The sequence below is a fragment of the Phyllobates terribilis genome, unplaced genomic scaffold, assembly GCF_046119375.1.
Source record: "Phyllobates terribilis strain yellow unplaced genomic scaffold, ASM4611937v1 Scaffold_1__5_contigs__length_1240528914, whole genome shotgun sequence".
NCBI classification, from domain to species: domain Eukaryota; kingdom Metazoa; phylum Chordata; class Amphibia; order Anura; family Dendrobatidae; genus Phyllobates; species Phyllobates terribilis.
This window is the reverse complement of record NW_027362761.1, coordinates 757,557,342-757,701,520: the sequence shown is the minus strand read 5'-3', so window position 1 is coordinate 757,701,520 and position 144,179 is coordinate 757,557,342. Positions and strand designations below refer to the sequence as shown.

General features: G+C 43.3%; 2 protein-coding genes across 5 annotated transcripts; one reads left to right on the top strand and one right to left on the bottom strand.

The window, feature by feature from the left end:
* Window positions 1-54,420: 54,420 nt before the first annotated feature.
* On the bottom strand, window positions 54,421-98,327 carry APTX (aprataxin). 3 transcript variants are annotated; one of them, XM_073636915.1, is made up of 8 exons: window positions 98,174-98,327; window positions 92,490-92,660; window positions 90,700-90,746; window positions 82,668-83,012; window positions 70,878-70,940; window positions 64,701-64,927; window positions 63,705-63,808; window positions 54,421-57,226 (listed from the first exon to the last, which is right to left on the bottom strand). In XM_073636915.1, the coding sequence occupies exons 2-8, from the start codon at window positions 92,617-92,619 to the stop codon at window positions 57,060-57,062; spliced, it is 1,083 nt and encodes a 360-aa protein (XP_073493016.1). In that variant the 5' UTR covers window positions 92,620-92,660; window positions 98,174-98,327; the 3' UTR covers window positions 54,421-57,059. The 3 variants fall into 3 exon arrangements, with proteins under 3 accessions (XP_073493016.1, XP_073493017.1, XP_073493018.1); XM_073636916.1 differs by having other exon boundaries at window positions 98,060-98,189; XM_073636917.1 differs by lacking the exons at window positions 92,490-92,660; window positions 98,174-98,327 and adding an exon at window positions 92,213-92,284.
* Window positions 98,281-115,071, top strand: DNAJA1 (DnaJ heat shock protein family (Hsp40) member A1). 2 transcript variants are annotated; one of them, XM_073636913.1, is made up of 9 exons: window positions 98,281-98,437; window positions 106,702-106,859; window positions 110,345-110,525; window positions 110,609-110,713; window positions 111,367-111,594; window positions 112,494-112,608; window positions 112,693-112,808; window positions 112,895-112,995; window positions 113,589-115,071. In XM_073636913.1, the coding sequence occupies exons 2-9, from the start codon at window positions 106,728-106,730 to the stop codon at window positions 113,808-113,810; spliced, it is 1,200 nt and encodes a 399-aa protein (XP_073493014.1). In that variant the 5' UTR covers window positions 98,281-98,437; window positions 106,702-106,727; the 3' UTR covers window positions 113,811-115,071. The 2 variants fall into 2 exon arrangements, with proteins under 2 accessions (XP_073493014.1, XP_073493015.1); XM_073636914.1 differs by having other exon boundaries at window positions 98,291-98,437; window positions 106,707-106,859.
* The last annotated feature ends 29,108 nt before the right edge of the window (window positions 115,072-144,179 follow it).

Here is a 144,179-nt window from a genome sequence, read left to right as displayed (position 1 = left end):
CAGAGGGGTGAGAGATGCACATGGGGGGATGAGAGATGCACATGGGGGGGATGAGAGATGCACATGGGGGGGATGAGAGATGCACATGGGGGGATGAGAGATGCACATGGGGGGGATGAGAGATGCACATGGGGGGATGAGAGATGCACATGGGGGAATGAGAGATGCACATGGGGGGAATGAGAGCTGCACATGGGGGGGTGAGAGATGCACATGGGGGGGTTATGTTTACATAACTTTGTTGCCCTATGAAGGGCAGGGGGGGGCCCAAAATATTTCTTGCACAGGGGCCCACTACAGTCTGTGTCCGCCCCTGAATTGTGGCTACCATATTGTGTGGGGGACTGTGGTGACCATCATACTGCATTTAGATTGTGGAGACCATCATACTGTGTGTGGGGATGTGGTCACAATTATACTGTTTGGTGAGGTCGGGCATCATAATTTGTGTTGGCTTTGTGGGGCAATCACACTGTGTAAGTGTAGAAATTTGGGGACTTCATTCTGTGTGGGGGCATCATACTGTATGGGGTCATCCAAGGGGTATCATAAAGTGTGAGAGCACTAAGGGGCCTCATTAGGGGCAAATAACTGTAAGTGCCACAATACATATTTTTCTCTGTGTCTTTAAAAGTTGGGAGGTATAACCTTCTGAGACTGCACCTATGTGCTTTGATAGGAGTTGTGCTTTGGGGACCTGTGACTTCTATGTCAACCCTTTTATTATAGTGGAAGCACGGGGGAGGGGTTCTTTTTATAAGGCGGTGCGGGGTCTTTATTATTATAATGGCTCAAAGTGGATTATTATTAAAGGAGGCTTAAGGAAATCATTACGAGGAGGTCCAGGGAGATATAATTTCTATAGGGTGCACTGCTAACTAAAAGGAGGCACAGGGAAGCATTATTACTATGCAGGAGTGCAGAGGGAACATTATTACTGTGTAGGGGCACAGAGGGGGCACTGTTCTACAAGGCATAGAAGGCACATTATTTCTAGAGCTTTGGTTATAGCACTATATAATGTAGAGGTGGAGGAATATGAGGAGGTGCAGGAAAAGCAGTAAGCCAAAGATGCCTCTGTGATACATTTTGCAGGGACGTGTTAGGCTATGTGCCCACGATGCAGAAATGCTCAGGATTTTTCCTGAGCGTTTCTGCATCTCCCTGGTAGAAAAAACGCATGCGGATTGTACATGTGGATTGTACATGCGTTTTCCTGCCAGGGACATGCGGATGTGAAGCGTTCTTCACTTGCATTTCCGCATTTTAGCATCACTTGGAAAGTGCTTGACAACTTGGTCACACTATATAAATCCATGCAACCGGCATGGATTGATATAGTGTGACCCAAGAGCATGTCAAAAAATAAATCTATACTTACCTTCCGATGGCCCCCGGTGTCTTGTTTCCCTCTGTCTCGGCTGCCGGCAGCGGTACACTGAAGGACCTGCCGACGTCAGTGTCGCGTGACCAGTCACATGACTATGACGTCAGCGCAGGTCCTTCAGTACATCGCGAACTGTCGGCATGGGAGGAGGAGCGCACCGCGGGCCGCCAGAAGGTAAGTATATATTTATTTTTTATTTTATTCTTTTTTTTACAGTTTTCTATGTTACCCGGGTCCGGAGGGGAGTATCCTCTCCTCTAGACCTGGGTACCATCCGCACATTAGAACGCATGGAATGCGCATCTACATATACAGTGATGCGTAATCCAATGCAAGTCAATGGCGGCGAAAACGCAGCACTTCCGCAAAATAATTGGTAGTGCTGCGTTTTTTTCCGCAATGATAATCCGCAGCGGAAATCTCCGCAGCATGTGCACAGTGTGGCGCCCCTGAGGGTTCGACCGCCACAGGAATGCTGCACTTCTTTAATGGAGTGTGGTGTTCCTCCTCTGAGGTAAGGCCGGTGTGATGGTAGCGATCTAGCCTTTAGCATCCAACACCACATTTCCACCAGAGGGAGCTAGTATGCACTAGGTGCTGCTCCCCTGGTTACAGGGAGACTGGGGAACACAAAGTGGTAGGAACCAGTTAGTGGGTGTGGGTGGAGGAACAGTTAGTTAGTGACACTTCTAATTTCATATATAATAGAATGCCATCTTTGATCTTGGTCCTTCGGTCCTTCAGTCCTTTGTTGGTCTCTTGCTGGTCCTTTTGGTTCTGTGTGGACCTGTCCTTCTAAGTGGTCGTACTGTGCTGTCAAAATACTGTGTGTAAAGTGACTTCCCTCCGGGAGCGCAGATCCTGTGTGGGCCTGCACCGGTATGGGACACAGCCCTCGTACCCTGATCTATGGGACGAGAGGAAGGTTGCAGACAAGGAATGTCTCAACCTGGCCAAGGACCAGGATCAAGAAGGACCGGGAGCTTAAGAGTGGCTCCCTAGCAAATGGTTCCCGGGGAGGATGCAGACTTAGCGGAGCACGCCACCTGTCCTCGCCTACCTGATCTATTCAGAGGGATTCCGGCTGCAAGATGGGTACCGGCCCCCGATACCCGACCTCGTACTCTATGTCCAGGACGGGAAAGCCCGGTTAGGCCCTGAGGATCCCGCCGGGCTTCGGTTGGAGAGGAATTGCCACCCGAGCCCTACACCTGAGAGGAGCTCAGAGGGAGACCCGGTCTATTCACACACGCACAGACGGGAAAGGGTCAAGTCTGTAGTGCAGGAACACTCTGGTGTAGGGTCGCTACCGAACACTGTACTTCCTCGGAGGTAATCGGACCCCCGTCCCTGGTGGCGGCAGGACTCCGCGAGGAGCAGGGAGTCGCCTTCCCGCTAATACATCTGAGTGAGTAAAGCCTTGGAAGTTCACCCCTATGGCCTCCGGACTGTTCATTACGCGCCATACCATGCGACGCAGTGCCCGTACTTCCCGCACTACTACCCCCCCTCTAACCTGTCCTGCCTGCCCTGAGGCCCTGCTCCGCCTGTGGGGAGCAGCGAGAACTTTAGCCGCCATGACACCGGGCCTCAGCGGACTGCTAGCAGCACTGGTGGCCCTTCACCAGACACCACAGGTGGCGTAGTCGACAGATACCACTCAACCCTGAAAGCCCTAACATCCTTTTTAGTGTGACGGCCCTGGGCACGGAACGGGTCAAGGCCACGGCTGAATTCCCCCCTTCAAACATCTGACCCGGCTCCGAGTACCCCATCTTCCCAGGGCAGGGCTGTGAGCGTCACACACAGCACATGCGGATTATCATTGGGGAACATGGCAGGCCTTCTACCATGTGTTTTTTAAGCGTTTCTCCAGCGTTTTTGCCGCTGTGGAAACGCTTAAAAAATGCATCATGAGCACACAGCCTTAGGGTATGTGCACACGGATTCACTGCAATCAATACATTTTATTGATCAGTTTCTCCCCCTTCCTCTAACCATGTGGTGGTTACCTGCTCCTTCCGCACCTCTTTTCTCTGGACGTGGGTACCCTCGTGGTATGACCCATGTCATTGGATATATGATTATTTATAGGACTTTCCTATCAGGTTAAGTGTAGTTGTTTGACTTCTCTTTGTGATTGCCCATTGCATGACCTCTATAAATGCCCCTACCTGGATGTTTATGACCTCCCCGTGACCCCTCCCGTACATACTGTTCTAAGTATGATTAATCAAAATTTGATCGATTTATCTCTGTGTTTCTGCCCCATATCTCTCCTTTCAGTTTGTCTTTTATTAAGTGTGTGTTTGTTATTTTTCATCCCTGTTTTAGCTCACTTTTTTTCCCCCGGCCTCTCTCTATATTTGGAGCTCTATTAATAGTTGGAGGAGAACCTGACTGCTTTTTGGTTGACAACCTAGTTGGATTCTCTTTTAACACCTTACTGGCCCAGGGCGTATTAGTACGCCCCAGGCTACCACCCCCAGTTCAGTGAGGGCTCCGGCGCTGAGCCCGCACTGAACCGGGCACATGTCAGCTGATTATTACAGCTGACATGTGCCCACAACAGCCGCTGGTGGAATCGCGATCCACCCGCGGCTGTTGACATGTTAAATGCCGCTGTCAATCTGTGACAGCGGCATTTAACATCGCCGCGCCGGAAGCGCGGCATTATCCCCGCCCATCGGTGACCCTGTCATGTGATCGCGGGTCACCAATGGGTGGTCATGACAACCCTGGGTCTGCAGCAGGCACCAGTGGTTGTCATGTAAAAATTACTATGAAAGCCACCTAGTGGTCGGCGCTCATAGTACAGGAGCATTTCTGCTACATACAGGTGATCCGTTGATCACCTATATGTAGCAGAGGCGATCGGACAATTGCTGCTTCTAGTCTCCTATGGAGACTATAGAAGCAAGCAAAAAGTTTAAAAAAATGTTTTTAAAAATATAAAAAAAATAAAAAAAATATAAAAGTTTAAATCACCCCCCTTTTGCCCCATTCAAAATAAAATAATAAAAAATAAACCCCACATACACATATTTGGTATCGCCACGTTCAGAATCGCCCGATCTATCAATATAAAAAAATAATTAATCTGATCAGTAAACGGCGCAATGAGAAAAAAATTCTAAACGCCAGAATTACGTTTTTTGGTCACTGCAACATTGCAATAAAATGCAATAATGGGCGATTAAAACATCGGATCTAAAAAACAGTCATAAATTCACTGTCTAATCCAATTGGAGTAAATAATTATTAAAAAATAATAATAATTATTGAGGACCTGTTGGTGGTCAGTTGTTCTAATAAATTGTCCAATTTACACCACCCTTCAGACCTATCATTTCAGGATCATTGATGAAGCACTTTAGTGGTTGGTTAGACAATTTATTTCAATCTTTAGTGACACCAAGGAACTACTTAACCCCTTAACGACTGCCGATACATATTAAAACGGCGGTTGCTAAGGGGCCTTATTCCCTCACCGCCGTTTTAAAACGGCAATTGGGAATAAATAATTTGCTCCGTCCAGCAGACAAAATTCCCGTGGGTGACAGCTGTACATAACAGCTGACACTATGCGGTATAAGACCCAGTCGGTTTTGGAACCAATCGGGGCCAATTAACCCCTTAAATGTCAATCACAACAGCAGTATCAACAAGGTTAAAAAGGGGTTAAAAGACCCCCTTTGACAGACCGACCACCTGCGATCGTAATTGCAGGTGCCAATCGTTGCAATGATACACTGATGTCATCTGATGACCCCAGGGTACAGTGGCCTGTAAGATCCTGCTATAAGCAGGGTCTCACAGGCTCTTTCAGTGAGTCACTGACAGGTCTGAGGTACTGCAATGCGTGAGACCAGCGATCAAAGTAAAAAATATGCACGTCCCACAGTGGGACTAAGTGTAAAAGTGAAAACAAGTTAAATAAAATATGTAAAAAACATCCCACAAAAAAAGCACACACAAATCACGTAAAGCTGATTCCCCACTAAAAAGCCTTTGTGATAAATAAAAAAAAAATACACATTATTGGTATTGCCGCGTCCAGAATGACCCAATCTATAAAACTGTCACGTTGTTTAGTCCATACGGGGAACACTGTAAAAATAATAAAAACCATGCCAAAAATGTCGCTTTCTCATCATACTAACACACAAAAAATTGAATAAAAAGCTATCAAAAAGTCATATGTAAAAAAAAGATTATATAAATTAAAACAGCAAAATACTAGCTCTAATATGGCTCATTCAGTAAAAAAAAAAAAGTTACACCTCTCAAAAAATTGCAATGCAAAAACAAATTATTTTTTGCAAAATATTGTTTTTAGTCTGTAAAAGTATCAAAGGATAAAAAATATATAAATCGGTCTTACCATTTTTACCGCACTGTGAACCGTGCCAAAAAAATATAAAAACAATAACTGAATTGCTGTTTTTTGTTCATTCTGTGTCTGAGAAATCTGAATAAAAAATGATCAAAAAATGTTATGTGTCCTAAAATGGTACCAAAAAAATCTGCAACTTGTCGCGCAAATAATAAGCTCTCATACAGCTTTGTTCACCAAAAAATAAAAAAGTTACAGCTCTCAAAAAATGGTCACAAAAAAACTTTTATTTTTAATAAAAAAAGCATTTTTACTGTGTGATAGTAGCACAACATAAAAAACCCGTTATAAATCTGGTATCGCTGTAATTGCACTGACCCGAAGAATAAAGCAGTCTTATCACTGATACCGAACGGTGAACCGTGCAAAAATAAAAATAAGAACTAATCTTGTACTGTTGTCTATTTGTTCATTCTGCCTCCCAAAAATCGGAATAAGGCTCGGCTCACATTTATCCTGCACTCTCCACTGAGCGCTTACGTCGGGGTTTCCGTGTAAATTCCCCAAAACTGCAATTCAGACAAAACCCCCTGACAGAACCACTCACTTATGAGGCAGATGGAGTCACTTTGGACTGCTCTCTGTTCAGGCGGTGTGCCATCATTGTAGGCGTCTTTTTAGCGCACAAGTTTGGGCAACCACAGATCTGTGCACGCCTAAAAAGATGGACACGACCGAAACTGATGCCAAATGGAGTCCAGTGTGTCTCCATCTGCCTCATTATAGTGAGTGGCTCCATTGAGAGTTTTGTCTGAATTGCATTTTTGGGGGATTTACACGGAAACCCAGAGGTTAAGTGCTCAGCGTAAAACACAAAAATGTGATCCCAGCTTTATACTGAAAGCAATCAAAAAATATAATGTAACCAAAAATGTTACTAACAAAACCCCTAATTTATCCAGCACAAAACCAGCCCCCACTCAGGTCCATCATCTGGCACTGGAAATATAGGGGTTCCCACGTTACTGATAGAACAAAGACACTGAAAAAGTGACGGCTGTAGTGGGGAGAGCCCAATTAACAGTTTACGGTGTGTGTGTCTCCAGAAGCACAAATTGGGCACAATGTATGGGGGCGCTACAGATATGGAGCCACTACACTGTATGGGGGCACAATATATGGGTACTAAACTGGCTTGCAATTCAGCAGAATAAAGCATGGCGTGGATGTTACAAAATAGTCACATAGTTGAATTCATCGAGAGGTGCAATTTCTACAATGGGGTCACTTTTGAGTGTATGTACTGTATGTATGTATGTATGTATGTAAAGCGCCGCGGAATATGTTGGCACTATATAAAAATAAAGATTACTATTATTATTTTGGGGCTTTTCTGCTGTTCTGGCATCTTCGAGGCTCCGCAAATGTCGCCCGCAAACTATTCTAGGGCTCCAAAAGCCAAATAGCGCTCCTTCCTTCTTAGCACTGGTGTGTGGCCAAACAGTAGTTTCCAATGGCATATGGGGCATAACCACGTGCAGTGGGGTCCAGTTTCACCTATTAACTTTTGTGCAACTGACAAATTTGCAGCAAATAAAAAAAAATTAATTTTTACCACTAAATTGTTTTATTTCCACGTTCCAGTGTTATAAAATTCTGTGAGGCACCTATGGGATCAAAATACTCACTACACTCCTATATGAATTTCTTAAGCAGTGAAGTTTCTAATATGTGGTCACTTGTGGGGGGTTTCAGGGGCCAAGCTAATGGCATCCACAATCTATTTAAACGTAATCTGCATTCTAATAGCCAAGTAGCGCTCCTTCCCATCCGATAGTTGCCACGTGCTGCTCAAACACTAGTGTATAACCACATATGGGGTACTGCCTCATTCAGTAAAAATTTCATAACAAATCATGCAGCCCATTTTCTTCTATTTCCCCTCGTGGAAATTATAAATTTGTCCTAAAATAGTATCTTTGTGGAAAAAATTACATTTTTTGTTTTCACATCTAAATGTTATAAAGTTTTGTGAATCACCTTTAGGTTAAAAATGTTCAGTACACCACTAGATGAATTCCTTGAGGGGTCCAGTTTCCAAAATGGGGTCACTTTTGGGGGGTTACTGCTCTTTTGGCATGTCAGGGGGTCAGCAAATGCAACATGGCATTCACAATCTATTCCAGACAAATTTATGCTCCAAAAATCAAATAGCGCTCTTTCCTTTCCAAGCCCTACCATGTGCCCAAACAGCAGTTTTTCATAATATATGGGGTAGTATCAAGTTCGGGAGAAATTGCCTAACAAATTAGGAGTCTGTTGTCTCCTATTATACTTTGTGAAAATTACAAATTTGGGGCTAAAACAACATTTTAGTGGAAAAAAAATTCTTCCCTTCCGAGCCTGGCCGTGTGTCCAAATAGTACTTTTGACTACATTTAGGCATTGTCGCGCTCAGAAGAAAGTGGGTAACAAACTGTGGGGTCCACTTTTTCATGTTTCCTCTTATAAAAGTGAAAAATTTGGGGATGAAGCAAGATTTTTGTGAAAAAAATTCCAATTTTCAATATGACGACCCAATGTTATCAAATTCTGTGTAGTTCCTGAGAGTTCAAAATGCTCGCTATATTCCTGGATAAAATCCTTGAGGAATGTAGTTTCCAAAATGGGGTCACTTATTGGGGGTTTCTGCTATTTAGGCATCTTAGGGGCCCTGCAAATGCGATATGGCGCCCCAAGCTGTTTCAGACAAATTTGTGTTCCAAAACACAAACGGTGCTCCTTCTCCTCCAAACCCTGGCGTTTGTCCAAATAGAGGTTTCTGAGCACATGTGGGGTATCAGAGCGCTCAGAAGAAACTGGTTAACATTTTTAGGGTCTATTTTCTTGTGCCTTTCCTTGTAAAAGTAAAAAATTTGGGCTAAATCAACATTTTAGAGGTAAAATTAAATAATTTTTATTAATTCCATTTTACATTAATTCCTGTATAGCACCTGGAGGGTTAAAGCATTTCCTGACAACAATTTTGAAGTATTGAAGGTGTGCGGTTTTTAGGATGGTATCACTTTTGAGGAGTTTCCAATATATAGGTCTAGGTCTAGAGGCGTTTCTAGGGGGGCAAGCGGGGCATCTGCCCCAGGTGCAGCAGGCAGGGGGGCACAGTCGGGCTGCCTAATGCAGTGGTCTGAGGTGTCTCCCTTGCTAGCTGCATTCTTCCGTCCCCCGTACTGGGAGTGACCGTTCTCTGAGCCGGCTGTCAAGCTGAAAGCCGGCTCAAAGAAGGCGCAGCGCACTAGCTCCCAGAGTCCAGTGATCAATAGTACAATTGAAGCTCTGTCCACTGGGTTAGAGCGATGTCAGCAGCGTAATTAGGTCATGTGATCACGCTGCTGATGTCACTCGCCGGTGCACAGAGGCACGAAGAGCATCGTTGGCAAGTGCTCCACACTAGTGGAGCTGGAGACACCAAAGATTAAATGTAACGGGGGGAGATTTAGGGTGGGGAAAATTTACTGTGTGTGGTGGGGGAGATTTACTGTGTGTGGCGGGGGTGATTTACTGTGTGTGGTGGGGGAGATTTACTGTGTGTGGTGGGGGAGATTTACTGTGGTGGGGGAGAGGGATATTTAGTGTGGTGGAGATTTAGTGTAACGTGGGAAGATTTGAGACAAGTTTGGGGAGCAAAGAAGGAACAGGTGCAGACACAATATGGGGAGCAGGGGAAATTTAAAGACAGTATGAGGAGCAAAGGGAGAGATGGGGGCATGTATGAGGAAATGGTATGGGGGGATGTAAGCAGGCACAGTATGGTTAGTGGGGGGATGGGTGCGAACACAGTATGTGTAGCGAGGGGAAAAATGTATGCGGACTCAGCATGAGGAGCTAGGGTGATGGGATGTGTGCAGACACTGTAAGGGGAGTCGGTGGGATGTGTGAGGAGCTAGTATGGAGAGTGAGAGGGTAAATGTATGAGGAGGGAAGGGAAACGTGTGAGGAGACAGTATAGGGGGAGAAAAGTGTGAATGTGCACATAATAAAGACTGAGTAGTGTGGGGGGTAGCATGAGCATGGGGGAGCAGTGTAAGGGCACAGACAGGAGAGGACAGTATACCAATGAGGGTGAGTGTGATGAGGGGGCCCTATATGGGGGACACAGTGTGAAAGGATAATGTGAACAGGGGGCCCAGTATGGAAAAGAGAGGGCAGTGTGGAGCGCATGTACCATAAAAGGGACAGTGTGGCGGTCATATTTTGTGCAGGGAATATAGTGAGGGGCAATTATTTATTCAGGGGCTCAGCGTAGGGCAGATATTTTTATTCAGGCATTATAATGACTCTGCTATCTTTAAGGGCATTGTGTGGGGATGTGCTGCAGAAGACCAGAGAATATGGAAGTCTGTAGATGAGGTGTGGATGAGAAAAGTCATCATGAAGACTGGACAAGATGAAAAAAAGAAAGAGAACGACTCCAATCAGAGACAGCGTCATCTATCAGGTACCTGGATGTACTTTTTTTTGTTATACTGACTAATTCTCATATTTTTATTTATGTTAGGAGTATTAAAGGGTTTGTCCAAGTTTGTGATGCGTCTGCAGTCATTCTATGTGCCTGCAGACTTCTGAATTCTGACAGTGCGCACTTCACGCAGTCCGGAGTATCATGTTTCGGTGATTTGCATACATGCGGTCAAGTGCCGACTTGATAGACATGCATGGCCTCACTCAATCAAAATGAATTGAGCGAGGACGGACACGTTTAGTCGGAATGTGGCCAGAAGTGTACAAATCGCATACTTGTTCAAGGGAGAATCCTAAAAGTGTGCAATGCATGTGCTGTGAGAATTCAGAAGCCTGCAGTCACCTGAATGACTGCAGACTTTAATCTCAAACCTGGACAAGTCTTTTAATTATAAATTGAAGTATTGTAGCCAATCCTAACCATGTGTAGTATACTCGCTGTCAGGATTCAGCTCTGCTTGCAGGTTTCAGCAGTTATCACATGGATACCTCACTCATATGCGATTTTCATACTTACAGTCACCTGACAACGAGCTTCTCTTCCTGCTTCTCTCAGTTTTTCACTGAACATTGAGAGAATTAGGCAGAGCAGCTCGTTGACATGTGACTAAGTGTACAAATCGCATATGTGTTTGGGGAGGGGGTGCTCAAACTGAATTCTTGCCCCGGGTGCCAGGAAACCTAGATACACTTCTGTATAGGCCCCTCAAAGTCCATTTAAATCTGAATAGGTCCATAAAGAAACAGGTTTTGTAAATTTCTTGAAAAGCTGAAAAATTGCAGCTCAATTTTTAACCCTTCTAACATCCTGACAAAATAAAATGACGTTTATAAAATTATGCAGATGTAAAGTAGACATATGGGAAATATTATTTATTAATTATTTTGTAAAGTAAGACTAACTGGTTTAAGGATATCAAAATTGAAAGTTTGAAAATTGCGATTTTTTTTTACATTTTAGCCAAAATTATGATATTTCACAAATAAACACAAAACATATCAACCTAAATTTAGCAACATAAAGTACATTGTGTCACAAATAAACAGTCTCAAAATCACTGGGCTACATTGAAGTGCTCCAGAGTTATTACCACATGATGTAACACTTGTCAGATTTCTAAAATTTGGCCTGGTGATTAAAGGGGTTTTCCCACGAACAAAAGTTCATTTTAATAATTGGCTGTGCCTGACCGTGCAGGAACATACCACATCTCCTGGGCAGGGGTGGAAGCAAAAGACTATACAGACATTTCAGCAGGGGATCATACCACATACCACATCCTCCCCTGCCCAGGAGCTGTGGTATGATCCGTACATGGTCAGATACAGCCATAGATTAAAATAAACTTTTGTTTGTGGGAAAACCCCTTTAAGGTCAAAATTGTCTCGGTCACTAAGGGTTAAAACTATGAAACAATTATAATGCAACAAACATTTTTGTTGGATAGTCTGCCATGTCCTTCTACGCTTCCATATCTCATGGATGAGCATATGTGCCTTATCTTTCTATTTATCAAGATACAGCAACTATTCCAACAAAATAATACAGCAGCGCACTGTAAACGCTAAGATGTATGCAAACATTGAATACATGACATTTGAACTGCATTACTGCTTTATGGAATATACTTATAAAAATGAAGTTTCTTAGTGCATAAATTGGCAGGCACAAAGGTATGGTCAGGAAAGTGCCATTATTACTAAAAGACTTCATAACAGAAGTTATCCTACTCATATCCTTCACCAGGCCAAAATGATTACTGAATGAATACCTTGCAATTCTATATGAAAATGAACAATTGGCCCATATATTGGACAAGGGGGTTATTTTTGTGGCACGTAGATCTTGTACAATAGGTAATATCATTCTGATACTTGTGAGGACAGAAGCCAGAACTGAGTACATACGGTTGTCTTCTTTTTTTTTTTTTTTTAATTGAAAATTTGAAATAGAACAAACAGAAGAAATGCAGGTATATGACATTATGTTTTATATCATTATCCATAAACATTCAACAACAAAAAAAAAGCTTTTGATTTTAAATAAATTGGATGATGTCAGCCATATCTATTAGTTAAGTTAAACACGGACTATTGCTTAGTCACAACCTGACGGGTGGAAAAACAGGATTAAACTAAGGTAGTTTTAAACACTATCATCATAAAAATCTAATAATTGAAGCTATCATATTGTATCAGGGGGGTATAGGAAAAAGGGGAAGGCAAGCAAAGTAGGGAGGCAGGGGGAGGGGGGTGGGTTAATTCTTCTGTTTTAATTATTTAGCAATTGAAGGTCAAAAATGTGCCTTGCGCCATGGAGACCAGATTTCTGTAAAAAGCTTATGTTTCTTCAGGTCCCAGTTAAAGAGTTCTTCTAGCCTATAGACCTGTTCCACTTCCAGTTTCCATAAATGTATCGTAGGTGACATTTCTCATTTCCGCATGGTGGGTATCAGAACTATAGCTGAAGCTAGAAGTTGCCTAATGAGAAGTTTATTCTTTGGTAAATGGTCTGGAAATAATTATAATAGACAGGTTTATGGGAATATCGCTAGTTGTACTTTAAGCGTTTAGCTTATAATCCGGATTATCTCTAACCAGTAAGGTTTAATTTTTGGGCAGGTCCACCACATGTGAAGGAAGGTACCCACATCTGAAGAGCATCTCCAACAATCAGGGCTTCTGCTTTTCATCACCTGTCTCATCTATTGAATTATTTATGTGCCCTATCGTGTATAAATATGTGACTGTTTAGATTTTGGGTTATACAAGCCTGATGAAGAGGCCTGAGTAGTCTCAAAAGCTTGCAACCTGTTAGCATCTTTTCAGTTAGCCATTAAAAGGTATCAACCACTGAGGACTCTCAAATCTAAATATTTTTCCAACAATCATGGCTAAATTCTTTATTAAATCCATGTAATCTAGCAGGGGTTATGTGCCATCTTGATAGCACTTTATATCCATTTTCCTGTATTCGTATACATTTTGAGGATAATTTAGGCGCGAGGAGTATTTTGTCTATCTCTGATGATGAGAAGGATCTATTCAGACCTGTTTCCCACTTGGTGAGAAAAGGAAGTTTCTCTGGGACACGTAGAGAAATTATTTGTTTGTATAATATTGACACAATTTTCTTTTTCGGTTTTGTCAGTGAAAGTAGGGTTTCAAAATTTGTTAAATGTCTCTTGGATTCTGGATTTTTAGCGATAGAGTTGAAAAAATGAATAAACCTATGAATGAAGTGGATTTTTTAAAGTAGTATCTATTTGTATTTCCAACTGTTCCTTAGAGGAAATAAATCCTTTATCTAGCATGTCATCTAACAATAATGTTGAATTGCTTAGTGCCCTTTTGAAGGGTAGAATTTTGCGTATGTGAGGAGGAAAGAAATAAATCCCTCACTTGTAAAAGAGGAGAAGGAAAAGGAGAGCAGCACTTCCTGATATGAGACAGGAATCATATTTTGTAGGTCTTAGCTGTAATACGTATCTGTGCCCTGGGCCTTATGGACCAGATATGTATTAGTACGCTTCGGCAATTCTGCCCGCACACAGGCTGTGCGGGCAGAATCGCCACCAGGTGTCAGCTGATTGTCACAGCTGACACCCGATGCTATGTGCTGGGAGCGATCCCGCACCGCTCCCAGCACATTAACCCCCGAAATGCGATCGAAATTGATCGCGGCATTCTGGTGGCATGAGGAGGTAAGTGCTGGTACTCACCTCCTCTGTGGCATCCCGCTTTGTCTGTGGCCGGGTCCCGTGGTTGTCATGTGACCCGGATGACGTCGGGTCACCTGACACCAGGAAGATACTTTGATCATGCACAGTGCACGATCACAGCATCTTCTCCCTCTGCAGCTGTGAAAGCCTGCATAGCACAGGGATGGTGCTGCATTCCTGTGCTATAGAGGAATGTGCAAAAGTTAAATAAGAATCAGAAAGTGAAAAAAAAAAGAAAAAAATTGTGAAAATATTTTAAAAAAATGAAAAAAATAATCCCCAAAAAATAAAAATGTATTGTACCCATCAATAAATAGTATTATGAAAAAACAAACAAACAATAAAGTACACATATTTGGTATCACCATGTCCGGAACGAAATGACAGATAAAACTGTCCCGCTAGTTAACCCCTTTAGTGAACACGGTAAAAAAAATAAATATAAAATGAGGCAAAAAAGTAGGCATTACACTGTGTGCAGAATTATTAGGCAAATGAGTATTTTGATCACATGATACTTTTTATACATGTTGTCCTACTCCAAGCTGCATAGGCTTGAGAGCCAACTACCAATTAAGTAAATCTGGTGATGTGCATCTCTGGAATGAGGAGGGGTGTTGACTAATGACATCAACACCCTATATAAGGTGTGCTTAATTATTAGGCTACTTCCTTTCCTTTGGCAAAATGGGTCAGAAGAGAGATTTGACAGGCTCTGAAAAGTCCAAAATTGCAGATGGATGCAGCAGTCTTGAAATTTCCAAACTTTTGAAGTGTGATCACCGAACAGTCAAGCGTTTCATGGCAAATAGCCAACAGAGTCGCAAGAAGCGTGTTGGCCAAAAAAGGCACAAAATAACTGCCCATGAATTGAGGAAAATCAAGCGTGAAGATGCCAAGATGCCATTCGCCACCAGTTTTGCCATATTTCAGAGCTGCAACGTTACTGGAGTATCAAAAAGCACAAGGTGTGTGATACTCAGGGACATGGCCAAGGTAAGGAAGGCTAAAAAACGACCACCTTTGAACAAGAAACATAAGATAAAACGTCAAGAATGGGCCAGGAAATATCTTAAGACTGATTTTTCAAAGGTTTTATGGACTGATAAAATGAGAGTGACTGTTGGATGGGCCAGATGGATGGGCCAGAGGCTGGATCAGTAAAGGGCAGAGAGCTCCACTCCGACTCAGACGCCAGCAAGGTGGAGGTGGGGTACTGGTATGGGATGGCATCATCAAAGATGAACTTGTGGGACCTTTTCAGGTTGAGGATGGAGTGAAGCTCAACTCCCAGACGTACAGTGGTACTGGAAGAAGTCGGTATCGTTCAAGAAAAACATGATTTTCATGCAGGACAATGCTCCATCACATGCATCCAACTACTCCACAGCGTGGCTGGCCAGTAAAGGTCTAAAAGAAGAAAAAATAATGACTTGGCCCCCTTGTTCACCTGATCTGAACCCCATAGAGAACCTGTGGTCCATCATAAAATGTGACATCTATAGGGAGGGAAAACAGTACACCTCTCGGAACAGTGTCTGGGAGGCTGTGGTGGCTGCTCCACGCAATGTTGATCGAAAACAGATCAAGAAACTGACAGAATCTATGGATGGAAGGCTGTTGAGTGTCATCATAAAGAAAGGTGGCTATATTGATCACTAATTTTTTTGGTTTTTGATTTTGCATGTCAGAAATGTTTATTTCTAAATTTTGTGCACTGATATTGGTTTACCTGGAGAAAATAAACAAGTGAGATGGGATTATATTTGGTTTTTATTAAGTTGCCTAATAATTCGGCACAGTAATAGTTAACTGCACAAATAGATATCCTCCTAAGATAGCCAAATCTTAAAAAATCCCACTCCAACTTCCAAAAATATTAAGGTTGGATATTTATGAGTCTTTTGGGTTGATTGAGAACATAGTTGTTGATCAATAATAAAAAATAATCCTCTAAAATACAACTTGCCTAATAATTCTGAACACAGTGTAGACCTACCGGTAATAGGGTTTCCAGGAGTCCCTCATGACAGCACCATCAGGAGGTCATCCTTCATATCCTTGATAGGGACAGGAAACACACAAGAGGTTAAAAGGTCCCTCCCTCCACCAGCAATCCAATGATTTTTCAAGTACCACACCAGGATGGATGCAACTCTATTTTATTTGCCTTTCAACAATCTATGTTAATTTCACATAGCCGTTTAGGAATATTTAGGGAGGGAATATAATGGGTGCTGTCATGAAGGACTCCAGGAAACCCTATTAGCGGTAGGTCTAATGCCTACTTTCCAGGACGTCCCTCCTGACAGCACCATCAGGAGAATACCAGAGTATACATTTTAGGGGGGGACCACTGCCTGGAGGATCTTCCTTCCAAAGGCCATCTTTTGGCCTGATAGAATGTCCAATTTATAATGTTTACAGAAGGTGTTCAGATTTGTCCAAGTTGCCGCTCTGCAGATTTGGTCCACTGATGCCCCTGCTCTTTCTGCATATGATGCGGACATAGCCCTGGTAGAATGGGCTCTAATATTTTCTGGAGGGGACTTCCCCTCAGCTAAATAGGCTAGACTAATTACTGATCTGACCCATCTTGCTAATGTAGATTTTGTTGCCTTTTTCCCCCTATTTTTTCCCTCAAACTGTATGAACAGGTTGGAATCTATGCGCCAGTCCTTCGTGACCTCTAGGTATTGTAGAACTACTCTCCTGACATCAAGTGAGTGGAAGGTTAGTTCCTGATCATTCTTATAGTCCTGACAAAAAGAGGGTAGAACTACCTCCTGATTCATATGGAAAGGGGTAACTACTTTTGGCAAAAAAGCTGGGTCTAACCTGAGGATAATACAATTGTCTAGGCATTTCAAGTATGGGTCTCTGATTGAGAATGCTTGAATTTCCCCTATCCTTCTCGCTGTGGTTATTGCGACTAGGAACACTGTCTTAAGTGAGAGGAATTTTATGTTTGATTCTATGAGAGGCTAGAAGGGCTTGTTGCATAGGCTCTTTAGGAACATATTCAAGTCCCATGGTGGGATGTGGGTTTTAATTGTTGGTCTTAACCTTGTTGTAGCCTTAACAAATCTTTCTACCCATGGATGGTGAGCTAGTGAAAGCATGAAAGCACTCAATGCAGCAATTTGTACTTTTAATGTGCTGGGCCTTAGACCTTTTTCAAACCCTGTCTGCAAGAATTCTAATATTTTAGAGAAGTCTGGAACGGAACTCTCAGATGCTGGTTGATACTGCGAACAGGATCTCTTCCAGATTTTTGTATAGATGGCCGATGTTACAGGTTTCCTACTATTTTGCATGGTAGAGATTAATGCGTCTGATAGGCCCCTAGATCTCAGGATCTGCCTTTCAGTGTCCATGCCGAAAGCTGGAGAAACTTCACATCGAGATGGAATATCGGGCCCTGAAACAGCAAGTCCTGCCTCTCCAGAAGGATTATTGGATCCTCCAGGGACATTTTCTTTAGTAAGGGGAACCAACTTCTCTTGGGCCAGAAAGGTAGGATTATTATCACCCTGGCTCGGTCTTTCTGAATCTTCTTTAGCATCCACGGTATCAAGGGTATAGGAGGGAATGCATATGCTAGATTCATGTTCCATCTATCCCTTCTGGTCTGTCTTCTGGATTGAGGGAGAAGAATTTTTCCGAATTTTTTGTGTTTTTCCGAGTGGCGAAAAGAGCCCATTGGGGAATGCCCCATCGATGTGTTACCTGACGAAACACCTCCCAGTTCAACTCCCATTCCGACTGTAGAACAGTTTCTCGACTGAGGAAGTCTGCTACTGTATTCTGAGAACCTTTTAGATGTACTGCAGATATTGAAAGGACCGATCTTTCTGCCCACTGGAAGATTTTGCCCGTCAAGGATTGTAGAAGGTGGTGACGAGGACCTCCCTGATGTTTGAGGAAAGCCACTGATGTCATGTTGTTAATACTCTGACATGTTGACCTTTTAGATGTTTTTGACACCATTTCAACGCCTCCCAGACGGCCTGAAGCTCTCTTAGATTTGATTATCTGGGAGGATCCTGCGTCCGCCAGGTACCTTGTAGGCATTGACCGTTTACATGAGCCCCCCAGCCTCTGCTGCTCGCATCAGTAGTGAGAGTCACGAATGGGGTTAATTTCCACATGACTCCTTCCTGTAGGTTGGCCTTGGAGGTCCACCAAGTTAATGACCTTTTGGTTACCTTCGATAAGGAAACCCTTTTGTCCAGATCGACCATTTTCCGATTGCAGGTTGATAGAATTTGTTGCTGCAATTGTCTCGAATGGAATTGGCTCCACCTGACTCCCTGTATGGAAGCTGTCATGAGACCCAGGATTTTCATACATTCCCGAATGGTAACTTTCGTGTTCCTCATGAATTTCTTGATCTTGACCCTGAGCTCTGTCTGTTTCTTTTCTGGCAGAAAAGACATTTGTTGTTTCGAGTCTAGAAGGATTCCCAAAAAAATCTTTCTTCTTTCTGGTACAAGATGTGATTTTTCCCAGTTTATAATCCATCCTAATTTTTTTAGGGTCAGTATGGTTGATGTTAGGCTGGTTTTTAGCTGCTGTGGAGAGTCTGCCAATACCAGGAAGTAGTCTAGATACTGAAAAATTAATATTCCTTGTTCCCTGAGGAACGCCATAACTTCGTCCATCAGTTTGGTAAAGATACGTGGAGATGAAGATAGGCCAAACGAAAGACAAGTAAACTGGTAATGTAGAATGGTGTCTCCTTCTTTTAGTGCAAACCGTAGAAATTTTTGACTGTGAATTAGGACATGATAATAGGCCTCTTTGAGATCTATTGTACACATCACCATGTTGTGTCCGATTAAGGGAATTGTCTACCTGATTGATTCCATTTTGAACTTTTTGTAAATGACTGATTTGTTTAGAGACTTCAGATTTATTATGGTGCGATAATCGCCCCCGGGTTTCTTTATTGAAAAAAGACCCGAGTAAAAGCCCAGGAACTGTTCCGCTTCTGGTACTGGTATTACTGCTCCCAATTTTATCAGTTTTCTCACGTCTGTTAGCAGCCTTTTGGAGACCTGGGCGGAATGGGTTGTTGTCAAGTGAAACCTTCCCTGCGGAATCTGTCCGAATTCTATCTTGTAGCCCTGTGCGATAGACTGGAGAATCTATGGGCTGTTGGTAATCTTCATCCAAGCTCCGTAGAAAAGTTGGAGTCTTCCTCCTACTTTCCTGGCGTCATCTTCTACGTGTGTTAGCACTTGTAGTGGGAAGGGGATTCCTTGAGATACCTCCCTTCTGGTAGCTCCATCTACCTGTCTTCCCTTTACCGGAATATTCTGGCTTTTGCTGGTAACGAGGTTTCCGAAAGGAGGACACCTTCTTCGGTTTCTCCTCCGGAAATCCCTTTTTTTCATCTGAGACCTTCTCCAGTATTTCATCCAATACTGGACCAAACACCCGGAGGCCTGAAAAGGTAATGGCACACAATTTACTTTTAGAGTGCCTTTCTCCTGACATATTGCTCTTCTGGATGCAGTAGAAAGGGCCCCATTCCGAGCAGCAAATCTTATTGATTCTGCCGAGGCATCGGCGACGAAACCTGCTGCCATCTTAAGTAGCGGAATAGAGTCCAGGATCTCCTCTCTGGATGTCTTCCTCCTCAAGTGGTCTTCCAGTTGTTAAAGCCATATACTCATGGATCTTGCTACTGAGGTGGATGCGATATTGGCTTTTATTATTGCTGCAGATGTTTCCCAGGTCTTTTTAAGGCGACTGTCTGCCTTCCTATCCATTGCATCCTTTAGAGATGATGAATCCTCAAACGGGATAGATGTTTTTTTTGCTACCCTGGCAATCGGGATATCAATTTTTGGGGTTTCATCCTATAATTTTATATCTTCTGGTTCGAATGGTAGACGAGTTCTGAAGCTTCTGGGAATTACTACCTTCTTCTCTGCGTCCTCCCACTCTTCCAGGTTCATTGCCTTAATGTGATTATTCACGGGAAAAACCTTATTCCTGCGGGTTCTCAACCCCCCAAACATCTCATCCTGCACTGATGATGGTTGGTAAGTGTCTTCTATCTGCATAGTGTCTCTTACTGCAGTTAACAGTGTATCAGTATCTTCCCAGGAGAAAAGATATTTTTTCTTCTCTTCTGGAGGGTTAATGATAGAGTCTTCCCTGTTCTGATCGGGGGCAGAAAAATCCGACAACTGTTCTTCCCCAGAACTGGACTCCAGCTCCTGACGTGGCCTCTTGAGACGGGGCGCACCCTGAGGAGCTTGTGGAGCGACTAAATCTGTGACAGTACTCTGTATTTCCTCTCTTACTATGGCTCTTAAGTCTGACATGAAGGAGTAATGTTCTTCTCTGACACTTTTTGCAATACAGGTAGAGCATAACTGTTTCCCGTATGTATCCGGTAGTTTCTTGTTACAGATGGCGTATCTCCTTTTCTTAGGAGCTGATGTCATCGAGTCTTTTTTAGGTGTCTTCTTGTCATAAAATGACAAGGAGCACAAGACTTTTACTACCGTATATCAATGGGAATGAGGTGAGAAGAGGGGAAGTACCCAGTAAACTTACTTGGACTGGAGGTTCAATCGGAGTGTCAGAACTACAAGTGGTTTGATCTGCCATTACTGGTTTGCTGGTTGACTGATAACCTTAGTCCCATCCCCCCTTAAATAGACCTTTCTCACCTGTCTTCCATCTGAATCGTCAGGAAAAAAAGGTGTTTCTCCTTTAATTTTTAGTTTGGCGCCATTTTTTTCAAATTTTCCGGAAGTGCATTCCACTGTGGAACGCACGCCGGTTACTAGAGGTTCGCGTATCGCTCCCTCTGTAACCGGAAGTGCTGTCTCCGCCATCTTGCGCACGCTGGAGTATGCAGGGCTGCAGCTGCCGGAACCAAGAGCCCCCTTTGCGGGGGAGACGGTTCCACTCCCACCGGAAAAAAGGCTGAGGGACCCCTGGTTTCAGCGGGGTGTCGGCCTCCGGACCCTGGCAGGAGGGAGGGGAGGAGTGCGAGGACCCCGGCCCGATCCTCCTGCGCCCAGCTTCAGGAACTCCTGCTCCCGGTACGTAATCCTCTTCTGTGTCCGTCCCTGATAGGGACAGGAAAAACACTGGAGTGGGGGTGGAGGGAGGGGCCTTTTAACCTCTTGTGCGTTTCCTGTCCCTATCAAGGATATGAAGGACGTCCTCCTGATGGTGCTGTCAGGAGGGACGTCCTGGAAACGATGCTTTCTCATCTTACCGCCAAACAAAAAATGGAATAAAACGATATCAAAAAGACGAATGTAAATAAAAATGGTACCGCTGAAAACATGATCTTGTCCCACAAAAAAACAAGTTGCCATACAGCTCGATTAGCCGAAAAATAAAAAAGTTATAGCTCTCAGAATAAAGCAATGCAAAAAATATTTTTTTCTATAAAATAGTTTTTATTGTGTAAAAGCGCCAAAACATAAAAAAAGATATAAATGTGGTACCGTTGTAAACGTACTGACCCGAAGAATAAAGCTGCCTTATCACTTTTACCACACGCAGAACGGCATAAAAAAAAACAAAAAAACTATTCCTGAATTGTTTGTTTTTGTTTATTCTGCCTCCCAAAAATTGGAATAGAAAGCGATCAAAAAATGTCACGTGCCTGAAAATGGTACCATTAAAAACGCCAACTCGTCCCACAAAAAACAATCCGTCACATGACTCTCAAAATATGGCGATGCAAAAACTAGTCTTTGCAAAAATAAGCATCTTTTAGTGTGTGACAGCTGTCAATAATAAAAAAACGCTATAAATCTGGTATCGCTGAAATCACACCAACCCGAAGAATAAAGTCGTCTAATCACTTATACGGCATGAGGAAAGGTGTAACAAATAAACTCTAGGGTTAGGGTTGTGCTAGGGTTGTGCTAGGGTTGGGTTAGGGTTAGAGTTGTGTTGTGGTTGGAATTTTTTCAAAAGTAAAGAAAAAAAAGTGAAAATATGGCGACTAGTGTTGAACGCAAGTACTCGCTACTTGAGTTAGCATTGGGTGCTTGGGTATGCACAGAGTATCGTGGGTGCTCGAGTGACATGCTCGAGTCTCCGCCCCATATGCTTCGCGGCCAAAAAAAACTGGCGGGGATAGCTTGCCATGCACGAGCGATCCCCACATTTATTTTTGGGTGTCTAACAACCGTGAAACATGCGGGACAAGGACTCGAGCACGTCACTCGAGCATCCGCGATACATGGTGCATACCTGAGTACCCGATGCAAACTCAAGTAGCGAGCACTTGCGCTCAAGACAAATGACGACTAATTTAATATGATGACCTAATGTTATCAATTTCTGTGTCGTACCTCTGGGTTCAAAATGTTCACTATACCCCTTCATAAAATCCTTGAGGGGTCTAGTTTCCAAAATGGGGGCACCTGTGGAGGGTTTCCACTGTTTAGGCACATCAGGGGCTCTCCAAACGCAACATGGCATCCGCTCTCAATTCCAGCCAATTTTGCGTTCAAAAAGTCACACAGTGCTCCTTCCCTTCTGAACTCTGCAGTGCTCCCAAACAGTGTATTTTCCCCACATATGGGGTATCGGCGTACTCAGGAGAAATTGTACAAAAGTTTTTGGGGTCCATTTTCTTCTCTTACCCTTGTGAAAATAAAAAAATGTGGGTTAAAACATTTTTGTGGAAAAAGTTCGATTTTTTTATTTTCACGGCTCCATGTTCTAAACTTTTGTGAAGCACCTGGGGGTTCAGGGTGCTCACCACACATCTAGATAAGTTCCCTGAGGGGTCTAGTTTCCAAAATGGTGTCACTTGTGAGGGGTTTCCACTGTTTAGGCACACCACAGGCTCTCCAAAGGCAACATGGTATCCGCTAATAATTCAATCAAATTTTACATTCAAAAAGTCAAATGGCGCTCCTTTCCTTCCGAACCCTGCCATGTGCCCAAACAGTGGTTTTCCCCCACATATGGGGTATTGGCATACTCAGGAGAAATTGCACAACAAATGGTATGGCGCAATTTCTCCTCTCCCGTTACCCTTATGAAAATGTAAAATTGGGGGCTGAAAACATTTTTGTGGGAAAAATGTGAAAATTTTATTTTTACGGCTCAATGTTATAAACTTCTGTGAAGCACCTGGGGGTTCAAGGTGCTCACCACACACCTAGATAAGTTCCCTGAGGAGTCTAGTTTCCAAAATGGGGTCACTTGTGAGGGGGTTTCCACTGTTTAGGCACATCAGGGGCTCACCAAAGGCAACATGGAATCCGCTAATTCAAGCAAATTTTGCTTTCAAAAAGTCAAATGTCGCTTCTTCCCTTCCGAACCCTGCCGTGTGCACAAACAGTGGGCACATATGGGGTATTGGCAAGCTCAGGAGAAATTGCACAACAAATTTTGGGGTCCATTTTTTCCTGTTACCCTTGCAAAAATAAAAAAATTGGGGTGTAAAGTAACATTTTTGTGAAAAAAGTTAATTGTTCATTTTTTTCTTCACTTTCCAAAAATTCCTGTGAAGCACGTGAAGGGTTAATAAACTTCTTGAATGTGGTTTTGAGCACCTTGAGGGGTGCAGTTTTTAGGATGCTGTCACTTTGGGGTATTTTCTGTCAAAAAGGCCCCTCAAAGTCACTTCAAATAAGATGTGGTCCCTAAAAAAATGGTTTTGTAAATTTTGTTGTAAAAATGAGAATTTGATGGTCAACTTTTAACCGTTATAGCTCCCTAATAAAAAAAAAATTTGGTTCCAAAGTTCTGCTGATGTAAAGTACACATGTAGGAAATGTTATTTATTAACTATTTTGTGTAACATATCTCTCTGATTTAAGGGCATAACAATTCAAATTTGAAAATTGCAAAAGTTTCAAAATTTTCGCCAAATTTCTGATTTTTTCACAAATAAACGTAAGTGATATCGAATAAATTTTACCACTATCATGAAGTACAATATGTCACGAAAAAACGTACTCAGAATCAGCGGGATCCGTTGAAGCATTCCAGAGGTATTACCTCATAAAGTGACAGTGACCAGAATTGTAAAAATTGGCCTGGTCATTAACGTGCAAAATACCCTCGGGGGTAAAAGAGTTAATATGGGTCAGAAGTGTTCCATCGGGAGATGGGAAAATAAGCTGAGAGGGAATTTAAGGTTCTCTTCTCCAATTTGAATCCAAGATTTATGTGGGGGGCGCCTTATCCATTCTAGAATTCTCTGTAGATTCTGTAGGCTTGTAGGAATATTCACGGATCTGGCAAATCGATGCCACCATTACTGTAAGGAAGAGTAAGTATATGTTTTGAAAGTTTGGGTTTCTTTTTATTCCAAAGAAATTGTGTGAACAGTCTCTGAATGTCTCTGAACAGAGAACTTGGGAAGTGGATAGGTAATGCTTGGTAAGTTATTTTGTGCCATATACTTTTGAGTAAGTTTTTTTCTACCAAGCCATGATATGTATGGAATATTCCAAGTAAGTATTAGCTTGGCAATGTTCAAAAGTAGAGGAGGAAAGTTGAGTTTGAATAGACCTTTTAACTTAGGGGAGATATTGATCCCAAGGAACCGGATGGAAGGTGGTGACCAGTCAAAAGGGGAATTGGCTGCCATCTGTTTTTTTCAATTATTTGAGATTGATACTCAAAGCTTGTGACTTATTTTTATTTACTTTAAAATTGGATAATGCTCCAAATTCCTCCAGTATCGCTGGGAAAGCAGGAAAAGGGTTAGTTATCATTATTATCAGATCATCAGCATATGCTGCTACTTTGTGTTCTCTCCCTCCTCATTTGATACCCTTTATCCTCCTGTCCAGTCTGAGCTTCTGTAAAAAGTATTCAAGAGTAATGACAAAGAGGAGAGGAGAGAGGGGGCATCCCTGCTTAGTTCCATTAGAAATACTAAAGGTGGGAGATAAATAGTCATTCACTAAAACACTTGCCGTGGGACCACTGTACATAGAAAAGATTGCCGAAATAATCTCTATGGTATGTTAACCGGTCCCTGACCGCCCACTGTACATAAACGTCGGTGCTGCCTGGGCTCTGTGCAGCGCCGACGTTTAAAAACGGTGGGTGGTCCCGCAGCGCTCAGGACCCCCAGGGTCCTGCTAGCTCTGCGGTACCGGTTCAGAGCGATAGCTCTGACATGTGGCATCATGGGGACCTGATTGGATCAGGTCCCCATGATGTTAACCTGTTCCTATCTTCTAGATGCCGCGATCCATAGCGATCGCGGCATTTAAAAGATAGTGACAGCCGGTGGTCGGCGATCGGGACCCCCCACATACCTGCCAACGGCGGGGATCCCGGTGCTGTGACCTCTGACATCATCGAGACCTGATTGGCTCAGGTCTCGATGATGTCAGCGGCACACCAGCCAATCAGAGAGATCACCAGGGAAGTTTGTTTTAGCAACAAACTTTCCCGGGCGATCTGCCTGATAAATACATTGTTTCTCCTCCGATCTCAGTGAGAGAGCAGAGGAGAAACATTGTGACAAGAGCTGTCAGCCTTGCCACAGTAAAAGTGAAAAAAATAAAATAAAAAAGAAAGTAAGAGTTAGGGTTAGACAGTCCTGTCAGATCAGTCAGTCAGTCCTGTCAGATCAGTCAGTCAGTCCTGTCAGATCAGTCAGTCAGTCTTGTCAGATCTGTCAGTCAGTCCTGTCAGGTCTGTCAGTCAGTCCTGTCAGATCTGTCAGTCAGTCAGTCCTGTCAGATCTGTCAGTCAGTCAGTCCAGTCAGTCAGTCCTGTCAGATCTGTCAGTCAGTCAGTCCTGTCAGATCTGTCAGTCAGTCAGTCAGTCCTGTCAGATCTGTCAGTCAGTCAGTCAGTCCTGTCAGATCAGTCCAGTCAGTCAGTCCTGTCAGATCAGTCCAGTCAGTCAGTCCTGTCAGATCTGTCAGTCAGTCAGTCCTGTCAGTTCTGTCAGATCAGTCAGTCCTGTCAGGTCAGTCAGTCCTGTCAGAACAGTCCGGTCAGTCCGGTCAGTCCAGTCCGGTCCCATCCTTTCAGTCCGGTCCGTTCAGTCCGGTCCGTTCAGTCCGGTCCGTTCAGTCCAGTCAAAAAATATAAAAATAAAATGGCCCGTCAGACTTATACCGCAGAGGAGGCTTATGCCCTGCTATGTTCTGACACTGATGACAGTGCAATCTCAGATGGAGATATGGATTTTGAGGGCTTTAGTAGCGGCGACACTGAGAGCTCAGAAATGAGCAGTGATTCTGTTCCATCCTCAAGCCCAAGGACCAGTACAGCAATAGGGGCAAATAGCGCTACTGGAGAAACATCTCCAAATCAGGGAACACTGCCCAGTACAAGCGCTGTCCCTGCTACTAGTGAATTGGCACACGCCAGTGTACATGGGGCTTTGCCACATGATCTAGCATTTCCCAGATGGGAGGCTTCGGATTCGGCTGCTCCATTCAGCCCTGATTTCAACGCCATTCCTGGTATAAATGTGGAGGTGGAAGATTTTGGACCAATTCATTTTTTTAATTTGTTTTTTACAGACAGCTTGCTAGAGCATATTGTCGTGCAAACAAATTTATATGCATCCCAATTCATAAGCCAGAATCCCCGATGTTACTATGCTAGGGCAAATTTATGGACACCAACTAATGTCCCGGAAATAAAAAAATTTTTAGGACTTACATTTGCCATGGGGCTTGTTAAAAAACCGAGCATTCGATCCTACTGGTCCAACCACCCTGTTCAAGCCACCCCTATGTTTTCAGTCGTTCCGCCTAGGACCCGTTATGAAATGCTCATGCGGTTTTGGCATTTTAACGACAATAGTCAATGCCTGCCCAGAAATGCCCCAGAACATGACAGGTTATATAAAATTAGACCCATCACTGAAAATTTGTCAGAAAAACTCTTAAGCCTCTACACCCCAACACAAAATATTTCTATAGATGAGTCCCTTGTAAAATTCAAAGGAAGACTGCACCTCAAGCAATTTATCCCATCTAAAAGGGCAAGGTTTGGAATAAAGCTCTATAAAATACACATCCGCTTTTCGCATATATGAGGGGAAAGATAGCCAACTAAACCCACCAGGAATGCCCTACTTATCTGGGGACATCTGGAAAAATTGTTTGGGAGCTGATAAGTCAATTTTTTCAAAAAGGCTACAATCTATATGTGGACAATTATTACACCAGCATACCCCTATTTAAAAGTCTGGTTGAACACAACATCGGGGCTTGTGGGACCATCCGTAAAAACCGTCAGGGGTTTCCACAACCATTGGTCAACCAAAAGTTTCAAAAGGGGCAGTCAGGGGCTGTACGCAACGGAGAGCTGCTTGTCCTGAAATATAGGGATAAGAGGGATATTTTTGTCCTCAGCTCGATCCACACAGATGCCACAAGGGCCACTGTAGAACTAGGATCCACCACTCCGAAGCAAAAACCTGTGTCAGTCATTGACTACAACAAACACATGGGGGGTGTGGACCTTGCAGACCAGGTTCTACAGCCATACCAGGTATCAAGAAAGTCCTATACCTGGTATAAAAAGTTGGTTATTTATTTGTTTCAGGTGGCCACATACAATTCTTTTGTGTTGTACAAAAAAGCAGGAAATTCAGATCCTTTTCTTGATTATCAAGAAAAGGTAATTGAAAATCTTGTCTTTCAAAGTGTTAGCCCCGCTCATCCATTAGAATCTGAGGATGTGAAAAGACTCACTGAGCGACATTTTATTGCACTTATTCCAGCAACGGAAACAAGAAGGAACCCCCAGAAAAGATGTCGTGTATGTACTAAGAGAGGAATGAGGCGTGATACCCGCTACTATTGCCCACAATGCCCATCATTGCCAGCCTTATGCGTCACTGACTGCTTTAAAATCGTCCACACAGAACCACGTTTTTAAACTGTAAAAATGTATCCCAATTTGTCATTCAAACATTTGGTTCATTTAGTGAATGACACATTCGAGTAGAGCTCACTTAATTTCCAGGGGGGGTTCTCCAGAATCTAAACCTTCCATTGCGTGCTTGTTTCTGGAAATCATCCATTGAGTTAAAATGGTCACTAAACCCATAGATGAATTCCCAGAGGGGTGTCATTTCCAAAATGGGGTCACTTCAGGGGGGGATTCTTTAGCTCTGGTACTCTGAAAAGTGCCAGAACAGCATAATCCCCCCTGAAGTGACCCCATTATGGAAATGACACCCCTCTGGGAATTCATCTATGGGTTTAGTGACCATTTACCTATCTACTTATTTTCCCACCACTAGATTAATTTATACAGAGGAGTAGATTGTAAAATTCGGTCACTTGTTGTGGGTTTCCTCTGTTTAGGCACCTCAGGGGCTCTCCAAATGCAACATGGCGTCCGCTATCCATTCCAGTCAAATTTCCATTCCAAAAGTCAAATGGCGCTCCTTACCTTCCGAGCCATGCCGTGCGCCCAAACAGTGGCTTTGCACCACATATGGGGTATCAGCGTGCTCAGGAGAAATTGCACAACACATTTTGGGGTCCATTTTTTCTGGCTGCCCTTGTGAAAATTAAAAATTTGAGGCTAAAGTAGCAGTTTTGTGTTAAAAATGTGTTTTTTTATTTTCACACTTCAACATTATGAAATTCTGTGAAGCCCCTGGGGGTTCAAGGTACTCACCACACATCTAAATAAGTTCCTTGAGGGGTCTAGTTTCCAAAATGGGGTGACTTGTTGGGGGTTTCCTCTGTTTAGGCACCTCAGGGGCTCTCCAAATGCAACATGGCGTCCGCCATCGATTCCAGTCAAATTTCCATTCCAAAAGTCAAATGGCGTTCCTTACCTTCCGAGCCATGCCGTGCGCCCAAACAGTGGTTTTGCACCACATATGGGGTATCAGCGTGCTCAGGAGAAATTGCTCAACACATTTTCGGGTCCATTTTTTCTGGCTGCCCTTGTCAAAATTAAAAATTTGTGGCTAAAGTAGCAGTTTTGTGTTAAAAATGTGCTTTTTTTATTTTCACACTTCAACATTATAAAATTCTGTGAAGCCCCTGGGGGTACAAGGTGCTCACCACACATCTAGATAAGTTCCTTGAGGGGTCTAGTTTCCAAAATGGGGTCACTTGTTGGGGGTTTCCTCTGTTTAGGCACCTCAGGGGCTCTCCAAATGCAACATGGCGTCCGCTATCGATTCCAGTCAAATTTCCATTTCAAAAGTCAAATGGCGCTCCTTACCTTCCGAGCCATGCCGTGCGCCCAAACAGTGGTTTTGCACCACATATGGGGTATCAGCGTGCTCAGGAGAAATTGCACAACACATTTTGGGGTCCATTTTTTTCTGGCTGCCCTTGTGAAAATTAAAAATTTGAGGCTAAAGTAGCAGTTTTGTGTTAAAAATTAGTTTTTTTATTTTCACACTTCAACATTATAAAATTCTGTGAAGCCCCTGGGGGTTCAAGGTGCTCACCACACATCTAGATAAGTTCCTTAAGGGGTCTAGTTTCCAAAATGGGGTCACTTGTTGGGGGTTTCCTCTGTTTAGGCACCTCAGGGGCTCTCCAAATGCAACATGGCATCCGCTATCGATTCCAGTCAAATTTTCATTCCAAAAGTCAAATGGCGCTCCTAACCTTCCAAGCCATGCCGTGCGCCCAAACAGTGGCTTTGCACCACATATGGGGTATCAGCGTGCTCAGGAGAAATTGCACAACACATTTTGGGGTCCATTTTTTCTGGCTGCCCTTGTGAAAATTAAAAATTTGAGGTTAAAGTAGCAGTTTTGTGTTAAAAATTTGTTTTTTTATTTTCACACTTCAACATTATAAAATTCTGTGAAGCCCCTGGGGGTTCAAGGTGCTCACCACACATCTAGATAAGTTCCTTAAGGGGTCTAGTTTCCAAAATGGGGTCACTTGTTGGGGGTTTCCTCTGTTTAGGCACCTCAGGGGCTCTCCAAATGCAACATGGCGTCCGCTATCGATTCCAGTCAAATTTTCATTCCAAAAGTCAAATGGCGCTCCTAACCTTCCAAGCCATGCCGTGCGCCCAAACAGTGGCTTTGCACCACATATGGGGTATCAGCGTGCTCATGAGAAATTGCACAACACATTTTGGGGTCCATTTTTTCTGGCTGCCCTTGTGAAAATTAAAAATTTGAGGTTAAAGTAGCAGTTTTATGTTAAAAATTTGTTTTTTTATTTTCACACTTCAACATTATAAAATTCTGTGAAGCCCCTGGGGGTTCAAGGTGCTCACCACACATCTAGATAAGTTCCTTAAGGGGTCTAGTTTCCAAAATGGGGTCACTTGTTGGGGGTTTCCTCTGTTTAGGCACCTCAGGGGCTCTCCAAATGCAACATGGCATCCGCTATCGATTCCAGTCAAATTTCCATTCCAAAAGTCAAATGGCGCTCCTAACCTTCCAAGCCATGCCGTGCGCCCAAACAGTGGCTTTGCGCCACATATGGGGTATCAGCGTGCTCAGGAGAAATTGCACAACACATTTTGGGGTCCATTTTTTCTGGCTGCCCTTGTGAAAATTAAAAATTTGAGGTTAAAGTAGCAGTTTTGTGAAAAAAAGTTAAATGTTCATTGTTTTCTTCCACATTCCAAAAATTCCTGTGAAGCACCTGAAGGGTTAATAAACTTCTTGAATGTGGTTTTGAGCACCTTGAGGGTGCAGTTTTTAGAATGGTATCACTTTTGGGTATTTTCTGTCATAAAGGCTCCTCAAAGTCACTTCAAATAAGATGTGGTCCCTAAAAAAATGTTTTTGTAAATTTTGTTGTAAAAATGAGAAATCGCTGGTCAACTTTTAACCCTTATAGCTTCCTAACAAAAAAAAATTTTGGTTCCAAAATTGTGCTGATGTGAAGTAGACATGTGGGAAATGTTATTTATTAACTATTTTGTGTGACATATCTCTCTGATTAAAGGGCATGAAAATTCAAAGTTTGAAAATTGCAAAATTTTCAAAATTTTCACCAAATTTCCGATTTTTTCACAAATAAACGCAAGTGATATCGAAGAAATTTTACCACTATCATGAAGTACAATATGTCACAAAAAAAACAATCTTAGAATCAGGGGGATCCGTTGAAGTGTTCCAGAGTAATTACCTCATAAAGTGACAGTGGTCAGAATTGAAAAAATTGGCCCGGTCACGAAGGCAAAAACAGGCTCTGGCGCGAAGTGGTTAAATGCCTCTAGGGCTTCTCTCATGTACAGCCAGTACACGGGATTAAATGCCTTCACTACATCAGTACCCAGCAACACCAGGGGTGTAGAAGAAGCCTGAGCATAAGAAATAAGTTGTATGACTGTGTATATTGTCCTTTCCTTCTCCTTTCCAACTTGATCACTATCTAGGATATCTGGCAGGATCTTCCTTAGTCTTTTAGCAAGTTTTAAGTCCATATTCAGTAGTGAAATTGGCTTATAATTACTACACAAGGTGTGATCTTTACCTTCTTTAGGTTTTATCATAATTCTAGCTGAAAGTGTTTGGGTGTGTAGGGGCATTCCATTTAAGGCGTTGTTGAAGAGTTTGGCTAAGTAGGACAGAAGAACAGTACTGCATGTTTCATAATAATAGGTGGAAAACCCATCTGGGCCAAGTGCTTTATTTTTTTGGGCAGAAAAAATCGTCTCATGTATTTTTTTCTCTGAGATAGGAGAACACAAGGCCGTTATTTGTGCTCCAAAATTTTTTCGTAGAGGGATATCTTTTAAACAGGCTTTTATTTTATCTCTTTTGTCTTCAACAGGTTCTAAGAGATGTGCATCTAAATGATAAAGTTTCCCGTATAATTTTTTGAACTCTAAGACGATTTCTTCTGTTTTAAAGATTATGGTATCATTATCGTCTTTCAATTTAGAAATAAAAGACTTCACTTTCCTTTGTTTTACTTGCACCATCACGAACTTTGTTGGTCTCTCTCGGTGTGCGTAATATTTAGATTTGGAAAAGAGATAGCTTTTTGCTGACTGCAGGTTTAACAGGTTACATAACTTTGTTCTTAGTTCACTTAAAAGGGAATAGTGAGAGAGCAGAAGAGTTTTTTACGCACCTTTTCAATATTTTGAATTTTGTTTAGCAAGTCCTCCCGTTCCTTCTCCCTTCCACTCCTAATATGAGCAGCTAGAGCAATAAATTCTCCTCGTATGCATGACTTATGTGCTTCCCATAAAGTTTAGAGGGAGACCTCACCGTTGTCATGGTTTTCAAAAAAATTCAGTCAGTTTTTAAGGTATCTCTTTGCAATTATCTGGGGATTTAAGTAGTATATCGCTGAGTCTCCATCTGTATTTCTTTTTTGGAATAGCAAGGATCAAGAACTGCACTTCAATCGGGGAGTGGTCAGGGAAGACATGCAAATTAATTTTTGGGTTTAAGTAATGATTAGAGTGTTGGGTTTGTACAAAAATATAGTCAATTCTTTGGTACGAGTTACAAGGAGTGGAATAATGTGTGAAGTCTTTAGTAGTAGGATTTGCAAGTCTCCAAATGTCTGTTAGATATATGTTATGAAGTTTGGTTCTGATTTTAGCTAGGACTCTTTGTGAAAATATCGATTTTTTTTTAAGAGTATCTAAAGTAGGGTCTAATGTCACATTAAAATCTCCTCCTAGAATCAAAATGTCCTCCGGAAAATCCTGTAATGTGTCCAATGTTACAATTTTTCAATCTATTTGGTTATTGTTTGGTGCATATACACTGCTCAAAAAATAAAGGGAACACTCAAATAACACATCCTGGATCTGAATGAATGAAATATTCTCATTGAATACTTTGTTCTGTACAAAGTTAAATGTGCGGACAACAAAATCACACAAAAATCATCAATGGAAATCAAATTTATTAACCACTGGAGGCCTGGATTTGGAGTCACCCCCAAAATTAAAGTGGAAAAACACACTACAGGCTGATCCAACTTTGATGTAATGTCCTTAAAACAAGCCAAAATGAGGCTCAGTATTGTGTGTGGCCTCCACGTGCCTATAGAATCATAGAATCATAGAATCATAGAATGGTAGAGTTGGAAGGGACCTCCTGGGTCATCTGGTCCAACCCCCTGCTCAAAGCAGGATTCACTAGATCATCTCAGACAGATGTCTGTCCAGCCTCTGTTTGAAGACGTCCATTGAAGGGGAACTCACCACCTCTCGTGGCAGCCTGTTCCACTCATTAATCACCCTAACTGTCAAAAAGTTTTTTCTAATATCTAATCTGTGTCTCCTCCCATTTAGTTTCATCCCATTGCTTCTAGTCTTTCCTTGTGCAAATGAGAATAAAGATGATCCTTCTACAATGTGACAGCCCTTGACATATTTGTAGACAGCTATTAAGTCTCCTCTCAGTCTTCTTTTTTGCAAGCTAAACATTCCCAAATCCTGCAACCGTTCCTCATAGGACATGGTTTGCAGACCAGTCACCATTCTGGTTGCTCTTCTCTGAACTTGCTCCAGTTTGTCTATGTCTTTTTTAAAATGTGGTGCCCAAAACTGTACACAGTATTCCAGATGAGGTCTGACCAAAGAGGAGTAAAGACCGATAATGACTTCACGTGATCTAGACTGTATGCTTCTGTTAATACATCCCAGAATTGTATTTGCCTTTTTTGCTGCTGCATCACACTGTTGACTGATGTTCAGTCTATGATCTATTAGTATACCTAAGTCTTTTTCACATGTACTGTTGCTTAGCTCTATTCCTCCCATTCTGTATATGCTTTTTTCATTTTTATTGCCCAGATGTAGTACTTTGCATTTTTCCCTGTTAAAAACCATTCTGTTGGTTGCTGCCCACTGCTCCAGTTTATTTAGGTCTTTTTAAATCCTCTCTCTCTCTTCTCTAGTATTAGCTATCCCTCCTAGCTTTGTGTCATCAGCAAATTTAATCAGTTTACCCTCAATTCCTTCATCTAAATCATTGATAAAGATGTTGAACAATACAGGTCCCAGGACGGAGCCCTGTGGTACCCCACTTGAGACATTCATCCAGCTGGATGTGAAGCCATTTACAACCACCCTTTGAGTCCGATCACTAAGCCAGTTATGAATCCACCTAACAGTTGCCTGGTCCATTGCATACTTGGTCATTTTTTCAATAAGGATGATGTGAGATACTTTGTCAAATGCTTTGCTGAAGTCAAGATATACTATATCTACAGCATTTCCCTGATCCACTCAGTCAGTGATTCTGTCATAGAAGGAAATTAAGTTAGTCTGACATGACTTGTTAGTTACAAACCCATGCTGACTCTGGTTAATCACTTCATTCTTATCCATGTACTTACATACATGTTGTTTAATAATTTGTTCAAAGATCTTTCCTGGTATAGAAGTCAGACTCACCGGCCTATAGTTCCCTGGGTCCACCTTCTTTCCCTTTTTGAAGAACCTCCCTACAATGCCTGGGCATGCTCCTGATGAGGTTGCGGATGGTCTCCTGTGGGATCTCCTCCCAGACCTGGACTAAAGCATACGCCAACTCCTGCACAGTCTGTGGTGCAACGTGACGTTGGTGGATGGAGCGAGACATGATGTCCCAGATGCGCTCAATCGGATTCAGGTCTGGGGAGCGGGCGGGCCAGTCCGTAGCTTCAATGCCTTCATCTTGCAGGAACTGCTGACACACTCCAGCCACTTGAGGTCTGGCATTGTCCTGCATTAGGAGGAACCCAGGGCCAACCGCACCAGCATATGGTCTCACAAGGGGTTTGAGGATCTCATCTCGGTACCTAATGGCAGTCAGGCTACCTCTGGCATGCCCTTGGAGGCTGTGTGACCCTCCAAAGAAATGCCACCCCACACCATTACTGACCCACTGCCAAACCGTTCATGCTGAAGGATGTTGCAGGCAGCAGATCGCTCTCCACGGCGTCTCCAGGCTCTGTCACGTTTGTCACATGTGCTCAGTGTGAACCTGCTTTCATCTGTGAAGAACACAGGGCGCCAGTGGCGACTTTGTCAATCCTGGTGTTCTGTGGCAAATGCAAAGCGTCCTGCATGGTGTTGGGCTGTGAGCACAACCCCCATCTGTGGACGTCAGGCCCTCATACCACCCTCATGGAGTCGGTTTCTAACCATTTGTGCAGACACATGCACATTTGTGGCCTCCTGGAGGTCATTTTGCAGGGCTCTGGCAGTGCTCCTCCTGTTCCCCCTTGCACAAAGGCGGAGGGAGCGGTCCTGCTGCTGGGTTGTTGCCCTCCTATGGCCCCCTCCACGTCTCCTGGTGTACTGGCCTGTCTCCTGGTAGCGCCTCCAGCCCCTGGACACTATGCTGACAGACACAGCAAACCTTCTTGCCACAGCTCGCATTGATGTGCCATCCTGGCTGAGCTGCACTACCTGAGCAACTTCTGTGGGTTGTAGAGTCCGTCTCAGGCTACCACGAGTGTGAAAGCACAACCAACATTCAAAAGTGACCAAAACATCAGCCAGAAAGCATTGGTACTGAGATGTGGTCTGTGGTCCCCACCTGCAGAACCACTCCTTTATTGAGGGTGTCTTGATAATTGCCAATAATTTCCATCTATTGTCTATTCCATTTGCACAACAGCATGTGAAATTGATTGTCAATCAGTGTTGCTTCCTAAGTGGTCAGTTTGATTTCACAGAAGTTTGATGTACTTGGAGTTATATTCTGTTGTTTAAGTGTTCCCTTTATTTTTTTGAGCAGTGTATATTGCCTATTGTTATAAGAGTGGGGCCTAATAACCCTTTTATAAAAATGTATCTTCCATTGTCATCTTTCAATTGATCTAATAAGGTAAATGGGACTTGTTTATATATGCCTATATTGACCCCCCTAGAGTTGCCTGACTGGGAGGGACTGTGGAGCCAAGTAGAAAACTGTGATTTAGTAAATGAAGGAACGTGGCTCTGTCTAAAATGTTTCTCTTGTAGTAAACAGAAATCAACTTTCTCTTTTTTGAAGTATTTGATGATCTGTCCTCTTTTTGAAGGGGAATTAATACGCCTCACATTATAGGATGGAATCTTAAACCTGGCCATACTCGCTACTGTGTGGCAAGAAGCTAACTTGAACTCTCACTTTGCTTCTATTTTGTTGTGGTAATGGTGCTTGGATTCCTGGTGTAGAAAAAAGTGTCTCGAACATTACCTGGTACCCGTTTACCCGGTGAGGAAAACTGGAGGCACGGATCTGTGGCGATTGAGCAGACGATTGGGAGAGGAATAGACAACAGAAGAACAGAACAAGGGTTAATTCAATAGATACACAACACATCATTAAGAACTATAGCTATATGGTTCAACGGAGGAACCATATTTCTGTACAAGGTATAAACCATTAGAATATGATAACAGTACCATTAATATTGGAACTCTATAAAGTGTCGTTAGGTTGCTAGATAATAACAACAACGAATGGATAAGCTCAGACTGAAAATATGGACTACATAGTTGTATACATTGGAACCTATGTGTAGATTTTGAACAAAATTCTTCCCCATTTAACTTATGAAGAGAATTAATCAGAGAATAGCAAATGTAAAACCTATTCAAGCAAACGAGAGTCAGTCAGGTATCAGACGTTTGGGTGTGAGTCTTCCCATCTTTTTCCTCTGCTTGTCTGAACGGCCGGTTGTGGCAGTTTCCCATACCAAAGGCAGAGGAACTGGGAGAAGAGTAGAAAGGTGCACTTGCACTATGCTCCAGTCGTCGATATGAAGGTCTGAAAGGTCCAAAAGTACAAGTGCTTCTTTAAGGTCTTCTTTAGAACGGATGACCAGACTCTTCCCACCAAAGAGAAGGAGATGCCGAAGGGGAACATCAATGAGTACAGGATCTTTTTCTTTCGTAGGGCATCTGTTAAAGGCTTTAAGATTCTCCTTTTTTGAAGAGTTTGAGGAGAGATGTCCTGATATATGGAGAGTTGGGCACCTTCAAAGATTATGTGTTCCAATCCTCTTGATCTTTTAAGAATGTCTTCCTTGACTTTATAGTTAAGAAGGCGGCAGATTAATTTGGGGGTTCAGATGATTTGGGCTTCTTCCTCAATGCTCTGTGGGCTCTTTCTATTATATATAATTTCTTTCTGATACCTTTCGCCTAATATCAAAATGAAGAGATTTTTGATTGTCGAGGGAATGGATTCTGGTAGGACAGATTTAGGAAGGCCCTGATACAAAGATTATTTTGTCGTCCTCTGTTTTCTTGATCTTCTAGAGCTTCAAAAGAAGAGTTCAAATATTGGTGACATTTTTGGAGCCTTTTTGAGGCCGCCACGAGAAACTAGATGGTTGGTTAATATTTTGTCTAACATCCCTGATTTCTTTCATAAGTGGATCTAATGCATTAGAAAGAGCTTCTTGAATGAAAGAGCTTGAGACTGGTAATGAATCAAGTGTAGATTCATCGTTATCACTGTCTTGTTCATTTTTGGAGAGCGATGCATTTTTATTAGAAATTGCAGAGTGTGAGACATTTGTTTTTTTTGACTAATTTTTCCATCTCTTCTTTCATGTTTTTTAAGTTTGCATTTGTTTCTCTGGTGGGGCCACCCCCTATGTTAACCATTCTGAAGGGATTTCTGTTCGTTGGGGTATCACATTAAATAGGGTTCTGTATTGTTGTAAAAAAAAAAGCTCACATAACGGAAAAAGTGTAGTTGAGAACGTACGTGGAAAAGAGAGGCAATATGAAACTTGACAAAATTATGGCCTGTTTACGGCATGTTTTCTCACACTTGGCCACAAGATGCCGCCAGCATACCAGATTTTATATGGTGTATAGTTCTTTTGTAAAAAGAAAATAGGATGAGAAGGTCCTTTAAGTACTTTCTTATAATTAGGCTGCGTGCCGACTATGCGTTTTTTTTTAAACATTTCTGCAGCGGCAATTCCGTCGCTGAAACGCTTAAAAATCGCTTGGTAGAAGGTCTCCCATGGTCCCAATGATAATCCGCATGTGCTGTGGACATGCTGCGGAAATTTCCGCTGCAGATTGTCATTGCGGAAAAATCCGCATCATGTCCATTAATTTTGCGGAAACGCAGCGTAAATGCCACCATTGACTTGCATTGAATCCCATAATATCCGCATGAGTACATGTACACATGCGGATATTAAGCGATTCAATGTGCGGATGGTACCCGGGTCTGGAGAAGAGGAGACTCTCCTCCAGACCCGGGTACCATAGTATGTGTAGTTAAAAAGAATTAAACTTAAAAAAAACCATTATACTCACCTTCTGATGGCCCCCGGTCTCCTGTACGGTACGGCCGGCGACCACTGACGTCGATGGTCGAGTGACCTGTCGCATGACTAAATGACGTCATGGAAGGTCCTTTTACACCACCGCGAGCTGCCCAAGACACCGGATGCACCGGAGAAGGCGGCCATTGGAGGGTGAGTATAATGTTTTTTTTTTATTTTTTATCATTTTTATTCTTTTTTTAACTATTAACTTGGTCACACTATATAAATCCATGCCAGCTGCATGGATTTATATAGTGTGACCAAGTTGTCAAGCACTTTTCCAAGTGATGCTAAAATCGCTTGGAAAAGCGCTTGATAACCCGCATGCGGAAATGCATGCAAAAACGCTTCACAAATGCTTCTACCTGGCAGGAAAAGCCCATGTAAAATCCGCATGCAAAATCCGCATGCGTTTTTCCTGCCAGGGAGATGCAGAAAAAATCCGGAGCATTTCTGCTTCGTGGACACTTAGCCTTTTGGTATTGAATTCAGGTATCTGTTAATTCCTGCTTTAACAAGGATAAAAGCAAATCTTGTCTTAGGAACAAAATCCTAGAAGGTTAAATGGGAGGAGGGAGTATGTTGTAATCTCCGTAGATAATTTAATTGTGTCCTTATACTTTTTATGTCTCCTAATCCAGACAGCCTCTGGTTCTATATTTTCAGACTGAGGGCAGCCCAGGTGTGATTATGATATCTCCTCCACCTAGGAATTTAGAGCCTCACTACTGTGAGCTCCCCTGTGTGCACTGCATTGGAACAAGATGGCGGTGATACGCGCTCTGTCTCCGGTCTTTTCCCGTCTCACGTCAGCGGCAGCAATGGCCTTAGGACAGGAACAAAAGCAGCTCTGGGAACCGGTCTCCACGGCTCCAGGATCCAAGGACAGGTGAGTGCCCGTCAGGCTTGATATCTGGTGTTTCAGACGCTTAGGCCGTCGGCTCCATCCACATCTTTGGCCCGAATCTCAACAGGACCAGGTCCTTCTGGTGAGTCCTACTGCAGCTGTGAACTGGGCGTGCGGCGGCCTATAGTACAGACCGAGGCTTCGGGCCCTCTGGTAGGCCTCAGACCACCGCAACAACTTAGCGACTCCGAGGGAGTCCCAGGAGAGTCTCCAGCCCTTATAAACACCAGCTAAGGTGTATTGGGTGGTGGATGGAGGTTAGATTTGGCAGATTTAAATCTGCTGGGCAGAGAGCTCTCAGATGTGCGTCCAATTCCATCAGTGTCTGGACGTGCCCCCCTATTTACAGTTGTTTTAAATGTGTACTCAGCAAATGTCCACTATGTACTCGATTAAGAGTAACCAAGGAATTTTCCTCAGCATCATGGTATACTCATATTTATCCCATTTGTAATTTTATTAATTGTAACAGCAATTATGTGATTCACATTATAGAATGCTGTAACTGCAATCTCAAATATGTTGGTTGCATTTCCCACAAACTTAAGATCCGCATCCGAAACATGTTGCAGGCTCTCCTCCTAAAATATCAACCAATACCAATTTACAAACTATAAAACCATACCTTATCAGATGAATCCAAATGTTTTTTGGATGAACACCAGGGGGATGATGTTTCCATTATGAGAGTTGCCGGAATCGCATGGGTGTCCAAGCCCAGTAGAGGTGGTAACTCGCTGGGTAAATTCAGTGCACATGAAGCCTTTTGGATCTTTAAACTGAATACTCATTTTCTTCATGGGCTTAATTAGTAGACAGATTTTATGTATTTTTATTGAATGACATTTTCCCTTTTTTTATGCATTATATTTCTATATATTAGTCACCAATTTTTTAGATATGACCTTTGACAAGACTCCACCTCCCACTTTACTATTTAAGGTTCTACATCATATCCCCTTTGATAGCTATGAATAAGTGTTTTGTTCAACCCAAAATGCGAAAGCTTAAGGATACTATCTATTTTTTGTACCTTCCCTCTGTTTCTATTGTATTTAGTAAAAATTATGTTTTCATTTTTCTTTTTTTGTGTGCTGCAGCTTCATCTTGATTTTTCTACTTATTCTTACCGGGAAGCAAGTCTGGTGTGTTCGCCACACTCCCTGCACCACAACAAGACCCGAGACCAAAAACCTATTCACAAGGGCTTTTCATGTGGAATTTACTTTGATTTGTCTTTAACGTTGATTGCATGGGGTGATGATTTGAATACATATATATTTTAATTTTCTAAAAAGTTATTGTGTTCGGTGTAGTGAACACCACTAGTTTCAAAATAATACTGCACAGTCTCACATCCCTTTTGATGAATGATAGAGCTGTACAAAGCCTCAACATTGAGGCTAGCCAAAAAGATGCCCAATGGTACTTTGATTCTCTCCAATGTTTAAAAAATATCAATAGCATCTCTCACAAAATTCCTCAAGATTTTATCCACATAAACACTGATATTTTGTGTTAAAAAATAAAAATAAAAAAATATTCTAAATTTCTAATGTGTTTTTCAATAAAATGTTTGCACTAACAATATTATTTACCCCTTCGTGACACAGCCCATTTTAAACTTAATGACCAAGCCCCATTTTTCATATCTGACCATAGTCATGTTATGTGCTAATAACTCTGGAATGCTTCTATCCCTGTGATTCTGAAACATTACATTAGTGATACATTTAGATTGATCCATTTTTCTTTTTTTTGTGAAAATTTCTAATTATATAGAAAAATTAGCGATTTTTAAACTTTCAATGCTTATATCCTGAAACCAGATAGTCATACCACACAAAATAGTTAATAAATAATATTTCCCATATGTCTACTTTGTCAGCATTAATTTTCAAACCACCAAAATTAATTATGATGTTAGAAGGGTTAAAATTTAACAGCAATTTTAGTTTTTTAAGATAATTTACCAATTCAATTTTTTACGGACCTATTCAGTTTTGAAGGGACTTTGAGGGGCCTATATATTGGAAATCCCCCAAAAGCGATATACACTTTTGTGAAATCAAACTCTCCACTTAGGAAGCAACACTGATTGACAATCAATTTCACATGCTGTTGTGCAAATGGAATAGACAATAGATGGAAATTATTGGCAATTATCAAGACACCCCCAATAAAGTAGTGGTTCTGCAGGTGGGGACCACAGACCACATCTCAGTACCAATGCTTTCTGGCTGATGTTTTGGTCACTTTTGAATGTTGGTTGTACTTTCACACTCGTGGTAGCATGAGACGGACTCTACAACCCACAGAAGTTGCTCAGGTAGTGCAGCTCATCCAGGATGGCATATCAATGCGAGCTGTGGCAAGAAGGTTTGCTGTGTCTGTCAGCGTAGTGTCCAGAGAAAGGAGGCGCTACCAGGAGACAGGCCAGTACACCAGGAGACATGGAGGGGGCCGTAGGAGGGCAACAACCCAGCAGCAGGACCGCTACCTCCGCCTTTGTGCAAGAAGGAACAGGAGGAGCACTGCAGAGCCCTGCAAAATGACCTCCAGCAGGCCACAAATGTGCATGTGTCTGCACAAACGGTTAGAAACCGACTCCATGAGGGTGGTATGAGGGCCCGACGTCCACAGATGGGGGTTGTGCTCACAGCCCATCACTGTGCAGGACGCTTGGCATTTGCCACAGAATACCAGGATTGGCAAAGTCGCCACTGGCGCCCTGTGCTCTTCACAGATGAAAGCAGGTTCACACTGAGCACATGTGACAGACGTGACAGAGTCTGGAGACGCCGTGGAGAGCGATCTGCTGCCTGCAACATCCTTCAGCATGACCGGTTTGGCAGTGGGTCAGTAGTGGTGTGGGGTGGCATTTCTTTGGAGGGCCGCATAGCCCTCCATGTGCTCGCCAGAGGTAGCCTGACTGCCATTAGGTACCGAGATGAGATCCTCAGACCCCTTGTGACACCATATGCTGTTACGGTTGGCCCTGGGTTCCTCCTAATGCAGGACAATGCCAGACTTCATGTGGCTGGAGTGTGTCAGCAGTTCATGCAAGATGAAGCCATTGAAGCTATGGACTGGCCCGCCCATTCCCCAGACTTGAATCCGATTGAGCACATCTGGGACATCATGTTTCGCTCCATCCACCATCCGTTGCACCACAGACTATCCAGGAGTTGGCGGATGCTTTAGTCAAGGTCTGGGAGGAAATACCACAGGAGACCATCCGCAACCTCATCAGGAGCATGCCCAGGCATTGTAGGGAGGTTATACAGGCACATGGAGGCCACACACAATACTGAGCCTCATTTTGGCTTGTTTTAAGGACATTACATCAAAGTTGGATCAGCCTGTAGTGTGTTTTTCCACTTTAATTTTGGGGGTGACTCCAAATCCAGGCCTCCATTGGTTAATAAATTTGATTTACATTGATGATTTTTGTGTGATTTTGTTGTCAGCACATTCAACTTTGTACAGAACAAAGTATTCAATGAGAATATTTCATTCATTCAGATCTAGGAAGTGTTATTTGAGTGTTCCCTTTATTTTTTTGTGCAGTGTAGTTTTAAAAACTGCACCCCTCAAATGATTCTAAACTGCTGTTAGGAGATTTGTTAACCTTTCAGGTGCTAAACAGGAATTAAGGCAAATTTGATTAAAAAAATGAAACATTACATTTTTTCCATTAGAAACTTGCTTTAGCTGCACATTTTTCATTTGAACAAGGCGTAATAGGAGGAAATGCACCCTAAAATGTATTACACAATATCGCACAAACATGGAAATATCCCATATGTTGTCAAAAACTGCTGTTTTGGCGCACAGCTCAGAAGGGAAAGGGCGCTATTTGGTATTTGGAATGTGAATTTGGCTCAAACAGATTGGAGACACCATGTTTCATTTGCATAGTCCCTGAAGTACCAAAACAGTAAAAAAAACAACACACAAGTGACCCCATCTTGGAAGCTAAACCTCTTGGTGAATTCATCTAGGGGTGTGGATCCAAATGGGGGTGTAATTTCCAAAATGGGGTCACTTGAGGGAGGTTTCTGTTGTTCTGAAAATGAATGAGTCCACAATCTGTACTTTGTAATCTGCGCTCCAAAAGTCAAATAGTGCTACTTCCCTCCTGAGTCCTGCCCAAACAGTACTGTGGAGCCACCTATGGGGTATACCTACATTCAAGAGAAATTGTGTAACAAACATTTTTGTGGAAATATTTTAATTTTTTCACTGCTTTTAGTATAAAGTTCTGTGCTACTGTTTACCTTTGTTCTTATGACACTGTTTTTAGTGTTAACATTAAGTTTTGTGCTTTAGATAATTATTTTTGGTACTTTATTCTGATAATCTTGTGCGTTTGACACAGATAAGAACCTCTTTGGACACCGATACATCGCATGATCTTTTGAATATACTATTAGGAGCCTTTTTTTGACAATGCTGCAAATAGGCTGTGCATATGACGCGCCCCCTGGGCCAGTGTTGTTTGGGGGATACCCGGATCCGGATCAGATGGGGGTTGTAGTCTCCGAGTGGCGGTGACCCGGTCCGTGCCCAGGGTGTCAAGCTCAGTGTGTGGCAGTCCTACAGATGTTACTGGATGTTCTTTAGTGTCGACTACGCCACCCGTTGATTTGCGGTCACTACGGCCGCCGCTGCAGCAGGGTCCGCTGAGGCTGGTGGTGTGTGTGCAGCTCAGGTAGTATAACCCCCAACGGGAGGGGTATAGCCTCAGGGGGTCAGTTGCAGAGGATGGTGGTTGTGGAGGTGCAGTGAATGAAACTCAGAGTCGGGCTGTGCAGTTCAGGGTTTTTACTTACTGCTTTTGTGTTGGTCACTCCGGCCTTGAGTGACCACCCGAGCCGTGCTGCGTCCACCAGGTCCTGGACTCGGCCAACCCCCAGGTGATTCTGGAGCGTGTTCCTGAGCTCCCTTTCTGACTTGTCCTTCTCTCTGGCCTTCCCCACCAGGGATCCACCTAAGTCCGGCTCCCTCGGGCCTCTTGTTGGTAAAACCCTTGTCTCTGGGTTCCCTGACCCTATTCTTGGTTTGCCTTCCGGGTGGATTTAGTGGGTGGTCGTGGCAGATCCTGCCCACGACCTCCGGTCTCTGGCTAAGGATTAGTGCCCTCCACCAGCTTGGGATCCGGTACCCTTGTGCCAACTCTTCACCCTCTGGTCTAATTTTGGGTTCCTGGAGTTCCCTCTTCTCCCCCTCAGGGTCCTTCTTTTCTCCTCTCTCTCACTCTCTTGGCCTTGGAGCTGGCTGAGCTGTTCTGCTTGTCTGACCAAACCTCTACAAAAGACCCTGTTCTAAGATGGTTCCCACCTTATATACTCCCTCTATGTGTGAGCTCAGGTGACCAGCACCCAATGAGCTCCTAGCTTTACCCAGACTGCTCCCCCTATCTGCCCCTACACTACTGGGATGTTCCACCCCCCTCCCACTCCAGCCAGGGACAGATGCTGTCGTACCTGCACATTTCTCTAGTGGGAGTACCATTGGTCTGTCCCCCGGAAATGGGATGTATGTAGTGCATGCAGCCTACTGAGCTCAGTTCCACACTCCATCCTTACCCGGGAGTGGAATACCACACCTCTGGCTTGAGGTGTAATACCCCTGTAGCAGCCGAATCCTCAGGGTGCTACACATACACTACCTTATACATTATCTGAGGTTATTCATCAGATAGATAAACGGCTGATGTGTATGATATACATTGTATTATCTTTGGATACCTCTCCATTGGTGTTCTTTGCATAACTTCTGAACTATGTCATGTATGTTGCATTATTTGGAATAGGTTGTCAAATTTTTCATGCTACCACGATGCTGTGTTGATATGAATCTAGTAACATATCACTGTAAATTATTAAGTCATCATTGACTCAATTTAACTTGTGGTATTAGTTTAATACTAATTTGAAGTCGGCATTGATATACTAGATTCCTACAGTGCATGTTGTGGTGGATTTAAATTGTTTCTATAGGGCTTTATAGGGTATACTAGGGCCAGCTTTCGTTGAGCAGGGGCGCCAGTTGCTTTTCTAGAGTGCCAACTTCTGCAGCAAAGCAGGGTGGACCAGGAATACAGTAGGGTATCCTATGTGACTTGTATTGGTCCCCTTACTGATAATTCATTCAAATAATTTCTTTCGGCTCAAACAGTTGGAAACCTCAGAACTGGTAGCCTTTTATATATAATTGCGGTTATTTTCCTTTTTTGTTCTTTATGTTTACATCACTTTTTAAGAATATGGAAGAATTATGATTAGTTTCCTTGCAGCCCCTCTACTACACATCTTATTAAAGGATATGTGAAAACATATTATTTTGTTATTATTATCCAAGTGACCACCAACCTGTAAATTTGATATTCTGTCTGGCCCATTGGTTAGAAATAGGTCTAGAAGTCCCCCCTCCTCTAGATGGGTTCTGCACCAATTGTGAGAGGTAATTGTCTTTTACTATTGTCAAAAACCTGTTTCCTTTGCTAGACCTGCAGGTTTCTGCTCCCAGTTTATATCAGGGTAGTTGAAGTCTTCCATAATAATTACTTCTCCCTGATTTGCTGCTTCATCTATTTGCTTTATGAAGATATTTTCTGCCGCTTTAATTGTATTTAGAGACTTATAACAAACCCCTATCAGTATTTCATTATTCTTTCACCCTCCCTTTATCTCCCCCCATAGGGACTCTACATGTTCATTGGTCTAACATATATTATCACAGAGGATGGGTTTTGAGGAAGATTTTACAGACTATAAATGCTGTAAATTAACAGCTTAGTCATAGCTGTCGTCCAGCCATGTCTCCGTTATCCTCGCAATATCATGATTTTCTTCAAACAATATTAATACTAATTCTTCAATCTTGCTGATGAGACTTCTGCATTAATATACATGCTTTATGTATTTTTCTGTATCTCTATTCCTCCTTAGTGAATTAACTTTTGTAACCCGTTACCCTATGCCACCCACACTTTCATTACTATGGGCCAGGTAAATATTTGCACTATCTTCCCCTTCTGTACAGTAGTTGCCCTCCTCCCAATCCCTAGAGGATCCCTCTCCAACCTTTTTAACCATTCTTTACCCCATGCACAACTGCACCCTATCCATTGAAGTGCAGCTCATTCCTTGCATACAGCCTGTAACCATGAGAGAAGTCGGTCCAATTCTCCAGGAACCCAAAATCCTTGTCCCTACATCAATTCATGAACCCCTTATTCACCTTCCTAATCTCCCACAGCTTCTCTGACATGGCTTGTGGTACAGGCAGTATTTCAGAGACTTCTACCTTCTGGGTAATTGCCTGAAGCTTATGGCCTGAAAAATAATTTTTAAAGGACCTTCCACCTACTTCTCAGTTTGTCATTTGTGGGAATGTGTACCATGACCACTGGGTCCTTATTGGCCCTTCCCAATAACCTGATTTATGATGTGTCAAACTCGAGCGCCAGGAAGACAACACACAGGCCCAACGACCCCTGTCTTTGTGACAGATTTCCCTGTCTATTCCCACAGTTGAACCCGTTGAAGTGCAGATGCCCGAAACGGCAGTTCTCTTTCCTTCCCTTGCACACCCCCTGCCCTCCGCTCAGTTAGATCCTGCTCCAATGAATTGGAAATAAAGGACTGTTTGAATCACATACCTGGTTAGTGCTGCTTTTCTTCTATTTTCTTGGATGTTTTATATGGAACTCTAATGTGAGCACCACCTTTACATGTGATGCAGGACATATTGCTCTGCAAGTGTTAAAGCTTAAAGCTTATACACCACTTAAAGAGGGTACTGGTGCCTGAATAAGCTTTCCTGGACGTTTACTCCCATCATATTTCATAATTTATTTTTTACAAAACTGCAACAAAATTTGTGGTGCGAGTGAAAAAAATGAACACAAATACATATGACAAAGTTTGAGCACGGCTGCTGATCAGTGTCATTGATTAGTGGTCATTCGTCACAGGATGCACACACAGAAATGGCGCAAATGTAAAATTCAAGTCCCTTTACAAACTTTTAATACGGACTCTGATCAGCGATGTGCAATATTGATCAGATCATTGTGGTCGGGGTATGCACACACAGAAGCAGTGAAAAGTAATAATCAAAATTTGAAGAAAAAAAAAGTCCTTTAGCAAATTTTAACACGGACTTTGATCAACAATGTGCAATACTCATCAGAGTACTGCAGACACTAGAAAGCGCACACGGATGTGGCACCAGAAATTTTTATTTTATTTTTTTCAACTTTACTAGCAAAAAGCTGTAATTTTCCAGTTAGTATTGACTGGCCAATTACATCGATCGCCAATGCAGGGGGGTTTCAAAGTTCTTCCAGGCAATGAGTAGAGATGGTAAGCAAGGTGGTGATCAATTCTTTCAGTCCCGTACATGAAAGTCACTTTGCGGGAACTCACTTCTCACTGCGCTATATATGTATGACGGATGTCTGGACTTCCAGGAGCTGGTGCTAGCAAGCAGCCACATTTCAACAGTGCTCCTGCTATGCAGGTTGGGAAAATAACATTTATATACACCAGCTAAACTTACAGAAATAACCTGCGGGATAGGTCCTGGACAAGGTCCTGCATCAAAGGACCGGCTCTCCTTGATTCTATGGAGTCATGGTCCATGCTGTTGAGAGGTGCGGCATCTGACTTGATGGCGGGAAGTGCCGCTATCATGGAGTCCTGTGTCTGACGGAGTGGTAGCCTAGCGGGAGAAGACCTAGCTCTGGAGACTGAGTGGATGGTCCCTAAACATACCTCGTAACCAGAGGTAAGACCAAAACGAACTCTGTTGCTGGAGGCCAGGATTGTCTCCCTACACTATAACTCTCTCAACTCATGTGAAATATTTTACTGCAAGTTTTGCTGAAAAACCACCATATTTGAGAAGGTCATCTAATGCTGAATAATGCTTCAGAGAATACTGGGAATGAGACATTACATGCAATATTGCTTGAGCAATCCAGCTTACTAACAGTTAAAGTCTCATTTGTGATTCCAGTTGAATTGCTTTGTTACCACTAGTGGGAACAAAAGATCACACAGATTTTCTTCTCAACGTTTGATCAAACCATTGTAATGTAAATATCAAGCAATAGCTATACCGTACATTCTATCTTCATAAGGTTAGTGTTGGAAAATCTCCACCATGGCTTCATCTACTATAGATTAATTCATGGATAAAAGTGGCCAGATTCCCACTGGGAAAACCAGCCAAAGATCTATATCTACAAGATCTCCACAAGAAGAAAGTTCACCCTCAGATGGTGACAGCCTACAAACCGCATCTCAGCCTTACTTATGCTAGTCATAGATACTCGCCTGGCTACCTTTCAATCCTTCCTGGACCTAATTGTTTTGCAAATTACAGTTTTTTTTTAATACTATTTCTACTGCAAAACAAAGAATTTCTGACCTAGAGGACTTGGTTCACACACTCACTGGTCAGATTAAAGAAAAAATCAGCTTCGTAATGCATTCCAAAACAAAGCTGAGGACTTGGAAAACAGGAGTAGATATAATAATTTGTGGCTTATTGGATGACCAGAGTCAAACCCAACCAACTGCTTTTGTCTACTCATACCTCCCAAGTTTTCATTGAAGTAAAGAAGGACAAAGATGGCGGTGCGCGTACCGGCAAATTTTAGACCATGCCCCCTAACCACACCCATTACACAGCTCCAATCACACCCATTCAGCAATGCCGATCACAATTGTTTTATAAACCATAATCAAAAACAGAAAAAATACATATTTGTTTCCAAAAAGTAATGAATTAAAGTATAAATGCAAACTTGGTAGTGTTACTTTTAAATAAGAATACTTCAAACTACAAAATTATATTTTAATGCAGATCTGTGACCTAAATATGCACTATGTAAAAGCTGTATATTACATGACAGGTCCACTCTATTAGAGAACATATCATTAAATATATTGTGCTTTTGGTTAATAGGATCAATTAGAGAATACAGACAACTTATTGTTTTGCATCTCTGCTGAAATCACGAGAAGCATTACACTTGCCTCTCTCAACAGTGAGTTCAAATGAAGCCGTAGAATCACTGGCAGCAACGGTCCACGACCACTCTGAGCCAGCACAGATCAGGGCCGGGCAGAACAGGCAGGAAGTTTGCAACTACTTGCTTGTAAATTCTTAGCCACTTAAGAAAAAAAAATACAAAATAAAAAAATACAAAAGTCCAATTAACCAACAGCATTATTATTTGTAACATTTTGGTCTTAAAGGAAAATGGACCTATCATGTTGAGGCACTGGCAGACACAGACAGAAAAGGGCCCCTGTGCAAGAACAATATATGGGTCTTTGCAGCCAAACAGCTCCTAAAAATGCAAAATTGCACCTGCCTTAAAGGTACAAAAGGGCCCCCTTACCTCTTGGGCCCCTGTGCGGCCGCACAGGTTGCACCAACGATATGTCCGCCACACGTCAGTTGCTCCATCAGGGCTTCTGTTTGAAGCCCTGAAAAATAGGATTCTAGCACAACCTGTGATGGGGCTGTTGACCTTAATGAAACAGACTGTGTCTCTTTGTGCTTTATCTGACCTCACTTTTGGCAGTGTCTACCTTTCTAAGGCATGCACAACAGCATGGTCGATTGCATGTTTGTGCCCACCTCAGAAGATAGGACACTGCTGCAGCTGTGGTCAGATAGAGCACAAAGTGGCCGAGTGCACACGACCGATTGATATTTGTTAAAAATCTGTTAATCAATGGGGCAGTGCAGATGAACAATTTTTTTCACTTACTGAATCTGAAACAATCACAGCATCCGTACATAGGATGAGACTCACCCATTCAAGTCTATGAATGCTAGAATGGCAATGGCAATGCCAGAAAAAAAAAAAAACAGATGTCATACGGTGCCACAGTGCAACATCTGATGTTTACAGATACATTACAATTCTGTAGTATAGGAAACAGTGAGGCTATGTGCCCACTTGCAGAAATGAAGCAGAAAATTTCTACTTCATTTCCGCTTGTCCTCTCCCGGAAAAATGCTTGCGGAATTTGGCAAGCGTTTTTCGCGCGTTTATGATGCGTTTGGGACATGCGGAATTGCCTTGCGTTTTTTATTGCACTGACAAGGCAATTCCGCATGCGTGTCCACAAAATTAATGGACATGCTGCGGATTTTTGAGAGCAGCATGGGCATTGAAATTGCGGATTCTCATTGGGGACCATGGGGGGCGGATTAACAAGCGTTTCACAAGCGTTTATGCTGCGGAAATTCCACAGCATATACGCTTGTAGAACGCTACGTGGGCACATACTCTAAATGGTCCTGTAAATGATTTATAACTGCCGAGTAAAAAAAAAAAAAAAGATTGCACACCACAGATGACAAGTAAGAAAAAAATCATCCCAGTTTTCTGGATGAAACACTAACCGATTTTTTTTTATAATGTTGTGTGACCCTAGCCTTATGGTTAGAAAAAGTGTGCAAAATCATAAAAGCAGCTCTCAGCACTGCACATAATTCATTACAGACTTCATTCATTAGCTGCTCATCTTATGTCGATTCAGTCACTGCCTATGCAGAGTGCAGCAGGTGAGGACAAACTCATCTCGACTACTGTGCTCTGCATTGGCACTGGCAGCACTTGTGTTTTTTCTTCCTCAAACATATAAATTTTGCACCCCTCAAATCAATGGGTGTCCGAGACTGAGTCTACGTCTGTGTCAGTATACAATCTGTTTTTTTTACTCTGCAGCTATTAATCATTTACAGGACTGTTTACAGTTTCCTACGCCACAGAATTGTAATGTATCTGTAAAGATCGGATGCCACTCTGATGGTCCATATGGCATGCAATTTTTTTTTTTTCTCGCACTCATCTGATTTCAGAGTGAAATTGCATCATGCCGAATACAGCCGAGAAAAATACAGAGATCGGCACTGCCTCATTCAATAACAATGGTCCGTGTGCAATCTGATTTTTTTATCGGATTGCTCTCATCCGAGTTAAACACCAGTTTGAGAGAGCCCTAATAGTAGCCACTGATTGGCTGCAGGGCTTACATGGCATAACGTCATGTGAGCCTCGGGAAACCCCGAGGCGCCGACATCACTGGAACTGTGCCAGTAAGAGAGGAGAGTATTATTATGGGGTATTTTTATTTTACAAGGGGAACTACTATACATTAAAAGGGGTTGCCCAGGTAGTGAACAACCACTTTAATATATTTACTATATAATAAGATGTATTTTTTGTCTTAAAGGGGATGTCCAGGCTTGAGCTTAAAGTAAGACTTTTGAATCCTAATAGCAACTGCACTGCGAACTGTGAGAATTGTCTAGTACTGGCAGGGGCGGTCATGTGACCACAATTATGTAATTTGCATTCATGCGGTCAGGTGCTGATTAGATGAGCGTGGCATCACATAATGCAATTGTATTAATCGAGATCGGACACGTCTAGTCGGAATATGGCCAGGAATATGTAAATCACATAGTTGCAGTCACATGAGCACCCACTGCCGACATTGGCGAATCCTCACAGCATGCGAGCCGTTATAAATGTATATGTATGTATATGTGTATATATATCCTCCATCCTGGTATATACAGTACATTCATCCAGGGCCATATCCTGATATAAACAAATGCATCTCAATAAATTAGAATATCATCAAAAAGTTAATTTATTTCAGTTCTTCAATACGAAAAGTGAAACTCATATTATATAGAGTCATTACAAACAGAGTGATCTATTTTAAGTGTTTATTTCTGTTAATGTTGATGATTATGGCTTACAGCCAATGAAATAGATCAATTTGTAATGACTATATAATATATAAGTTTCACTTTTTGTATTGAAGAACTGAAATAAATTAACTTTTTGATGATATTCTAATTTTGTGAGATGCACCTGTATCAGAAAAGTGGAATCCCATCCACTAATGTGTAACTTTATGGATGCACAGGTATTGGTACTAGTGATATACCCACAATCAGGCAATTCTCTTGCCAATTAATCAAGTGTAATGGGACAATATGCATACGATATGGTATTCTGTAGTACACTGTGTGCCCTCATGGATCTCTCTCTTAATTCCACTTGTTAATGACTTTGATGAAGTTTTAAGGCTTCAGATTAATTGGTATAAATCACCCTGCGCTCACATGACCGTATTTTGGTCCGAGTGATATCCATGAAAAAAAACGGACAGCACTCCTAATGCTTACAGCCATTGAAAACAAGTCATTATCTCAGTAAATTAGAATAATTAACAAAAAACAACTGCAAAAAGGCTTCCTAAGCGTTTAAAACGGTCCCTTAGTCTGTTTCAGTAGGCTCCACAATCATGGGGAAGACTGCAGACCTGACAGATATCCAGAAGGCAGTCATTGACACTAAGTAAATGCAAAGTAAATTTTGCATTTCATTTGTAAATCAAGGCCCCAGAGTTTGGAGGAAGAGTGGAGAGGCCACAACCCAAGCTGTTTGAGGTCTAGTGTGAAGTTTCCACAATCAGTGATGGTTTGGGGAGCCATGTCATCTGCTGGTGTAGGTCCACTGTGTTTTATCAAGACCAAAGTCAGCGCAGCCGTCTACCAGGACATTTTAGAGCACTTCATGCTTCTCTCTGCCGACAAGCTTTTTGGAGATGGAAATTTCATTCTCCCACAGGACTTGGCACCTGTCCACACTGCCAAAAGTACCAATACCTGGTTTAAAACCAACAGTATCACTGTGCTTGATTGGCCAGCAAACTCACCTGACCTTAACCCAATAGAGAATCTATGGGGTATTGTCAAGAAGAAGATGAGAGACACCAGACCCAACAATGCAGACGAGCTGAAGGCTGCTATCAAAACAACTTGGGCTTCCATAACACCTCAGCAGTACCACAGGCTGATCACCTCCATGCCACGCCGCATTGATGCAGTAATTGATGCAAAAGGATCCCCGACCAAGTATTGAGTGCATTTACTGAACATACATTTCAGTAGGCTAACATTTCGGATTTTAAAAACATAAGCCATAATTATCAACATTAACAGAAATAAACACGTGAAATAGATCACTCTGTTTGTAATGACTCTATATAAAATATGAGCTTCACTTTTTGTATTGAAGAACTGAAATAAGTTAACTTTTTGATGATATTCTAATTTAGTGAGATGCACCTGTATATGGCAGATATGTAAGTGATCTCTTTCTTAAGTATAGATCGAAACAGAAAAACAATTTTGACCAAACAAAATAAAACAAAACCTAGTTATTTTAGGTGAAGTGAATAATCTCCTGAAAGTGCTCGTCCTGTTTCTTTATGATTCGGATGCTAGAGAACTGAAACACCTTTATCGTGAAGGAGAGGGGATATGATCTCACCACACTGTGCCGTCTAATGGTCCTGGTCAGAGTCTGTGTGGCGGGGGCCGGTCCAGCTGGTGAAGTTCAGTCGAAGATCATCCTATGACTAAGGGCATTGGCACGCCAGAAACAAGTCAGGTTTTAATGTATCACTGGATTCCACAATTTTAATGAAATTCTAATAAAGCTTGTTATTTTTATACATCATTGGATGAATGTGCCAAATTATCCTTTTTCCACTTGAGCTTTATTGTGAATCCCTCCAGTTACTGGCGGATTCAATGCCAGACATCTGGACTCCATGTACACATCCACTTATCTCATCTCATGTAAATCTAGAATTTCCTTAAAGGGGTTTTCCCACGAACAAAAGTTCATTTTAATCAATAGATCTTGGAATAATAATAATTTCCACAATTGGATGTGTTTAAATAAAATGTTCCTGTGCTGAGATAATCTTATAAATGTGCCCCTGCTGTGTACTGTGTAATGGCTGTGTCTGACCCTGCAGGAACATGGTCTGATCATACCACAGCTCCTGGGCAGGGAGGGCAGAATGTGTGGGGGGGATGTGAATTCGGGAGAGACAGCTGGGATCCAGTCGGGAGAGACCACCATTCGGCCTACAGCTACCTATTGAATATAGAGGCTTTACATTGCTTTGTCTTTACCTAAGTTAGTATTATTTTTAACTAGAAAAGCTGTATTAATAAGACCAGAATAGGACAAAGTACCACCTAGACTCAATTTAGGAGTCTTGATTCCCATCCATGCTACCTCACTCCAATTATACACTGAACAACAATAGTAGGTGGATAACTTCTGATCTTGCCATCATTGCTTTCATAAGAGACTTCCTACAAAATGTCAAAAGTCAGTCAGTACATCTCAGTGGGATAACACAACAATTAGATTGTGAGCCCCAATGGTGATAATGTACAGTATGTAAAGCGCTGCAGAATATCATGGCACTATATAAGCGAAGCATAATAAACAATGATACCAAACGTTCTTTATCTAAACATTTATTTTGTTACGCTTTTTACCAGTCACTCATACAGGCACATGAACTTTCTGTATGGTGTAACTGTATGAACTGTTCCACATAAGCTCTTCATGTCATTTGAGGGTGGAGGAAGGGAAAGCAGGAGGCTGAATTGAAGGAAAATAAGTAAAATATATATATAAAAAAATCCAGAGTCCAAAATAATTTTCCAATAACAATCATAAAAACATAAGACAAATCACCACTCTGCGCTATCACATGAAACTCTCCTGTGAGTGTAAGCAGAAGGTGGCAACAACTAAAAGGAAAAAAAGGAACTGTTTAATAGTCCGTTTACATGGACCAACTGGCGGCTCTAAATGACCACTGATCTGTAAAATAAGTAGAGATAGGCGGTTGCCTAAAACTCAGTTTACACAGGCAGATGATATGCAATGAACGATCTGCAATAGATCGATCAGTGCGCATAGGCTGCCATTCTTCTCGGTAGTGCAAGAACTGTTTACTCAGGAGGTTTGCACTGCCAGGAATGATAATCAGTGTTGGGCATGGTTGGAATACATGGCAGCAGGTTTACTAGTCCTCTAGTGAAAATCTGTTGATAAAACAATGATTTGATGAAAACTACAGCAAGCAGTCCAGTAGGTGATACATCACTGGAATAAGAATCTTTTCTTGTACATTATGCTGCTCTCGGATTAGGTAGCAAGAACCTGGTGACAAATTCTCATTACGCAAGCTCAAAATTATTTCACCTGACGAACAAGCGTTTTGCTCGTTCATTTGGGTCCTCAACAGCTTATTTACTGTGAAAAATTATCAGGAAACAAGCACTCTTTTCAGAGTAAGCTCACCTTAAAGAAGCACTCCCATTACGTTTTTTTATTCAATAAATGTGTGTATGTGCAAGTAATAAGTGTGAGTGTATTAATGTACTCATCTACCACTGCTCTCTCTGGTGTCCAACGCCATTCCTCTCATCTTCTCAGTGACATCACTGCTCTCAGACTGTCCAGATCATGCTGCATGACCCGGAAGTCACTTTAACAATGTAAGACTATGGAGCGTCAGAATGAGGCTACATAGACTTGCATTGTAAAAGAGACTTCCGGCTCAAGCATAGAGTGAGGCAGCTAGTCGCAATTATGGTGATGTCCAGGGTTATGGAGTCGGTAAGCCAAACCACCGACTCCTCAATTTCCCTGACTTCCGACTTCACAGCACTGCCTCACTACATAGCATGTAGATAAAGTGCAGCACAGATTCATGTCAACTAAAAGCCTAGATCCTTAGATAAGGAATAGATCAGACATTTATAGGACATTTCATAACTTTCCCAAATTCTTATGAAAACATTTACAGCACATCCAGCATTGTACTACTGTACCCAATTTATTATATGTTTTAGGAGTCGGTCCATTTTATACCGACTCCACCACTCCGACAAGACAGCCCTGGTGATGTCACTGGGAAGAAGAGTGCAACTGTGCTGGACACCGGAGAGAGCAACGGTATGTGAGTATATTCATACACTCACACTACATTACATGCACATATACACACATTTAATGAAGAAAAAACTTAATAAGACTGCTTTTTTAAGAGCATTTTCTTCAGATGAAGAAAAGAAAAATCCAGATTGTTAGGCTAACTATAAAAGAAAAAATAGCCCCTATAAAACCAACACTCTTACCAGTCATGTGAACGTAAAGTCTGATAATGCATTTCTTAATTTTTCCATACTAAAAAAAATATATCCTAAATACTGCAGTTTATGACACTGGCAGTCAATGAGCCCTCGCCATGGTGTACACAGGTGATAGTGGCAGAAATAAAGCTTCTGATAGACATTAAACTAATATTGATGGGTTTGGTTGACAGTCTATGCATGGGAGCCCATGGTAATTTATTATTGGGTTAAATACTGATCCAGCATGTTCAGTTTTGGACTGCCGATTGTATTGTCTTCTAGAGATAAGCCATCACCGGCATTGTTTGGCGATAGCTTTCTCATAAAGAACACAATAGTGCACAACCAAACAAGCGCTCCTGTGTATGGGAGAGCTGGTCGAGATGGCGAACCATCCTGACAGCTATCTAATTGTGTATGGTGGGCTTTATTTCATGACCATCAGGATGCAAGAGCACATTGACCTCTGTGTGTGGTACAGTACATGCCCACAAAACTGCCATCAATACCTCTTTTTCTATCTTGTCCAATTTTGGTGGACATATTAGTGCCTACTCCATGAGCCAAGCGAGAAGACAAAGATTTACCACCACCTCTGTATGTAGTTGTTGGCTTCAGATAGTCCTGTATTCATCACATATAGGAGTAAATATATAAGAATTCAGCTCCTATAGCTGGTTCTTGTGTTTTATATTGTAGCAAGCGCTAAAGAGAGTGGAACAAACGGCAAGTCAATATAATCTTCAACTATTAACGGTCCATCACAATGCATAGGAACTACAATAGAGGAAACATTTTTTCTAAACACTTTACATGTCTAATAACCTGCAGTAGTAATACATACAATTAACATGGTAAGTAATTGCTGACATACCACTATACAGAAGTCTGTATCCAGGGAATATACAGTATGCATTTAACGGATCTAGATCTCAACACTAAATGCCAATATTTAATCTGCTTTGCATAAGGTCCAGTGTTTCCTTAAGTGCTCCTTTAACTGTGGGATAGTGGCTTGCTGCATTTTGCACACATTACACTGGAGGGAAGACTTCAGCAGCTCGGAGGCTCCATCTCTTACAGTTACTTTCCCCTTTAACTTTATCATGTCCATTACCGCTGGAGGAAGAAAAATAGAAAAAAAGATAGGCAATTATATATTAATAAAATATGTTTGTTTTTGAGACATACAGGTCAGTACATCTTCAGTATAAGCCAGGAGAATGCGGTTCAGATGGAAGTATATTTCATAGACTTTTCTTATTAAAAGGGGTTTCCAGGCTAAACATAAATTTCTACAGTCACTATGTGACTGCAGATTGCCAAATCCTGACAGTGTGCAATGTGCTCACCGTCAGGATTCTGCTCTATTTCTTTCTCAAGTAGTCACATGACCAAAACTCTGTGATCATAAAACACTACCCCTTCCGAAGCTGCATTCTAGAAGTGATATACATGGGGTTTCCCTTGTGGCCTTTCTTCGGATTCCTCTACCAAGGCCATGTCCCCCAAGTGTAGCACCGTATCATTATTGTGCTACAGTGACCAACATTTGTCATTTTCTTTGAATACTTGCGGTCATATGCAGATTAGCAACTTTCTCTGCTTTTTTTCAATGATCTTTTTTCATGAGATAAGTAAATGAGAAGCTATTCGGTACATTACCGCATGTATAAAAATCACACACTTGCAGACATTTTCATTATATAGGATAGATAAGAAAAACTGACTTTACAGTATATTATTGCAAAATAATATGAATAAGATGTCTACATGGCGAAACACATGGCAAATGAAGTGCAATGTTGCTAAATGTAGAGTGAAGCACCTAGGACAGAGTAATCCTATTGCTTCATACACATTAAATGGGAGTATACTTGGGACTACAGAACAGGAGGACTTGGGTGTTCTGGTTACAAATAAGCTGAGCAGCAGTACTCAATGTCAAGCAGCAGCCACAAAATCAAACAAGGATGTATAAAAAGAATAGAATCCTGTGATCCCAGTGTATTGTTACCGCTTTATAAATCACTTGTAAGGTCATATTTGGAATATGGGATCCAGTTTTGGGTCCCACGTTTTAAAAAGGATATTTGGAAATTAGAGTCAGTTTAAAGGTTGAGCTGTTTCTGCTTAGAAAAAAAGACATCTCAGAGGAGATCTCGTTTATATGTGTAGTTAATACAAAAGGTCTGGCACATGACTCATTTCTTCCAAAGACCTTACAATTATATATGGAGAAGCAATTCCAGTAGCTAAATAGGAAAGTGTTCTTTATAGTTAGAGCAGTCAGACTGTGGAATGCTGACCACAAGAGGCAGTAATGGCAGTTACTATACCAGCATTTAAAAAGGGCTGGATGCTTTTCTCACAGCATATGGCATTGTGGGTAATAAATAATCTAGAGTAAAGAATGTATAACTGGTGGGAAAGGTTGACCTTGATGGACCTACACTATCTGCAGAATTATTAGGCAAGTGTGTATTTTGATCATATCATTTATTATGCAGATTTTCCAACTATAAGCTGAATATTACTTATTGGATGAAGCAGGTGATGTGTATTTGTGTAATGAGGGAGGGTGAGGCCTAAGGATATCAACACTCTTTATAAACGTATACAGAAATATTAGACATCTCGTTTTCCTCAAAAAGTCTTACAAATGGATACAATGCTATTGAAATTGCTAAGATATTGGGGCCCAAACACAGAACCATAACAAGTTTTGCTGTAAATAGTCAATAGGGTCTCAAAAAATATGTTGAGACAAACATATGCACATTATCAGCCAAAGATTTGAGCAGAATCAAACGTGAAGTGACCAGGAACCCATTATCCTCCAGTGCCAGTGTTGGACTGGCCCAGTAGAGCATCCTCCAGTGAGCCCTCCCCTTTGCTTCTGTATGTTTTAGCAGAAACACTTTGGCTGAAGTCTGGAGCATTATTAAAGGTAGTACTGGTATCTACATTGAGTTTTGCAGTACTACCTTAATAAAACTCCCTGTGCCACCTAAACACCTCCTTCCTTCCTCCTCACACACAAGCTTCTGCCTTCCTTGCTGTAAGGGCAGACAGAGGGAGGGGGTCTGCAAGTTACACTAAGGCTAAGTGTCCACGAAGCAGAAATGCTCTGGATTTTTTCTGCATCTCCCTGGCAGGAAAACGCATGCGGATTTTTACATGCATTTTTCCTGCGTTCTTCACATGCATTTTCGCATGCGGGTTATCAAGCGCTTTTCCAGGCGATTTTAGCATCACTTGGAAAAGTGCTTGACAACTTGGTCACACTATATAAATCCATGCAACCGGCATGGATTTATATAGTGTGACCAAGTTAATAGTTAAAAAAAGAATAAAAATGGTAAAAAATAAAAAATATACATTATACTCACCTTCTGATGTCCCCCAGTCTCCTGTATGATGCGTCCTGGCTCCCCGGCGGCTCGCGATGGTGTGAAAGGACCTTCCATGATGTCATTTAGTCATGCGACAGCTCACGCGACCGCCGACGTCATCCTTTTACACCATCGCGAGCCGCCGGGGAGCCAGGAATCATACAGGAGACCGGGGGCCATCAGAAGGTGAGTATAATGTATATTTTTTATTTTAAATTCTTTTTTTAACAGGTACTATGGTACCCGGGTCTGGAGGAGAGTCTCCTCTTCTACAGACCCGGGTACCATCCGCACATTGAATCGCTTAATATCCGCATGTGCACATGTATTCATGCGGATATTAAGCGATTCACTGCAAGTCAATGGTGGCTATTACGCCGCGTTTCCGCAAAAATAATGGACATGCTGCGGATTTTTCCGTAATAATCCGCAGAGGAAATTTCAGCAGCATGTGGACAGCACATGCGGATTATAGTTGGGGACCATGGGGCAAGTATTACCAAGCGTTTTCACTGTGGAAATTCCGCGGCAAAAATGCTTGAAAAACGCATAGTGGGCACGCAGCCTGAGTGGAGCCTTTTTATCTGCACTCAGCTGTAAATTTTTCTGTGTGTATATTTATTGGGTGTGTTTCTGTGTACACTGTGTGAGTACTTCTACTCATGTATAATGTGTGTGAGTACTTCTACTCATGTATAACTGTCAGTGTGAGTGAGGGGAGCCCTCATTCATTAAGGGGGGATAGGTGGTGGAGCCCTTAATCAGTTATGGGTGACTGGGGGCCCCCAACCCGCAACACTCATATCATCCTTTACTGAATGAGGACCGCCACACTCACACAGCTATGTACACATTATACAGGAGTATAAACATTCATACTCTGTATACACACGTACACACTCACACACAGCTGTGTGGGTTGTGCTTTTAGATGATATAGAAACAGAACTTTTCATAAATAGTCTATAATGGTGGAGAGTTAGAGGAAGTTCTCTATCTATATCAATAAAGTCATAACTGGTTAAGGGCCCCTCTCCTCCCCATCCCAGAAGGGCTCTTTCACACGAGATTTTTTGGTACGTGTGCTATCCATCATGCAGATAGATCATGGACCCATTAAAGTGAATATGCCATTTAATCTGTCTTTTTTTTGGAAATAAAAAATCTGAGACATATCCTACTTTGATCCTTGTTGCCAATAACCGCATTTATTACATGCAGATTTAGATTTTGCTCCACATTTTACCCTATGGAATGCAAAGGGTTAAATCCACAGTGAAAATTGTCACAAGGAATTGACGTGAAGGGGAATTTCCACGTTACTTGAATCTCTGTATGCGATGGAAATCTAGTGCTTGCGATGTACCTGCTTGTAAATGCTGATTCCATGTGCTGATCACCATGAGACCTACCTGTACTAGGTGAGAATCACAGGGCGTTATTTACCTGCTGTAACAATTGTGTCAATTATTACCATGTCCATATTTCTTATTTAAGACCAACCTTAAGTTGGCACACTACTCCTGAGGAAACAGGGATACAAGAGGGTTTCTGTGGTCCCCTACATAAGGCCTTATTCAGACATTCATTTTCACATACATATTCTAGCCATGTTTTTCACAGACAGAACATGTATCCATTATATATGCATGGCACCCTCATCCCTCTTCCTGGTATGTATGGCACCCTTCATCCTGTTATGTACGGCCCCCATCATGGAATGTATAGCACCTTCATCCCTCTTCCTGGTGTGTATGGCACTCTACATCCCTGTATGTATAGCCCCCCCTCATTCTTCATCCCTTTATGTATGGCCCTCTTCATCCCTGTATGTATGGCCCCCCTCATCCCTGTATGTATGGCCCACTTCATCCTGGTATGCTTGTCACCCCCTGATCCCCGTCACACTGCACAGAAAAAAAATAAACTTTCACTCACTTCCTTTCTCCTCTAGCGCTGTCTTCTGCTCTGTGCCGCAATAGTCACTGCTCCCCACGCCGAGACTGTGTGCATGGGGAAGTGACCATTCATTCTCTCTAATAGCGCGCACGCTGTAGCCGCAGCGCGGCTCCTGCTGCACTCAGCTGTCAGCGTGCCCGCTATTAAAGGCCATGAATATTCACCACACCCATGGGAGTGGTGAATATTCATGGCCTTTAATAGCCGACACACTGACAGCCGAGCGCAGCAGGAGCCGCGCTGCAACTACAGTATGCGCACTATTAGAGAGAATGAATGGTCACTGCTCCCCACGTACGCAATCCTGGCGTGGGGAGCAGTGACTATTCCGGCACAGAGCTGTACACAGCGTGGGAGGAGAGAGAAGGTGAGTATGAAAGTTTATTTTTTTTCTGTGCAGCGTGACGGGGATCAGGGGGTGCCAAGCATACCAGGATGAGGGGGGCCATACATACAGGGATGAAGGGTGCCATACATACCAGGAGCCGCGCTGCGGGCACACTGTGCCGGTTATTAAGGAAAATTAATATTCACTGTTCCCCACGCCCATAGGCGTGGGGAGCAGTGAATATTCATTTTCTTCAGTAGAGGGCACAGTGTAGGCAGCAGCAGGCGGCAGCTGCCTCCTGTGCCCCGCTACTCAGCTGATGTCGCTTCCCCCACATCCCCCACCACCCACAGCCACAATATTTATGTACATCGGACTATAAGACGCACCCCCCACTTTCCTCCAAAATTTTGGAGGAAAAAAGTGCGTCTTATAGTTCGAAAAAAAAGAAAAAACATTCCACTACTACCAATGGGTAGTCTAATAATTATGCACACAATGTATGTCTGTTTTCATAAGAAAGAAAAATGAGCTGCACTCACCAGTCCATAAAAGCAGTATCTTTATTCCATGAGGATAAAAAGTCCGGCAAGCAGGGAGAGCGGGGAAGAAAAAAGCAGACAACAGCTGTTTCGCATGAAGCGTCTTCACGCGAAACAGCTGTTGTCTGCTTTTTTCTTCCCCGCTCTCCCTGCTTGCCGGACTTTTTATCCTCATGGAATAAAGATACTGCTTTTAAGGACTGGTGAGTGCAGCTCATTTTTCTTTCTTATGGTTATTTTGGACTGTTTAAACTTTTTTATGAGCTTTTGCACCTGAAATGTTACCAAGTCCTATTTAGGTGTCTGCATTGTACATGTTCAGCTTTGCACTGACTATTGCGGCTGTTTGCAGGTGGTGCAGGTTTTTCACTTTCCTTGCTGTAAGGTATGTCTGTTTTCAACCTATATAACTATGTAACATGATGACAGCTTAAGCAAGCATGCAACAGAGCATGCAAATCTTGACAGTGTGACTGTTGCATATTGTCAGGACTCTACAATTTATAAATACAATTTGCAGTCAAATAAATGTAGAAGTTAATGGAAAAACCCCTTAAAGGGGTTATCCACTTTCAGGAAAGTAGGCCCCGAACAATGTAAAATGTCAAATAACAAAGTCACCATGTACTCTCCATCCAGTGAGGGGACCTCCCCACTTATAGTCAGTCACTAAGCTCAGCAGCACATGCTGTCACACGTGCTGTAGACGTGACATCCCCACTATAGTCAAAACATGACCGAAGCTGCGGCGGCAATTCAGTGTTGGCCCCAACGAGGGTGAGTACCGGCTGAGTTTGTTATTTTAGGTCACAACTTGGGACCCACTTTCCCGAAAGTGGACAACCCCTTTAAACCTTATTGCCAGTATTAGCATACAATACCCAAGTATCATGTGACGTTAAAAGCAAGATGAAAATAGATAGCAAATTGAATTATAATAATTTATGTAACACTGACAAAGAATGATATATGGAGAAACTAGTCAAAAACGTATCAGGCCATGTTGCAGTTTTATACTCAAGAATAGAAACTCATTCTGGTATAGATGGAATATAAAGCACAATCATTGAGAACCAGGACAACAAGTTACCGTCCACGTTTTATTAGGGTGGATTCACATACAACAGATTAATTGTAAAAATTGCTGCAACTGAAAATACGTTACATTCATTCACCTAAATGGTGTTTGCATGGCGATATGCAGATTTCTGCAAGGTTCATGGAGATGAATGGGCCAATCCTTAAAATAAAACTGGCCACATGTGAATTAACCCCTATACAGACATGAACAAAAACAAACTATTTTTGTAGAGCATTCAGGCATACTTGGAAAATAAGAGCCCTAAAACACAAACTGATTTCTGAAAGCTTACCTTCAGATTCCACAAAATAATCGGTAGTGAAAGAGTTCCAGTGTTTCTTGTTTTTAAGGCAAGGTGAATCAAAATCTTGACTGATGACATGCAAATGAATATGACTGTAAAACATTAATGTAGGGAGGAAAAAGAGGGCATGAAGTTATATCCTGTACCACACGTTTTATTCTAATATCAGCTGAAGGGTAACTACAGTGATTTTTTTCCCAGTTCATTCTTAACTGGTCTTCCAACATATAAAATTCAGCCTCATCTAGCTTTTCTTTTTCTTATAGAAAACTCAGGGATCCATTCTCTTTAGTTAGCTTAAGTGATCTTTTGATAATCCCCTGGCGATTACATGAATTTATTTTCTCAAAAGAGGGTCACCATTTGAAATTACATGGACTGGACGGGGGGGGGTAATAGCTACTATCTCTGTAAATGATGATGATTACACGGCTCCTGTCGGACGGTTATAATGAAGACGATGAAAGCCCTGCCTCAGTGACTATATCTATTAGAGGGAAGGATAATCACACTATTACCACAGCCGGCAGAGATGGTACAGGTGCTAGCGGCCCATGCAATGCTGTGCTGATGCATCATTGGATTTACAGAAAGCACAGAGAAATAAAATGCAGAGTAAAATCTGTGAATCAAGATGGGGTTTAAAGATAAGCAAATAAGATGTTGAACTGCAGAGATAGAAGTATTCCATATCTGAAAGAAGTGCAGAGCACTGTACGGCTATGAGAGCAAGTTAGGGGTAAATATTCCTGATGTGACTTTGGAGCGGCATTTCGTCACAGATTTCACAAATAATTCAGTATAAGGAGGGAGTGGAGGGCAAAGGCGAGGATATAGTTGGGAGGGTAAAGAAAGCACACACATTAAATGGAATTCGCAGAGTATTGAATCTCTGGATCCACAAGCAGTCATGTCAGAAAAAGCAGGCACGGAAACTAAAAGCTGCAATACAGTAATCAATAGCATAATGTAACTTAATCATACCTCATACTTGGAATAGCATGGTAGCCTAGCCTAAATTGTGCTCTGCTCTGGGCTGAATGCTGCTGTGCAATCTTCTCCCCAACTGCATGCATGTGCTGTAATAGCTCCAGATGTTCAGAACGCAGCATCTTCAGGCTAGAAATAGATTGCCATGGTAGAACCAGCCAATGGTAACGTGCCTTGGGGTATTTGTCCTTAATTACGACAACTTTGTCATCTTTGAACACCTATGTTATTATAACAATAACAATGTCAAGGTGAATACAACCAAGCATATAATCCAACCCATCAGATTTATTACAGTTTTTTAGACTGCGCGCAAAAGCTAGATGATAAATCAAGCATACTGATGGGAGTGCGATTATTGGATCTCCAATTATACACAGCAATATTAACCAAAATCTGATTTTGATCTGGCAGGGCATTTATCTACTTTCTATTCTGCCTTTGCTTTATCCAGTCTTCTTTCTCTATTTCATTAGCAAAACTGGTGACCAAAAACAATTTTGGCATTTTTAATCATTTTTTTTTTTCATGTACAATATTCACGGTCTGAGTTAAACAGAGGTTTTTTTTTCATTTTTAAGGGTATGTGCACACGATGCAGAAATGCTCAGGATTTTTTCCTGAGCGTTTCTGCATCTCTCTGGCAGGAAAAAACGCATGCGGATTGTACATGCGGTTTCCTGCCAGGGACATGCGGATGTGAAGCGTTCTTCACTTTCATTTCCGCATGCGGGTTGACAAGCGCTTCCCAAGCGATTTTAGCATCACTTGGAAAGTGCTTGTCAACTTCACACTATATAAATCCATGCAACCGGCATGGATTTATATAGTGTGTGATGTCAAAAAATAAAAAATAAATCTATACGTTACCATCTGATGGCCCCCGGTGTCCTGCTTCATCGGTCCCGGCTGCCGGCAGTGAAGACTGTAGGACCTTCCGACGTCAGCGTCACGTGACCCGTCACATGACTCTGACGTCAGCGAAGGTCCTTCATTCAACCGCGAAGTGCCCGGGAAGCCGGCAGGACGCAGCGCGGGCCGTCAGAAGGTGAGAATATATATATTTTTTATTTTATTTTTTTTTTTTAATGGTACCTGGGTCTGGATGAGAGTCCTCTCATCCACACCCGGGTACCATCTGCACATTAGACCGCATGAAAAGCGCATCAACATATACAGTGATGCGGATTCCATGCGGTCTAATGCAAGTCAATGGCGGCAAAAGAGCAGCGTTTCCGCAAAATTAATTGACATGCTGCGGATTTTTGACCGCAGCGTTTACGCTGCGGAAAAATCCGCATCATGGGCACAGCACATGCGGATTTCCATTGGGGAACATTGCTGCCCTTCTACCATGCGTTTTTCATGCGTTTCCGCGGCGTTTACGCAACTGCAAAAACGCCACGGAAACGCATGAAAAACGCATCGTGTGAACTCAGCCTGCCGGCTTCCCGGGCACTTCGCGGTTGAATGAAGGACCTTCGCTGACGTCAGAGTCATGTGACGGGTCACGTGACGCTGACGTCGGAAGGTCCTACAGTCTTCACTGCCGGCAGCCGGGACCGATGAAGCAGGACACCGGGGGCCATCAGATGGTAACGTATAGATTTATTTTTTATTTTTTGACATCACACACTATATAAATCCATGCCGGTTGCATGGATTTATATAGTGTGAAGTTGACAAGCACTTTCCAAGTGATGCTAAAATCGCTTGGGAAGCGCTTGTCAACCCGCATGCGGAAATGAAAGTGAAGACCGCTTCATTTCCGCATGTCCCTGGCAGGAAACCGCATGTACAATCCGCATGCGTTTTTTCCTGCCAGAGAGATGCAGAAACGCTCAGGAAAAAATCCTGAGCATTTCTGCATCGTGTGCACATACCCTAACTGTGGAAAAGGAAGTGATTACTTTTTAGTCTAGTGAAAATCTAAAATCTAGTTTAGTGATTTTTACGTATGCAAAAAACGGTCCTAGTGTCATCAGCGCTTTTCATCAGTGTTTGGTCAGTGTCAGTTTTACCATCACTGATTGTAATGTATGAAAAAAAATAATAATAACAAAGCTTCTATCCATTGCAATGTTAATATAGGCTGTGTGCCCAAGAGGCGTTTTTTAAGTAATTCCGCTGCAGAAACGCTTAAAAAATGCATGGTAGAAGGTCTGCCATGTTCCCCAATGATAATCCGCATGTGCTGTGCACATGCTGCGGAAATTTCCGCTGCGGATTATCATTTCGGGAAAAAACGCAGCACTACCAATTATTTTGCGGAAGCGCTGCGTTTTCGCCGCCATTGACTTGCATTGGAACGCAATGAATCCGCATCACTGCATCTGTACATGCGGATTACATGCGTTTCAATGTGCGGATGGTACCCGGGTCTGGAGAAGATGAGACTCTCCTCCGGACCCGGGTACCATAGAACCTGTTAAAAAAAGAATAAAATAAAAAATAAATATTATACTTGCCTTCTGATGGCCCCCGGTGGACTCAAGGACCTGCCATGACGTCATTTAGTCATGTGACGGGTCACGCAACCGCTGACGTCGGCAGGTCCTTTAGTGTACCGCGAGCTGCCGGCAAGCCGAGACGCATCGAGTAAAGACATCGGGGGCCATCAGAAGGCAAGTATGATATTTATTTTTTACCATTCTTTTACGGTCACACTATATTAAGCCATGCTGTTTGCATGGATTTATATAGTGTGACCAAGTTGTCAAGCACTTTCCAAGTGATGCTAAAATCGCTTGGAAAGCGCTTCACAACCCGCATGCAGAAATGCATGTGAAGAACGCTTCACATCCGCATGTCCCTGGCAGGAAAAATGCATGTACAATCCACATGTACAATCTGCATGCGTTTTTTCTGCCAGGGAGATGCAGAAACGCTCAGGAAAAATCCAGAGCATTTCCGCATCGTGGGCACATAGCCTTATACCAATTCCTATTTGTGTGTCATCAGCGATTTTTATGGATCTGTGACGCTGATGAAACACGGACATTTCTCTATGACTTTGTGTGGACATGGTGAACAGCTTATAATGGGTATGTGATCTATCCATGGAAACCATGTATGAAACGCATACATGTCTGAATGAGACCTTAGAGGCAGATGCTGGCTTTCTAATAAATCCTGTACTGGAGCTCCTGAGTCTACTGCACACATTCCATCCCGATCCATGATGGATATACTGTATATGCAACCATTGTAATTTTAGTAATAGACTTTTAGCAATAAGAGTTTGAGAAAACTGAGTGACAGTCAATACAATTACCATTAGGCAGGAGCTACAAGAACACATTTTGTACTACAATAAGTCAGATTTCATGAGCACTACATAACATGAGGACAGAACGCCAACTAATGTTTGTGCTATGAATTTAATAAACCAGCATACCAGGGCACAGATCATGCATGAGAGTCCTTCCACACAGTGTGTGTAAGAAGTGCTGTGGGAAAGGAGGTCTACATTCCAAGTATGACTGCGGGATACATTTATCAGGTAACCATTAACTGGATTGCTGTCAATATACTTCATATAAATCTGTTCTGGTCAAGCTCCAGCCATAAGAAAGACTAATGGAGGCATACAACCCCTAGCTTTGTATAGCCATTTCAGGGAGTGCTATATAATAATCATGCAAAAGAACATATATTTGATCACTTTGTTCCATATTTAAATGAATGTTTTTTTCTTATCCAACTAGATCCAAGACTGTGTACTGAATAATCATTCAGGCACAGTTTTTCTGATACAAAACTCTAAATTCTAAAATTCCAGCTACATACAGCCATCACTCCATTTCTCCCTCCGGTAGCAACAGACACCGATATTTGATCGTGCAGCTCTTCAGTATGCACTCGTAGGTGTGTTACCACTAAATTCCTACATTTATTTAACTCTTCAGCACTTTTCTCAGTGTCCCTCCACCCTGATGCGCGTTTCGCTTTGTTTCCTCCAGGGTATGAGGCGGAAGAAGTGAGGTGAAATGCGCGGAAAGACACTGTGACTGGGATCCCTTATGCAGTGACTTTATAACCTATGGTAACTTTACCTATTCACATTTACAAAAGCTGCTATAGGGTAGACTAGTTATTCTGGGACTTGGAAGGTTTTTCATAGAATGTAATATAGTGATTTGTTCACCTGGTGCATTTGTGCCCTCTAATCTGTTTATCACTCTTGGCCATGCGGTTTGTCCCACTTACTGCTGTTTGTGTATCCAGACACGTTTTGTGTCCCTTTCAGTGAGGCACCTTTTGTCATTCATAGTTTTTCCCTAATAAACGTATACCTTTGAATATATTTATAGCATGGTTCTCTTCTTTTTCAGGGAAGATGCATATGTCCTTCGTGTGTTGTTAATCAGATTTATATTGAAATACCATGCACTTTTGTGGATTATAGGACTCTATTAATAATTGATTCGTTCATACAGTGCAGATCTGGTCAGTCTTTTACATTGTCATTATCAAGCCTGAACCAATCGTACAGCCTAAATAGAGAAAAAGTGTCAGAGAAGGAAATCTTCCTTGTTTTGGACCCTCTCCTGGCTTTGGCTTACAAATGATCATGCAAAATACATCAGTGTGAAGGTGACCTCAATGATGGTTTCACACGCTGCATTTCTGGATTCTCTTTGGACAAACACCAAAAAAAATAGGTAGATGTATAAAGGCAACCCAAGGGTATATGAACATGACGTCAGCAAACCCGCAGACAACGCTTCAGGAGAATGCCGATGTTGGTGTTTTTTGTTTTTTTTTGGATGTATGAATGGTGAATGACTTCCAAACGGAATGGCCAGGTCACTTCTTTTAACCATTTTGGAAGCCTAAAGTTCTTAAAAGAAGCTCAAAAAGACTGAATGCACAACAAGTCATTTTGACATTGCAAGGCATCTGTTCATTATTTTTGGCGTTTCTTTAGAACTTGTCCAAGCAGGTTCCTGAGTGGACTCGCCTAAAAAAGATGTTGTGTGCACATACCCAGGGCCAGCGTTAGGGGCAGGCAGACTAGGCATCAGCCTAGGGCCGCCGCTGCATTATACTCTATCAAGGACTATGGGAAGTGCATTATATTGTATGTACTATATGGGACCTGCATTATACTGTATCGAGGACTATGGAGAATGCATTATACTATATGAAGAACTATGGGGTGCATTATACTATGGGGAGTGCATTACACTGTATTGAGGACTATGGAGAATGCATTATACTATATGAAGAACTATGGGGTGCATTATACTATGGGGAGTGCATTACACTGTATTGAGGACTATGGAGAATGCATTATACTATATGAAGAACTATGGGGTGCATTATACTATGGGGAGTGCATTATACTTTATGAAGGACTATGGGGAGTGCATTATACTTTATGGAGGACTATGGAGAAGGCATTATATTATATGGAGGACTATGAGGAGTGCATTATACTATATGGAGGACTATGGGGAGTGCATTATACTATATGGAGGACTATGGGGTATGCATTATACTGTATGGAGGACTATGGGGTGTGCATTATACTGTATGGAGGACTATGGGGTGTGCATTATACTGTATGGAGGACTATGGGGTGTGCATTATACTGTATGGAGGACTATAGGGTGTGCATATACAATATGGAGGACTATGGGGAGTGCATTATACTATATGGAGGACTATGGGGAGAGCATTACACTGTATGGAGGACTATGGGTTGTGCATTATACTGTATGGAGGACTATGGGGTGTATTATACTAAACGAGCAAAATGCTGCCTATTCATCAAATAATTGGATTGTTTATGTCGTAACAAAAATCATTGTTCTCAGCAGCATATAGCCTGGGGAAAACTGCAGATATGCTGCTGATAACATGATACTTTATGGGGACAGCTTGATCTACTGGGGATTGTTCTGTGCCCATCATTCTTCCTTTCCTGTGTAAAGAGGCCAGGAAACAAGTGTCGGACAACTTCAATATTGTCGATCACGCTCTTTTAGTGGCCTGAACTCAAAGCATGTAAATACAACAGAAATGTTTCTGTGTGATGGTGCAATATGTGAGCATTTGGGGCCCCACTTTAAACTTTTGCCTAGGCCCCACTTTGTCTAAAATCAGCCCTGTACATACCCTAAAGGAAGTTTTTTTCCACAGTATTACTATATAAATGAGTAGCACCTGCATACTTGGATCCTGCATAGAAACCTTCAACCCTTGACTCCAGTGTCCATGGCTTTTAACCTATTGCGTTAACAAAAAGTACAAATTAGCACAAAGTACATAAAACAAAGAGTAACAAAGCATTTAGGTCTGTGCATATAATAATGAACTACATTAATCAGTGATGAAAAAATATCAAGTTTCTTTGCATTTAACAAAATGATATAAGTCTATAGAAATCCATAGAATTGGACCAATAAAACGTTTAAACACTTTGGGAATGAAATGACAAACAGAACTAAACAACTCTAAAACTAAGGACTAGGGATGAGCGGACCCGTGGGTGTTCGGGTTTGAGCGAACTTTAGTCAAACTGGTACAGACTAAACTTTGGTTCGGATACCAGAACTCTACCCGAAACCCATGGAAGTGACTAGGGACCTGAACTTTGGTGCTGTAACATATTTGCTCTCTCTCTAGGTGTCCAGTACGAACCTCGAACTTTAGAGTTCAGGTTCGCTCATCTCTACTCAGGGCCGCTTGCTGTCAATCATCCACTTTCCACCTTTTTAACCTCTTCAGGCTGGTTTCAGGTGGAATCCACCTCAAAAAGATGTGTGTGCATCCCGAAAGTTGGTTTCACAAACAGCAATTTTATAAAAACACCACTTGAGTTTTTGATGTCAATTTTAGAGCCAAAGCTCCCAGAAGTGAATTCAACAGGAAAGAGACAGGAATGGAAAATAAATTTACCACTAGCAGATTCCATGGAGTGATTTAAGGATGAAAATATCAGATATCCAGCTGGGAAGAATGTATGCTTCATTCATCCGATTGAAAACGGTTATCTTATACTGTGCATCATTTTCTTCACATACAAAACACAGGTATGCTACAGTGTACAATTGTCTTTTACGTACACTACTATAAAACAATATAAAAACATGTACCAAACATAGATAGTACAACAGAATATGTCTAAACATAAGAAGATATTAAGAAAACATTGCTAGAAAAAAAGGGCTTGAAGTCCCAGCAGTTACCCTCGCTAATGATGTCTAACATCTAACCCTACTGGAACTGAGGTTCTCAACATAAAGATCCACATAGTTTCTCAGGTAAGCAGTTTGTGCTTATGATTACCCCCTCACGGTGATCTATTCACTTTTTTCGAATACCTAAGGGCCCAGTTTAGCAACCCATGTATTGTATGTTGCACAATGTGCAATTAATCAAATACACAGCAAAATTGGCAGTTTAATTTATAGAACTTCTGATGTTTAACAGTTTTTCACTATGACTGGACGGGAAATTGTTAGTGTCATGGGGATACAGCGACAGAGTGGGGTCAAATGATCGCAGTGTCTGGTGAAACATACACCTGTGGTAGTTAGAACGGTTTATTAGCAGTTCTGGCTTTCTTTGCTCTGGTGCTGCAAGGGTTAAAATGCTTAGCTGGGACTCCTGGAGTTCCCCGTCTTGTTGTATCACCTGTTGTGAGTTTATTACTCCCAGCAGCTATAAGAACCCTCCACCTTGCTCCTGACTTGCCAGTGATAGTTACCACTACATGGTTTGGAGTTGAAGGAGAGAGTTCAGCGTTTGGAGTGGAAGGTTGGAGAGTTTTTCAGGAGATTGCTGCGTGGAGTTGATATGCATGTGTATCCTTATCTTCTCCCATTTGGTTTCTTCCTTCCTATTCCTCTTATTTCCCACTCTGTTGTTTTGTGAGTGTATTTGTATGATTGTAGTTTTCTTTTATCTCTGTCTGGTTAGTGTTTGACTATACACTTTGGCCTCACACCTCCCTGGGTGGGAGAAGGAACAGGTAAGGGTAAGCATAACAAGGTATGAGACTCTGGCATCTTCACCATTCAGGGTAATACGGGGGTCAGGGAGAACCTTGAGTGCCCCTAGTTCGAGGGATCGGTTAGGTACCCACAGTCCCTTGTCACTACGTGACAGTTAGAGAGCATTTGAGCATCTTGATAAGTCTATCAGTCATGGACACATCTAAAGAACCCTGTTGCTATGTTATTGCATTATATGAGGTTACTCGCCCCCGCCCCACCCCACCACTAAAAAGTCACAAAATGTTAGCACAAATCTACTCCAGTCCCCTCAGGAGTGATTTTATACACATTTGGTATATTTGAGTACATTCCTCAACATTTTTGCAGAACATGCAACTTGAACAATCATAAAAAAAAGTTAAAGACAAAAATAAAGAACATTTTCTTATTTGGCTCAAAATTCAAAACCCATATGCGCCATCAAAAAAAAGAACAGTGAATTAAAAAAAATTGCAACTTATGAATGTGGCCCACAATGCATATACTGATGGTACTAGGAATTTTCTGATCAAGGAAGTTCTGGAACGTTTTTTTTATTTTATTTTTGGTAATTATTATTATAGCGCCATTTATTCCATGGCACTTTACATGTGAAAAAGGAGTATTACATACAAGAACAATTACAATAATCTTCAACAAAATGTGACGGCGACTGGTACAGGAGGAGCGAGGACCCTGCCTGTGAGGGCTCACAGTCTACAAGGGATGGGTGAGGATACAGTAAGTGGGGGTAGAGCTGGTATGGTGGATCGAGGGTTACTGCAGGTTGTAAGCTTGTCGGAAGAGGTGGGTCTTCAGGTTCCTTTTGAAGGTTTCCACGGTAGGCGAGAGTCTGATATGTTGGGGTAGACCGTTCCAGAGTAGAGGGGATGCACGGGAGAAATCTTGTATGTGATTATGGGAAGAGGAGATGAGAGGGGAATAGAGAAGGAGATCTTGCATTCAGGTATGTATCGGGAGACTAGGTCACAGATGTATGGAGGAGACAGATTGTGGATGGCTTTGTACGCCATGGTTAGGGTTTTGAACTGGAGTCTCTGGGCAATGGGGAGCCAGTGAAGGGATTGACAGAGGAGAGGCCGGAGAATAGCGGGGGGACAGGTGGATTAGTCAGGCAACAGAGTTTAGGATAGATTGGAGGGGTGAAAGAGTGTTGGAAGGGAGGCCACAGAGCAGGAAGTTGCAGTAGTCGAGGCGGGAGATGATGAGGGCATGCACTAGTGTTTTTGCAGAATGTGCGGATCCGGGAGATATTTTTGAGTTGGAGTCGGCAGGATGTGGAAAGGGCTTGGATATGTGGTTTTAAAGGAGAGATCAGAGTCCAGGGTTACCCCAAGGCAGCTATAGCTTGCAGGACTGGGGAGAGTGAACAGCCACTGACGTTGATAGGTCAGGTGGGGGGGATGAAAGAGATTGTGGAAAGATGATGAATTCCGTTTTGTCCATGTTAAGTTTTAAAAATCTAGCAGAGAAGAAGGATGAAATAGCGGACAGACATGTGGGATTTTGGTTAGTAGGGAGGAGATGTTGGGTCCGGAGAGGTAGATCTGTCTGTCATCAGCATAGAGGTGATACTGAAAGCCGTGAGACTATGAGCTGTCCCAAGCCAAAGGTGTAGATGGAGAAGAGGAAGGGTCCTAGGACTGAACCTTAGGGGACACCGACAGATAGGGGGCGAGATGAGGAGGTGGTGTGTGAGTGGGAGACACTGAATATCCAGTCTGTTAGGTATGAAGAGATCCAAGATAAGGCCAAGTCTACGATGCCGAGAGATGCGTCTGTAGTAAGAGGGAATGGTCCACTGTGTCGAAATCAGATGACAGGTCTAGGAGGAGGAGGACAGAGTAGTGTCGCTTGGATTTGGCGGTTAGTAGGTCGTTGGTGACTTTAGTCAGGGCAGTTTCAGTAGAATGGTGAAGTCGGAAGCCAGATTGGAGACGGTAAAAGAGAGCAGGAGGAGAGGTGGGAGGACAGTTCAAAGTGGACATGTTGTTCCAGTAGTTTTGAGGCATATGGGAGAAGTGATATGGGGCGATAGCTAGACAGAGAGGATGGGTAAAGGGAGGACTTTTTGAGGATGGGTGTGATCGAGGTATGTCTGAAGCATGAGGGGAAGACACCAGTTGTTAGTTACAAGTTGAAAAGGTGGGTTAGGGTTGGGATGAAGATAGTGGTAAGGTTGGGGATGAGGTGGGACGGGATTGGGTCAAGTTTACAGGTGGTGAGGTGTGATTTGGAGAGTACAGAGGAAAGTTGATCTTCCGTAATGGTGGAGAAGCTGGTTATGGAGGAGGAGGATTGAGTAGAAGAGAGGAGGGGCTGGGGAAACTTTAAGCAAAAACTTTGTCTTTTAGTGTCAATCTTCTGCTTGAAGAATGAGGCAAAGTCTTCGGCTGAGATGAGGGGAGAGGGAGGAGAGAATTGAAGGTGTTGAATAGTTGTTTGGGGTTGTGAGACAGGGAGGATATGAGAGATGAGAAGTATGTTTGTTTTGCTGTAGTGAGTGTGGACTTGATGGTAGTGAGGGACTGTTTGAATGCGATGAAGTGCTCATTGGAGTGGGACCTTTTCCATCTACGCTCAGCAACCCTAGAGTTCCTTGGTTAGGCTGTTGTGCCAGGGTTGCCTGTTCATTGTGCGAGCTTTGGTATGTGTGAGAGGGGCCACCGAATTGAGAATTGCAGTTGTTGTAGTGTTATATAATGCAGCAGCAACATCTGCGTCATGTAAGGAACTGATGTCTGTAAGAGGGAGGAGGGATTCAGAGAGGGAGTGTAGGTCAAGGTGTTTGAGGTTTCTGGGAGGGTATGCTAATTTGTGCATTGGGGATTTTTGCCCTGGAGAGGAGAGGGTAGAGAATGTAAGTAGGTTGTGGTGAAAAAGAGGGAGGGGTGAGTTAGAGAGGTTAGACTGGAAACAGAGGCGGGTGAAGATGAGGTCCAGAGTGTGGCCATCTTTGTGAGTTGCTGCGGAAGACCATTGAGTAAGGCCGAAGGAGGAAGTGAGGGATAGAAGCTTAGAGACAGATGGGTGGGAAGTGTCAATGGGGATGTTGAAGTCGACCATGATGATAGTGGGGATGTTAATCGAAAGGAAGTGAAGTAGCCAGGAGGTGAAATAGTCTAGGAAGGTGGTGGCTGATCCTGAGGGGTGGTAAATGACAGCCAGTTGGAGGGGGAGTAGAGGCGCACACAGTGCACTTCAAAAGAGGGAAGAGTAATGGAGGGTGGCAGTGGGATTTGGTCAACGAGCAGTTATCTGGCAGGAGAAAGCCTACTCCTGCACCATGCTTGCCAATGGGGTGCAGGGTGTGGGAAAGGTGGAATCCACCACATGAAAGTGCAGCTGGAAAGACTGTGTCAGAGGGGTTGAGCCAGAGTTCGGTGATGCAGAGGAAGGAAAATTTGTTAGTTAAGAAGAGATCATGGATGTTGGAAAGTTTGTTGCAGACGGAGCAAGTGTTCCAGAGAGCTCCTGTTAGTGGGACTGGGGAAGCGGGGGGCTGGGCGGATGTGTATGAGGTTAGAAGGGTTGTGAGAGTTTGTGATAGATCGTGGATAGGAGGTGGAAGTGACTGTGGGGATGTGGTGAGGAGGGCCAGGATTTGGGGAGATATCACCAGCAGTGAGGAGGACAAGAGAAATTGTTAGTAGGTGGGAGCAGGAGAGAGCATGATGTGGCTGTCTGTGCTCAGAGACACAGGACTGAATGTTGAGGAATAGTTTAGAGGAAGAGGTGAGATAAATGGGGAGGATGGAGGGAGAGATGAAGAGTTCCTTGCTAGGTGTAGGGATTAGGGGTGGCTGTAAGAAGTGAGGATTAAGGGGGTGAGAGAGAAGACAAACACAAACATTATTTAGTGTCCAAGTATCCAGTTACCTTCAGTTCCCTTCAGGTTCAATTCAGGTATAATTCATATCTCACACTTAAACAATACACTTAAGGCAAAGCACTGAACATACAATTAAGGCAATAGATACTTCCTTCAGATACATGAAGTTTCAATGAGGATTGAAGTTCTCCCCTGCTCTTGAAATGTGTTTATGTCCAGATGGAAGGAACTATTTTTGCTAAACGACTCCAATCTGATTGCCTACCCAGATTAACTGTTATCGTTATATTTACGACTTGCAACTGATGTGGGGTGATACAATGGAACAAGCTGCTACGTTTTTCAATCAGATCAATGTCAATCCATTCAATGTAAATTTCACACTAGATCACACCAGTATCAATTTTCTTAATGTTGAAGTTGATAGGAGATCCTAAAACAGGGAAAGTGAAAGTTTTACCGTATAGGAAGGAGTTTGTATGTTCTCCCCGTGTTTACGTGGGTTTCCTCAGAGTTCTCTGGTTTCCTCCCACATTCCAAAGACATACTGATAGGGAATTTAGATTGTGAGCCCCACTGGGGACAGTGCCGGTAATGTTTGTAAAGCGCTGCGGAATTAATGGCGCTATATAAGTGAGTAAAAATAAATAAATAAATAAATAAATAAATATAGGAAACTTCCAGGAACTATATTTTACAAGTAGAATCATTCCGTCTCCCCGATACAAGGAAAAATATCCCACTGCGCAATTAATTAGAAGAAAGCTTTATTGTTTGCTGCAACAACAGTTTTAAGTTAGAGGCAGTAAGATGTGAGCGAGAACTAGGATGGATTTACACTGGCCGATAGTGGCTGTCAACCGACCAGTTGGCTGTCATTTACTAGCCTGTTCAGACAGGCCGACTGCTCTTTCCATGTGCACTGAATGATTGGTGATAAATCATTCTGTGCATATACGCTGCCATTAATTATTGGCAGCAACGATTGATGATTTGGGAGTGGAGAATAAAGTACACACAATAATAATGAGCGTAACTTTTGAAACTAATTATAGTGTACAATACAAAATACAAAATACTTATTGATCTTGTATCAAAGCTGCAGCAGAAATTAAATCAGGTATTTAGGAAAGCTCCAACTATGCATCTTTCTTGTCTGCAAGTCTTTTTTTGCAGTGGAAAAAATGATACTAAGAAAACCTGGCTCTCCACAACAAGCTGTTTAGATGTGGCCATGACCAATGTAAAGAATGCAAGCATGTTGTTCAGTCTAGCAATTTACGGTAGTCAGAATTGAAAAGTGTTTGCCATCAGAAGTTTTATAAATTGCAATATGAGTTTTGTGCGTACTCGATTGCCTGCACCATGTGCAACATGCAGTGGATGGGTTCTACTGGGTCCCTTTCAGGTGAGAATTAGGAGACATCTTTCAGATACGCTTAATCTTAGTTAATATTTCAAACAGGTGCATAACAGTAAAAGTATGAAGATAATGATGCATAGTATTATGATGAAGTTTTGAATCAGATAAAGTTGTATTTAGGTCCTTACTTGATATTTTCCATTAATTTTGAATCCACTTCTGACTTGGTAAAAGGGGAATGAAAAACTGCTGATAAAAAAAAAAAAAAAAACACAACCCGCTGTGTAAAACTACCCTGAGAAATGTGATGGGTTCTCAACAGTGTTTCTCACTTGGTAATTTGGTTGAGCGGGATCTTGTGGCCTGCTCTTTGACTTCATCCTTGCTAAAGTTCTAGGCAATGGTTCTTGGGATTTTACCCTGAGGCCTCATTCACACGTCTGTATTTTCTCGTATGTGACAAAAATGGACTAACTTTCATCAGTCTTTTGGTTTAGATTTTCATCAGTGTTCAAAAAAATAAAAAGGAAAAAATAGAAAAAACATTTGCAAATTTTCTTCTACCTATTGCAACGTTAAAGTAAATCTGTCAGTAGGATCAATCCTCTTAAGATGTGATATCTTGATATCTGCGATCTCATGTCTTATTCCAGAAAAATCCAAGTTTTTCTTATATGTTCAGGGCTATGGAAAGGACACTGATTGCATGAGAATCTGCCTCCTGAGCTTATTTTAAGCCTTCACAACATTTGACATACATATGTGTCATGGTTGGGAAGGGGTTTGCGACCAATAACGTATAGGTACTAGTGATAAGTGAGCATGCTCTGATATTCAGTTATCCAAGCGTGCTCGGATTTGGAAACAGTAGACGGCGTGGTTGAGTCAAATGCTCGTGTAACCACATGTATTGTGGCTGATGCATAGCCGCTACAAAGGCGGAGAATGCCCATGTCTATGCATTGTTAGCGGCCGTGTATCAGCCATGATACATGCGGCCGCGGGTACACGAGCATTTGACTCGAGCATGGTGGCTACTCTATCGGAATCCGAGCACGTTCGAATAACTCAATATCTGAGCATGCTCACTCATCACTAATAGGTACAGCATGGTGCTCGTACAGAAGCTGTACCCGGATCTCTGCTTACGTGATAGCCGAGCCCCGGCTGTCACAGCCAGGTTCGGTGCAAGCACCGTGCCAGCAGCATGGTCTAAAGCAGAGGTCCCAAACATGTGGCCTGCGGGCTGCATGCGGCCCCTGGGGCTGCTTTATGTGGCCCGCAGGCACAGACTCCTTGACTATCCCGACCTGGTCCAGGAGGAGCCGCCGACAGCATTGCTGAATTGCCACACAGAGACCGGCTCCCAGCACAGCATTTTCAATGCCAAGCACCGGCCAATCAGAGGCCAGCAGCTGATATCTGCACATGGCAGTGACATCATACGCCGCTGCGCTGGGACGCAAATATCAGCTGCTGGCTTCTGATTGGCCGGCGGCTGGCATTGGAAATGCTGTGCTGGGAGACGGTCTCTGCACGGCAATGCAGCGCTGCTGTCGGCGGCTCCTCCTGGACCAGGTCGGGATAGTCAAGGGGTCTGAGCCTGTGGGCCGCATGTGCACAAAGGACGCCGAGGGAAAGGAGGACAGGTGAGAGGAATCTATCTTTTTTTTTTTTTCTCTCTTTTATGTATGTGAAGAACAGCGTAGGGGACAATTCTACATGATGGGGACCACCAGGATGGGGGACATTACTCCAAGATGGGGACCACCAGGACGGGGCACATTACTGCAAGATGGGGACCACCAGGATGGGGCACATTACTGCAAGATGGGGACCACCAGAATGGGGCACATTACTGCAAGATGGGGACCACCGGGATGGGGCACATTATTGCAAGATGGGGACCACCAGGATGGGGCACATTACTGCAAGATGGGGACCACCAGGACGGGGCACATTACTGCAAGATGGGGACCTCCAGGACGGGGCACATTACTACAAGGTGGGGACCTCCAGGACGGGGCACATTACTACAAGGTGGGGACCTCCAGGACGGGGCACATTACTACAAGGTGGGGACCACCATGATGGGGCACATTACTCCAAGATAGGGACCACCAGGATGGGACATATTACTTCAAGACGAGGACCAGGATGGGGCATATTACTGCAAGACTGGGACCACCAGGATGGGGCATATTACTAGATGTTTGCCAGAATTACTATTTGGTGCTAATTGTAAAACAATATTACTGTATGTGGCCAATTGGAGAAATCAAAATTGTAAAAATTAAAAATAAAGCAAGAAAAAATATTTTGCCACTAAAAATGCTGTTTTATATATAAACTAAAGTAAACACAAAAAAGTGAATGTTTATTATCGCCACATCCGTAACGACCCAAGCTATAAAAAAATAAACAGCAAAAATGTTCAGACAGTGTATACAAAAAAAAAATGGTATCACTAAAAATGTCACTTTGAACTGCAAAGAATGCGGCCCCCCCAAATTCAAATTTTTTCCATGTGCGGCCCATATACCCAGCTGAGTTTGAGACCCCTGGTCTAAATAATGTTTTGTCAGTGTATCACTGAAAGCGATCAGCGTAATAAAAGTTAAATTCCCATAGAAAAACTAAGCAAAAAAATATTATTTTTTTTTAAAAAATATCACAAAATAAATAAAAAAAATGAAACAAATATTGTACCAATAAACAAGTATATTCATGTCAAAACAAAAATAAACAAAAAAATACACATTTGGTATCGCTGCTCCAGAATGACCTGATGTATAAAACTGTTACACTAGTTAACCCCTTCAGTGAACACCGTAAAAAAATAAATAAAAAAAATTGTCAAAAAAAATATCATCTTTCTTAATAGAGCCAAAAAAAGAAAACAAAAGTGGAATAAAACGCGATCAAAAAGACGAATGTAAATAAAAGTTGTATCGCTGTAAACATTATCTTGTCCCACAAAAAAACAATCCACCATAAAGTTCTGTCAGCAGAGAAATAAAAAAAAGTTCTGCTCTCAGAATCTAGGGATGCAAAAACAATTTTTTCCAGAGAATAGTTTGTATTATGTAAAAGCAGCAAAACAAAAAATATGATAAATGTGTTATTGCTGTAATCGTACTGACCTGAAGAATAAGGGTATGTGCACACGATGCAGAAATGAAGCAGAAAATTTCTGCATCATTTCTGCATCTCCCTGGCAGAAAAAACGCATGCAGATTGTGCATGCGTTTTTCCTGCAGAATACATGCGGATCCACATGCAGATTCACATGCGTTTCCGCATGCAGATTGACAAGCGCTTTCCAGGCGATGTTAGCATCACCTGGAAAGTGCTTGATAACTAGGTCACACTATATAAATCCATGCAAACAGCATGGATTTATACAGTGTGAACCGAGAGCGTGTATATACTTACCTCCGATCGCCCGCGCTGTCCTGCTCAATCTGTTCTCCCGGCTGCCGGCAACTTTGAATTGAAAGACCTGCCGACGTCAGCGTCACGTGACCCGTCACATGACTCTGACGTCACCGCAGGTCCTACAACTCACTGCAAAGTGCCGGGAACCAAGCGGGAGCGCTGCGCGGGCCGACAGAAGGTAAGAATACATTTATTTTTTATTTTATTCTTCTTTTTACAGCTTTTTTAATGGTACCTGGGTGTGGATGAGACTCTCCTCTCCTCCACACCCGGGTACCATCCGCACATTAGAACGCACCAATTACGCAAGTACAGATGCTGTCTTGCGGAATTGGCGCGTTCTAATGCAAGTCAATGGCGGCGAAATCGCCGCGTTTCCGCAAAATTAATTGACATGCTGCGGATTTTTGACCGCAGCGTTAACGCTGCGGAAAAATCCGCATCATGGGCACAGCACATGCGGATTTCCATTGGGGAACATTGCTTCCCTTCTACCATGCGTTTTTCATGCGTTTCCGCGGCGTTTACGCAACTGCAAAAACGCCGCGGAAACGCATGAAATACGCATCGTGTGAACACAGCCTAAAGCTGTTTTATCACTTATACTGCAAAGTGAACGGCATAAAAAACACCCCAAAAACCAATTCCTGAATTGTTTGTTTTTGTTCATTCTGCCTCCCAAAAATCCGAATAGAAAGCGATCAAAAAACATTGTGTGACCGAAAATGGTACAAATAAAAACGTCAACCCGTCCCTCAAAAAACAAGCCCTTACATGACTGTCATCAAAAATATGGAAAAATTATAGCTCTCAAAATATGGTGATGCAAAACATATTTTAGCAACCCCAAAAAATTTTTTTTAGTGTGTGACATCTTCCAAACATAAAAAAGCTATATAAATCGGGTATCTGCTCATTTACAAATGAAAATCGTGGATTTCTCTGGAATAAGACATCGGATCTCAGATATCAAGGAATCACTTCTCTCCGCTTCCTATGACCTGCATGCCCATATAGGCTGCTTAGGAGGGTGATCCTACTGACAGATTCACTTTAAAAACTGACAGTACACAGATTTTCAGACCCATAGACTTGGACTATTATGACTGATCTTTTTGCGGACACAAAGTCAGCAAAACACCATGGACACATATGATCAGCACCATAGAATATAAAAAGTAAGCGTTCTATCCATAGAAAACAGCGATAGATCACGTAAGAGAAAGGCAAATGTCTGAATGAGGCAAACTTATTCCCTGATTGTAACATTTATCTTATTAGAAAAATAACGTGATCTTTGACATCTTTTGCAGAATACATACCTCTGACGATAGCTGCGGTGTCTCTTTACTCTTGCTGTTGCTCAGTTCATCATTAAGTTCTGATTTGAGACATTTCCTTGACATTTCCAAGTGATTATTTTGTGGGCTATCAAGGGACCTTTTGCTTACACTCTTTATGGCCTCTGGGTTATCCTTAGAAATGGAGGTTACACTTTTTATGGTCTTCGGGCTAGCTTTTGCAGTGGAGGTTCCTGCTTCTTTAATAAACTCTACTGTGTAAGGATACAATCCATTTACTATATATAATACGTGGCCAGGCTTTAACTTGACTTCTTGACTTTTACCGATGTCCACCAAGTCAACGCTGCTGGGGTTTGCTCCAATCTAAACAAAAAAAGTTAAAAGTGTAAAAGTAATGTCAAGAATAAATCAATATTATCTAGTAACTATTTTATAATCATTGGAAACCAATGACTATAGAGGACAAGATGAAGGATGGCAATTACAGATAAGCAATAAAATCTGTAGCACACTGGGCTGGCGTCCACGTCAGTGCTGATTAGAAGCCGGACCAGGGCAGTGTAACTTTCCTCGGCTGGCACTCATATGACAGCATCCTGGATTCCTCTGAGCTTTACAAAGCCCCTGTGACGTCATGACATTGTGGCGGCCTCATAACTGCCAAAGGAGCTTAGGATGATGGCATTAAAGTGCTGGTCAATGAAGTTTACACAGCCCTCATCTAGCCGTCATGGATCTGCCAAAGTGGACACCGGACCAGAATCCTCTGAATCTTTTTGTTCATCTATAACAAATATAATGCCTTGTTCTAAGACCTCTACATAAAGTATATTCACAATTTCAGGACTGTATAAAGATGCAGCATTAAAATGTGTACTAACATGCCCCGTCCCATACATGTGAACAGTATATGTAACCCTCTTTATATGCTATTAAAAGAGAATCTGTCAGCAGCGTTTAGCCACCTAATCTGAAAGCAGCATAATGTAAAGACAGAAACTCCGATTCCAGTGATGAGTCACTTACTGGGCTGCTTGCCGTTGTTTTGATATCATCACTGTTTTATCAGCAGGAGATAATCACTAGATGACTAGTAAACCTGCTGCTATGTAGTCCTTCATATACATGAGTTCTATATAACCCTGCCCCCACCACATCTTAACAGCTTTCTGCCTATGCAGTGTACATAGAGAGCTGCCAATCGGTGGTGTGGGCGGGGTTATACAGAGCTCAGCATTCAGAGAACTGCTAGATCTGCAGAAGATAAAACATGGATTTTATCAAAACTACAATAGGAAGTCCAGTAAGTGATACAGTACTCCTATCCTCCATCATGATGCTCTCAGCTGGCGCAGAAAAACCTGGTGACATATTCCTTTTAAAATGATTACACAAGAATTTGCAATATGCTACCCATTCCCATGATTTCAAAATGGAAAAGCTAGCAGATAGCCACATACAAATTGATAGGTGCTAATTGTGTGGATCAGCACATTGCAAGTGGCACATCTGCAGCAGAAATCCCAGTGTCAGCCTCAGATTTGTACCATGGACCCTGTAGTTATGATCCTAATAAAAAAAAAAAAAAAAAATTCAAGACCTTGGACCCTCTTCTAAGTAACAAGAAATAACACCATTGTCAAAACTCCATTAATAAATTATATACTGTATATATACATACATACATACTAACTGTACTACCCGGTTTCGCCTGGGTTAATAACTGCTGTTAGCAAAATAGACCGTGTTAACAAAAATTTATTCTCCACACAAAACAAATGGATAGAAATGTAATTATTAAAAGGCAAAAACTAAGCTAATAGAAGCATTTCACAACATATATTTCAACACCAGAGATATTCCACACAGATTTAACTAAATTGGCCAAGTAATGTGAAGTAATCTTCTACTCCTTGTTCAAGAGCAAACACAAACACATTTTTGGCTGTTCCAACTCTTGAACAGGCCACATAAAGTTGACCAAGAGAAAAGCATGGAGATTGTAAATCGATTGCAACACCTTTCAAGGACTGTCCCTGAGCCTTGTTGATGGACATAGCAAATGCAAGTCGAACAGGAAACTGGAGGCGTTTAAAATCAAAAGGCAAATCAGATGGAATGAGAGGAATTGTTGGAATGAAAACATCTTCTCCTGTTGCACATCCTGTCAAAATGGTTGCCTCAATTACATGTAGAAAAAGGTTCTTAATCAAGAGTCTTGTTCCATTACACAGCTTTGGTGGATCCAAATTTCTCAATAGCAGAATAGGTGCTCCAGGTTTTAGAAAGAGGTTGTGAGGAGGAAGTCCTTGTGGCTCCAAGGAATTGAGGAACTCAGTTGGATAAAATAATGTTTGAGCAGGGTCTATTACTGTATCCACTGACTTGTAGGTTGTGCACACACCTGGAAGGAGATTTAGAATTTGAAGATTGATCTTGTTGACACTGTCATTTTTGGGAGCTAGTTTAGCCCTTTCACACAGCCAGCCAGAATTTTTGAAGTGGAGTTGAATGTTTGGAAAAACCTTTGCTTTCAACTCCTCAATGGAAGTCACAATGCAACAAAAGTTTCTTGGGAAGGTGATCTGTCCAGTGGTTGAGTTTACTGGTTCCTTGCCATCTCCAATACTCAACAGCAGGCTTGAAAACAGTCCAGCAGAAACATCGCCTGTCATGTAGACCCTCATGTTTGTGTTCAGTGACATTTTCTTTACTTTTCTCCAAAGGTACGATGCTTTGAGACAGGCATTCAGTTCGTCTGCAGGGGTTGATCTTGGAATAACAGGTAGTGTTTGGCGGAAGTCACCTGCCAAAACAACAACTACTCCTCCCATAATATATTTGTTGCTACGCAGGTCTTGCAGCAGTCTGTCCACTGCTTCAAGAGTCCTTTTGTGTGACATGGTGCATTCATCCCAAATGATGGCATTGCATTTTTAAAGCAATACGGCCAGTCCTGATCCCTTGGCAATATTACACACGGGGCTGTCACTATGAGACAGGTTAAAGTGGTAGTTTGAATGTCTAATGTGCAGTCCTGCCACCTTTTAAAAGCGTAGCTGCAATTCCAGAAGATGCCACTGCAAGTGCAATCTTTTTTTTTTTTTCCCAGGAGCAAGTTGATTACAAATGTCTTTCCTGTTCCACCTGGAGCATCAAGGAAGACAATCCCACCTTTGTTGGTTTCACTGAAACTTAAAATGTCGTTATAGGCGTCCCTTTGATCTGGTACTAATATTGGCTCGTTCTGAGACACAAATGCTGTCAGTTCATCAATATTGTTGTTTGTTTCTAGGAAAATCTCCTTACACATTTGGATGCCTTCAGGATTTCTTATTGGAGCAGGCAAACCAAACAACTGTAAGGCTTTTCCTGATATTGCTATGCACTGATCTTCAAGGAGCATTAAAGTTTCATTGAACATTTCCTCAGTGAAGTTGATGAGTTGCTGAGGATTTTCCCTTCTAATCTGCATGAGGATGTCCTCACTGAGATCAGTTTTGTACTTTGTCCAAATCTCAAGAGGATTTGAAATGCTACAGGTTGTTAGAATAATAGCAAAGAGGTATCTAAGTCGCTTTGGGGTTTGTGTGGCTGCTGCTTCACTGAGGGTCATGTCCCAGTGTCCATCATTTTCCAAAAGTCCTTTTCTTTGGCAAGCTTCCCTGAATGTTTCACACACATGGCCTCCGACGGTCTTCAGGTCAGAAAATGATGTAGGGCCTTTGACAACATGAAGTAACATGCGCAGGTAGAAGCACTCTGCATTTGACGGATGAAAAGTGTAGACGCGACCAAGAGTATCAGTTGCTTTCACCCCTGGATAGCCTTCAATATCAAGCCCCCGTTTCCTCCGTTCCAGTGTTTTTCTGGAGGCATTCCAAGTGTAGAACTTTGGTAAATCACAGTAGAGAATTGTTTTTGCAAAAGGGTCTTGTTGACACAGCTCAAAAAATGCCAAGAGGGTGGTCTTAGGTGGTGTTAGGAGCAGCTGCTGAACGTTTGCTGGGTTAAAGTAAATTCTCTGTCCATTTTCCAAGTGCACACTCAGATGCACAACTGGTGGGTAGCGCTCATGAATGGAGAATCCTAGTATTCTCCAAACAGCTTCATTGCTCTTTATGTACCTGCCCATCTGGAATGCCTCCACTTCATCAATAATAGGTCCATTTTTCTGGAGTTCAAAAACTGCTTGATCACTTCCTTTGTGGACATATTTGCAGATATACTTGATTGATTTCACAGAGTGGCAAGATTCGACATTTATGTGAGCCTGGAAGATTTTTGAGAGCAAAGGGTTGTAAGGCACTACCCACCTGTTGTCAATTTCTATCTCTTGGAGTGATGATCCAACATGCATTTTGAGCTTTGCTATGAAACCACCATCCCCTGGCTTTCTTCTTCGGCAGACTGGATATCCATCTTGTCCTGATTGGGTTTCTTGGACCAGGGATCGTGGGTAATGCTTTAAACACCTGCCATCAATCATACAGGGAGAATTTTTGTTCAGACTCCCACACGGACCATGGATCATGTTTTTTGTGATGGTGTCAAACAGCAATGGGTCAATCTGAGGGTCTGGCAATTCGACACTGATGATATTGTCAATTTCGGTAGGTTGTATTTTTTGCTTCAGCCAAATCAAGATGAGGGCGTGAGGAAGGCCTCTTTTTGCCATTCAACTGAATACATCCAGCACTGCGTCTCACCATAAATATGTTATTTTGTGATGAGATTAGTCATTTTTGAAAGTTTCTGTTTGAAAACCCGAGCAATAAGGTCATGGCGATTCACTGTTTTTTGGCCCGGCAACAGGTGCCCTCCAATTTCCTCACAGGCAGGATTGCAAGTAAAGGTGATGAAAAGATCTGGACGGCCATACTTTCTCACATAAGTCATTGCATCCTGTATGTATTCATGCATATGTCGTGGGCTTCCAGTGACAGTTGATGGAAGAATAACCATTTTCCCCAACTCTTTTGGATCAGCATCATTTGCAACAGCATCTCTAAGGTGAATATATTTCTCTGCCCTGAGCTTCTTTTTATTTAGTCGGATATATAAAAGACGTTCACTCTCAATCTTTGCATACATGTCAACAATAAATTGGTGGAAGAGGTGTTTGCATTTCAAGATGTGATTTTCCTCTGCAAATCTTGTCATGATCCTATATGCATAGAAGTCCATGGCAGACACTTTTTTCCTGAAGGGTTGCCTGTTGTAGGATCTGTCTGAGGTATTCCAAAGTGATAGCCATCCTGTCCCTGCCAAAAGATGATTGGATATTGCAGAGCATCATAGGACCTGTGAGTTTCTGCTACTCGTTGCAAACCATTGTTCCTTTTCTGAAGCACAATGTCACGGCTTTGAAAATCATTACCTACAATCAAGATGGCTACCTCATCAAATGTGGGAGCATTGAAACGTCGCTGATATTCACCTTGTGGTGTTTTGTCAGCTCGAATGACAACCTTGTAATCGTCAATTGGCATGCATTCAAGTGCAGTCTTGAAAAGTTGAACATATAGATTGTTGGAGTGAAGGAATTACTGCAAAATAGTGACAATATCAAGGTGAGTGGAGCATCTCCGCTGAGCCTCTGCTTCTGCATTTCCCATAAAGAAGACTTGAAGAAATTGAGATTCTTCTCCTTCTAATGGAAGCAGTGAGCCAATTGAGTGGTAAACCTGTCCTTGAACTTTAAATGTCGGCATAAATCCTGTTGTAAAATTTCTTTTGTTTAACCAAATGATGTCATTTGGAAGCAGGAGTTGTACTTCCTAATGTTGTCCAAGAAATGCTTTGATATTGTACTGGTACCTGTCATCAGAGACTTTAGGGGATCTAGTGGTGACAGGAGAGGTGGAAGTTTTATCTTGCCATTTGCACACCATAAACCTGGCGGTTCATCTTTCCATTTCAGGGCACTCAAGTACATGCAGACCACATCCATTTTTCCTATCTGAACTTTAGGATTATCCTGATAGTTTATGTCTGACTGGTAACAAAAGGCAGCATGTTTCAAATCTCCAACCATTTCCTGTGCCCTGGTGGTTGAAATAGCAATTCTCTTAGGGGCAAGTCGGCCTTCTCTCTGCTGAGATGACTCATTGGCCCTTGAGGAAGCAGATCTTCTTCTCTTATCTGCAAGCCTCGCTTCCCTCTCCTCAGAAAGTTCATTGGCCCTTGAGGAAGCAGCTCTTGTTTTCATGTCCACAAGCCTCGCTTCCCTGTCCTCAGAACGTTCATTGGCTCTTGAGGAAGCAGCTCTTGTTTTCATGTCTACAAGCCTCGCTTCCCTGACCTCAGAAAGTTCATTGGCCCTTGAGGAAGCAGCTCTTGTTTTCATGTCCACAAGCCTCGCTTCCCTGTCCTCAGAAAGTTCATTGGCTCTTGAGGAAGCAGCTCTTGTTTTCATGTCTGCAAGCCTCGCTTCCCTCTGCTCAGAAAGTTCATTGGCTCTTGAGGAAACAGCTGCTGTTCTCATGTATGTCAGCCTTGTTTCTCGGTCTTTACATTTTTCATTGGCCCGTAATGCAGCTTTTCTTTTCGCATCAGCTGAAATTCGTGCCATGAAATTCCTTTTCTTATGAGGCTTTATTGTGGTAAAAATAGTCTGTAACTGGCAGTTTCTATATCCTCTCACATAGAAGTAATGTGACTGACATCAGCCTTTCCACCAACACACCCTAACTGACATCTTATTACCTTACACAAGCTTTGTTATACCGAGAATGTCCTTTGTTGCCTATATTAACCAATCACAGCTCAGATTAATTAACTGTAGCAAAATAGAAGCTGAGCTGTGATTGGTCGCTATTGGCAGCCTGATAAATCTTTGTGAGATGAGTTTTGTGTGTGCTGAGGGTGGTATATGTGTTCAAGCACGTGGTAGTGTGTGGCGCATTTTGTGTGTGTTTATATCCCCGTGTGTGGTGAGTATGAGTATCCCATGTCGGGGCCCCACCTTAGCAACTGTATGGTATATACTCTTTGGTGCCATCGCTCTCATTCTTTAATTCTCCCTTGTTCACGTGTGGCAGCTGTCAATTTACCTCCAACACTTTTCCTTTCACTTTTCCCCATTATGTAGATAGGGGCAAAATTGTTTGGTGAATTGGAATGCGCAGGGTTAAAATTTCGCCTCACAACATAGCCTATGACGCTCTCGGGGTCCAGACGTGTGACTGTGCAAAATTTTGTGGCTGTAGCTGCGACGGTGCAGATGCCAATCCCGGACATACACTCAGCTTATATATATATATATATTCTGCAACACAGAAGCCAGAAATCAACAGGAGATCCATCCAGAGAGGTCAACTGGATCAAATAACCAGGAAAAGCATCACATAGCATCAGCTGTAGGCCACAGCCCCACTATCAGTATTTGGTCAGTATTTTTTCTCAGGAGTGGGAGCCAAAACCAGGAGTGGGTGATAAATGCAGAATTGGTGACTTGTTTCTATTATACCTTTTCTCTGATTGTTACTGACCTGGTTTTGGCTCCCACTCCTGAGAAAAAATACTGACCAAATACTAGTGGGGCCGTGGCCATAAGCTCACTTACTACTTCCACCTGGGTTTCTGCAAGCACCATTCAGATGAATCAAGCCCCAGAAATGTATGCAACACACCTGCAGGGTGTAAATACAGGCTTAAAGAGCTCACACTGTTTACATGTATTTAATAATGGTCTACAATCCTTTAACATTACAAAGGTGCACTGCTCCATCATGAAGGTAAAACTTCAACATTTTTCACTTACGAGAAGGTTAAAGTTTAAGACTAGTAGTAAGTAGTGTGATACATCATGTCTTTCATTTTATATCAATGCATGTGTTGCTATGTGATTAAGACTCCTCGCAACAACAAAAAACTCTACATCATATTTATCCACCTATTAAGAATGTAGAATTCCTTTTCTTAACAGAAATAACACTGAGCCTGTATATGAGATGAACACTCATTTTGGTAATCCAAAAGATTTTCGTAAATTAATTTGTCATATGCCCATTTTATTTTATACCCATAAAAAGAAAGAAATACATACCTGTCTGACCATCACATAACCTTTGTTGCAATCTGACATCAATTGCACTGTAAAAATAAAATGCTGAGTTCATAGAAAATTAAAATAATGTAGCAAACAATATGGTTGTTTGTTCTGATTTATTAAAACGAAAAAAAAAAAATAATGATTACTAAACCAAAAGCATGTGGAATTAAAGAGGTTATCCACGACTTTTACATTGATAACCTATCCCTAGGATAGGTCATCAATGTCTGACCGGCCAGGGTCCAACATCCGGCACCCCCGCCGATCAGCTGCTATGGGTAGCGACGGCTGCTTACTTGCGGAGCTGTCCGTCTACTGGCAGTGGTTGCCGCAGGGTACTGCACATCTGCCTCCTATTGATTAGAACAGGAGGCGGATGTGTAGTACTAAGCCTCGGTCACTACAAGTGGCGATAACAGCTGATTGGCAGGTGTACCGTGTGTCTGAACCCGGCCGATCAGGATAGGCCATCAATGTAAATCCTCTTTAAGCACAAGTATTAGAACATTTTTATGAGGCAGTTGAAGTTTCCCCATTTACAGTAGGTGATATCACAGCAGACCCTGCTCCCTTTACACACGCTCATTAGATGCTTCAATACAAATGTAAGCTCTTAGTCTATTGCTGCTAATGTACATGTGTTGTTTCCTGAAACAACAGGGAGTTACAGCCTATCAGAATTCAATCTCCTCTGCAGAAGGAATTGAGCGCCTGTACAGCGCACGACCCAAGGTTCTGCTCCACTACTTTCCTGTGTCATCAAAAGGGCCAATATATGGCACCCCTGCATTTGGCAGTTAAAGCTACAGAACATCAACAGAGCACACCACAGTAACAAATGGTGCACAATTATAAAATCATGTAGCTTTTTCCAAACTCTAGGCTACAACGGTGGCTATCTAGAGCTCTGTGTTGTTGGTCTGACAATGAATGACTAGGAATTACTCTTAACCCAGCTGCCCTGCTCTAGTAGTAATTTGCTCAGGCAGTTACAGAGCAATTGGTGGAATATTAATACACTACTGGATTGTTATTTTTGCAATTTTCCGAACATAATGATGTAACGTTCCATAAATATTACAGACTAGAGATAGCACCAGTACCTTGCATTTGTATGATCCTGCACATATGCATCAAAAGCTGGAATTACACCAGTAGGTTAGGAAATAAAGGTTACAATACCCTGCCATCCCTTTCCGCACATCTCCTAGAGCTGCAGTTCAGTGTGACAGCGGAGACACCGTACTAAGCCCCCACTGGGAACTGATCACTCCGTGCTTTGTTACCCCCACTTCCCGTAGAAAGAAGCAGTACTGCACATACAAGAACTCCATTTCCCCAATTTCATTCTGGGTGCAATTGCCAGTTGGCCGAGTGCACCCCTCCCCTTTCCTTCATAGGAGACTTCCTACCAAACTAGAAAAGCTGCTAATACACAAGAGTCTGTCTGTCATATGAGTAAGACATCATCAGAAGTCCTTTAGCCCACTTCAAGAATAGCACCTACCGATCTTCTGCTCCAATCTGAAGGGCAGCATGTGCATCTGGAGAGGATCTTATAGCAGACACCTACTATGTTCTGCGTCTGCTATATGCAAGATTTTTTTTTCTTAAAGCTATAGCGCACAAGCAGTGGGGCTCAACACAACATGTGACAAGGCTGTAAATTCTTGGTCTCGCTGATGACAATTTTATTCAGCATCAGATGCCATGTACTATGTAAGACAGTCAATGACTGCAAACCTCTGTTTTATATTGTAAAAAAAAAAGATTATTGACATTACCTTGCTGCCGGGAACATTTCTTGTCCACTATTTTGGTCTCTGGCCCTCGCCCAAGTAATACTGGCTTCGCATGAGGCAGTTTGATTCTGCAGTATGCATTTTCCTTACTTACTAACCAGCAGTCAAGCATCGTAGTTTGGAAAAAAATGAAAAATGAAATGGGAAAAATTGCTGTAAAAACAACAAAACAAAGAAAATTACAAGACGGATCAATTGAGCATTTTCAGATGAAAAGAAACTGGAGCCTCAAAATCCTAGCAACAAGGATAAGTAATATACTATCCACTTCTGGTACGCCACATCCAACATAAGACAAGTCCAAACATTGTTTCAGTGGGCAGTAAGGGTAATATTCTCGGGGATTTCTCATTCAATTGAGCGATTTTTATCACTGACCTAATCTGTATGTATCCTTTATACACAGCCCATATGGCAAATATATCAGAAAAGTGGAATTCCATCCACTGTGTAACTTTATGGATGCACAGGTATTGGTACTAGTGATATACCCACAATCAGGCAATTCTCTTGCCAATTAATCCAGTGTATTGGGACTATATGCATACAATATGGTATTCTGTAGTAAACTGTGTGCCCTCATGGATCTCTCTCTTAATTCCACTTAATTCCACTTGTTAATGACTTTGATGAAGTTTTAAGGCTTCAGATTAATTGGTATAAATCACCCTACGCTCACATGACCGTATTTGGTCCGAGTGATATCCATGAAAAAAACAGACCGCACTCCTAATGCTATTCAATGAGGGAGTGCAAGTGAGCGATTTGTATCACTGACTGAACCTGTGTCCAAAAAAAATCATAGCATGCACTAGGTTCTTCTGGAAATCAGATGAGACTCACCCATTCAAGTCTATAGGTGCATAAAAAAAATTGGATGCCATACAGAGCACAGTATAGTGTCCGATTTTTACAGATACATTGCAACTTTGTAACATAGGAAACTGTAAATGGTCTTGTAAATGATTAATAGCTGCTGCTGTAAAAAAAAAAAGGACTGTATATGGACTGAAGGGCAAATGGCCCTATCTTCAAAAAAAGAAAGAAGATGGAGCCTGGAAATTCCAGGCCAGTGAGCCTTACTTCAATACCAGGAAAGATCTTTGAACAAATTATTAAAGATGTATGTAAGTAATTGGATAAGAATACAGTAATTACCAGAGCCAGCATGGGTTTGTAGCAAACAAGCTAAATAAAGTCCGATTTATTGGACAATATTCACACTGGTGAACATCACCAAAATAGATCATAAATCATAAGGAAAGGGAAAAAGGGGAAACAGAGTGTGAATAGATATAAAATATAACTTTTAATATAAGTTCCATTAAAATACTGGTGTTTTAATTGTAAAATCAAATTGTAATAAAATCAAATTTTTACATACATCCAAATGGATGCATATGGGGTCGATATTAATTTATAAGTTCTGACCCTATAAGTCCTGTATTATATATCACAGCCAAATAAATTATACAGATCCACCACCTATGTCCCTCAAAGTTGGAGGTGGGGAGTTATATTATACTGTCCCTTTTACATGTATGTTTCCCTATTCCTCTGCATGAGTAACTAAGAGAAATCATAGTGGGTCACCGCTACATTTTAATTCAAAATCATTAATTGTACAGTGTTCTTGTTAAATGGTAATAAATGTGACAGATATAACTATTAGGTTTATTCTGTCACATGTTAATATAAGTCACCCTTATATTGTAGGTGATCCCACAAATGAGTGGAGCGTGATCCCCACAAGATTCAGCCCACAGTATGTTAAGGGGGTGTTGTTAAGTCCCCGTAACCAATGGTATACTACACCCCCAAAATTGAGCCCCGCAGCAATATGAGGAGAGAATAGTGCACCATCAATGCAGCTATGTACGAGGCTGCACTGTCACTCCTCAATCTCCCTTACGGTGCTAGGAGTGAGCAATGTTGAGTCAACAGCAGCTAAAATTGTAGCTGCACGCTCACTCCCAAAACCGGCTAGCAGTCTCACACGCTGGCCGCGTGCACGTGGTATGCACGCGGTCAGTATGGTGTTCAGTGAGACGCTATACTCAATTGCTGAACGGGGACATAGTGGGTGGGTGGGAAAGGGAATACAGGATTGAAGGCTGGCATATGAATTAACAGGACATGAACGTCCCGACGCGCGTTTCGCCGGGGGTACCGGCTTTTTCTAAGGGCCAGCATGGGTTTGTAGCAAACAAGTCATGCCAGACTAAGCTAATTTCATTCTATTATGGAATCACTGACTGGGTAGATTAGGGAAATATGCTATATCTATATCAATACCACATCTCGACTTCAGCAAAGCATTTGCAGAAGTATCTCATACTATCTCTAAAGAAAAAATGACCAGGTATGGGATTGACAAGGCTACGGTTAGGTGGATTCATAATAGGGTCAGTGATCGTACTCAAAGAGTGATAATAAATGGTTGCAAATCCAATCCAATTGGAAGAGTGTTTCAAGTGGGGTACCACAAGGCTCTGTCCTGGCCCCAGTGTTGTTCAACATTTTTATAAATGATCTAGATAAGAGAACTGAAGTTAAACTGATCAGATTTGCAGACGATGAAAAGTCAGGAGGGATAGCTGACACTAGAGAAGACAGAGAAAGGATTCAGGAGGATCTAGATAAGCTTGAACAATGGGCATCGACTAATAGAATGGTATTTAACAGGGAAAAATGCAAGATTCTACATCTGGGCAAGAAAAACTAAAATGACACCTAGTCTACTATATTCAAGAATTTTTTTCTTAAAGCTATAGTGCACCAGCAGTGGGGCTCCACACAACCGGCGACAAAACTGTAAATACTTGTTCCATAGGCAGATTCTTGGGCTCGCTGATGACAATTTTAATCAGCATCAGACACCATGTAAGACAATCAATGACTGCAAACATGGAAAACACTGTTTTATGTTGTAAAAAAAAAAAATTATTGACATTACCTTGCTGCCGGGATGTGGGGCCTCATACTGTATATAGGGAGGCTATGTGGGGCCTTGTACTGTATATAGGGAGGTTATGTGGAGGCTCCTACTATACTGTTTATAGGGGCCTCGTGCAGTATATAGGGAGCCTATGTGGGGGCTCATACTGTATATAGGAGGCTATTTAGGAGCTCAAACTATACAGTGCCTACAAGTAGTATTCAACCCCCTGCAGATTTAGCTGGTTGACACATGCGGAATTAACTTGGCATTGTGACATTTGTACTGTAGATCAGCCTGGAAGTGGGAAATGCACTGCAGCAAATTTTTTTTTTTTTTTTTAAAGTTAATTCAGAGTGTCATTTATTATTCAACCCCTCAAACCACAAGAATTCTGTTTGGTCCCCCAAAAGTATTAAGAAGTAGTTAAGGCACCAAGAATAATGAGCTTCACATGTGTGGATTAAAGATCTCTTTTGCCAGCCTTTTCTGACTATTTAAGACCCTCCCCAAACTTGTGAACAGCACTCAGACATGGTCAACATGGGAAAGACAAAGGAGCATTCCAAGGCCATCAGAGACAAGATCGTGGAGGGTCACAAGGCTGGCAAGGGGTACAAAACCCTTTCCAAGGAGTTGGGCCTACCTGTCTCCACTGTTGGGAGCATCATCCGTAAGTGGAAGGCTTATGGAACTACTGTTAGCCTTCCACGGCCTGGACAGCCTTTGAAAGTGTCCTCCCGTGCCGAGGCCAGGCTTGTCCGAAGAGTCAAGGCTAACCCAAGGACAACAAGGAAGGAGCTCTGGGAAGATCTCATGGCAATGGGGACATTCGTTTCAGTCAATACCATAAGTAACGTACTCCACCACAATGGTCTCCGTTCCAGACGAGCCCGTAAGGTACCTTTACTTTCAAAGCGTCATGTCAAGGCTCGTCTACAGTTTGCTCATGATCACTTGGAGGACTCTGAGACAGACTGGTTCAAGGTTCTATGGTGTGATGAGACCAAGATCGAGATCTTTGGTGCCAACCACACACGTGACGTTTGGAGACTGGATGGCACTGCATACGACCCCAAGAATACCATCCCTACAGTCAAGCATGGTGGTGGCAGTATCATGCTGTGGGGCTGTTTCTCTGCCAAGGGGCCTGGCCATCTGGTCCGCATCCATGGGAAGATGGATAGCACGGCCTACCTGGAGATTTTGGCCAAGAACCTCCGCTCCTCCATCAAGGATCTTAAGATGGGTCGTAATTTCATCTTCCAACAAGACAACGACCCAAAGCACACAGCCAAGAAAACCAAGGCCTGGTTCAAGAGGGAAAAAGTCAAGGTGTTGGAGTGGCCTAGTCAGTCTCCTGACCTTAACCCAATTGAAAACTTGTGGAAGGAGCTCAAGAATAAAGTCCACATGAGACACCCAAAGAACCTAGATAACTTGGAGAAGATCTGCATGGAGGAGTGGGCCAAGATAACTCCACAGACCTGTGCCGGCCTGATCAGGTCTTATAAAGGACGATTATTAGCTGTAATTGCAAACAAGGGTTATTCCACAAAATATTAAACATAGGAGTTGTATAATAATTGACCCACACTTTTATGTTTAAAATTTAATAAAATTCAACTGAGCAACATAACTTTTTGGTTTGTAAGATTTATGCTTCTGTTCATAAAACCTACTCTCGTTTGCAGTTTGAAGGCTCTAACTTATTTGCATCTTATCAAACCAGCTAAATCTGCAGGGGGTTGAATACTACTTGTAGGCACTGTATATAGGGGTCTATGTGAGGGCTCATTCTGTATACAGAGGAATATGTGGGGGCTCATACTGTATATGGGGTGTCAGCATACTTAATTCTGCTCAATATTCATATAAAATAATTGTAATTAAAAAGTTATTAACATTGAGCAGAATTTCAGGCGACTGGTTCAGCCCTCCACAACAGGGAAAATTAATTGCCCAGCCCTGCACTCGATTATTGAGTTTCTTTTATACCTCTATTATTTGTATATCTTTTAATTGCTGTGTTCAGCACATTTTTTCCGTGTTCTATTCCTTCTTTTCTGCCTATACCCCCGTATTTGGGATTTCTGCTTTTCTAGGTGTACTTACATTGACAAGTATATGTATTTATTATATGGCTTTTTCCTTATAGGTGAATCTGTATTTTTTTTTATTTGACACACAGTATATCTGAAGATGGTCAGAGACCTGATTGCAGCTTCACATACTGACTGTGGACGGCGTTCATACAAATAACATTTTCTGCATTATATCTTCCTCTGCACATCATGAGATAAAGGGGCCAGGTGCTCACTCCCCTCTCCACACCTCAGCCTGTGGCAGGCTTTCTCCTTCAGCTAGGGTAAAGCGCCATGGTGGAGCCAACCTGTGGCTGCTGACTGGTTCCTCATGGGTGGAGGAGCTGAGAAGTGACGGGGTGGTAGGTGAGCAGCTGTCCATTTTGTTACTGGTTTACGACCACCGTTTATAATGTACTGTGTAGCAGACAATCCCTCTAAGGCTCAGTGGTGCAGGTCGCATCCCCTGAGCACACTGACAGAAGCAATTCTCCGGCCATGCTCTAGTGGGATACGTTATCTATATATACCATGCGCCTATGGTCGTCAATAACCGCCAACAAGGCGGGTCACAGCACGCGCACTGTCACACCAGTGTGGCAATCTTCCGCCATGTTGCTGCCTCTCCAGGCCGTGCACGTTACCTCGTGTTCTGCTGACACGCAGGCTCCGTGCGCACTCAGTCCTGTGTATCCTGTATCCCAGCCGCCATGACTCTGCCCATGATTGGTCAGTGCTCAGCAGCTGTGGGCGGTGCCTGTGGTGGAAGAGCCGGTTCCGGATTGGTGACGTCACGCCTGTATCACTCCGCCCTGCTTTCACATAAGGTCCCGGATGCGGCTCTCTTGTTCGATCTTTCCAGAAGCTGCTGGTGAAGGAGAAAGGACGGAGGAGTCGTACGGCGCCTGGTGAGTGCGGCTGCCGCTCCTAGTGGCCCGTGTGCCGGTAATGTGTGGCTCTGGAGCACCGGCCACAGCTTTCTGTGCGGTGTCCTAGAGCCGGGCCTGTTCTATATACTATTAGTATTGTATAGTCGTACCTTTCCCTACATGTCACCCCTTGTGACCCAGTGCCGCTGCCGTCGTCCAGTGCCATCAAGCCCATTTTACGTGGGACTGCTGTGCAGCTTGTTGCCGGGAGGGAGATGGTGAAGCAGACGCTGCCCTGCCCCCTCCCTACCACATAATGGCTGGTGCTGCCTCGGTGACGTACCAACCCATGCTAGCAATGACCCCGGTGATGTGCCTTATGTGGGGGCTTGGGGTGGGTTCTTTCCCACTGACAGCCATTGCTGCTGACTCCCCCACTGACTGCAATAAGGGGTGGGCTGGTCGAGCTTCTGATCTGTAGGCAGCACGGTATAGAGAAGGCGAAGCTGAGCAGAACTTGACAGGTTTCTGGGAAAAGATTCAGAATAACTTGTATTGTTTTCAGTGTAATTCCTATCAGTCCAGTGGGCGGTCCTACTAGTGACTGACAGCTATCTCTGCACACCATCACACAGGGAAGACCTTCAGTCACTGATCTGGCCCCCCCCCCCCTCCCACCCACTGGACTGATGGGCATACCCCTTTAATGAAAATGTTATCTCCAAGGTTCTATCCCAATTAGTAGCAGGTGTAATAACAATATTAGCAAATATCTCCAATTAGAAATGTAGTATAGTTCTTCTGATTCGCTATGTCTCTTTTCTCATGTGCAGGACCTTGGGTATCCATGGTTACGACCACTAGCTAATAAACTGTCACTATATCAGTGGTCATATCATGGGCACCTATGGTGCTATTATACTGATTTAATACATTCAGTAAAGAAATCCACAGCCTGACTGTTTTTATACAATCATTAGAAGTATTGGTCTCTGTGAATTGGTGTGGGACTGTGGATAGGGTCTTGGTCTCTGCCATGACCCCTCCACTGCCTGGTGTCTATCCTCTTATTTAAATATCATGCCTGCACAGTCCTAGCCGTAGGTGGTGCTTATGCAGATTGATCACATGGTGGGCTTTAGTAAAATGGTGCCTTTAAAAAAAAAAAAAATTTGCGTGACATAATAAAAGGACAACTATACAGGCAAAAGCAGTGGAAAATACATATGAGTTTTATGAATTGGATCCGTAAGCGCTTCTGGCGGAGGAGAATGCCGCATGAAATAAGGAGACATTGGAGGGGACATCAAGCGCAATAGGGTCTTATCTGAGGGAGGAAAATGTTGGGATAAGGAGGAGCTGCTGACATACGCTGTTGTACATATATTCAAAAGTTCTCAGGTTCAGCTATGAAATGAACCATTTCCTAATGATTTTGAAGTCAAATCTGACAGAGAATTTTTAGTTGTCTCTTGTGTCAGTGATATCAGTTTTTGTTTTACTGCCGCTTATTAATACATAAAAGTTTCAGTACTTTGAAACACTATTTTTGCAATTATAAAGATGCAGATTATTTGTCAATTTTCTTATTTAGCAGAAACTTGGCAACAATTCAAATAACTAAAACATGTTAAAACATTGCACTACAGAATTTGGTCCTCATTCAGTGACCACTCTTTTTTTTTTTTTTTTTTTTTTTTTTTTTTTTTTTTTTTTCTTGTCTCTTATACTCCTGCATCAGATCATCTTACAATTGTCCAACAGTAATCTGCAAGCATTGATGGATTTCCATTTTCCTTGACATCTTTTCCCCATAGCTGCAATATCTTGGTGAAATCGCTCACTGTGCTTGTTACTCACTGCTCTGCGGTTTGGTGTACAAAAGTCTAGATGCGAATGTAAGAAGTTTCATCTTTAAGGACATGTTCTAGCCAAGATCCTTATCTTTTGAGCAGATTTTCCTCCAACTCTTCATTATCTGCTCTTGAGTTTCCCCAAAAATGAGTTACCACGAATGCGAATGCTACCCATGCAGCCTTTTTCTTGCCCTGCAACAAATGAAGAAGCTCCTCAACTTGAAGAAGCTTTTGAATCTGAGGACCAATAAAGACTCCTTCCTTTATCTGTGTTAAATGTCCAAGGTTGTGTAAAGCAATGAGATACTTGAATGCTTTTGCACTTTTATCCATTGCCTTGACAAAGTTCTTCATTAGGCCCAACTTGACTTGCAATGGTGGTAACAATGTTATGTAGGTCAACAAGTGCTGGGTGCAGGACACTTTTACTTCCTGGCTGAACTGAATGTGGAGAGGCCAGTCTTTTATTGTAGTGATATTCTCTTGCATGACTCACACAGAAAGCAGCAGTACTTTTGTATCCACCCTGGAGACCAAGTAAGAGAGGAACCACCTTTAAGGCACCACTAAGGGTCCTCAAATGTTGGTCATAGTTCAGGCACCTCAACAGCTGTTTCATGTGGATTGCATGACCAACTGGAAATGAAGGAAGCACATTGCCATTATGCTATAAGACAGCCTTTAGGCTTGTTTTGGACAAATCAATGGAGAGCCTCCATTCCTCTGGATTATGACTTATCTTCAGAGCTTCTATTAAAGTTTTATGTTCCATGCCACAAGAGCTCCCTCCATGAAGACTTATTGGACAACGTCTTTATCACATTTGCAGAACAAAGAAATCTAAACATTCTGTTAGGAGAGTCCCTTACTTTTGGGCAGATCCAAATCTCTTAACCAGATCATTCCGTTCACTTTGTATTATCAGGTGTGGTTCAGTTGAGGTTGCTGACAAAGTCTGGGTCATGAGAGGAAGATGCTTCATGACAAAAAGTGCCTTCTTCCTCACTTGACTCGACTGAAATGTTTCTGGTGCTTTTGGAACCAGCAGTTCTTCTGTATTTCGTACAGAGCTTATTGCAGATGGAATGTTTGGATACTGTAAAGTCCACTTCTTCCTTTAAACTCCTTTCCTAATATGGGGGCACCATGCAGAAATGGCAATGGGTAGTGTTACCGGTTGTCTGTCGCCAGATCATTGGGGCTGCAAAAGGTCTAGATCTTCCCGTGCAATCACTGGGTGAGATGTGATTCATGTGTGGAGCCCCAAATCTTTTCCTGATCTCCTATTCTGCCTCCAAAATACACTTTGTAGGCTTTCCTTATCGTAGTCAAGTTTCATGTTTTGTGACTTCTCAGCATATGTAGCAAAAACGATCTGTTTTGGTAACGCAAGAATGAGGCATTTATGCAAGAAATACGTACAAAAAAGAATACTGAAGGCTCAATAGATTAACTACTAACCATGCAATAATGAGGAAATAATAGATGCAATTTTTCTATAACCTGCATTAAAGCTGTCCAGAAGTAATTACAACCTCCTCTGGACCTTGAAAATTAGATCCAATCAGCAAATTTAAGCATATTTGTTTTCAGCGCCACAAAACTGTTTTTTTTTTGTTTTGTTTTGTTTTTTAACCTCCGAACGATTCTACAGCCAAATTGGTTCGATTGGGGTTGTATTAACCCACCACAAAGGATTCAAGGTGGATCAGTTGCCACAGCGTGCACACAGAGGGATTCACGTTGTAGTGGGAGAAATGGGGTGGAAGTCCGAGCTACCTGGATGCCAGGAAACCACAATATAGGTTCATGCAACTTATTCTCTAAATGTTTTAAAGTTGGCCCAACTTCTTCCCCAGGAGAACCACAGTATTGAAATATGGACGGATCTTCAATACTTGTTTATTCGTTCCCCCATGACAGCTCCACGAGAGAGGGTATCTGCCCACCAAGGAGAGGAAGCCTACAGTCTTAAAAGGGGATGGTCCTGTTTCTCGCCTCAGTTTGGTTTCCTGTCCTTGATGGGAAGAACCTTTCAGGCTTGCTGGGTTCTAGTGGGGATGCCTTCTCCACTCCAGCTGGAGGGGGGGAGGGGGGCGTGGCTTACAGTCCGGCATCGTGGGCGGAGGTAGATCTGCGGCCACGGCAGACTTGTGGCTCTACTGCATGCTAACACTGTGCTGATGGTCAAGGTTTGTGATGTGCTTCTGGTAAGTGGGAGTTAAATGCCAGTGTCAAGAGACTGACAGCAGCATTTAACGTGTTGGCTGCGGATGGATCGTGATTCCACTTGTCTGTTATAGGGGTACATGACAGCTGATCAAATCAGCTGTCATGTACCTGAAAAGATGCAGGCTCAGCGCAGCATCAAATGCTGGGACGCTACCTATGACATCCCTATACGTCGTAGGATGTGAAGAGATTAATCTGCTAGGGTGGACCAGGCCATTGCTGCTTTTTTCAAAAGCTGCTACCAGGTCTATGGAGTCTCAGAGTCTGTATGAAATGGACCAACTCCGACTCCTAAAATATATAATAAATGGAGTACAGTAGTTCAGTGCAGTTTGTGGAGAATATTTTTTCATAAGAATTTGGGAAAATTATGAAATGTCCTATTCCTGATGTAAGATTCTAGACTTTTAGCTGAGATGAATCTGTGCTACAATAAATGGCTACTGTTTAAGTGAGCCATGTATGAAGGAGTCGGAGGTTTGGCTTACTGACTCCACAGCCCTGGATGCTACACTTGACTTAAAGGCCAAGAGTCTGCTCTTCTATGGATAACCTGCTTCAATTATTTGTTCAGTGGGGGTGCAGTCTGATCCAATGCCCCCAGCCTTCGATTTGTTTAACTCCTAACCCCACTGACGACAGTACATACAGGTACATCTCACTAAATTAGAATATCATCAAAAAGTTAATTTCAATTCTTCAATATGAAAAGGGAAACTCATATAGTCATTACAAACAGTGATCTGTTTCAAGTGTATATTTCTGTTAATGTTGTTTATGGCTTACAGACAATGAAAACACAAGTCGTTATCTCAGTAAATTAGAATACTTAACAAAAAACTCCTTCAAAGGCTTTGTATGCATTTAAAAAAAAGTCCCTTAGTCCGTTTCAGTTGGCCTCCATGGGGGAGACTGCTGACTTGACAATATCCAGAAGGCAGTCATAGAAACTCCACAAGGTCCCAGAGTCTGGAGGAAGTGTAGAGGCCACAATCCAAGCTGCTTGAGGTCTAGTGTGAAGTTTCCACAATCAGTGATGGTTTGGGGAGCCATGTCATTTGGTGTAGGTCCACTGTGTTTAATCAAGACCAAAGTCAGCGCAGCCGTCTACCAGGAAATGTTATGCTTCAGGTTTCCCTCTGCCGACAAGCTTTTTGGAGATGGAAATTTCATTCTCCAGCAGGACTTGGCACCTGTCCACACTGCCAAAAGTACCAATACCTGGTTTAAAACCAACAGTATCACTGCTTGATTGTCCAGCAAATTCGCCTGACCTTAACCCCATAGAGAATCTATGGAGTATTGTCAAGAGGAAGAGGAGAGACCCCAGACCCAACAATGCAGACGAGCTGAAGGCTGCTATCAAAGCAACCTGGGCTTCCATAACACCTCAGCAGTGCCACAGGCTGATCGCCTCCATGCCACGCCGCATTGATGCAGTAATTGATGCAAAAGGAGCCGCGACCAAGTATTGAGTGCATTTACTGAACATACATTTCAGTAGGCCAACATTTCCGATTTTAAAAACCTTTTTTGAAGCTGTTCTAAAGTATTCTAATTTACTGAGATAATGACTTTTGTGTTTTCATTGGCTGTAAGCCATAATCATCAACATTAACAGAAATAAACACTTGAAGTAGATCACTCTGTAAGGACTATATAATGAGTTTCACTTTTTGTATTGAACTGAAATTAACTTTTAGATATTCTAATTTAGTGATTTACACCTGTATGTAGCAGAGCTGTGTGTATAATGCACACTACATAGAAACGTGAACCTCTCCATATTCTACCCTAGTGCATTACTGATAATGAGCCCTCCACTTTACACCACCACATATCACAGCTCTGGCTTGCAATAAAATGGGGCCTATCTTCCCCCACAGCTGTAAACTGGACAGCCCAGAGACTGCTCAGGTCACAACTGAGGCAGCCACAGTACAGGAGACGTGGCCTGCGGCTGCAGTCTTTGCAGTTTCCAAGTGTCGTGCTCAGACACGCACCAGCAAATGAAAAATAACAGCCCCCAGCTTCTGCAGAAAAAAAAAATGTTTGAAATAGTACATTTTATATTTTTTAAATGGTTGCATAATCAATTACTGTAAAAATTGTAACCCATTACCTTTAGAAAGACTAAATGTGTGGAGCTCTGCTGCACTTGCCGCTGCTAATGGCTGTTTATAGCTACATACCAAAGATGAGTATTGGTGCAGAAAATCTTGCTAAACTAGGAGAGCTGAATCAGGCTGTGTTTTTGTCTTTTTGGTATGTGATGTTTTAGGCTGTGTGCCCACGATGCGTTTTTTAAGCATTTCCACAGCGGCAAAAAAGCTGCAGAAACACTTAAAAAACGCATGGTAGAAGGGCAGCAATGTTCCCCAATGATAATCCTCATGTGCTGTGCACATGCTGTGGAAATTTCCGCTGCGGATTATCATTGCGGGGGAAAAAAACACAGCACTACCAATTATTTTGCAGATGTGCTGCGTTTTTGCTGCCATTGACTTGCATTAGATCGCATGGATTACGCATCACTGTATATGTAGATGCGCATTCCATGCGTTCTAATGTGCGGATGGTACCCGGGTCTAGAGGAGAGGAGACTCTCCTCCAGACCCTGGTACCAAGAACGCTTCACTTCCGAATGTCCCTGGCAGGAAAACGCATGTACAATGTGTTTTTTCTGCCAGGGAAATGCAGAAACGCTCAGGAAAAAATCCTGAACATTTCTGCATCGTGGGCACATAGCCTAAAATAAAGCTGCTTTGACAAAACTTTATTGTTCGTGATTGGGTGTGGTTTTAGTGCGCTTTTGCTGAAACAATTGAAAAATGTGAGTCAAAAACATTGTGGGGACTTGACTAAAACGGCAATCATCTGCCAGGAATGGGATGGGCTCTGCTCCTAAACCTGCATGAAAGAGGACCTGACATATGTAATGACGTCACGTGTTGGGAAGGGGTTAAAGCAGGGATGTCAAACTCAACCACACAGAGGGCCAAAATGAAAAAGTTGGACAGTCGTGGGCCAATCAGTATGCAGAATAATGGGCCCCACATAGTCCTCCATACAGAATAATGGGCCCCACATAGTCCTCCATACAGAATAATGGGCCCCACATAGTGCTCCATACAGAATAATGGGCCCCACATAGTGCTCCATACAGAATAATGGGCCCCACATAGTGCTCCATACAGAATAATGGGCCCCACATAGTGCTCCATACAGAATAATGGGCCCCACATAGTGCTCCATACAGAATAATGGGCCCCACATAGTGCTCCATACAGAATAATGGGCCCCACATAGTGCTCCATACAGAATAATGGGCCCCACATAGTGCTCCATACAGAATAATGGGCCCCACATAGTGCTCCATACAGAATAATGGGCCCCACATAGTGCTCCATACAGAATAATGGGCCCCACATAGTGCTCCATACAGAATAATGGGCCCCACATAGTGCTCCATACAGAATAATGGGCCCCACATAGTGCTCCATACAGAATAATGGGCCCCACATAGTGCTCCATACAGAATAATGGGCCCCACATAGTGCTCCATACAGAATAATGGGCCCCACATAGTGCTCCATACAGAATAATGGGCCCCACATAGTGCTCCATACAGAATAATGGGCCCCACATAGTGCTCCATACAGAATAATGGGCCCCACATAGTGCTCCATACAGAATAATGGGCCCCACATAGTCGTGGTGGTTCTGGTGTTGCGGGCCAAATGTAACCAGCCTGCAGGCCAGATTTGGCCCTTGGGCTGGAGTTTGACATGTATGGGTTAAAGGAATACATAACTGTTCTTTAAAAGTAGTGACCTGAACAGAATAAACTGACTGACACCTTTTTATATTTACTAGCAGTGGTGGCTATGGATGAAGCAAACAATACAATTCTATCTTTGACCCCCAGCCTCCTTCTTAAGTAGTAAATGAATCCGTGGCTTTCTATGGGCAACACTAACCTTCTTTCTTAAAATGATGATTGTGTATTATGTCCATTGTGTGGATCTACCTAAGCAGTTACAGGATCTCCAGTCACATGGGGGAGCCTTGTGTACACCGTGCTGTATGTCTAAAGGTATTCTCTATATCTTTGGTATGGAGCAGTGCAAGACTCCTGACTTTTACTCTAGAAAACTATAGAACATCTGTCCACAACATTCTGTGGTGTATAACAGACGAATGCTTCTTTTACAGTGTAGACTGAAGATACCTGAAGCAAAATGGTGGTTGAAACTGGGTACTATGATGTTCTCGGGGTAAAGCCTAATGCCACCCAGGATGAACTCAAAAAGGCGTACAGAAAACTAGCCCTAAAGTACCATCCAGACAAGAATCCCAATGAAGGGGAAAAGGTTGGTATGGTCTCAGTTTGATTTTACTTAAGATTTTTTCCATGGTTTTTCTAGCAAAATGAAGAAGATTTCTTTAATCACCTGCTGCTTATTTAATTTCTTGTGGATGTTAACAATCAGTGTTGGTTTTTGTTTTTTTGTTTTTTTTTTTCCCCCAAAACTGCAGCGTGTCAATTTTAACTTTTTTTTGCATTTTTCCCATCCAAATGTAAGGGGGGTGGGGGAGGGGGGGCATGCATGTAAAACGCTTAAAGCTGCATATATTGTAAGCAGCATCTCTCCTGCCAGCACTTTTTTTTTTTTTTTTTTTTTTTTTCCGGTCCTACATTGATATGCCAGAAATGCCACCTAAATTAATGGCCTCAAAGGTGACCTGCCTACTCCTATGTACTACTATAGAAGGGGACCAGGAAAGGGTCTGAATAGGAGTCATGGGATATCATTGATCCACTAGTACAGCTTTAAAGGGAATCTGTCAGCAAGTTTTTGTTACCTCATCTGGAAGCATCGTGATCTAGGCCGATAACCTGAATTCAGCGATGTATCACTTAGATTATTCCTGCTGTCTTCAGATTATGTAGCAAACACCTGCTGATAGATTCCCTTTTATTTTTAAGTCTGAACCAGTCTTCACACCTGTCTTGCCCATACACATGAACTTTGTTTGGTCAAGTGTTAAATGGAATCTGTCAGTAGGATCCAGGGCTGTGAAGTCTGTATAAAATGGACCGACTCCTAAAATATATAATAAATTGGGTACAGTAGTTTAATGCAGTTTGTGGGGAATATTGTTTTCATAACAACTTGGGAAAGTTATGAAATGTCCTATAAATGTGTGTCCTATTCCTGATCTAAGGGTCTAGACTTTTAGCTGAGATGAATCTGCGCTACAGTAAATTTATCACTAAACAGGAGACATGTATGAGGGAGTCTGAGTCGTGGAAATTGAGTAGTCGGAGGTTTGGCTTACCGACTCCACAGCCCTGGTTGGCTCTAACACACAACACACACACACTTCGAAGTCCTCTATATGGGTATTTAGGTCAAGGGAAGCTGAATAAAGTGATACCTTGAGATCTGCTATACAATGTTCTATTCCAGAGAAGTCAATTTTTTTATTTATTTATTTTTTATATAAATATGTAAATCACCTCTCAGACTTTGGGGGAGGATCCTGTCTCCAGAGCTTCATACATGAAGAGCTACCAGTGTGAGACAAGTAGCTAACCCAGAACAGGAGGAATTTAATTTGTCTTGCAAACACATTTTTGCAGCTCTCTGAGCTCTGCTGTATTGTAACAATATTGCAATCCTGTGAGATGGAAGCTGAGAGGAACCTGTAGATATGTCAGGTATAATCACACACAGCTCTGCAGTGAGATCAGGAGAGCAGAGCAGCCATCACACTGGTAACTCTGCCTCCAGGGCTTATTATACATGAAGGGGGAGTTATCTTCCAGGCAATGTCCTCCCCAAAGCCTGGAAAAGGTAACTTGCATAAAGTGCTAAATGATTTATCTACAACAAGGCATCTGATATGAGAGGGATGACTAATCGGCAGTCTATAACCAGTATGCCCTCATAAATGGGTTAGATTGTCACAAGTGGTGACTAATTCACTTTTAAAGGGGTTTTCCCACTAGCAAAGTACATTTTAATCAATATATCTTGTAATAAGTTCCACAATTGATGTGTTTACCAAAAACTCAATGCTACTGTGTGGAGAGAATCTCATAAATGTGCCCCTTCAATGTGCTGTGTAGAGCTGCTGTTCGGTCATGGTCGGGCATAGCTGCTCCCCATCAGAGCTTATGTCACGGACTTGATTTATGATGAGCTTACAGATCTTGTGAAGTGACATTGCAGAGACATTCACTCCTTTGATAAAACTGGCTGGGTAGATGTTACCTTACAGAAATCAGCCTGGTCACCAGTACATTCACTTATGCTTCCTTCCCTGGCCAGGACCTGTGTGTGACTGACCATGAGCTGCAGCATCTATTAGATATCTTAGCACTGTAAATATATAATCTATATTATATTTTTTTATTTTCCCAAGATAGATTTATTTAACCCCTTTTAAAACCTGGGGGCATATTGGTACCCCACCAGGCCATCACCCCCGGTTCAGTGAGGGCTCCGGCATTAAGCCTGCACTGAACCGGGCACATGTCAGCCGGATAAATCAGCTGACATGTGCCCACATCAGCTGCACGTGGAATCGCGATCCACCTGTATCTGTTAACCAGTTAAATGCCGCTGTCAATCTGACAGCAGCATTTAACATCGCCACTTCGGAAGCGTGGCTTTAGCCCCGCCCATTGGTGACCCCGTCACATGATCGCAGGTCACCGATGCGTGGGCATGACAACCTGGGGTCTGCAGCAGACACCTGTTGTCATGTAAAAATTGCTATGAGCGCCAACCTAGTGGTCGGCGCTCATAGCACATGAGCATTTCTACTGCAATAGAGGTGATCTGCTCGATTGCCTCTGCTACATAGAGGCAATGGACTGCTGCTGCTTTTAGTCTCCTATACAGACTATTGAAGCAAGCAGAAAGTGTTTTATTTTTAAAAAAACAAAACACGTACACATTTGGTATCGCTGCGTTCAGAATCGCCCGATCTATCAATATAAAAAAAATTAATCCGATCGGTAAACTGCATAACGAGAAAAATTCTAAACTCCAGAATTACGGGTTTTTTGGGTCACCTCAACATTGCAATAACGGGCTATCAAAACATCGGCTCTACCCCAAAATGGTATAAATAAAAAAAAGTCCGCTTGGCACGCAAAAAAAAAATAAGCCCTCACCCGGCCACAGATCCCAAAAAATGGACACGCTACAGGTCTCAGAAAATGGCGCCCTTTTTTTTTTTTTTTTTTTCTTTTCCTTTACCACTTAAAAAATAACCTATACATGTTTGTTGTCAACATTTAATGACCTGGAGAATAATAATGGCAGGTCAGTTTTAGCATTCAGTGAAAGTGGTTAAAAAACAAAACTGGTATTGCACTTTTTTTCAATTTCACCGCACTTGGAATTTTTTTCCCCGCACACGATATGGTAAAACCAGTAATGTTGTTCAAAAGTACAACTCATCCCGCAAAAAAAAAGCCCTCACACGGCCATATTGACCAAAAAATAAAAACGCTATGGCTCTGGGAAAAGGGGAGCAAAAAAACGAAAGCGCAAACCCCCCCCCCAAAAAAAAAAAAAAAAAACAGAAAATCCCAAGGTCCTTAAGGGGTTAAAATGTACTTTGAGATCACTCCTAAGTGTTTTCAATGAGTGAAGGTAAAGCCTATCCCTTGTCTGCATATCTCCAGTCAGAAAAAGTGTTTTGGAACTTGATGAAATGCTACATCATTATTTTCCCCAATAGTCAATACTTGTGTGTGGTGGTCTTTAGAATTGGGTCATTACAAACTTGTAGCATTAGGTCTTGTTACTAATTGTAGTAATTCCTTTGCATTTTACAGTTTAAACAGATTTCCCAAGCCTATGAAGTGCTCTCTGATACAAAGAAGCGAGACTTGTATGACAAGGGTGGCGAGCAGGCCATCAAAGAGGGAGGAATGGGGGGTGGCGGCTTTGGATCCCCAATGGACATCTTTGATATGTTTTTCGGTGGAGGAGGAAGAATGCAGAGGGAGCGAAGAGGTAATGTGCTTGTTCAAATAAAACTGTTTTCTCTAGTCTTGATTTTTGTGCAGTCTGTTAATTTACGGTATTATAACTCACAGGTAAAAATGTAGTCCACCAGCTCTCTGTATCATTGGAGGATCTATACAATGGCGCAACACGAAAATTGGCATTACAGAAAAACACAATCTGTGACAAATGTGAAGGTAGGTGTGATGTACCTGACATGCAATCACTAGAATTGTTCTTTAATTTTAGGATATGCTTTGTAACCTGGTTACCAAGAAATACATTGATGTTATAGCCATAGCTAGATTGTTAGTCAGTTGAAAGAATATGATGGTTCTGAACTGAGAACAATGTTTCTTCGTTGCTGCTAAAAAGTTTCTTTTGAAAACCAAATATTTTGTTCTTGTGACAGTTACTTGTTCTTAAAAATCCAGAAATGATCTCTAATAAAATCCTGGTTCATCCTTTTTAAAGGCTATGTATAACTTTTTGTACAAGTGACTGAAACTGCAAGCTGTGTCCTGATGTACAGGGGTGGGTGGAGTAGTCAGACCTCTGCCAGTCTAATGACCTGTTGTAAGGCTAGATAATTGGTAGTAATGTCATGGAATACTGTTAGCATAGGAGGAATAGTATAATGCAGAGTTCCAAGAAGACTATGTTCCAGAATTGTGTAAAATACAATTTACTAAATGGACAGATGAGGAGAACTGACAAGTTTTCTAATGTCGTGTAAACTGACTGCCCCATCCCAGATGAATATTCACATTAAATATGGTTTCCAGGATGGTGAATGATCTGTAGTCTGCCGTGGGTCCTGAGAGAAAAAAAATGTGCTTTTTAATTTCAGGTCGTGGTGGTAGAAAAGGGGCTGTGGAGTGCTGTACGAATTGCAGGGGTTCTGGTGTGCAAATAAGAATCCATCAAATAGGACCAGGGATGGTCCAACAGATCCAATCTGTGTGTCCAGAGTGTCAAGGCCAAGGGGAAAGAATCAGTGCAAAAGACAGGTGTAAGAACTGCAATGGCAGGAAAATTGTCAGAGAAAAGAAGATTCTTGAAGTTCATATTGACAAAGGTGTGTATATAGACTGTTAAATTCAAGGAACCTCTGCATAGAAAACACTTGGTTTTCTCAGCATAATGAAAAATATGCTGTGGGCAGACACTTGTTATACAGTCTAATGATGGGTCTACAGAGTTTGTTTTAACCCCAGTTGCTAAAGCCAGTTATAATTTTCTTGACCCCCCCCCCCCCCCCCTCTCCATTTTTCAAATCTGACATGTCTCTAAATGGAGTGAGACCACAAATGCTTCTTATGTGCATTGTCAGCTTCCTGTAATAGAGGGGGAGAAACGTGTAAATGCCAAGTTGCCAGAAATATTCTGTTTTAGCCTGTGCATAAACTGAAAGTAATGGTGCACTGACGTTCCCTTCATACCCACCCTTTAAAGAAAAACAACAAAAAAACCTTTTATTTTTGCCTGCTTAAAGAGGTTGTCCACCTTCTCATTTTTGAAATTTTGGGTTTCATTTAAAAAAAGTCACTGTTCGCCTCCTACAGCCTCTGTATTTGTCTATTGCTGGCTGCAGGATGAGTTAATAGGGTTATCCATTTTATTTTATTAAATGTGTTTTATCAGCTTGCAGTCTGAAGAAAGCTGCAGTAACAATCAAGAGAAGAACCTGTCATACCTATGTAATGGGTGCCACAAAATCACATTCCCAACACCGTTTATAAAATAAAGGTAATGGACAACCCCACTAACTCATTCTGCAGCCAGCAATAGTGTAATACAGAGGCTATAGGAGGCAACTGTGAAAAATGTTTAATTACATCCAATTGCAAAACTGAATTTATTTTTTTTTTATCTTGGTTGCATGCATTCTAAGTAAAGTCCATCTTTGGCAACATTTTTCAACCTCTTTAAATTGTTTGCTCATGCAGTTTTTTTTTTTTTTTATTTTATATACAGGAATGAAGGATGGTCAGAAGATCACATTCTCCGGCGAGGGTGACCAAGAGCCAGGCCTTGAACCTGGAGATATCATTATTGTACTGGACGTAAAGGATCATGCTGTTTTTACTAGGTATAAAGAGACTAAATCTGATAAAATAGAAATATTGTAACATGCAAATTAGTAATAGGAAAACCATTTTGTACTATGTTGCAGGAGGGGAGAAGATCTTCTGATGCACATGGAAATCGAGCTGGTGGAGGCACTGTGTGGTTTTCAAAAGCCCATAGTGACGCTGGATTCGAGGACTATAATTATCACTTCTCATCCTGGTTAGTAGATTGACTTCACATGGATTCATACCAACTCTAGATAAAAGGTGCTAGAGATCATTAACCCCCACTGTGTTGTCTCTTAGGTCAGATTGTCAAACATGGAGATATTAAATGTGTGTTAAATGAAGGTATGCCCATCTACCGAAGGCCATGTGAAAAGGGACGCCTTATAATTGAATTCCAGGTGAGTAGTCTCTTCTGCTTAAGTGACTTTAGGGTTAATTTTCCATCCAGTGGAAATGTTGGGATATGATATTAAAATTCATTATTAGTGGGGACTAATTCACTAACTGCTCAGCACGAACACTAGGTGTGACAATCTGGTACCACAGGTTAGGCCTTTCAACCCCTTCCTGACATGTTATTGTAACGTCATGCCCTCATTTTTGAGGTGTTTTATACAGCCATCTTCTGTCTCGCACAGGATTGCAGAGTACTGATAGGCTCCTGGGGGTCTGCTGAAACCTCATACCTGCCATTACATAGCTCTTATGAAGACCAGCTTGTGACTTCGCACTATATACTGCAATGGTATTGCAGTATATACTTTGTGTTCGCAGGTTCAAGTCCTATAAGGGGACGTCAAAAGAAGTCTTTAAAAATCAAAGCGCCAGTATTGCATTTAGTTGTACTGACCTGGGGAATAATGTTGAAAAGTCATTGTTGCCATATAATAAATACTGGAGAAAACCAGTAGCGGAAGTGTATGTCTTTGTTAAAGCAATTGTAACTGACACATATTAACATGTTTGTTTGCACATTTCTGCTTTATTGCAGGTTAACTTTCCTTCCAGTGGCTTCATTTCAGCAGACAAACTTCCTTTGTTAGAAAAGCTTCTTCCGTCAAGAAAAGTAATTGAAGAGAATGAAGACATGGAGCAAGTGGAGCTGATGGAATTTGATCCAGCTCAGCAAAGGCGTTCACATTACAACGGAGAAGCTTATCATGATGATGACGACGATCCCCCAAGAGGTGGCGTTCAGTGTCAAACCTCTTAGATTTAAAGCAATGAAGTTTTAGTTTTCCGGTATTACTTTAACAACCCGATGAGAAGATGTAAATGTATTGCGTGTTTTTGTCTTTTTGGGCTTGGAGCCACTTGGTGCTGGCGTTAAGTTCTGTCCTGAAGATGCATAGAAGACCTTGTTGAGCAGTGGCTTTAGGGCTGCTCAGTGCTGAAACTTGATGAACTTGTGATTGTACATGGAGACTCTTATCCCAGTGCATACATCATGTGTGTTAATATAACATGTAAGAAATTGCAGAAAATGTTAAAGGGTTATGTGATTTCTCAAGATGACTCATCTGTCATATCCCCATGGCGATCGCTGCCTATCCTGCAGCAATGAATTAAGGTCAATCCTTAAAGGGTTTATCTGGAACTTTCTGAAAAACAAAAAATGTGTTTAAGCGCTTGTGTTGCACATGGCGCCGTTCTTCCCTGACACCGAGCCAGTCAGACAGACAGCTCTTGCTGGGGATTCTGCTGCCTCCGCTGATGTCATGTTGACAGAGCAGAGGCTTCTTTTCCACTCCGCTGTGAGAGCGGGACTTCCAACATTTTTACAGCCGGATTCCCACTGCCTAACTGGGGGAGCTGGCTGTCAATCAGAATGACATCTGAGTCACGTAGTCAGGCAGCTGAATCTCCTGCAGGATGCAGTCTGTGCTGGGGTAGAATGGTGCCATGCGCAACAGGCAAGTAGCAGGTAACTACTACCTGTTAGTGCTTAGGCACATTTTTTGTTAAAGTCCAGGATATACCCTTTTTAAAGTAGCTTATCTTTGGCCTTAGCAGTGACATAAGTGGCTGCAGACCTTGCATGAATAATTGTGAGGTCGTTGCTGCTGGACCAACAAGTGTGTGAAAAATCATGTACAACCTCCATTTTTCCCAGCAGTTTTTAACTAGTAGTGTGTAAATGTCTTGTGAACTCGGGTAAACGGCATGTTAACCTATCTGCTCTTCAGATATCTTATGTCTACATAGATTCTTTGATAATGCAAATGATTTCACAGATTAAGGCTCATTTAGATTTTCAGTTTGCACATGTGAATTCAACTTTTTTTTTTTTTTAATACATAGTCTTAATTTATATACATATATTTAACTTTTTGTGCATCCTGACCAAACATCCCTGACGTTTTGGATTCACTGACTGGTTATGTCATACCGGAATATTTAAATGCTTCAGATGTTTGACACCATTGCTTATAATGTGTCAAAATGACAGCCTATTAAATTCTAATAAAATAAAACTACAGCCTCTGATTTTCACTAATAATCCTTGCATTCCACATGATTTGGTAGCGTGGATTTATTTAAAAAAAAAAAAAAGCACTACACTTGTGCTGTCAAAAAAAATGTGGAATTTTATTGATCCTTAACAGTATGGGCATCATATGTAAAGGGTTATTCCATCTCTAAGACCCTATCCCAATATGTAGTAGGTGTAATGGCAAACGCCTCAAATTAGAAATGTACAGTTAGGTCCATATATATTTGGACCGACATTTTTCTAATTTTGGTTCTAGACATTACCACAATGAATTTTAAACAAAACAATTCAGATGCAGTTGAAGTTCAGACTTTCAGCTTTCATTTGAGGGTATCAACATTAAAATTGGATGAAGGGTTTAGGAGGTTCAGCTCCTTAACATGTGCCACCCTGTTTTTAAAGGGACCAAAAGTAATTGGACAGATTAAATAATTGTAAATAAAATGTTCATTTCTAGTACTTGGTTGAAAACCCTTTGTTGGCAATGACTGCCTGAAGTCTTGAACTCATGGACATCACCAGACGCTGTGTTTCCTCCTTTTTGATGCTCTGCCAGACCTTCACTGCGGTGGTTTTCAGTTGCTGTTTGTTTGTGGGCCTTTCTGTCTGAAGTTTAGTCTTTAACAAGTGAAATACATGCTCAATTGGGTTGAGATCAGGTGACTGACTTGGCCATTCAAGAATATTCCACTTCTTTGCTTTAATAAACTCCTGGGTTGCTTTTGGCTTTATGTTTTGGGTCATTGTCCATCTGTAGTATGAAACGACGACCAATCAGTTTGGCTGCATTTGGCTGGATCAGAGCACACAGTATGGCTCTGAATACATCAGAATTCATTCGGCTGCTTCTGTGCTGTGTCACATCATCAATAAACACTAGTGACCCAGTGCCACTGGCAGCCATGCATGCCCAAGCCATCACACTGCCTCCGCCGTGTTTTACAGATGATGTGGTATGCTTTGGATCATGAGCTGTACCACGCCTTCACCATACTTTTCTCTTTCCATCATTCTGGTAGAGGTATATCTTGGTTTCATCTGTCCAAAGTATGTTCTTCCAGAACTGTGCTGGCTTTTTTAGATGTGTTTTTTAGCAAAGTCCAGTCTAGCCTTTTTATTCTTGATGCTTATGAGTGGCTTGCACCGTTCAGTGAACCCTCTGTAGTTACTTTCATGCAGTCTTCTCTTTATGGTAGATTTGGATATTGATACGTCTACTTCTGGAGAGTGTTGTTCACTTGGTTGGCTGTTGTGAGGGGTTTCTCTTCACCATGGAGATTATTCTGCGATCATCCACCACTGTTGTCTTCTGTGGGTGCAAAGGTCTTTTTGCATTGAGGAGTTCACCAGTGCTTTCTTTCTCAGGATGTACCAAACTGTAGATTTTGCCACTCCTAATATTGTAGCAATTTCTCTGATGGGTTCTTTCTGTTTTTGCAGCTTAAGGATGGCTTGTTTCACCTGCATGGAGAGCTCCTTTGACCGCATGTTTACTTCACAGCAAAACCTTCTAAATGCAAGCACCACACCGCAAATCAGCTCCAGGCCTTTTATCTGCTTAATTGAGAATGACATAACGAAGGGATTACCCACACCTGTCCATGAAATAGCCTTGGAGTCAATTGTCCAATTACTTTTGGTCCCTTTAAAAACAGGGTGGCACATGTTAAGGAGCTGAAACTCCTAAACCCGTCATCCAGTTTTAATGTGGATACCCTCAAATGAAAGCTGAAAGTCTGAACTTCAACTGCATCTGAATTGTTTTGTTTAAAATTCATCGTGGTAATGTCTAGAACCAAAATTAGAAAAATGTTGTCTCTGTCCAAATATATATGGACCTAACTGTAGTATAGATTTTTTTTTTTTTTTTTGGTTTGCTGGGTCTTTCCTCGTGTGCAGGCATTGCAAGATGTTGAATATCCATGGTTACAACCACTACCTGCATGCCTGCACATGTGGGAAGACTGTGAATCAGAAGAACTATAGGAAACGCCTCCAATTTGAAATTTAGTAATGTTACACATTCTACATATTGGGATAGGATCTTGGCGAATGGGAATACCTGTTTAAGTCCAGAAATATTTGAGCAGTGTCTGAATTTGTCATTTGGGTTCTACATACCAGGGCTGTGGAGTCAGTGCCCATTTTGGTGGCGTTGGAGTCTGTATAAAGTGGACTGACTCCTAAAATATACACTGCTCAAAAGAATAAAGGGAACACTCAAATAACACATCCTAGATCTGAATGCATGAAATATTCTCATTGAATACTTTGTTCTGTACAAAGTTGAATGTGCTGACAACAAAATCACACAAAAATCATCAATGGAAATCACATTTTAATTTTGGGGTTAATAAAGTGGAAACACTACAGGCTGATCCAACTTTGATGTAATGTCCTTTAAAACAAGTCAAAATGAGGCTCAGTATTGTGTGGCCTCCACGTGTTTGTTATGACCTCCCTACAACATCTGGACATGTTCCTGATGAGGTTGCGGATGGTCTCCTATGGGATCTCCTCCCAGACCTGGACTAAAGCATCCGCTAACTCCTGGATAGTGACGTGACGTTGGTGGATGGAGCGAGACATGATGTGCTCCATCAGATTCAGGTCTGGGGAGCGTGTGGGCCAGTCCATAGCTTCAATGCATTCATCTTGTATGAACTGCTGCCACACTCCAGCCACATGAGGTCTGGCATTGTCCTGCATTAGGAGGAACCCAGGGCCAACCGCACCAGCATATGGTCTCACAAGGGGTCTGAGGATCTCATCTCAGTATCTAATGACAGTCAGGTTACCTCTGACGAGCACATGGAGCTGTGTGGCCCTCCAAAGAAATGCCACCCCACACCATTACTGACCCACTGCCAAACTGGTCATGCTGAAGGATGTTGCACGCAGCAGATCGCTCTCCACGGCATCTCCAGACTGTCCTGTCTGTCACATGTGCTCAGTGTGAACCTGCTTTCATCTGTGAAGAGCACAGGGCTCCAGTGGCGACTGCCAATCCTGTTCTGTGGCAAATGCAAAGCGTCCTGCACGGTGTTGGGCTGTAAGCCCAACCCCCATCTCTGGACGTCGGGCCCTCATGGAGTCTGTTTCTAACCGTTTATGAAGACACATGCACATGTGTGGCCTGCTGGAGGTCATTTTGTAGGGCTCTGGCAGTGCTCCTGACGCGCCCCTGGGCCTGAGTCGTGCGGCATCGCGCGCACGGGGGTTTACCCGGAGCCGGATCAGATAGGGGTAGTAGTCTCGTGGCGGTGACCCGGTCCGTGCCCAGGGAGTCAAACTGAGTGGCAGTATTTAGCAGTAGATGTTAGAATGTTCGACTATGCCACCCGTGGATTGCGGTCATGAGACCGCCGCTGCAGGGCAGACCGCCGAGGCTGGTGGTGTTGGTGCAGCTGAGAATGGAACGACTCCCCACGGGAGGAGTATTGCCTCAGGGCAGCTATTGTAGAGTTGATGATGGGGGTGATGGTGCGGATGTCCCAGTACTGGTGGTGCAGGTACGACGATGAAACACGGAGTCTGGTAGTGCAGTTTCAAAAGCTTTACTCACGGTTCTTTATCAGGTCGCTTGTGCACAGTAGGACCACCCGAGTCATGCTGCGTTCACCAGGTCAGGGACTCGGCCAACTCCCAGGCAATTCCAGAGCGTGGTCCAGAGCTCCCCTCTCCCCTCTCTTCCTTCCTACTGGCCTTCCCCACCAGGGACCCACCTTTGTCCGGCTTCCTCGGGCCTTATGGGGGTAAAACCTCTCTCCGGTTTCCCTGACCCTATGTGGCGTGCCTTCCTGGTGGATGTGGTGAGGGGTCGTGCCAAAACTTGACCACGACCTCCGGTTCCTGGCGAAGGATAATTGGCCTCCACCAGTTTGGGATCCGGCACCCTTCTCTGCCAACCCTTCACCCGTTTCCGTTCTCTTGTGGGATCTCAGGGTTCCCTCTTGCGTCTCTGGGCCTTTCTTTGTGTTTCTCCTCTTCCTTCTCTCTCCTCTCTGCTTCAGGCCTAGCTCTGGAGCTGGGCCCAGACGGAGCCACAGCTCCCTGTCGGCCCTCTCTGGCTGAACTCTCTCTCAGCTTCTCCTCAGACTGAACTCTTTTGTTCCTAGATGGTGCCCACCTTTATACTCCCTCTGACACCCGAGCCCTGGTGACAATGCAACCAATGGGCTCCTACCTATGCCCAGAGTCCCTCCCCTGTCTGCTCCTACACCACTGGGATGTCGTCGTCCCCCCCCCCCCCCCCCCACTCCAGCCAGGGACAGACGCTGTCGTACCTGCACAACTATCTGGTGGGAGTACCGTTGTTCTGTCCCCCGGAAATGGGGTGAGTGTAGTGCATGCAGCCTACTGAGCTCAGTTCCACGCCCCATCCTTACCCGGGAGTGGAATACCACACCTCTGGTTCGAGGTGCAATACCCCTGTAGCAGCCGAGTCCTCGGGGTGCTACACTCCTCCTTGCTCAAAGGTGGAGGTAGCGGTCCTGCTGCTGGGTTGTTGCCCTCCTATGGCCCCCTCCACGTCTCCTGATGTACTGGCCTGTCTCCTGGTAGCGCCTCCAGCCTCTGGTGGACACTACGCTGACACAGCAAACCTTCTTGCCACAGCTCGCATTGATGTGCCATCCTGAATGAGCTGCACTAACTGAGCAACTTCAGTGGGTTGTAGAGTCCGTCTCATGCTACCACGAGTGTGAAAGCACAACCAACATTCAAAAGGGACCAAAACATCAGCCAGAAAGCATTGGTACTGAGATGTGGTCTGTGGTCCCCACCTGCAGAACCACTCCTTTATTGAGGGTGTCTTGATAATTGCCAATAATTTCCATCTATTGTCTATTCCATTTGCACAACAGCATGTGAAATTGATTGTCAATCAGTGTTGCTTCCTAAGTGGACAGTTTGATTTCACGGAAGTTTGATTTACCTGGAGTTATATTCTGTTGTTTAAGTGTTCCCTTTTTTTGAGCAGTGTATAATAAATTGGGTACAGTAGTACAATGTAGTTTGTGGGGAATATTTTTTTTTAAGAATTTGGGAAAGTTATGAAGTGTCCTATAAATGTCTATCCTATTCCTGATCTAAGGGTCTAGACTTTTTAGCTGAGAAAAATGTGTCCTACCTTAAATATATCACTTAAACATGAGCCATGTATGAGGGAGTCGGTATCATGGAAATTGAGGAGTCAATCGAAGGTTGGGCTTACCGACTCCACAGCCCTGGTGTGTGATATAGATAGATGTGTGTGTGTGTGTGTGTGTGTGTGTGTGTGTGTGTTTTTAGACCCAGTGTGTGTTTTCAGACTGTGTGTGTGTGTTCAGACCCTGAGAAAAAAATTTTTAAAGTAGGGGTGCTGGTAAGTGAACTCAGTGGGTCTGCTGCAAATGGTATGTGTCACCATAACCACTCGGGGAATAAAATGCAGTTTAGAAAACCATTGCGCTGATACACTGAAGAAGATAGGTGAGAATGGTAAAAAAAAATGGATGAATCTACAATTGTTCGTTAAAATTAATTATTTTATTGTTCATAAACCGCTTTTGGAGTTTTCATGGAATTGAAAATTAGTATAAAACTAGGGATTAGAGCTATACAGAAATTAACTACTTTGGTAAGTCTTCCAGGGATCCAGAGCTGTTTGGGACCTGTAATAAGATATATAAGGACTGTAATTGCTGGCCTGTATAAGTTATATGTCTTGTGATAGGACTATTAGCTTGTAATTACCTTAAAATGCGAGAAGGTCTTTCTGAATATTGAAGAGGAAGATGAGGAGGATTATGGATCCTTTTATGAGATGGTGTCAAAGAATGGATGCTGTAATAAAAGAAGTCACATTAGGGGAGCACACTGTCTTGCTTTGGTTAATTAGATAACTAGAAATTATTAGAGCACTTACAGGAATTTTGATGTTGATTAAATATCCAGGGTGGTTCCCCAGGTAAAGGGTGTATGTTCCTGTGGGGCTGTAGAGGGTTGATTCCAATTAATAAACCTGATTAAGCCTGTGGCCTGTACAAAAATATACAATTTAAAATTGTATAAGGCTTATTATATGTTCTGTATGTTTGATCAAAAGTTTACCTGGTGATGCTTGGGTGTTGCTTATGGGTGATACTTGAACACCTGATTAAGGTATTTCTTTTGTCCTTGTGGTAACTTAACGACCTACGTGATAGGTGTCTGTACCTGGTAGATGCCCCCCTTCCCAGGGAAGGGAGTGGCGGGTTAGATTGGTGGCTGGTACAGACTGCTGGTGAACGCAAGGCCCTGCACCTACAGTAGGTCCTTGCATTCCTCCAGCGCTTCTTCCGGAAAGTGCCCAGCGTATGCCGCACGCTGCATTGCGGTGTCCGAGTCTCGGGCTGGGACTCTTACACCCGCTCCTTCCTTCATCCTCTCCTCCACAACAGTAAGTGATCGTCTGAGCCACCAAAGAGGAAGCTATCTACCACGGACCTCCAACAGCCCCCTGGACACCGCGGGACTGCAACCAAACGCACTGACCGTGCATACAGGTACACAGCTGTATCACCAACGGACAGTATATTGCAACCTCTGTACGTATAGAGGTCCCTACTTTATTCATTCCCACTAAAGTAACCTTTTTTCCAATCGATCCTTGTCTAGTGACATTTTACTTAATTATTCCTTTCACCAGCAGTCTGTACCAGCCACCAGCTGACAATCTAACCAGCTACTCCCTTCCCTGGGAAGGGGGGCATCTACCAGGTACAGATACCTATCACGTAGGTCATTAAGTTACCACAAGGACAAAAGCAATACCTTAATCAGGTGTTCAAGTATCACCCATAAGCAACACCCAAGCATCACCAGGTAAACTTTTGATCAAACATACAGAACATACAATTTTAAATTGTATAAGGTTTATTATATGCTTTTGTACAGGCCTAGGCTTAATCAGGTTTATTAATTGGAATCAACCTCCTACAGCCCCACAGGAACATACACCCTTTACCTGGGGAACCACCCTGGATATTTAATCAACATCAAAATTCCTGTAAGTGCTCTAATAATTTCTAGTTATCTAACCAAAGCAAGACAGAGTGTGTTCCCCTAATGTGACTTCTTTTATTACAGCATCCATTCTTTGACACTATCTCATAAAAGGATCCATAATCCTCCTCCTTATCTTCCTCTTCAATATTCAGAAAGACCTTCTCGCATTTTAAGGTAATTACAAGCCTAATAGTCCTATCACAAGACATATAACTTATACAGGCCAACAATTACAGTCCTTACATATCTTATTACAGGTCCTAAACAGCTCTGGATCCCTGGAAGACTTACCAAAGTGGTTCATTTCTGTATAGCTCTAATCCCTGGTTTTATACTAATTTTCAATTCCATGAAAACTCCAAAAGCGGTTTATGAACAAAAAAATAATTAATTTTAACGAACAATTGTAGATTCACCCATTTTTTACCATTCTCACCTATCTTCCTCAGTGTATCAGCGCAATGGTTTTCTAAACTGTGTTCAGACCCTGTGTGTGTGTGTGTGTGTGTTCAGACCGTGTGTGAGGGTCTGTGCACACACAGGGTCTAAACACTGTGTGTGCACAGACCCTGTGAGTGCATTCAGACCGTGTGTGTGGGGGTTCAGACCGTGTGTGTGGGGGTTCAGACCGTGTGTGGGGGTTCAGACCGTGTGTGGGGGTTCAGACCGTGTGTGGGGGTTCAGACCGTGTGTGGGGGTTCAGACCGTGTTTGCGTGAGTTCAGAATGTGTTTGCGTGTGTTCAGAACCTGTCTGTGTTTTCAGAACCTTTGTGTGTGTGTTTAGACCCTGTGTGTGCACAGACCCTGTGAGTGCATTCAGACCCTGTGTGTGTTCATACCGTGTGTGCGTGTGTGTATATTCAGACCGTGTGTGTGTGTGTGTGTTCAGAACATGTTTGAGTGTGTTCAGACTGTGTGTGGGGGTTCAGACTGTGTGTGGGGGTTCAGACCGTGTTTGCGTGAGTTCAGAATGTGTTTGCGTGTGTTCAGAACCTGTCTGTGTTTTCAGAACCTTTGTGTGTGTGTTTAGACCCTGTGTGTGCACAGACCCTGTGAGTGCATTCAGACCCTGTGTGTGTTCATACCGTGTGTGCTTGTGTGTATATTCAGACCGTGTGTGTGTGTGTGTGTGTGTTCAGAACATGTTTGAGTGTGTTCAGAACATGTTTGAGTGTGTTCAGACTGTGTGTGGGGGTTCAGACTGTGTGTGGGGGTTCAGACTGTGTGTGGGGGTTCAGACTGTGTGTGGGGGTTCAGACTGTGTGTGGGGGTTCAGACTGTGTGTGGGGGTTCAGACTGTGTGTGGGGGTTCAGACCGTGTGTGTGTGTGAGTTCAGACACTGTGCGTGTACAGACTGTTTGTGTGTTTGTTCAGACTGTGTTTGTGTGTGTTCAGACCGTGTGTGTGTGTGTGTGTGTGTGTGTTTGCAGACCCTTTGTGTATGTGCAGACCCTGTGTGTGTATTCAGATTGTGTGTTCAGACCCTGTGTGTGTGTGTGCGTTCAGACCCTGTGTGTTTTTGTGTTCAGACCCTGTGTGTGTGTGTGTGTGTGTGTGTGTGTGTGTGTGTGTGTGTGTGTGTGTGTGTGTGTGTGTGTGTGTTTGTTTAGTGTTATGATCTGCTACAGGCACTAAGGAAAGAAAGGAGATCTGTCCCTACCATAGAACTAAGCTAGATCTCTACGATGTAACGGGGAACCTGATCCTGCGATCAGACCCGCTAAAGTCCTCGGCTAGTCTGTACGAAGACCTATAGATGCAAGGGAGGGATCCCTACAAGAACTAGGGACTGGGATAAAGTTGTACACCTCCTAGCAGAAATTGTAGCAGTAAAAGACAAACACACAACATCGAACATAAAGGTCCGAAGACCTAGCTAAACTGACTGAGATAGGTAACTAAGCACCAAGCTAGCTTAAGAGTAGAAATTACAATGAAGTCCAGCAAGGCCAGGAGGGCGGAGCAGGACTAAATAGGCAAAAAAGGTCATGTGACCAGCAAGATAGAAAAAAACTAACAGGAGAGTTCTAACAGTACCCCCTCTTCTATGAGGATCCTCCGGATCCCCTAGGCCCAGGCTTATCAGGAAACCTCTTGTGAAACGCTCTGACAAGTCTGGAAGCAGAAACATCATCCGCCCTCACCCATGAGTTATCCTCGGGTCCAAAACCCTTCCAAGCGACGAGATACTGCAAACTCCCTCTATACCGTCTAGAATTTAGGATGCGGGAAATTTCGTATTCCCCGTCCACCACCGGAGGAACAGTGGCAGAGGCGTCTCCATCCGACACATAAGCTCTTTTCAACAGAGAAACATGAAACACCGGATTAATCTTCCAGGAGGTAGGAACCTCCAACCTAACAGCAGATTGGTTAACTACCTGAAGCACCTTAAAGGGCCCTACAAACTTGGGACCCAATTTTTTAGAAGGAATCCTCAACCGCAGATTCTTAGAGGACAACCAAACCATGTCACCAATAGCAAACAAAACCTCTTGCCGTTTCCTATCAAAGTACCTCTTAGATTTTTTGTTAGCCTCCTGAAGATTACCACGCACATCCGTCCAAACTCTCTCCAAATCACCGGAAAAACTCTCCTCCTCAGGCACAGCCGATACCAATTTGGAGAATGACCCAAAAGATGGATGTCTCCCAGAACAACAAAAAAAGGCAAACAACCAGCAGAAGAGGATGTATGGTTGTTAAGAGCAAACTCAGCAAGTGGCAGAAACTCAGACCACCCCTCTGCCACAAAACAACGCAAGAACTGCTCAACATCCTGATTCTTACTTTCTGTCTGGCCATTAGACTCAGGATGATATCCGGATGAAAACGACAAATGAACTCCCAACCTGTCACAAAAAGCACGCCAAAAATGAGCCACGAACTGAGGTCCCCTATCCGAAACAATGTCAGTAGGAACGCCATGTAGTCTGACAATTTCCTTGACAAAGGCCTTAGCGAGTGTCTTAGCGCAGGGCAGTTTGATGAAAGGAACCAAGTGACACATCTTGCTAAAACGGTCCATGACCACCCAGATGACCGTGAAACCCTCAGAGGGGGGAAGGTCAGTAATAAAGTCCATAGCCAGATGTGTCCAAGATGCACTAGGAACCTCCAGAGGGCAAAGCAACCCCGCTGCAGGAGTATGTGAAGACTTAGATCTAGCACACACCGTACATTGACGCACCCACTTAATGACTTCCTTCTGCCATCCAGGCCACCAAAAACTGCGACCCACAAGTCTCTTGGTCTCAGAAATTCCTGGATGACCTGCCAACCGAGACTCATGACACTCGACAAACAAATCTCTCCTAAAGGTCCTAGGCACAAACAACCTCCCATAGGGAGTGTTAGATGGGGCATTCTCCTGTGCTTTAAGAATCTCATCTTCCAAAACGGAGTCCAAAGCAGCAATCACAACACCTTCTTGTAAAATGCTCCCCTCCTCAGCAACGACCATGGGAGAAAAGCTGCGAGACAAAGCATCAGCTTTAACATTCTTGGTACCCGGGATGTAAGTAACGGAAAAATTAAACCGCGAGAAAAAAAGTGCCCACCTAGCCTGACGGGCATTCAAGCGCTTGGCAGCATCAAGATAGATCAGATTTTTATGATCAGTGAAAACCTGAATGGGAAATTCAGCACCTTCCAAGAGATGACGCCAATGTTCAAATGCAAGTTTAATAGCCAGCAATTCCTGATTACCAATATCGTAATTAAGTTCAGTCTCAGAAACTTTTTTTGAAAAAAAAAGCACAGGGATGTACTCCATCCTTGTTTTTCTGAGACAACACCGCACCGACCCCCACCGATGAAGCATCGACCTCAACCAAAAACGGCTTAGTCACATCAGGCTGCATAAGGATGGGAGCAGAGCTGAACCTCTCCTTTAGAAACACAAAAGCTTCAATGGCCTCAGTAGTCCACTGAACCGCATTAGCACCTTTCCTGGTGAGATCGGTCAGTGGTTTGACAATAATAGAAAAATTTTTAATGAATTTTCTGTAATAATTGGCGAAACCCAAAAACCTCTGTATCGATTTCAAACCAATAGGCCTAGGCCATTCCTGAACAGCTTGAACTTTCACCGGTTCCATCTCAAAGCCCTCGCTGGAGATAATGTAGCCCAAAAAACTAATTCTCTGTACAGCGAACTCACATTTCTCCAGCTTAGCAAAAAGCGAATTGTCAATTAATAACTGTAATACCTCACGTACGCTCCCCCAATGAGACTCCAGATCCGGTGAATAAATCAAAATGTCATCCAAATACACAACCACATTTTTGCCGATCAATGGTCTAAGGATGTCATTAATAAGATTCTGAAAAAATGCTGGAGCATTGGTAAGACCAAAAGGCATAACCAGATTCTCAAAATGACCCACAGGAGTGTTAAAAGCAGTCTTCCATTCATCACCCTCCTTCATGCGCAACAAATTGTATGCCCCCCGGAGATCAATTTTAGAGAACCACTTGGCCCCCACTAACTGGTTAAACAAATCAGGAATCAATGGCAGTGGGTAAGGATTGCTTACAGTAATTTTATTAATCTCACGAAAATCCAGACAAGGACGTAAACCGCCGTCCTTTTTTTTAACAAAAAAAAACCAACAGCCACAGAAGACTTGGAAGGCCTAATGTGACCGGCGGCCAAGCTTGTCTGTATATATTCCTCCAAAGCCTTTCTCTCAGGAATAGTAAGATTAAATAAACGACTTTTAGGAAGAGTCGCTCCAGGGACAAATTCAATGGTACAATCATAGTCTCTATGGGGAGGCAAAATTTGTGACTCCTCCTCAGAAAAAACTCTCCAAAAATCCTGAATAGGTACAGGTAATTCCCCTTTTTCCACCGCAGCAATACGTCCGTTACAACACTTGTCATAACACTTAGGGCTCCAGGACTTAATTTCATTGGTAGACCAATCCAGTACAGGATTGTGCAATTTTAACCAGGGCAACCCCAAAACTACTGGAGAAGGCAAATTATTTAATACTACCAAATCCAAATTTTCTTGGTGAATACCATTAATAGTGAGGGGAAATTCACAGACCTTGTGAGTAACACTCTTCAAGGGAGAGCCATCGACAGAAACCACAGCAATAGGGGATGACAAAGGTTTGGGTTTTTATTTAAGTTTTTCCAAGAATCCCCCATCAATCACATTCAGAGTAGAACCACAATCCACAAATACCCGAAATTCAATTAATTCTTCCTGAGCAGCAGTAGTAGCAGAAAGAAATACACCCTTAGTGTTTAAACAGGCTATACGGGCATAACTGACCTTTTTTTTTTCTTTGTTCATACGAAGCACACAGTTCTTAATAAAATGGTCAGATTTCCCGCGATAAAAGCACAAACCTTCAGAAGACCTGCGGTCTTTTTCCTGAGAGCGGGGTGCCATCGCCCCAATCTCCATCGGCTCTCCAATGTCAGAACAGACTCTCTCAAGACTCGGAGCTGACATGGCAGAGGATTTACTCTCATTAACCCTTGCACGCAGTCTCCTGTCCACCCGTATAGCTAATTGCATTGCCTCCTGCAAGTTTCCAGGTGTGGGATAAGCAATCAGCAAATCCTTAACCCTTTCACCTAGCCCCGCAAGAAACAAACTTTTCAAAGCTGAATCGTTCCACCCCACCTGGGCAGACCACCGACAGAAGTGAGAACAATATTTTTCCACATTACCTGATCCCTGCCTCAAAAGTCTCAATTCAGTCTCAGCTGATGAGACACGATCAGGATCATCATACAACAAACCCAAAGCAGAAAAACAACTATCCACTGATCTAAAGCATGGATCACTAGGTTGGAGAGAAAAGGACCATCCCTGAGGTTCTTTGCACAAAAGTGACATTATGAACCCTATGCGCTGTGATTCATCACCAGAGGATCTGGGTCTCAAACGAAAATACAACAAACAAGCATTTTTAAAGGAAAAAAATTCTTGTTGATCACCATAAGATAAATCAGGCAAACGTACCTTTGGCTCCACAAAATGTGCTCCAGAACAGCTACTCACGTGTTGTTGGAGCTCGGCCACCTCCAGAGAGAGTCCCTGCAGGCGTTGAGCCAAATCCTGAACCGACACCATGATGGAAACTGGAAGTCTTTCCTTAGAGATATTTTTTTGGCTGGACTTACTGTTATGATCTGCTACAAGCACTAAGGAAAGAAAGGAGATCTGTCCCTACCATAGAACTAAGCTAGATCCCTACGATGTAACGGGGAACCTGATCCTGCGATCAGACCCGCTAAAGTCCTCGGCTAGTCTGTACAAAGACCTATAGATGCAAGGGAGGGATCCCTACAAGATCTAGGGACTGGGATAAAGTTGGACACCTCCTAGCAGAAATTGTAGCAGTAAAAGACAAACACACAACATAGAACATAAAGGTCCGAAGACCTAGCTAAACTGACTGAGATAGGTAACTAAGCACCAAGCTAGCTTAAGAGTAGAAATTACAATGAAGTCCATCAAGGCCAGGAGGGTGGAGCAGGACTAAATAGGCAAAAAAGGTCATGTGACCAGCAAGATAGAAAAAACCTAACAGGAGAGTTCTAACATTTAGACCCTGTGTGTTTGTGTTTAGACCCTGTGTGTTTGTGTTCAGACCCTGTGTGTGAGTGTTCAGACTGTGGGTGATCAGACTGTGTGTTCAAACTATGTGTGTGTGTGTTCAAACCCTGTGTGTGTGTTCAGACCCTGTATGTGTGTTAAGACCCTGTGTGTGTTCTGATCCTGTTCTGATCCTGTTCTGATCCTGTGTGTGTGTTCAGACCCTGTGTGTGTGTATTCATACCCTTTGTGTGTGTTTAGACCCTGTGTGTTCAGACCCTGTGTGTTCAGACCGTGTGTGTTTTCAGACCGTGTGTGTTTTCAGACCGTGTGTGTGTTCTGACCATGTGTGTGTGTTCAGACCGTGCGTGTGTGTTCAGACCGTGTGTATGTTCAGACCGTGTGTGTGTGTTTGTTCAGACCGTGTGTGTGTGTTTGTTCAGACCCTGTGTGTGTGTGTTCAGACCCTGTGTGTGTGTGTGTGTGTGTTCAGACCCTTTGTGTGTGTGTTCAGACCCTTTGTGTGTGTGTTCAGACCCTTTGTGTGTTCAGACCCTGTGTGTGTGTGTGTTCAGACCCTGTGTGTGTGTCAGACACTGTGTGTGTTCAGACAGTGTGTGTATGTGTGTTCAGACTGTGTGTGTGTTCAAACCCTTTGTGTGTGTACAGACCCTGTGTGTGTGTGTACAGACACTGTGCGTGTTCAGAACCTGTGAGTGTGTGTGTGTTCAGACCCTGTGTGTGTGTGTTCAGACCCTGTGTGTGTGTTCAGACCATGTGTGTGTGTGTTCAGACCCTGTGTGTGTTCAGACTGTGTGTGTGTTCAGACTGTGTGTGTGTGTTCAGACCCTGTGTGTGTTCAGACCGTGTGTGTGTGTGTTCAGACCCTGTGTGTGTGTGTTCAGACGCTGTGTGTGTGTTCAGACCGTGTGTGTGTGTTCAGACCGTGTGTGTGTTCAGACCCTGTAAATGTGTGTGCAGACCCTGTGTGTGTGTTTGTTTAGACTGTGTGTGTTCAGACCCTGTATGTGTGTGTTTTTAGACCCCGTGTGTGTGTTCAGACCGTGTGTATGTTCAGAGTGTATGTGTTTGTGTGAGTTCAAACCCTGTGTGTGTGTGTTCAGACCCTGTGTATGTGTTCAGACTGTGTGAGTGTTCAGACCATGTGTGTGTGTTCAGACCCTGTGTGTGAGTTCAGACCCTGTGTGTGTGTGTGTGCAGACCCTGTGTATGTGTTCAGACCCTGTGTGTGTGTTCAGACCTTGTGTGTGTATTTTCATACCATGTGTGTGTGTTCAGACCCTGTGTGTGTGTGTATGTTCAGACCCTGTGTGTGTTTAGACCCTGTGTGTGTATGTTCAGACCCTGTGTGTGTGCGCAGACCCTGTGTGAGTGTGTTCAGACCCTGTGTGTGTTCATACCGTGTGTGTATATTCAGACCGTGTGTGTGTGTGTTCAGACCCTGTGTGTGTGTGTTCAGACCCTTTGTGTGTGTGTGGAGAACATGTTTGAGTGTGTTCAGACTGTGTGTGCGTGTTCACACTGTGTGTGCGTGTTCACACTGTGTGTGCGTGTTCAGACCGTGTGTTTGTGTGTTCAGACCGTGTGTTTGTGTTTTCAGACCGTGTGGGGTTCAGACCGTGTTTGTGTGTGTTCAGAATGGGTTTGCGTGTGTTCAGAACCTGTCTGTGTTTATAGAACCTTTGTGTGTGTGTTCAGACCGTGTGCGTGTGTGTGTTCAGATCCTGTGTGTGTGTGTTCAGACCTTGTGTGTGTGTGTTTAGACCCTATGTGTGTTCAGACTGTGTGTGTGAGTTCAGACACTGTGTGTGTACAGACTGTTTGTGTGTTTGTTCAGACTGTGTTTGTGTGTGTGTTCAGACCCTGTGTGTGTTCAGACCGTGTGTGTGTGTGTGTACGCTCAGACCCTGTGTTTGTGTGTATGTTCAGACCGTGTGTGTGTGTGTTCAGACTGTGTGTGTGTGTTCAGACCCTGTGTGTGTGTTTGCAGACCCATTGTGTGTGTGCAGACCATGTGTATTCAGATTGTGTGTGTTCAGACTTTGTGTGTTCAGATCCTGTGTGTGTGTTCAGACTTTGTGTGTGTGTGTTCACACCCTATGTGTGTGCATTCAGACCCTGTGTGTGTGCGTTCAGACCCTGTGTGTGTTCAGACCCTGTGTGTGTGTGTTCAGACCCTGTGGGTTCAGACGCTGTGTGTGTTCAGACCCTGTGTGTGTTCAGACCCTGTGTCTGTATTCAGACCCTGTGTGTGTTCAGATCCTGTGTGTGTTCAGACCCTGTGTGTGTTCAGACCCTGTGTGTGTTCAGACCCTGTCTGTGTGTGTTCAGACTGTGTGTGTTCAGACTGTTTGTGTGTGTTCAAACCGTGTGAGTGTTCAGACTGTGTGTGTTCAGACTGTGTGTGTGTGTTCAGACCCTGTGTGTGTGTGTTCAGACCCTGTGTGTGTGTGGGTGTGTGTTCAGACCCTGTGTGTGTGTTCATACCCTGTGTGTGTGTTCAGACCCTGTGTGTGTGTTCAGACCCTGTGAATGTGTGTTTAGACCATGTGTGTGTTTTCAGACCGTGTGTGTGTGTGTTCAGACACTGTGTGTGTGTGTTCAGACCCTGTATGTGTGTTCAAACCCTGTATATGTGTGTGTTCAGACCGTGTGTGTGTGTTCAGACCGTGTGTGTTCAGAGTGTATGTGTTTGTGTGTGTTCACACACTGTGTGTGTGTATTCAGACTGTGTGTGATCAGACTGTGTGTGTTTAGACCCTGTGTGTTTGTGTTCAGACCCTGTGTGTGAGTGTTCAGACTGTGTGTAATCAGACTGTGTGTGTTCAAACTATGTGTGTGTGTGTTCAGACCCTGTGTGTGTGTTTGTTTAGACTGTGTGTGTTCAGACCATCTGTGTGTGTTCAGACCCTGTGTGTGTGTGTTCAGACCCTGTGTGTGTGTGTGTTCAGACCCTGTATGTGTGTGTGTTCAGACCCTGTGTGTGTGTGTGTTCAGACGCTGTGTGTGTGTTTTTAGACTCTGTGTGTGTTTAGACCGTGTGTGTGTTCAGAGTGTATGTGTTTGTGTGTGTTCAGACCCTGAGTGTGTGTATTCAGACTGTGGGTGATCAGACTGTGTGTGATCAGACTGTTTGTGTTCAAACTGTTTGTGTGTGTTCAGACTTTGTGTGTATGTGTTTAGACCCTGTGTGTTTGTGTTCAGACCCTGTGTGTGAGTGTTCAGACTGTGTGTGATCAGACTGTGTGTGTTCAAACTATGTGTGTGTGTGTTCAGACCCTGTGTGTGTGTGTTCAGACCCTGTGTGTGTTCAAACCCTGTGTGTGTATGTTCAAACCCTGTGTGTGTGTTCAGACCCTGTGTGTGTGTTTGTTTAGACTGTGTGTGTTCAGACTGTGTGTGTGTGTGTGTTCAGACCCTGTGTGTGTTCAGACCGTGTGTGTGTGTTCAGACCGTGTGTGTGTTCAGAACCTGTCTGTGTGTATTCAGACCCTGTGTGTGTATTCAGACCCTTTGTGTGTGTGTTCAGACCCTTTGTATGTGTGTGTTCAGACCTTGTATGTGTGTGTTCAGACCTTGTGTGTGAGTGTGTTCAGACCCTGTGTGTGGGTGTGGTCAGACCCTGTGTGTGTGTGTTTGTGTAGAAACCCTGTGTGTGTGTTCAGACCCTGTATGTGTGTGTGTGTTCACACCCTGTGTGTGAGTGTACAGACTGTGTGTGTGAGAGAGTAAAGACACTGTGTGTGTGCACACTGTGTTTGTGTGTGTGTTCAGACCCTGTGTCTGTGTGTTCAAACCGTGTGTGTTCAGACCCTATGTGTGTGTTCACACCCTGTGTATTTGTTCAAACCCTGTGTGTGTGTTCAGACCCTGTGTGTGTGTTAAGACCCTGTGTGTGTTCAGATCCTTTGTGTGTGTGTTCAGACCCTGTGTGTGTGTATTCATACCCTTTGTGTGTGTTTAGACCCTGTGTATGTTCAGACCCTGTGTGTTCAAACCGTGTGTATTTTCAGACCGTGTGTGTTTTCAGACCGTGTGTGTGTTCAGACCGTGTGTGTGTGTTCAGACCGTGTGTGTGTGTTCAGACCGTGTGTGTGTGTTCAGACCGTGTGTGTATGTTCAGACCGTGTGTGTGTATTTGTTCAGACCCTGTGTGTGTGTTTGTTCAGACCCTGTGTGTGTGTGCAAACCCTGTGTGTGTGTGTGCAAACCCTGTGTGTGTGTTCAGACCCTTTGTGTGTGTGTTCAGACCCTGTGTGTCTGTGTGTTCAGACCCTGTGTGTGTGAGTCAGACACTGTGTGTGTGTTCAGACTGTGTGTGTATGTGTGTTCAGACAGTGTGTGTGTTCAGACCCTTTGTGTGTGTGCAGATCCTGTGTGTGTGTACAGACACTGTGTGTTCAGAACCTGTGAGTGTGTGTGTGTTCAGACCCTGTGTGTGTGTTCAGACCATGTGTGTGTGTTCAGACCCTGTGTGTGTTCAGACTGTGTGTGTGTTCAGACTGTGTGTGTGTGTGTGTTCAGACTGTGTGTGTGTGTTCAGACCGTGTGTGTGTGTTCAGACCGTGTGTGTGTTCAGACCGTGTGTGTGTTCAGACCCTGTGTTTGTGTTCAGACCCTGTGTGTGTGTGTTCAGACGCTGTGTGTGTGTTCAGACCGTGTGTGTGTGTGTGTGTTCCGACCGTGTGTGTGTTCAGACCCTGTGAATGTGTGTCCAGACCCTGTGTGTGTGTTTGTTTAGACTGTGTGTGTTCAGACCGTGTGTGTGTGTTCAGACCCTGTGTGTGTTTTTAGACCCCATGTGTGTTTAGACCGTGTGTGTGTTCAGAGTGTATGTGTTTGTGTGTGTTCACACCGTGTGTGTGTGTGTGTGTTCAGACCCTGTGTGTGTGTATTCAGACTGTGTGTGATCAGACTGTGTGTGTATGTGTTTAGACCCTGTGTGTTTGTGTTCAGACCCTGTGTGTGAGTGTTCAGACTGTGTGTGATCAGACTGTGTGTGCTCAAACTATGTGTGTGTGTGTGTGTTCAGTCCCTGTGTGTGTTCAGACCCTGTGTGTGTGTGTGCAGACCCTGTGTGTGTTCAAACCCTGTGTCTGTGTTCAAACCCTGTGTGTGTGTTCAGACCCTGTGTGTGTGTTTGTTTAGACTGTGTGTGTTCAGACTGTGTGTGTGTGTTCAGACCCTGTGTGTGTGTGTTCATACCGTGTGTGTGTGTGTTCATACCGTGTGTGTGTGTTCAGACCCTGTCTGTGTGTTCAGACCCTGTCTGTGTGTTCAGACCCTGTCTGTGTGTATTCAGACCCTGTGTGTGTGTGTTCAGACCCTTTGTGTGTGTGTTCAGACCCTTTGTATGTCTGTGTTCAGACCTTGTGTGTGTGTGTGTTCAGACCTTGTGTGTGAGTGTGTTCAGACCCTGTGTGTGGGTGTGTTCAGACCCCGTGTGTGTGTGTGTGTTTGTGTTGAAACCCTGTGTGTGTGTTCACACCCTGTGTGTGTGTGTGTACAGACTGTGTGTGAGAGAGTAAAGACACCGTGTGTGTGCACACTGTGTTTGTGTGTGTTCAGACCCTGTGTCTGTGTGTTCAAACCGTGTGTTCAGACCCTGTGTGTATTCAGACCTTATGTGTGTGTTCAGAACCTATGTGTGTTCAGACCCTGTGTGTTTGTTCAAACCCTGTGTGTGTTCAGACCCTGTGTGTGTGTTCAGATCCTGTGTGTGTGTTCAGACCCTGTGTGTGTGTATTCATACCCTTTGTGTGTGTTTAGACCCTGTGTATGTTCAGACCCTGTGTGTTCAGACCCTGTGTATGTTCAGACCGTGTGTATGTTCAGACCGTGTGTGTTTTCAAACCGTGTGTGTGTGTTCAGACCGTGTGTGTGTGTTCAGACCGTGTGTGTGTATGTTCAGACCGTGTGTATGTGTTTGTTCAGACCCTGTGTATGTGTTTGTTCAGACCCTGTGTATGTGTTTGTTCAGACCCTGTGTGTGTGTGTTCAGACCCTGTGTGTGTGTGTGTGTTCTGACCCTGTGTGTGTGTGTGCAAACCGTGTGTGTATGTTCAGACCCTTTGTGTGTGTGTTCAGACCCTTTGTGTGTTCAGAACCTGTGTTTGTGTGTGTTCAGACCCTGTGTGTGTGAGTCAGACACTATGTGTGTGTTCAGACTGTGTGTGTGTTTAGACCCTTTGTGTAGACACTGTGTGTGTTCAGAACCTGTGTGTGTGTGTTCAGAACCTGTGTGTGTGTGTTCAGACCCTGTGTGTTTTTGTGTTCAGACCCTGTGTGTGTGTTCAGACCATGTGTGTGTGTACAGACCCTGTGTGTGTGTTCAGACTGTGTGTGTGTGTTCAGACCGTGTGTGTGTGTTCAGACCCTGTGTGTGTTCAGACCGTGTGTGTGTTCAGACCGTGTGTGTGTGTGTTCAGACCCTGTGAGTGTGTTCAGACCCTGTGTGAGTGTGTTCAGACCCTGTGTGAGTGTGTTCAGACCCTGTGTGTGTGTTCAGACCGTGTGTGTGTTCAGACCATGTGTGTGTTCAGACCCTGTGTGTGTGTTGAGACCATGTGTGTGTGTTTTCAGACCGTGTGTGTGTGTTCAGACCCTGTGTGTGTGTTCAGACCCTGTGTGTGTGTTCAGATCCTGTGTGTGTGTGTTCAGACCCTGTGTGAGTGTGTTCAGACCCTGTGTGTGTGTGTTCAGACCCTGTGTGTGTTTTTAGACCCTGTGTGTGTTGAGACCGTGCGTGTGTGTTGATACCATTTGTGTGTGTTCAGACTGTGTGTGTGTGTTCAGACCCTTTGTGTGTTTGTGTGTGTTCAGACCCTGTGTGTGTGTTCAGACCCTTTCTGTGTGTGTTCAGACCCTGTTTGTGTGTGTGTTCAGACCCTGTGTGTGTGTTCAGACCCTTTCTGTGTGTGTTCAGACCCTGTTTGTGTGTGTGTTCAGACCCTGTGTGTGTGTTCAACCCTGTGTGTGTTCAGACAGTGTGTGTGTTCACACCCTATGTGTGTGTGTTCAGACCCTGTGTGTGTTCAGACCCTGTGTGTGTGTGTTCAGACCCTGCGTGTGGGTGTTCAGTCCCTGCTTGTGTATGTTCAGACCCTGTGTGTGTGTTCATACCCTGTGTGTGTGTGTGTGCAAACCCTGTGTGTGTGCAAACCCTGTGTGTGTGTTCAGACCCTGTGTGTGTGTTCAGACCCTTTGTGTGTGAGTCAGACACTGTGTGTGTGTTCAGACTGTGTGTGTATGTGTGTTCAGAATGTGTGTGTGTGTTCAAAACCTGTGTGTGTGTGTGTTCAGACCCTGTGTGTTTTTGTGTTCAGACCCTGTGTGTGTGTGTTCAGACCCTGTGAATGTGTGTTCAGACCCTGTGTGTGTGTTGAGACCATGTGTGTGTGTTTTCAGACCGTGTGTGTGTGTTCAGACCCTGTGTGTGTGTTCAGATCCTGTGTGTGTGTGTTCAGACCCTGTGTGAGTGTGTTCAGACCCTGTGTGTGTGTGTTCAGACCCTGTGTGTGATTTTAGACCCTGTGTGTGTTGAGACCGTGCGTGTGTGTTGAGATCATTTGTGTGTGTTCAGACTGTGTGTGTGTGTTCAGACCCTTTGTGTGTTTGTGTGTGTTCAGACCCTGTGTGTGTGTTCAGACCCTTTGTGTGTGTGTTCAGACCCTGTGTGTGTGTGTGTGTTGAGACCCTGTTTGTGTGTGTGTTCAGACCCTGTGTGTGTGTTCAACCCTGTGTGTGTTCAGACAGTGTGTGTGTTCACACCCTGTGTGTTTGTGTTCAGACCCTGTGTGTGTGTTCAGACCCTGTGTGTGTGTGTTCAGACCCTGCGTGTGTGTGTGTTCAGACCCTGCGTGTGTGTGTTGAGACCCTGTGTGTGTGTTCAGACCTTTTGTGTGTGTGTGTTCAGACCCTGCGTGTGGGTGTTCAGTCCCTGCTTGTGTATGTTCAGACCCTGTGTGTGTGTGTTCATACCCTGTGTGTGTGTGTGCGTGTGCAAACCCTGTGTGTGTGCAAACCCTGTGTGTGTGTTCAGACCCTGTGTGTGTGTTCAGACCCTTTGTGTGTGTTCAGACCCTTTGTGTGTGTGCTCAGACCCTGTGTGTGTGAGTCAGACACTGTGTGTGTGTTCAGACTGTGTGTGTATGTGTGTTCAGAATGTGTGTGTGTGTTCAGAACCTGTGTGTGTGTGTTCAGACCCTGTGTGTGTGTTCAGACCCTGTGTGTGTGTGTTCAGACCATGTGTATGTGTTCAGACCCTGTGTGTGTGTTCAGACTGTGTGTGTGTGTGTTCAGACTGTGTGTGTGTGTTCAGACCGTGTGTGTGTTCAGACCGTGTGTGTTCAGACCCTGTGAATGTGTGTTCAGACCCTGTGTGTGTGTGTTCAGACCATGTGTGTGTGTTCAGACTGTGTTTGTGTGTATTCAGACCCTGTGTGTGTGTTCAGACCCTTTGTGTGTGTGTTCAGACCCTGTGTGTGTGTGTTGAGACCCTGTTTGTGTTTGTGTTCAGACCATGTGTGTTTAGACACTGTGTGTGTTTGTGTGTTCAGACTGTGTGTGTATTCAGACTGTCTATGTTCAGACTGTGTGTGTTCAGACTGTGTGTGTGTTCAGACCCTGTGTGTGTGTGTTCAGACCGTGTGTGTGTTTTCAGACCCTATGTGTGTGTTCAACCCTGTGTGTGTGTTCAGACTGTGTGTGTGTTCGCACCGTGTGTGTGTTAAGACCCTGTGTGTGTCTGTTCAGACTCTGTGTGTGTGTCCAGACACTGTGTGTGTGTGTTCAGACCCTGTGTGTGTGTGTTCAGACCCTGCGTGTGTGTGTGTTCAGACCCTGCGTGTGTGTTCAGACCCTGTGTGTGTGTTCAGACCTTTTGTGTGTGTGTTCAGACTCTGTGTGTGTGTGTTCAAACCCTGCGTGTGTGTGTTCAGTCCCTGCGTGTGTATGTTCAGACCCTCTGTGTGTGTTCAGACCCTGTGTGTGTTCAGACTTTGTGTGTGTTCAGACTGTGTGTGTGTTCAGACTGTGTGTGTGTTCAGACCCTGTGTGTGTTCAGACCCTGTGTGTGTTCAGACCCTGTGTGTGTGTGTTCAGACAGTGTGTGTGTGTTTTCAGACTGTGTGTGTGTGCAGACTGTGTGTGTGTGCAGACCCTGTGTGTGTGTGTTCAGACAGTGTGTGTGTGTTCAGACAGTGTGTGTGTGTTCAGACCCTTTGTGTGTGTGTTCAGACCCTGTGTGTGTGTTCAGACCCTGTGTTTATGTGTTCAGACTGTGTGTGTGTGTTCAGACCCTGTGTGTGTGTGTTCAGACCCTGTGTGTGTTTTTAGACCCTGTGTGTGTTGAGACCGTGCGTGTGTGTTGATACCATTTGTGTGTGTTCAGACTGTGTGTGTGTGTTCAGACCCTTTGTGTGTTTGTGTGTGTTCAGACCCTGTGTGTGTGTTCAGACCCTTTCTGTGTGTGTTCAGACCCTGTTTGTGTGTGTGTTCAGACCCTGTGTGTGTGTTCAGACCCTTTCTGTGTGTGTTCAGACCCTGTTTGTGTGTGTGTTCAGACCCTGTGTGTGTGTTCAACCCTGTGTGTGTTCAGACAGTGTGTGTGTTCACACCCTATGTGTGTGTGTTCAGACCCTGTGTGTGTTCAGACCCTGTGTGTGTGTGTTCAGACCCTGCGTGTGGGTGTTCAGTCCCTGCTTGTGTATGTTCAGACCCTGTGTGTGTGTTCATACCCTGTGTGTGTGTGTGTGCAAACCCTGTGTGTGTGCAAACCCTGTGTGTGTGTTCAGACCCTGTGTGTGTGTTCAGACCCTTTGTGTGTGAGTCAGACACTGTGTGTGTGTTCAGACTGTGTGTGTATGTGTGTTCAGAATGTGTGTGTGTGTTCAAAACCTGTGTGTGTGTGTGTTCAGACCCTGTGTGTTTTTGTGTTCAGACCCTGTGTGTGTGTGTTCAGACCATGTGTGTGTTCAGACCCTGTGAATGTGTGTTCAGACCCTGTGTGTGTGTTGAGACCATGTGTGTGTGTTTTCAGACCGTGTGTGTGTGTTCAGACCCTGTGTGTGTGTTCAGATCCTGTGTGTGTGTGTTCAGACCCTGTGTGAGTGTGTTCAGACCCTGTGTGTGTGTGTTCAGACCCTGTGTGTGATTTTAGACCCTGTGTGTGTTGAGACCGTGCGTGTGTGTTGAGATCATTTGTGTGTGTTCAGACTGTGTGTGTGTGTTCAGACCCTTTGTGTGTTTGTGTGTGTTCAGACCCTGTGTGTGTGTTCAGACCCTTTGTGTGTGTGTTCAGACCCTGTGTGTGTGTGTGTGTTGAGACCCTGTTTGTGTGTGTGTTCAGACCCTGTGTGTGTGTTCAACCCTGTGTGTGTTCAGACAGTGTGTGTGTTCACACCCTGTGTGTTTGTGTTCAGACCCTGTGTGTGTGTTCAGACCCTGTGTGTGTGTGTTCAGACCCTGCGTGTGTGTGTGTTCAGACCCTGCGTGTGTGTGTTGAGACCCTGTGTGTGTGTTCAGACCTTTTGTGTGTGTGTGTTCAGACCCTGCGTGTGGGTGTTCAGTCCCTGCTTGTGTATGTTCAGACCCTGTGTGTGTGTGTTCATACCCTGTGTGTGTGTGTGCGTGTGCAAACCCTGTGTGTGTGCAAACCCTGTGTGTGTGTTCAGACCCTGTGTGTGTGTTCAGACCCTTTGTGTGTGTTCAGACCCTTTGTGTGTGTGCTCAGACCCTGTGTGTGTGAGTCAGACACTGTGTGTGTGTTCAGACTGTGTGTGTATGTGTGTTCAGAATGTGTGTGTGTGTTCAGAACCTGTGTGTGTGTGTTCAGACCCTGTGTGTGTGTTCAGACCCTGTGTGTGTGTGTTCAGACCATGTGTATGTGTTCAGACCCTGTGTGTGTGTTCAGACTGTGTGTGTGTGTGTTCAGACTGTGTGTGTGTGTTCAGACCGTGTGTGTGTTCAGACCGTGTGTGTTCAGACCCTGTGAATGTGTGTTCAGACCCTGTGTGTGTGTGTTCAGACCATGTGTGTGTGTTCAGACTGTGTTTGTGTGTATTCAGACCCTGTGTGTGTGTTCAGACCCTTTGTGTGTGTGTTCAGACCCTGTGTGTGTGTGTTGAGACCCTGTTTGTGTTTGTGTTCAGACCATGTGTGTTTAGACACTGTGTGTGTTTGTGTGTTCAGACTGTGTGTGTATTCAGACTGTCTATGTTCAGACTGTGTGTGTTCAGACTGTGTGTGTGTTCAGACCCTGTGTGTGTGTGTTCAGACCGTGTGTGTGTTTTCAGACCCTATGTGTGTGTTCAACCCTGTGTGTGTGTTCAGACTGTGTGTGTGTTCGCACCGTGTGTGTGTTAAGACCCTGTGTGTGTCTGTTCAGACTCTGTGTGTGTGTCCAGACACTGTGTGTGTGTGTTCAGACCCTGTGTGTGTGTGTTCAGACCCTGCGTGTGTGTGTGTTCAGACCCTGCGTGTGTGTTCAGACCCTGTGTGTGTGTTCAGACCTTTTGTGTGTGTGTTCAGACTCTGTGTGTGTGTGTTCAAACCCTGCGTGTGTGTGTTCAGTCCCTGCGTGTGTATGTTCAGACCCTCTGTGTGTGTTCAGACCCTGTGTGTGTTCAGACTTTGTGTGTGTTCAGACTGTGTGTGTGTTCAGACTGTGTGTGTGTTCAGACCCTGTGTGTGTTCAGACCCTGTGTGTGTTCAGACCCTGTGTGTGTGTGTTCAGACAGTGTGTGTGTGTTTTCAGACTGTGTGTGTGTGCAGACTGTGTGTGTGTGCAGACCCTGTGTGTGTGTGTTCAGACAGTGTGTGTGTGTTCAGACAGTGTGTGTGTGTTCAGACCCTTTGTGTGTGTGTTCAGACCCTGTGTGTGTGTTCAGACCCTGTGTTTATGTGTTCAGACTGTGTGTGTGTGTTCAGACTCTGTGTGTGTGTTCAGACTGTGTGTGTGTTCAGACTTTGTGTGTGTTCAGACTGTGTGTGTGTTTAGACCCTGTGTGCGTGTTCAGACAGTGTGTGTGTGTGTTTTCAGACTGTGTGTGTACAGACTGTGTGTGTGTTCAGACTGTATGTGTGTGCAGAACCTGTGTGTGTGTTCAGACAGTGTGTGTGTGTGTGTTCAGACCCTTTGTGTTTGTGTTCAGACCCTGTGTGTGTTCAGACCCTGTGTGTGTGTTCAGACCCTGTGTTTGTGTGTTCAGACCGTGTGTGTGTTCAGACTCTGTGTGTGTGTTCAGACCCTGTGTGTTTTAAAACCATGTGTGTGTGATCAGACCGTGTGTGTGTGTTCAGACCCTGTGTGTGTGTGTGCAGACTCTGTGTGTGTGTTTGTTCAGACAGTGTGTGTGTGTGTGTTCAGACACTGTGTCTATGTTCAGACCCTGTGTGTGTGTGTTCAGACCCTATGTGTGTGTGTTCAGACCCTATGTGTGTGTGTGTTGAGACCCTGTGTGTTTGTGTTTTCATACCCTGTGTGTGTGTTTATTCAGACCCTGTGTGTGTGTTCAGACCGTGTGTGTGTTCAGACCCTGTGTGTGTGTTCAGACTCTGAATGTGTTCAGACCCTATGTGTGTGTTCAGACCGTGTGTGTGTGTTTAGACCCTGTGTGTGTTCAGACCCTTTGTGTGTGTTCAGACCCTGTGTGTGTGCATTCAGACCGTGTCTGTGTTTAGACTGTGTTTGTGTTCAGACCCTGTGTGTGTGTGTACAGACCCTGTGTGTGTGTATTCAGACCCTGTGTGTGTGTGTGTGTTCAGACCTTGTGTGTGTGTGCGTTCAGGCCCTGTGTGTGTGTTCAGACCCTGTGTGTGTTCAGACCGTTTGTGTACTCAGAGCCTGTATGTGTGTTAAGATCCTGTGTGTGTGTTCAGACCCTGTGTGTGTGTTCAGACAATATGTTTGTGTGTTCAGACCCTGAGTGTGTGTGTTCAGACCGTGTGTGTGTGTGTGTGTTCAGACCGTGTGTGTGTGTGTGTGTTCAGACCCTTTGTGTGTCTTCAGACCCTTTGTGTGTGTACAGACATTGTGCGTGTTCAGACCCTGTGTGTGTGTGTTCAGACCCTGTATTTGTGTGTGTTCAGACGCTGTGTGTTTTCAGACCGTGTGTGTGTGTTCAGACCCTGTGTGTACAGACCCTGTGTGTGTGTTTAGACCCTGTGTGCGTGTATGTTCACACCCTGTGTGTGTGTATTCCCACCCTGTGTGTGTCTGTGTGTGTTCAGACCCTGTGTGTGTTTTTAGACCCTGTGTGTATTGAGACCGTACGTGTGTGTTCAGACAGTGTGTGTGTTCATAGTGTATGTGTTTGTGTGTGTTCAGACCCTGTGTGTGTGTTCAGACCCTGTGTGTGTGTTCAGACCCTCTGTGTGTGTTCAGACCCTGTGTATGTGTGTTCAGACCGTGTGTGTGTGCTTTCAGACCTTGTGTGTGTGTTCAGACCCTGTGTGTGTATGTTCAGACCCTGTGTGAGTGTGTTCAGACCCTGTGTGTGTGTGTGTGTTCAGACCCTGTGTGTGTGTGTTCAGACCCTGTGTGTGTGTGTTCAGACCCTGTGTGTGTGTGTTCAGACCCTGTGTGTGTGTGTTCAGACCCTGTGTGTGTTTTTAGACCCTGTGTGTGTTGAGACCATTTGTGTGTGTTCAGACTGTGTGTGTGTTCAGACCCTTTGTGTGTGTTCAGACCCTGTGTGTGTGTGTGTTGAGACCCTGTTTGTGTGTGTGTTCAGACCCTGTGTGTGTGTGTGTTCAACCCTGTGTGTGTGTTCAGACAGTGTGTGTGTTCACACCCTGTGTGTGTCTGTTCAGACCCTGTGTGTGTGTGTTCAGACCCTGTGTGTGTGTGTTCAGACCCTGTGTGTGTTCAGACGCTGCGTGTGTGTGTGTTCAGACCCTGCGTCTGTGTGTGTGTTCAGACCCTGTGTGTTTTTGTGTTCAGACCCTGTGTGTGTGTTCACACCATGTGTGTGTGTTCAGACCCTGTGTGTGTGTTCAGAATATGTGTGTGTGTTCAGATTGTGTGTGTGTTCAGACCGTGTGTGTGTTCAGAGTGTGTGTGTGTGTGTTCAGACGCTGTGTGTGTGTGTTCAGACCGTGTGTGTGTGTTCAGACTCTGTGAATGTGTGTTCAGACCCTGTGTGTGTGTTGAGACCGTGTGTGTGTGCTTTCAGACCGTGTGTGTGTGTTCAGACCCTGTGTGTGTATGTGTTGAGACCCTGTGTGTGTGTGTTCAGACCCTGTGTGTGTGTTCAGACCCTGTGTGTGTGTTTTTAGACCCTGTGTGTGTTGAGACCGTGCGTGTGTGTTGAGACCATTTGTGTGTGTTCAGACTGTTTGTGTGTATTCAGACCCTGAGTGTGTGTGTTCAGACCCTTTGTGTGTGTGTTCAGACCCTGTGTGTGTGTGTGTGTGTTGAGACCCTGTTTGTGTGTGTGTTCAGACCCTGTGTGTGTGTGTTCAGACCGTGTGTGTGTTTAGACTGTGTGTGTTTTCAGACTGTGTGTGTGTTCAGACTGTGTGTGTATTCAGACTGTCTATGTTCAGACTGTGTGTGTATTCAGACTGTCTATGTTCAGACTGTGTGTGTTCAGACTGTGTGTGTGTTCAGACCCTGTGTGTGTGTGTTCAGCCCGTGTGTGTTTTCAGACCCTATGTGTGTGTTCATCCCTGTGTGTGTGTTCAGACAGAGTGTGTGTTCACACCCTGTGTGTGTTAAAACCCTGTGTGTGTCTGTTCAGACCCTGTGTGTGGGTCCAGACACTGTGTGTGTGTGTGTTCAGACCCTGTGTGTGTGTGTTCAGACCCTGCGTGTGTGTGTGTGTTCAGACCCTGCGTGTGTGTGTGTTCAGACCCTGCGTGTGTGTGTGCTCAGACCCTGCGTGCGTGTTCAGACCTTTTGTGTGTGTGTGTGTTCAGACCCTGTCTGTGTGTTCAGACTCTGTGTGTGTGTTCAGTCCCTGCGTGTGTGTGTGTTCAGACCCTGTGTGTGTTCAGACCCTGTGTGTTCAGACTGTGTGTGTTCAGACTGTGTGTATTCAGACTTTGTGTGTGTTCAGACTGTGTGTGTGTTCAGACCCTGTGTGTGTTCAGACAGGGTGTGTGTGTGTGTTTTCAGACTGTGTGTGTGTGTGTGTTCACACTGTATGTGTGTTCAGACCCTGTGTGTGTGTGTGCAGACCTTCTGTGTGTTCAGACTGTATGTGTGTGTGTTCAGACCCTTTGTGTATGTGTTCAGACGCTGTGTGTGTGTTCAGACCCTGTGTTTGTGTGTTCAGACCGTGTGTGTGTTCAGACTCTGTGTGTGGGTTCAGACTCTGTGTGTGTGTTCAGACCCTGTGTGTGTTCAAACCATGTGTGTGTGATCAGACCGTGTGTGTGTGTTCAGACCCTGTGTGTGTGTGTGCAGACTCTGTGTGTGTGTTTGTTCAGACAGTGTGTGTGTGTGTTCAGACACTGTGTCTATGTTCAGAC

Excerpts from the sequence above, each read along its gene's own strand:
- DNAJA1 (XM_073636913.1), top strand. The coding sequence starts at position 106,728 with ATGGTGGTTGAAACTGGGTACTATGATGTTCTCGGGGTAAAGCCTAAT. Across the intron at positions 111,595-112,493 it reads TGAAGTTCATATTGACAAAG|GAATGAAGGATGGTCAGAAG; the intron begins GTGTGTATATAG and ends TTTTATATACAG. Across the intron at positions 112,609-112,692 it reads GATCATGCTGTTTTTACTAG|GAGGGGAGAAGATCTTCTGA; the intron begins GTATAAAGAGAC and ends ACTATGTTGCAG.
- APTX (XM_073636915.1), bottom strand. The coding sequence starts at position 92,619 with ATGCTTGACTGCTGGTTAGTAAGTAAGGAAAATGCATACTGCAGAATC. Across the intron at positions 83,013-90,699 it reads GTTATGTGATGGTCAGACAG|ATTGGAGCAAACCCCAGCAG; the intron begins GTATGTATTTCT and ends TTTTTTGTTTAG. Across the intron at positions 70,941-82,667 it reads CACCGCAGCTATCGTCAGAG|GTTAAAAGCCATGGACACTG; the intron begins GTATGTATTCTG and ends TTAACGCAATAG.